At 33.1% G+C, this 144179-nt stretch overlaps 3 protein-coding genes across 3 annotated transcripts; 1 reads left to right on the top strand and 2 right to left on the bottom strand.

Annotated features, from left to right (window-relative positions):
* Nucleotides 1-28580: 28580 nt before the first annotated feature.
* Nucleotides 28581-29675, bottom strand: LOC135963209 (U3 small nucleolar ribonucleoprotein protein IMP4). The gene is made up of 2 exons (XM_065514976.1): nt 29456-29675; nt 28581-29400 (listed from the first exon to the last, which is right to left on the bottom strand). The coding sequence occupies exons 1-2, from the start codon at nt 29640-29642 to the stop codon at nt 28676-28678; spliced, it is 912 nt and encodes a 303-aa protein (XP_065371048.1). The 5' UTR covers nt 29643-29675; the 3' UTR covers nt 28581-28675.
* Nucleotides 29676-61147: 31472 nt separating this feature from the next.
* Nucleotides 61148-109369, bottom strand: LOC135963208 (stalled ribosome sensor GCN1). The gene is made up of 4 exons (XM_065514975.1): nt 109289-109369; nt 109113-109215; nt 108085-109046; nt 61148-68067 (listed from the first exon to the last, which is right to left on the bottom strand). Exons 1-4 carry the CDS (start codon nt 109304-109306, stop codon nt 61225-61227), a joined length of 7926 nt encoding a protein of 2641 aa, XP_065371047.1. The 5' UTR covers nt 109307-109369; the 3' UTR covers nt 61148-61224.
* A 5165-nt stretch (nt 109370-114534) lies between these two features.
* Nucleotides 114535-131171, top strand: LOC135950557 (structural maintenance of chromosomes protein 4-like). The gene is made up of 5 exons (XM_065500094.1): nt 114535-115050; nt 119639-120160; nt 124470-124991; nt 129576-130097; nt 130932-131171. The coding sequence occupies exons 1-5, from the start codon at nt 114535-114537 to the stop codon at nt 131169-131171; spliced, it is 2322 nt and encodes a 773-aa protein (XP_065356166.1).
* The last annotated feature ends 13008 nt before the right edge of the window (nt 131172-144179 follow it).

The following is a 144179-nucleotide window of genomic DNA, read 5'->3' as shown; positions in this document are numbered from 1 at the left end:
AAGATTGTTCCTATACACAACACGAATGCACAGAATGCGGTAAGATAGGTCACAAGGACGGTTATTGTAGGTGTTTTCGGGGACATAATACACAGAAACACGACAAAAAGCATCATGCATCGTATAAGCAATCACAACATAAAAAGGGAAAATACAACAACAACAGTGAACTGCGTACAAATGTTGTTACTGCTACACTAATACAGCCGCACATTGTAAAGGCAATTCACAATCATGTAGAACGACGCAAATTTGTAACAATCAGCATTGCACAGAAACAGATGAAACTTCAATTAGACACAGCAGCTGATATAACGATAATTTCGAAAGCAAATTGGATTATTATAGGCAAACCAGAATTGCAGAGATGTAAACAGAATGCTTCAGACGCTTCTAATAATTTAATACCTATAATTGGTGAGTTTGTAACGGAAGTACATCACAACGATCAAAGTCAGATTGCAACATTGTACGTTACAGAACTGGAAAATTTAAATGTGTTTGGTACCGATTTAATCGATAAGTTCAATTATTGGAATGAACATTTGAATTTTATTTGTAATGCAATATCGGCAACTGGTCATAAGGAGGTTATTTTTAATGATATTAGGCAACATTTTCCTGAAGTACTTCAGGACAGAACCGGACATTGCACACAAATTAAATTAACATTACACGTCAAACCGAATTCAATACCGGTATTTAGACCAAAAAGGCCGGTGCCTTACGCGACACTTCAATTGGTTGAAGTCGAACTTAATAGATTGGAAACGGACGGTATAATCACACCTATAACACATTCTGATTGGGCTGCACCAATAGTTGTTGTACGTAAGCCGAGCAACAAAATACGTATATGCGGAGATTACTCAACCGGATTGAATCAGTGTATGGAACCAAATTTTTATCCCTTACCACATGCGGACGAAATTTTTGCGAAGATGGCAAATTGTAAATATTTTAGTAAAATAGACCTTTCTGATGCGTACCTTCAATTTGAAGTCGATGAAAATTCAAAACAGCTACTGACAATCAACACACACAAGGGGCTCTACATTTTTAATCGATTGCCTCCAGGGGTAACATCAGCACCCGGAGCGTTCCAAAAGGCTATGGACACTATCCTAGCAGGACTTGATGGTGTTTTTGCATTTTTGGACGATGTTATAATTGCCTCAACCACGGCACATGAAAACGCAATCAAGGTAAGGGAGGTAATAAAACGTTTTAAGGAACACGGCCTTACAATTCGCTGGGAAAAATGTGAAATTTTGGAATCATCAATAAAGTATCTTGGACATGTGATAGACAGCAAGGGCATTCACCCGGATCCTTCCAAGGTTGAATCAATTAGAAATATGCCACGCCCAAACAATGTGTCTGAACTTCGATCATTCTTAGGTGCCATTAATTATTATGGTAAGTTTATAAATTGTATGCGGGACATCCGTCAACCTCTGGATGATCTATTGAAGAATGAGGCAAAGTGGGAATGGACGAAGGAATGCGAGTCATCATTCCATGAATTTAAAAGATTACTACAATCCAACCTTTTGTTGACACACTACGATACCAAACTTCCTATTTTTGTTGCTGCGGACGCATCTACGGTCGGTATTGGAGCACAAATTTTCCACAAGATGCCAGATGGAACACAAAAGGCTATTTATCATGTTTCAAGGGCACTGACGTCAACGGAACAAAGGTATAGCCAGATAGAAAAGGAAGCATTGGCTTTGGTTTATGGATGTACGAAATTTCATCGTATGATTTATGGGCGTACTTTTACGTTATTGACGGACCATAAACCTCTACTTTCTATTTTCGGCTCTAAAAAGGGTATACCTACGCACACTGCAAATCGTTTGCAAAGATGGGCCCTTATCCTGATGAGTTATAATTTCGAAATTCAATATGTTAACACCAAGGAATTCGGAAATGTAGACATGCTTTCTCGCCTCATTAACAATCAACACCAAGACGAAGATTTTGTGGTAGCGGTTGTACAAACGGAGGATGATATACAATTTGTACTGCAAGACAACATTAAACACATACCAGTAACACAGAAAATGGTTCGTATCGCTACAAACAAGGATGCTACGCTACAGAAGATAATGGAATTTATACGAGATGGGTGGCCTGGCTCCCGGAGAATGATATCAACGGATACTGAACCTTTCTATAACCGTAGAGAATCTTTGTCTATTGTTGACAATTGTATTATGTCTGGCGACCGAGTGGTAATTCCACAGGTATTTCGCAAACGAATTTTAAGACAACTTCACAAGGGTCATCAAGGCGTTGAACGTATGAAGGGTCTCGCTAGGTCGTTCGTTTATTGGCCAAGAATCGATGCCGAAATTGCTGATTATGTTAAGCAGTGTAGAAATTGTGCAATGTCTGCAAAATCTCCAACAAAGGCCTTACTTAGTTCATGGCCGACACCAGATGAGGTTCTGGATCGCGTACACATCGATATTGCAGGACCATTGCGTGGTAAATACTATTTTATTTTGGTAGATGCTTTTTCTAAGTGGCCAGAGGTTGCACAGGTCTCTACAATTTCATCAAAGGAAATTACGAATCATGTTCATGAATTCATCAGTCGCTATGGTCAACCAAAAGTCATCGTGTCTGATAACGGAACTCAGTTCGTCAGCACAACTTTCAAATATTTTTGCGAAGAGAGAGGAATTCATCACATATGCACACCACCGTATCATCCCCAATCCAACGGTCAGGCAGAGCGGTTCGTGGATACGATAAAGAGGGCGCTTGAAAAATCATATTGTGATGACTTCCCAGACGACAAGGTCAACTTATTATATTTTCTATCACAATACAGGGCAACTCCCAACCCAAATGCACCGAATGGTAAAAGTCCTTCGGAATGTTTTATTGGTCGACGCCTTCAAATACCTTTGGACCTTCTAAAGCCATCACCAGCATCAGTTGGGAAGCGAAACACTGTTATGGAACAAGCTTACAATACGAAACATGGAGCGAAGATACGTTGTTTTAAGCCAGGCGATAAGGTTTATGCACGGGTCTTCAATAAGAATAAAATGTCATGGACATCCGGCGAGATAATAGAACGAGTTGGGGACGTAATCTACAATGTACTTTTATCCACACGAAGACGGAATACACTTATTAGATCTCACGTAAATCAGTTACGCGAGCGATTTTCGAATGAATTATCATTGCCTGATTCATACGGGGAATTAAATACGGCAGAGACGGTTGATACATACACTGAAGACGATACTGAAACATCGACAATGATTCCGGAGGTACCAGCTGAAGTCGAACCGTATCGTAACCAGGAGCGTGACAATCTTTACGGTGTTGTCCAAAATTTGGAACCCCGAAAATCTACTCGAAATCATCGCGCTCCCAGACGTTACTCCCCATCTTGAAAAAGGGGAGATGTTGGCAACAGCCAAAAATCATAATTAATAATCTGGCAACCCCAGACTTTTTGAATTAAACGATATATTTTGTTCTCCTTTTTGTTATGTTAGTTCTTTATTTTACCTTGATTAATAAACATCGTTAATAGAATTAATAAATTGTTTTAATTATAATTGTACCAACGTACAATCATAACACTTTGTAACAACTAACTTCTTTAAAAATGGTTAATTCCAATATATTAAACTCCGCCTTTAATTTAATTTTATATAAAATCATAACTTTAATATAAAAGTGACCGTAAGTATTTTCCCCTTTTTCTGAAACATAAATAGCTGAAACATTTCGAACAAACAAAGATGCCACCTTATTACAAGTAACATATCAAACATGATTGCCATCATCGACAGGGAGTGATAGAGGAAGGTCTTGGCTATATTCCCTCATATTTGGTTTTTTCCTGTACGGATAGGCGTTCGAACAAATTTTTCAAAAAACTGTTTTTTGAAAAATCACTCAAACTATTTGGGGACATATAGGGCAAAAATGGTTGTTTGTGCCAAAATTTGGAAAACGGGGCGTGATAGCGCATGGTCTTGGCTACATACTTGGTTTTTTCCTGTACGGATAGGCGTTCGAACAAATTTTTGAAAAATCACTCAAACTATTTGGGGACATATAGGGCAAAAATGGTTATTTGTGTCAAAATTTGGAAAACGGGCCGTGATAGGGCATGCTCTTGGCTACATTTACTCATACTTGATTTTTTCCTGTACGGATAGGTGTTCGAAAAAAATTGTCAAAAAACAGTTTTTTGAAAAATCAATCAAACTATTTGGGGACATATAGGGCAAAAATGGTTGTTTGTGCCAAAATTTGGAAAACGGGGCGTGATAGCGCATGGTCTTGGCTACATTCCCCATACTTGGTTTTTTCCTGTACGGATAGGCGTTCGAACAAATTTTTTCAAAAAACTGTTTTTTGAATAATCACTCAAACTATTTGGGGACATATAGGGTAAAAATGGTTGTTTGTGCCAAAATTTGGAAAACGGGGCGTGATAGGGGATGGTCTCGGCTATATTCCCCCATACTTGGTTTTTTCCTGTATTTTCCCATACTTGTCATTTAATTTTTCAAAAAACTGTTTTGAAAAATCGCTCAGACGACATTTTTTTTTCCAAAATTTGGAAAACGGGACGTGATAGAGAAGGGTCTTGGCTACATCCCTCATACTTAGTTTATTTGTTCGAACTCCTATCTTGTATCAGTATTCTTCAAATTTTATTTTGTATACATATGTATGCAAATTAATTTTTAAAAATCATTTGTATTATTTGAAAATCGAATACCATGTTCTGACATACGTATTTAATACTTGTTTTCAAAGATACACCAAGTTTTTTAAACACGATCGGTCACATATTAAATTATTATATTTTTTATTTGAAAAGTTTTTTTTTGAAATTTATAATTGGAATGAATTTTTTAATAAATATTATGAATCGAACATGACATTTTTTCCCAAACTTTTTTCATTCAGAATAAGAACATGTTCATAAATATTATAAAATTGTACATGACGCCTTGATGGTGTCCATTCTACAGCAACTCAATGTTGTTGCTGTAAAAGTAAACAGACTCCACCTTGTACAATTTCGTCTTGTTACCGCTTTTTTTGTTCATGGCAAAATTTAAACAAGGTGGTGTCGATTCTACAACAACAAGAATTGGTCAAAGAAATTAATAAAAGTAGTCAACACTATTACTAACACAATTTTGTATAAATTCGTCTTTGGAAGTACATACCACAAAGTATTCTGTGGTACATACTAACAAATTATATACAACCAAAATGTAGGAATTATTATTGTCGAAAAATTTGGTTTAACTTCTAAACTTATAGTACGTCTAATAACCGAGATATTTTCAAAAAACTGATTTTTGACAGCCAATATCACGAAAACCGTTGGAGGTACGCCCACACTATGTGTAACCAAAATGTTATTCTCTAAAAATGTTGCGATAACTCCCAAACTAGTAGGACGCATAATCAAAGAAATAAATGCAAAAAATAGATTTTTGACATCCAATATCTAAAAAATGGAAGTAGGCAAAATATGTTCTGGAACACTATATTCCCAGTAGAGTTCTATAAATCGACTTTATTTTAAACATTTGGCTTAAACTAAGCCACTATTGACTAGTGACTGGTAAAAAAGTCGAACTATCGATTTAGTATCCAAAAAGTCGTTAACGGCCATTTTCACAATGTACGATTAAAAGTTAACGTGAACTTTAACCGCAAGTTAGGGTAATATGAATTTCACAATGTACGATTAATTCTTAACTGACACTTGTAGCATAAATCATATGTCAATTATACCGACAGAATATTGAAATGCAAAAGAAATAATATCATATTACAGAAACGACAAAACAGTAAACACTTTGTGTGTTGTACTAATCGTTACTTCATTTTTATGTGATTCTTGCGCTCAATGTTCTGTCCAACTGCTACATTCTCCACTTTAGGTTAAAATGCAATGTAAGCATTAATTTAGTATATAATCAATAAAATTTTAATAAATGGACACACTTTGCATTACCAACTCTGAGCTGTAATTTAGCTCGAGCAAAGTGGTATAAAAATAAAATAACTTTTGATTTTCTTCACCTATATGGCGATCCTGTCAGTCTTTTGGAGTGCTAGAAAATAAAAAAAGCACCCAAAAGCATATTGGCATATTTTTGATCCTGCCTGTCCTTCGGTGTGCTTAATATTAGAGCACCCAAGGAAAAATATTGTTTACAAATTGTAATATTTTATTTACACCAGTCTTTTGGAGTGCTTAACAAACAAAAAAAGAGCACCCAAAAGTAATCTTGTGGTTCCTGGCGGACAGCCAAGTCTCCGCTAGAGGTTCTGTACGGCCAAAGTACAGAATGAGATCACTACAGAAGAAGTCCTAAACCAAAAGAAGATCCTGCCATGTGGTGAAAATTCGACTGGATCGATTTCCTGCTAGAAGCGTGAAATAAAATGTATGTATTTATATATTAAAAAAAAAAACTACTGTGCATCCATTTGCACGTATAGGGTCAGTAGGCGTTAACCGCCATTTGACAAAAATTTAACCATAAAATAAAAAAAAATGTAGTTATTTATGTATATATAGAAAAAAAAATGTAAACTATACTATATAATAAATAATTTTTATGAAATAGAAATTAATTAGTTCTAATTAAGTAAAAAAAATTTAAGGTCCTTTGAAATAGAGTAGAAAGTATAAAAACATTATTATTGCAGATTTTATTAATCAGGAAATTCGAAAATTAAAATCATAATCGTTTGTCTGGATAGACCCAACGATTTCATCGTCTCTGAATGCCGAACTTACATCAACCAAAAGAAAGCAGACTGGCACGGCTTCAGAGAATTTACCGACCGCATCTTCAATGGTCTACCGATTCCCTCCAACGTACACAAAGCAGAGAGGAAGTTTCGCGAAACCATCACAGCAGCAGCCGCTCGCTTCATTCCCGCTGGTAGAATATCCGTAGTGCGACCGCACTTCCCAGCAGAAGCAGCGGGACTCGCAGATGAGCGTGATGACATCCGAAGTACCAACCCTGACGACCCTAGGATCGCCCAGCTGAACCGCGATATCAGCAGGTTGGTAAATGAGGACAAGCGAAACAAATGGTTGGATCATTTGAAGAACTGCAACTTAAGTTCTGGAGTTGGCAAGTTGTGGTCCACAGTTCGGTCTCTCTCCAATCCGACTAAGAAGGATGATAGGGTCGCGATTAAGTTTGCAGATACCACCATATCCGACCCTAAACGGTGCGCGCGAGCTTTTTGCCGACAATTCATTGAGCACCCCGAGAGAGACAAGGCGAAAAGAAGTATTGTCCGCAAACTACACGATCTTCCAGTCTCGGACACACCACAACTTTACACGCCAACTGAAGTTGCAGAAGCCATCAACACAGCTAAGCCTTCAAAGGCAATAGGACCTGATGGGATATCCATGCTGATGCTAAAACACCTAGGCGAGCGGGGAGTCGAGTACCTGACAATGGTTTTTAATCTGTCAGTGAGGAGCTTAACAATACCCGATGTCTGGAAAATGGGTCGAGTGATCCCATTGCTAAAACCTGGGAAAATCGCGAGTGAGGGACAATCGTACAGGCCGATTTCCCTCCTGTCACCTGTAGCGAAGACACTCGAAGCTCTTCTCCTCCCCCAGCTGACCCGTCAACTACCAGCTGCTCGTCACCAGCATGGATTCCGTAAAATGCACAGTACCACCACAGCATTATCCGCCATAGTCACTCAGATCTCACAGGGCTTAAACCAGCAGAGGCCTTGTGAACGAACTATCCTAGTGGCACTTGACCTGTCGAAAGCCTTCGACACTGTCAGTCACGCCACACTCTTCCAGGACATCCTGCAGTCCACAATGCCCAACAACACGAAGAGATGGATAGTGAACTATCTGAGTGGCAGGCAGTCGTTCGTGGAGTTTAGAGACAAATGCTCAAAACCCCGTAGAGTTAAACAAGGAGTCCCTCAGGGCGGGGTCCTGTCGCCGCTCCTGTTTAACTTCTACCTCTCTAAACTCCCAGTGCCCCCACAGGGCGTAGAGATAATCTCGTATGCGGACGACTGTACTATATTGGCAACAGGTCACAACGTTGATGAGCTTTGCGGTATGGTAAATGGTTATCTCAATGAAATCCACAATTTCTTCACTGCACGTAACCTGCAGTTATCACCAACGAAGTCATCAGCAACACTCTTCACCACCTGGACGAAGGAGGTAAAACTGAATTTAGGCATCATGGTCGACGGCGTACAAATTCCGACAGTGAACCACCCGAAAATCTTGGGTGTCACTTTTGATAGCCTTTTTACCTCCTCAGCACACGCCACTGCAATCACGCATAAACTGCGAAATAGGAACAAGGTCCTCAAAGCACTAGCCGGCAGTACTTGGGGTATGGACAAAGAAACCTTGCTTGCTACCTACAAAACGATTGGCCGGTCAGTGGTCAACTATGCTGCTCCAGTGTGGTCACCTTCGTTGAGTGATACCCAGTGGAGAAATATTCAAAGCTGTCAAAACGCAGCCTTAAGGACCGTCACAGGCTGCCTTCAAATAACCTCCGAACACCACCTTCACGAGGAAACCAAGGTTCTACCGGTCAAGGAACACAACGTCATGTTGACGCAACAGTTCCTTCTGGGATGTCATCGGAGGAGTCATCCAAACTTCAACATCACACAGTTGGAATCTCCCCCGAGGCATGTCAGACAGGACCTTCGGAAATACGAGGAGAACATACAGAGGTATGTGCAGGATCCATTTGATCGCCGCTCGTATATGACAGCTTTGAACGACATTCACAGAGACGCCATCAATTCCGCGGTAGCAGGATACCGTATGAATGTCGTACTTGGAGGTCGCCCACCACCGATAGCAGACGCCGAGAAGGTTCTGCCGCGTGGAACAAGAGTCGTTCTGGCACAACTTAGATCAGGATGGAGCAACAGGCTTAATGCCTTTTGGTCTCGCATAGACCGTGCCGTCCTTAACTTATGCCCAGCATGTGGTCAGGGTCCTCATGACACCCTCCACATATTTAACTGTTCAGCCAACCCTACTTCACTCAGTCCAATGGATTTATGGACTCATCCTGTTGAAGTAGCTCAATTTCTTGGACTTGAACAACATGCAGAACCACCAGAACATCCAGATTGATTATTGTAAATTGTTCATGCTGCTACAACAACAACAACAACATAAATGACGGCTTAAAAACAGAGTTAGCAAGCAAATACTCAACTCAAGTAGCTGTAAAAGCACTAACTAAAAACTGCACCAAAGATAAGGTAAAAATTATAATGGAAGCAGGTCAATTCAATACTATGAATGACGCAATAAGCAAATTCGTAAATAGTTGTACAGAAGCAACTGGACAACAGAATGCAATACTTCATTATATGCAAAACTCCAACAATTATCGTGGAGGATATAATAGATTTCGTGGAAGAAATAACTATCCACGAAACAATGACAAGAATAGCAATCAAAACAATAACAGAAATAATTACAACTACAGAAACAGACAAAATTATAATAATAATAACCGTAGGAATAGAAACTACGTTAACGCAATCGAAAATGAAAGCGATTCGGAAAACCCGAATCTTCCCCTAGGATCAACTCAGTAAAAAGAAAAGTATACAAACTTAACCTTAGCTTTTGCTTCTTTATAAATGTTCACATTACCGAAACTAAAACACCAATTACTCTACTTGTAGACACAGGCGCAGATATTTCTTTAATTAAAATTAAATTTTTTAAACTAAATGAAATAATTAGAAATAAAATAACAACACTAAGTGGAATAGGAAAAGGAAAAATTAGCTCATTGGGTACTAAATTCTTCGAATTGAAATATCAAAATTGTCTGATACCTCATGTTGTTCATGTGGTACCTGATGATTTCCCAATACCATGCGATGGAATCATTGACTTGGATTTCATTAAAAAATTCAATTGTGTATTGGATTTTAATATTTCGCAAGTTATAAAAATACCACTAACAAACAATGACTAGCTCATAAATTCTTCGAATTAAAATATCAAAATTTTTTGATACCTCATGTTTTTCATGTGGTACCTGATGATTTCCCAATACCATGCGATGGAATCATTGGCATGGATTTCATTAAAAAATTCAATTGTGTATTGGATTTTAATGACGATAACGATTACCTTATCCTTAGACCTTCTAATATTTCGCAAGTTATAAAAATACCACTAACAAACAATGACATTGTCTTGCCAGCTATATCAGAAACGATACGAAAAGCAAATCTCCCCACTTCCGAAAAAGAGTTATTAATACCAAATCAGGAAATAATGCCAGGTGTATTCATAGCAAATACTCTGGTAAAATCTGACAATGCATATATTCGTATTCTAAATACTAATGATAATATTTCAATAGTAAATAATGAAAATTTAAGGACGGAGAAGATTGCAGATTATGATATAGTAACAGAGAAATCTGGCAATGGCGAAGATAGGAAATCATTGATATTACAAAAATTACAGAAAAATTTTCCAAAACAATTCGATAAAATTTTAACAAAAATCTGTTCTGAATATAGTGACATTTTTGGTTTGAAAACAGAAACTATAACTGTTAATAATTTCTATGAACAAAGGTTAAGAGTAAAAGATTCAACTCCAGTATACATAAAAAATTACAGAATACCTCATACTCACAAGGAAGAAATAGATAAACAAGTCAAAAAACTTATAAATGACAAAATAGTGGAACCTTCTAATTCTGAGTATAATAGTCCAATCTTATTGGTACCAAAGAAATCATTACCAAATTCTGAAAACAAGAGGTGGAGACTTGTGATCGATTATAGGCAAATAAATAAAAAACTAATAGCGGACAAATTCCCTTTGCCTAGAATAGACGATCTTTTAGATCAACTTGGTAGAGCAAAATATTTTTCTTGTTTAGACCTTATGTCTGGATTTCACCAGATTGGTTTAGAAAAAGAATCAAGAAATTTAACATCATTTTCAACCAATAATGGTTCATACCAATTTACAAGATTACCTTATGGTCTGAAGGTAGCTCCTAACTCCTTTCAAAGAATGATGACTCTCGCTTTTAGTGGATTAAAACCAGATCAAGCCTTCCTGTATATGGATGACTTGGTTGTATTAGGTTGTTCAGAGAAACATATGCTTTCTAATTTAAAAGATGTTTTTGAACTATGCAGAAAACACAATCTGAAATTGCATCCAGGAAAATGCTCATTCTTTATGAGAGAAGTAACCTATCTTGGTGATAAATGTACTGATAAAGGAATACTTCCAGATGATAGTAAATATTCCATAATAAAAAATTATCCAACACCATTGGATGCAGATAGTGCGAAAAGATTTGTCGCTTTTTGCAACTATTATAGAAGATTTATAAAAAAATTTTCAGAATATTCGAGACACTTAACAAAATTATCCAAGAAGGGTGCAAATTTCGAATGGACAGAAGATTGCAATTATGCATTTGAATACCTTGACTGCCATACATTGGGCAATAACATATTTTAGACCATACATTTATGGCAAACATTTCCTAGTCCGCACCGATCACAGACCATTATCTTATTTGTTTTCAATGAAAAATCCAAGCTCAAAGTTAACAAGAATGAGACTTGATTTGGAGGAATATGATTTTACAGTTGAATATCTTAGGGGAAAAGATAATTATGTTGCTGATGCATTATCACGTATATCCATAAATGACTTGAAAAAAATAAACAATGAAAATAACAATATATACAAAATAAACACACGATCAATGGCAAAAGAGTCACTTAAAAAGTCTCCAGTTACAATAAACAAACGGCATTAAGAAAATGAAAATGAGAAGCCCAATATATTTGTACCAATTATGAATTCTGACGTCAGAAAATTTTGTAAGCTAAAGATTACCCCACAAAAGTTTTATATTAAACGTGGCAAATCTGCATTACCATGTATACAAATGAATGAATTGTTTATTAACGGGAAATTTGACTTAGGACAATTTTTCCCAAGGCTCGAAGAAGTGGCCGGTAAACTAAACATTAATAAATTACAAGTGGCACCTAGTGAGAAAATTTTCGAATTTATCTCTATTAATAAATTTAAAGAAATGGGCAATAAATTATTAAAATTATTAAAAGTAGCGCTACTTAATTAGGTGATCCACGTAAAAAATGCCAAATTAATAACAGAGATAATGAAACGATACCACGATGATCCAGCAGAAGAGGGACATTCTGGTGTTTCAAGAACTCTTAATAAAATAAAAAGATATTATTTCTGGAAGAATATGACTCGTGATATTACGAAATATGTTAAAATGTGTCAAAAATGCCAGTCGGCTAAAATTACAAAACACACAAAAATGCCATTGACTTTGACAAACACACCGACTAAACCATTTGATACGGTAATAGTGGATACTATAGGTCCACTACCAAAATCATATAACGGAAATTCTTATGCTGTCACAATAATATGTGACATGACAAAATATCTTGTAACGGTACCTATACAAGATAAAATCGCAAAATCAGTTGCGAAAGCTATATTTGAACATTTTATTCTTACTTATGGTCCGATGAAGACGTTCATTACGGACATGGGTACAGAGTACAAAAACTCAGTACTTAATGAATTGTGTAACCTTTTAAAAATAGAGAATATTACATCGACTGCTTATCATCATCAGACACTAGGAACTGTGGAAAGAAGTCATAGAACCTTCAACGAATATGTAAGATCATACATATCCGTTGACTAAAGCGATTGGGATGAATGGCTCAAGTATTTCACTTATTGTTTTAATACTACGCCATCTACGGTACATGACTACTGTCCTTATGAATTAGTTTTTGGTAAGCTTCCTAATGGGTTTCAACAATTTAATGACGTTCAATCAATAGCTCCTGTATATAATGTAGAAGATTATGCTAAGGAAGTTAGATATAGATTACAAGTAGCACATAAGAGGGCCCGAGAAATAATTGATAGGTATAAGTTAAAACAGAAGTTAAATTATGATAAGACATTGTTAGATTATACATTTAAAATAGGAGATGAAATTAAAAATATAGATTTAAGAAATAATGTAACAATAATAGATAAGAAAAATAACAAAAAGCAAATAGTTCATAAAAATAGACTTAAGATTTTTAACAATGAATAGAATTAAAATTTTCCATTATAAAGTCTACGTAGACATATTTTAAGTTACTTATATATATATATATTTTGTAATAAAATTTATTATTAAGGTTATTGTAAGCATTTGTTAAAGAATGTCCATACACTTAAAAACTGTATGAACATTCTTCCGTAAAAGGGAGGTGTTGCATAAATCATATGTCAATTATACCGACAGAATATTGAAATGCAAAAGAAATAATATCATACTACAGAAACGACAAAACAGTAAACACTTTGTGTGTTGTACTAATCGTTACTTCATTTTTATGTGATTCTTGCGTTCAATGTTCTGTCCAACTGCTACATTCTCCACTTTAGGTTAAAATGCAATGTAAGCATTAATTTAGTATATAATCAATAAAATTTTAATAAATGGACACACTTTGCATTACCAACTCTGAGCTGTAATTTAGCTCGAGCAAAGTGGTATAAAAATAAAATAACTTTTGATTTTCTTCCCCTATACACTATTTAACAACAAAGTTGCTGTTAAATATAACCGAATAAATTTCGCCGGATAGCATTTTAATTGCATATAATAATATATTTTAATTGCATATAATAAATATAATAAAAGAACATGGAAAAACATTTATATTTTTGTAATATTTATAATTTTTAAAAGTGTAAAGCGAAGAAAAGTAAATTTTGCACGGGGTGATCCATATACCACCCGGATATTGCACTTACAAACCAAACAACAAACTGAAAACCAACACTGTTCCTTGTTGGTTTTCAGTAATTGTTGTTCAGTTTGTTCTGTAAATTTTACAGTTAGATACCTTAATATTTTTGAGTTTTATACGTTTTTTATTATACCACTAACGGCCATTTTCACAATGTACGATTATTTCATTTTAACCGGAAAATTAACTAACTGTCGGTTTGTTTAACGGGGACCATTTAACCAACGGTTATCGATTTACGTTTCACCATCATTTGATTACTTAACCAAAGCATTCAGTAGAAAGTATGGCAATTATGTATACATTTGTTTACGAAAAATAGTGTAATGAAAGATTGAAATATAATAAATTGTCTAAAAGACGGCATAAAAAATAATAATTTGTGTTTTCTTATTGGTATAATAAAAAAACGTATAAAACTCAAAAATATTAAGGTACCTAACTGTAAAATTTACAGAACAAACTGAACAACTATTACTGAAAACCAACAAGGAAAAGTGCACATTTGTTGTTTGGTTTGTAACGGCCATTCTCACAATGTACGATTAAAAGTTAACGTGAACTTTAACCGCAAGTTAGGCTAATTTGAATTTCACAATGTACGATTAATTCTTAATTGACACTATTTAACAACAAAGTTGCTGTTAAATATAACCGAACAAATTTCGCCGGATAGCATTTTAATTGCATATAATAATATATTTTAATTGCATATAATAAATATAATAAAAGAACATGGAAAAACATTTATATTTTTGTAATATTTATAATTTTTAAAAGTGTAAAGCGAAGAAAAGTAAATTTTGCACGGGGTGACCCATATACCACCCGGATATTGCACTTACGGCCATTTTCACAATGTACGATTATTTCATTTTAACCGGAAAATTAACTAACTGTCGGTTTGTTTAACGGGGACCATTTAACCAACGGTTACCGATTTACGTTTCACCATCATTTGATTACTTAACCAAAACATTCAGTAGAAAGTATGGCAATAATGCATACATTTGTTTACGAAAAATAGTGTAATGAAAGATTGAAATATAAAAAATTTTCTAAAAGACGGCATAAAAATAATAGTTTGTGTTTTCTTACGGCCATTTTCACAATGTACGATTATTTAATTTTAACCGGGAAATTAACTAACTGTCGGTTTGTTTAACGGGGACCATTTAACCAACGGTTACCGATTTACGTTTCACCATCATTTGATTACTTAACCAAAGCATTCAGTAGAAAGTATGGCAATAATGCATACGAAAAATAGTGTAATGAAAGATTGAAATATAAAAAATTGTCTAAAAGACGGCATAAAAAATAATAGTTTGTGTTTTCTCACGGCCATTTTCACAATGTACGATTATTTCATTTTAACCGGGAAATTAACTAACTGTCGGTTTGTTTAACGGGGACCATTTAACCAACGGTTACCGATTTACGTTTCACCATCATTTGATTACTTAACCAAAGCATTCAGTAGAAAGTATGGCAATAATGCATACATTTGTTTACGAAAAATAGTGTAATGAAAGATTGAAATATAAAAAATTGTCTAAAAGACGGCATAAAAAATAATAGTTTGTGTTTTCTTAGTGATATAATAAAAAAAACGTATAAAACTCAAAAATATTAAGGTACCTAACTGTAAAATTTACAGAACAAACTTAACAACAATTACTGAAAACCAACAAGCAAAAGTGCATATTTGTTGTTTGTGCAATATCCGGGTGGTATATGGATCACCCCATGCAAAATTTACTTTTCTTCGCTTTACACTTTTAAAAATTATAAATATTACAAAAATATAAATGTTTTTCCATGTTCTTTTATTATATTTCTTACAATTAAGATGCTAACCGGCGAAATTTGTTCGGTTATATTTAACAGCAACTTTGTTGTTAAATAGTGTCAATTAAGAATTAATCGTACATTGTGAAATTCAAATTAGCCTAACTTGCGGTTAATGTTCACGTTAACTTTTAATCGTACATTGTGAGAATGGCCGTTAGTGGTATAATAAAAAAAACGTATAAAACTCAAAAATATTAAGGTACCTAACTGTAAAATTTACAGAACAAACTGAATAACAATTACTGAAAACCAACAAGCAAAAGTGCACATTTGTTGTTTGGTTTGTAAGTGCAATATCCGGGTGGTATATGGATCACCCCGTGCAAAATTTACTTTTCTTCGCTTTACACTTTTAAAAATTATAAATATTACAAAAATATAAATGTTTTTCCATGTTCTTTTATTATATTTCTTACAATTAAGATGCTAACCGGCGAAATTTGTTCGGTTATATTTAACAGCAACTTTGTTGTTAAATAGTGTCAATTAAGAATTAATCGTACATTGTGAAATTCAAATTAGCCTAACTTGCGGTTAAAGTTCACGTTAACTTTTAATCGTACATTGTGAGAATGGCCGTTAGTGGTATAATAAAAAAAAAACGTATAAAACTCAAAAATATTAAGGTACCTAACTATAAAATTTACAGAACAAACTGAACAACAATTACTGAAAACCAACAAGCAAAAGTGCACATTTGTTGTTTGGTTTGTAAGTGCAATATCCGGGTGGTATATGGATCACCCCGTGCAAAATTAACTTTTCTTCGCTTTACACTTTTAAAAATTATAAATATTACAAAAATATAAATGTTTTTCCATGTTCTTTTATTATATTTCTTACAATAAAGATGCTAACCGGCGAAATTTATTCTGTTATATTTAACAGCAACTTTGTTGTTAAATAGTGTCAGTTAAGAATTAATTGTACATTGTGAAATTCATATTAGCCTAACTTGCGGTTAAAGTCCACGTTAACTTTTAATCGTACATTGTGAAAATGGCCGTAAGAAAACACAAATTATTATTTTTATGCCGTCTTTTAGAAAAGTTTTTATATTTCAATCTTTCATTACACTATTTTTCGTAAACAAATGTATGCATTATTGCCATACTTTCTACTGAATGCTTTGGTTAAGTAATCGAATGATGGTGAAACGTAAATCGGTAACCGTTGGTTAAATGGTCCCCGTTAAACAAACCGACAGTTAGTTAATTTTCCGGTTAAAATGAAATAATCGTACATTGTGAAAATGGCCGTAAATAAGATAACTAAAAAATCGTAACCCCATGTCTCCACGTAGCAATATTTATTGCTAAGCTCAAGCAATAACGTCGGCAGAACAACAGCAGAGTGATTGCTGATTGCTTTACACACCGTCTACAACAGGCATGAAATGCTAAAAATTAACACTAACATGATGTTAGTGTTAGGTATAGAGACATCATGTTAGCGCTTTTCTCATGTTTTAACATGGTTGTTAAACCATGTGTTTTAACAACTCTATTATAACATGAAATGACGTTTAAGCTTGACATCAGCCATTTTGTTGCTTTTTTTCATTTACAATTTTCATTCGACAAACAAACAAATAAATGCTGTAAAATAATGTGCAAAATTGTGTAAAAATTGATTGGCTTTGTAATTCTATAAAACAAAAAATAAATAAAAATGGATGTTAACGTTGAAGAAACTTTTAAAATCATTGGATTATACGAACAGTTCCCATGTTTTATAGAATTTACTTCGCTGACAATCAAAAAATAATGAAATATCTTAATATTGACATGAGTACGATACTCCACCATTAACATATTAATAATTTAACATGAAGTCTTAACATCATGTTTTAACAGCATTTCATGCCTATTGTAGACGGGGTGTTAGGTGGAGAAAACGTTCGTCACAAATACAAAATTTTCAACGCGAGAAGTTCTATGAAAAACTTGAGTGTATTTTGCTTATATTTTGTATTGCATGATTTTTTTCACTAATTTCTTTGATTTTTTACTTTTGGTACTTAAATAAATTAAATATGTATAAATTAATCGCACCGAATCATAGAAAGAAGAAATTTTACATTAATGACAACTGAACTGACAGCTTATTGCTTAGCAATAATTGCTCAGGCAATCAGTAGAGCAATCATTGCGCAATGGATTGCTACATATGGCAATTTGCCGTCTACACTCGCAAATTTCATTGACGCAATCAAATTTGACAATTGCAGCAATAAATATTGCTACGTGGAGACCTAGGGTAATAATCTAACTTTTTTGTTATATCTCCACGTAGCAATTTGTATTGCTAAACACTAGCAATAACGTCGGCAGAACAACAGCACAGCGATTGCCGATTGCGTTAGGCGGAGAAAACGTTCGTCACAAATACAAAATTTTCAACGCGAGTTCTATGAAAAAATGATGTGTATTTTGCTTATATTTTGTGTTGAATGTTGAATATTGAATTGAATATTTTGTGTTTAAATTAATTATATATATATGAATTAATCGCACTGAATCATAGAAAGAAGAAATTTTACATTAATGACAACTGAACTGACAGCTTATTGCAATCATTGCGCAATGGATTGCTACTTATGGCAATTTGCCGTCTACACTCGCAAATTTCATTGACGCAATCAAATTTGACAATTACAGCAATAAATATTGCTACGTGGAGAACTGGGTTAATAATTTAGGTAACCATATGTCTTTTACATTAAAATAGCATAAAAAGACGAAAAAACTACTTTTCCTAAATTAGCAAAAGTCGTAACAAAGCGTATTTAACAAGGTGACAGCAGTGGCAAATTGAAATAAATACAGGCGAATTCACTTATTTTGTATATATAGAGTTTGACATACGGACGTACGGGCGAATATTTTTTATATATGTAGTTTGACATTGGTGCGTGCTATTTCTATAATCAGCTGTGCTGCCGATGGCACCTTATTAAATGCACCTTGAATCGTAACGTCGACTTCAAGGCGTATTTCACAAGGTGACAGCCAAGGCGTATTAACAAGGTGAGTGCGTCCTGGCAACAAATACAACAATGCAAAAACAACAGGCAATTTGTTTTTGTTAAAATGTACTGTAAATGTCAAAATCAGGGCGAATTAAAATATTACTATGTTATTTACAATAACAAATGTAAACATAAACAAAGTTTGACATATAGTGTACATAAAACCACAGCGAATTAAGAAACAGCTGATTTTATGCACTCACCTTGTTAATACGCCTTGGTGACAGCAGTGGCGAATTGAAATAAATACAGGCGTATTCACTTATTTTTTATATATAGAGTTTGACATACGGGCTGATATTTTGTATATATGTAGTTTGACATTTGTGCGTGCTATTTTTATAATCAGATGTGCTGCCGATGGCACCTTATTAAATGCACCTTGGTCGACTTTTAGTTTCATCTATTAATCTATTCAAATATTATTTTTTTAAGCCATTAATAATGGGCACATACGGATATTTCTTAGTTTCTTATTTAATCTCAGAATCACTTTCTTGCCCATAGTGTGATATATTAATGAGATTACAAGTAATTAATGCACTATAACACGAAATCCGTTGGAGGTACGATGTTTTTTGGCTGTAATTAAAAAAAAAATTAAAAACTGATTCTTCTTGTGTATTATTTTTATTTGGTCTTTTAATTTTTTTTAAATCAAGTCGAGAATATAATGTCATGTAAATGGCCGCCGCCACAGTTGATTGTCATTTGAGCCCTTTTTATGGCATTTTCCATCACTTTGGCCAAAACTTTCGACGATAGGTCCTCACATTCTTGAAGGATATTGGCTTTAAGAGCTGCAAGAGTCTGAGGCTTGTTAACATAAACCCGCGACTTCAAAAAACCCCACAAAGCTGGAGCTGTCAAATCAGAGGCGGAATAGTTTCAACAGGTATTGCAACATATGGCCGAGCGATGTCATGATGGAATATTACGGTTTCATGTCTGGTCACATATTCCGGGCGGTTTACAGCCAATGCTCGCTTCAAAGGAATCAGTTGTGTTCGGCACAGGTTCCCTGTGATCGGCTGGTCAGATTCCAGCACCTTTTTGTTACCACCAAATACAAAGAACTACCTTAACGCCATGGTTGTTTGTCTGTGTTGTCGATTTGGCTGGTTGGCCGGACTTCACATACGATCTATTAAGCTTTCGGCGCAAAATTATTTTCTTTTATAGCAATATCTCGTATGGGACCCAACAAGGCGAATTTATACAAGGTGGTGTCAGTTCTTCAAAAACAACGATTGGTCTTAACAAATGTCAAAAAACCAAAATGAAAAATTAAACAAATAAGTATTTAAACTTAATATAGTGTAGATAATTGAATAGTGAGGGCTCTACTTATTTATGTAAACAATAAATATTTTGTTAATAAGCTTAGAATATGTAGATATTTAAATATAAAAACAAGCTTTGACACAAGGCGTATTTAACAAGGTGACAGCAGTGGCGAATTGAAATAAATACAGGCGAATTCACTTATTTTTTATATATAGAGTTTGACATACGGGCGTACAGGCGAATATTTTTTATATATGTAGTTTGACATTTGTGCGTGCTATTTCTATAATCAGCTGTGCTGCCGATGGCACCTTATTAAATGCACCTTGCTTTGACAGTTGTTAGAACCAAAAAGCGAAAAAAAATTATCAGCTGTTTGACTGACTCCACCTTGTATAAATTCGCCTTGGGACCCAAGTTGAATATGAATCAGTCAAGGTGCATTAAATAAGGTGCCATCGGCAGCACAGCTGATTATTGAAATAGCACGCACAAATGTCAAACTACATATATAAATAATATTCGTTCGTACGCCCGTATGTCAAACTCTATATATAAAAAATAAGTGAATTCGCCTGTATTTATTTCAATTCGCCACTGCTGTCACCTTGTTAAATACGCCTTGGAATCAGTAATGCGCAGCCCAAGGCGAATTCATATGAATTCGCCTTGGCGCAGCCCATACCACAATTGTGGAAAATAAAATCACACGTATTCTTATGCTCTTACATTTTAGTAGTCGCTGTCCACGCAACGAGACAACTAGGAATACGTATGAGCACTGGTGTATGACTTTTTCTTTATTTTTTCAGTTTTTGTATTTGTGTGTTTGTAGGTGCACTGAATAAAATAAAGAATTGAATGTGTTGGTGAGAGTAAGTGTATTGGTGAGAGGATTTAGAGTCGACTTCAGCGTCAGAAGTATACTTTAACTTGTCTATGATAGACCTAAAGCAACGATGTTCACGCCATACAACAATTGTTTGAAAAATTTACACACATTTGTTATTCTCTTTTAAAGACTTTTGTTCATTCATCGCTGAGCATGCGAAGAAAACACATGTGGCGGACTATCGTCATTTTTTTCAGAAAATTATTAGGCATTGTTGTTGGTTGTTTCTGTTCGAAGCATAGCAAACACACGCGTTTCAATTACAATTGATCTCAATGAAACAAAGTCAAAACTAAATACAAAATTTAAGAGAATTTCGGACTTACAATGTATATTTTTTCATTTCCTTAAAATTTAAATTACATTCATTTAATAAATTGGTATTATTTGACATAAATTCTAAATCAAAACTTTCTTCATTTTGTTATTATTTTAAGTGTTTGACATTATGTTTGCTGGGTAGCTCTCTCACCAATACATCTTCATTTTTATTTTTGAACATCACTGACCTAAAGTCCACTCTTAAGTAGAGTCGAGTTTAATTCTCTTAAAATGTACTTTATTTTTGACTATGATTATGGGCCATTCTCTTTAACCCTATATATAATTTTATAAAATTATTATTAACAAGTTTTATTCAAATAACTCCAATTTTCTCTATATTAGTTATGGCATTTTAATTTAAATCCTTGTCGTTTTTATTTTACCTCCTTATATTTATGAATCTAATATATGATTTTATGACCATATAACTATGGGTGTTCAAGAAGTTATCTGTACATTAAAAAAATACAAAAAGATCTCAATCGTTTCAAAAGTTAGTTTTGGCCGTTGAAACACAATTCTGAGGAACCATGCTAGAATACAACATGTATTTTAAATGCGTCCTTGATGCAAATAATAAAATGCTTGAGCAAAAATTTAAAGATATAATTTGAGAACTAGAGCAATTTTGAAGAATTTATGGAAGGTTCCAACAATTTGTATTTTTATTTATTTATTTTATTTCTGTTTTATAGTAATATAAAGCCATCTAGGCCAAAAAACGTATTACAAAGTATCAAATATTCTGAGTAAATATCAATAAAAAACAATATAATATTTATATATATATATATATCATAATCATTTAAGGGCTCCCCAGCCATTTATAAATGAATTTAATTAAATTTAATTGTAATTAAAAACAAGTAAGAGTGCTATATTCGGCTATGCCGAATCTTATATACCCTTCACCTTTGTTGTGGATGCATTATTATTTTTTATAATTAGTATATAGGTATGTATGTACATTGTCCACTTTCAGCTTACAGCATCCTAAATTTATCAAGAACACAAAAAACAACAACAACGCCAAACGAAACAGAACACCAAAAGAAAAAACAAAATACGCAAGGCAATGAAACCAACACACATCCAAACATACGTTTAATTGTATAAAAAACAACAACAACGCCAAAAGAAACAAAACACAAAAGAAAAACAAAATACGCAAAGCATGCACATTCAAACATACGATTTGTTGATTTTTTGTCAAAAAAACCAACACACAACCAAACAAAAATTTAGTTTTATAAAAAACAACAACAACGCCAAAAGAAACAAAATACGCAAAGCTTGCACATCCAAACATACGTTTTGTTGTTTTTTTGTCAAAAAAACCAACACACAACCAAACAAACGTTTAGTTGTATAAAAAACAACAACAACGCCAAAGCAACAACCATACGTTTTGTTGCTTTTTTGTCAAAGCATGCAACATTGTGTTTTTTGATGAAATTTTCAGAGGTTGTCTCGGATTTTTGCTCATATCTCCGTTATTTATGGACGGATTTTGCTGATTTTAAATAGCAAAATTCTCGAAAGTATGTCTGACAGAATTGTTGAAGATTTGGATCCCGGAGATATCTGGGGCCTTCAGAAAATTGATTTCAACAGACAGACAGACGACAGACAGACAGACGGACATGGCTTAATCGACTCCGCTATCTATAAGGATCCAGAATATGTATACTTTATAGGGTCGGAAATGAAAAATGTAGAAATTACAAACGGAATGACAAACTTATATATACCCTTCTCACGAAGCTGAAGGGTATAAAAAGAGGCAATCGTCCGGATATGGTAACATTTAATTTCAATTGTAAAATAATGGAAATTAATGAAAAGATCTCAAAAGCTTGAGACGAAATACATTATTGCTGTGGGAAAATATACGTAACTCATGCGGAAGACAGTTCCAAGACCTTGCAACTCTTACAACGAAAGACCTTTCAAATAGAGAGTATCTGATTTTAGGTATCAGTATTTGTTTGTTTCTAGTAGATCGAGAAAAAATAAATTTTTTGCACAAATGATTAGGTATGCCACTTTTTATAATACGATAGAAGAGAACTAAGTTACGAAAATTTACAAACTGGTTAAAGTAGCAACCCAAAAAACTCTTAACAAATTCAGAGACATGTTCACGACGTCGCACATTGAATACAAACCTGACAGTAGAATTCACAGTCCGCTCTAATATTTTCAAAAAGCAGTAGCACCAGAAAAAGCTTCCAAGCCATACAAAATATGAGGCATCATTAATGAGTGCGCTAACCTCCTCTTGATTTCAACGGGCAGAAAGATTCTCATCGAATAAATTCTACGTAGAATGCAAGTAATTCTTCGATATAGTAGATCAAAATGCGCTTCAAAATTTAAATGACTGTCAATTACGACTCCAAGACACTTATTTTGACAAACGAACTCAATACGAGAATTGCAGATAAACACGTCCAAATCAGGTAATTGGTTCCAGTTGGACCAAACAACATGGCTTTAGACTTAGATGGATTAACAGAAAGTGAGTTCTCTCTTAACCATTCAGTAACTTTACTAAGGCTAAAATTAATATTGGACTCCAAAACGTCAGGAAAAGAATGATTTGTGGAAAAATGTCATCTGCAAACAGAAACGGTGTGCATATATTAGAACCAATAGCTCCGGGCAGACCATTAACATAAAGTAAGAATAACAACGGGCCTAAGACCGATCCCTGCGGAACACCAGACTTAAGTGGTAACACACCAGAGTATTTACCAAGAATATCGACAAACTGTGTTCTGCCGGATAGGTAAGACATAATAAGTCTACATGCAGATCTAGAAAAGTTAAATGTGTTTCTTAGTACGGTGATCATGGTAGAAAAACATATTGAATTGAAAGCCTTAGTTAAATCTAAGGATACTAACACACATAGTTTCTTGTCATTCACAGAATTTCTAATACTATCAGTTAGGCTCACTAAAAGTGACGTAGTGTTATATCCCTGACGAAAAGCATATTGAGATACTGAAATTTTATTCCCAATGGAGAGAAGCATTTGATCCTTAATGATGTTCTCAATTACTTTAGATAACGCAGGCAATATTGAGATCGGTCTTAGGTCAGCTGGAGAGGAAACAATCTTAGATTTAGGTATAGGTACCACCCTAGCAACTTTCCAAACAGAAGGGAAGGTAGAAGTCGTTAATACAGTATTAATAAGATGTAATATAACATCAGAAATGTGGGGATAAATAAGTTTTAAGAATTGTATGGTACAGTATCAACTCCGACAGCCTTTGATTTAACCTTATCAAGGGCTTTCAGAACTTCTAACTCGTTCACACAATTAAAAGAAAAAACACCCAATGAATCATTAAACGCATCAAAAGCAATTTCAGTGCTATCATTCAGACCAATTATGAATAAAAAATTCCGCGGGAGTTTGTTCCCCGGGAGTTTTTTCCCATTGAATTTGAATAGGAAAAATGAGAAACGGGAAAAAACTCCCGCGGAATTTTTATTCATAATTGGGCTGATTATGTGCTTAAATTGTTTACTGCTTCAAAATTTTTAGTTAATTTTTGTCATAATAAAGTAAATACTTGCAACGAGAGAATAAAATCAAAATTTACAAAATTACTCTTTTAAATTCTCAATAATAGTAAAAAGTAAATGAACGCTTTTCCAGTAACAATTGTTTTATACACACAATTTTCTTATTTTATTCCTTTTAAAATGTATAAATACTCACATTTTCTTCAATTTTATTGATAATTCTTTTTTTTGACATTTTTTCACCACAAACATAAAATTGTAAATAAATAAACAATAATACAAAACATTTGAAATATAAGCTGCTATTACGAGTTCCAAATAGAACTTGTAATAGTTTGCAACGAAAGAACACTCTCTAAAATTTATACGCTCTTGATTTTTTCTCTACTTGCAAGTTTTTTGAGTTAATGAACGCTTTTCCAGTAACAATTGTTACTAGCTACTAACAACTTTTATTTATTGAACAGAGCTAATATTCCTGCCAATTTTTTTGAACTGAATTTACTAATTTTCAACAGCAAAACTTTCAGATCATTAGAGTAAATATATAAGTTTTGATTTAGCCATAAAAATCTTATAGAACTCTGTATCCGGTAATAATTAAAAAAGCACCAACACATGTACATTTTTGTTACTAACACATCCCAGCAGTTAAGCAAGTACCCAACAAACCAAATGTATTGAGAATAATATTATATTAAGCTTACCAACACAAGCATTAAGCTTGAGAAAGTCTTAAGAAAATCTTGAAAAAGGTTATAGTAACAATTGTAGAAAAATCGAAACGGAACCCTCGTGATAATATTACATGTGTAATATTACTAAAAGCTTATTCTTGCAATTGTAGAATAAGCTTACAAATATAATATTATATTAAGTGTTGTATTTAAAAGCTTACTGTCTTAATATTTTCATAAGCTTTTCCACATAAATGGAGAATAAGCTTGATAATAATAATAAAAAAATAATAATTTTCTTTAATTAAATATTATTTATATATTTTATTGTGTGTTTTTTTTAGTTTTATAATTGTTTCGTAGCTTAATTCGATTTTTTGCGAATTGGAAATAAGTACGAGTGTCCTTTATAAACTGATCCTATTACAGTTTTCGTTTCTAAAACTGTTAATGTCAATTTGTAAAAAATGAGCACAATAATTATCAATTTTGCTGAAAATAGCTATCAAATAAAATGAAACAACAGAATCTGAGCGCAAAATCATACTTCACTTGCACAATCAAGGAAAATCATACGCTGAGATTGTAGAGATTATGGAAAGAAGCCGTTTTACAATTTGGAGTATCGTGCAACGTTTTAAGGCAACATCAACACTTGAAAGTGCTAAACATACAGGTCGTCCTAGATTCTTAAGTGAGCGTAAATACAGCCATATAATCAAAAAGGTCAAGTTATGTCCAAAAATATCTTCAACACAGGTTGCTGTAGAGATTAAGGAAGAGTTTGGGAAAGAAGTTCACGCAGCAATAGCCAGAAGAGTGCTCCAGAAGACAAACTATAGTTGTCGTATTGCTAGGCGTAAACCATTTATTTCATCTGTGAACCAAAAGAAGCGTTTAGTATATGACGTTTAGGAATTTACGTAAGCCACATGATTTTTAGCACCAAGTGCTATTCTCTGATGCAAACAAATTTAATATTTTTCGCTCTGATGGCCGTCAAACGGTATAGAAAAAAAACCAATAAAGAGCTGGAAAAACAAAATATTGCTTCAATAGTAAAACATGGTGCTGGAGAGGTAATTGTGTGGGGTTGTATGTCCGCTTCAGGGGTTGTAGAGCTGGTGTTCATTGACGAAATAATGGACAAAGTGAAATATACGGATACACCTCAAGAAAAGTACAGAAAAGTTAAATTTACCATTTTCTTTCACTTTTCAACATGACAATGATCCCAAACATTCGGCCTATACTGGACGTATGTTGCTTTCATACAATATTTCGCATGTCCTACCACACCCTCAACAATCTCCGGATCTCAACCCAATAGAGCATCTGTGGGAAGAGCTAGATAAGCGAGTGAAAAAGGCATTAGTTGAATAATGGCAAAGTATTGGGTTAGATATCACAAACAAGTTGGTAGATTCATGCCTAAGCTACTCGAGGCAGTTATAAAGCAAAAATCACTTGCAACTATATATTAAATTTTGCAATATTGCTTCCTAAATGAAATGTTTTTTTAGCTTTTAATGAAGTGTGCCAATAATTTTGTTCATTGAAATTAAGTATTTTTATGTAGTTTTGTTATTAATAAATAGTGGTATTAAATTGTTGAAATGAAGTTGTTTATATTTTGCAGGAAATTCATCAGTATCTGGTAAATATATTTTTTATTAAAAATCTCTACAATACGGCCTTTAAATAGTCCTTAAAGTAAAATGAGCATCCTGTGCCAATACTTAAGTTCGGCACTGTATATATCATAATCATTTAAGGGCTCCCCAGCCATTTATAAATGAATTTAATTAAATTTAATTGTAATTAAATTTGCACGTGTTAAAATAACTAGTCAAGTAGCTGATCAAGTAACCAGTTACAAAGCTAGTATGGTAACTGACGCTATGTAACCAGTATGTGAATCCAATGCGTTGACTACTTTGGACCAGCTATTAGACATTCCCATTGTAATCAAAAAGAGACAATTGACCCCCTGCTTAGGACATGCCCGTGTTAAAATGACTAGTCACGTGGCTATTGAAGTAATGGGTAAAATCACTAGTTCGGTACTGTCTCCTAGAACTGCTGGGATGTTTAGAGTTAGGTACTTTTTTACTAACACATGTTTAATTAGGTACTGCTGTCAAAATTCGGACTACTTGGTATACTTTGATAGGGTGTATGTAGACTTTTTTCATTAACTGTAATGCTAGCTCTACCACGTTCTACATTAAAAAAGGAAAATACAAACCATCACAACCTTTTTTTAGCCTTTGCATTTATTAAAACATTTTTTTAAATAGAAAACATAAATGTTTATATTTTAAAACTAATCATATTTTGGTTTCCTTATTTTTGAACACTAATAATCAAGGCGTATTAACAAGGTGAGTGCCAAAGTAAATTAATAAAGTAGCGACAGTACTACAACAAATACAACATTTACAAAAACCACAAGCAATTTTGTTTTTGGTTTAAGGTCTGAGCTGTCAAAGTTGCCTGTTGTTGTTTTTGCTTTTGGGCTTGTTGTATTTTTCGCCACAACAACCACAAGTGAATTGACAGATTAGACCAAAGTAAAAAAAATAGTCAGCTGTTCTACTGAGTCTACTTTATTAATTTACTTTGGTGAGTGCATAAAATCAGCTGTTTCTTAATTCGCTGTGGTTTTATGTACACTATATGTCAAACTTTGTTTATGTTTACATTTGTTATTGTAAATAACATAGTAATATTTTATTTCGCCTTGATTTTGACATTTACCGTACATTTTAACAAAAACAAATTGCCTGTTGTTTTTGCATTGTTGTATTTGTTGCCGGGACGCACTCACCTTGTTAGTACGCCTTGACTAATAATCTGTGAAATACTTCCTGTTTCTTTATTCACAATGCAACATTCGTCTAGAAATTTTGAATGAAAACATCTCTAAACTGTTAAAATAATTGGCTTCCTTAACGAAATTGTGTATTCTTACTAACGAGATTAATACACAAAATGGTTGGCATCTCTTTAGTTACCACAGAAAATTTGTGTTTTTATACAAAATATCTAGATAGGATTTTCGCTTGAAATATAGAAGCAGGAAGTTAATCTTTATTGTATAATAGTGCCTTTAGCATTATTAAAAGTGTATATATTTCGTAGGCAATAACTTTAGCATTTGGTATTTGAGTTCCTCACATCGTCCTGATCCCAACCATCATCATCAGATAAAAAACGTCTTTTAATAGAAGTATTCATATATGGCCTAAGAACCCATTCAATATTAGCAGCATGAATCTCATCAAGTGTTCCTAACTTAATTTGATATAATTTAAGTTGAAAACGAGGTCCTACCTCATGGAGCTCCAATTCCTTATTAACAAATTGATATGTATGATGACGAAATGAAATAAAGTCATCATGATTAGCAAATGTGATGACACGCTTTGATTCTACTTTAGGCACAGGAAAAAGATGTTTTAATATTTTTGTTACACGTTGTCCAAGAATGGTTTTGAAATTATGAAAAACTAAATGGGGATTCTGTTCACTCATGTGTCCAATTTCAGGTATATCATGTCGCATTACAACACCAGATATATTAAAAAATGAGGTAGGACCATATGGCAAATGGCATATAACAAGATTATCTGGTACTCCTCTGTGCTCATGAACAATAATTAAGTCTGTAACATCATTAGCTTTACAAGCATGTACAATCTGTTTTAACTCATACTTTCCTCTATTCATACGTTGAGAATTAGGTATTATTAATCTTAGCTCTTTTACAAACATTTTCAACCTAGCAGAGGGTTCGTGTGAAGTCGTTATCATTATTTTAGGATCTTCCCGTCCGGCATAGCGATACTCATCATCAAATGTATTGGAATTCTCAACTAGAATAAAAAATAAAAATAAATACTTTATAGGTCTAAAAGAAATTTTCTATACCAATTGTATCGTATTTAAGATTTTCTTGTATTTGAATTGCGTCTCTTTGTACATCTCCATGAATATATGTATTTTGATGCACACTTTGTTCAATTTTATTTTTTTTAGCTCTGGTTTTATTTTGACGACTTTCCTTAGCCTTTTGATAAAGGTATTCACGCCTTAATCTAGCTTGTCTGCGCAACATCTTGCTTGGAATCAATCACACGAGTGAGAAATTGACATTATTATAACCAGAGACCTGCGCCGAATAAATTTCGCGGCGGCGGCTAGCCGGCTGTCAGCCGAATAAAGGCCGAAATTATTAATTTACTTTGTGTATGTCAAGGCGAATTCATATAAGGTGTATGCATCCCTACAACAAGTACAACAATACAAAAACAACATACATTTTGTTTTTGCTTTTTACCCAATCTGTCAAAAAACACAAGTAAGGCGAATTCAATATTAAAGTGGAATTTAACAAAAAACTAGTGTAATATATATTTTTATTGCTTCATTTCATGTGGAGGATGTTAAAATGTTCGATGATGAGTTCAAACGCGTGGAGAAACAGAAGAAATTGAATATAAAACAACAGAAAAAAGTGGACGCATTAAAAACACACACATATATATGGCGCGCACCAACACAAACATAAATTTTGACAGTTCGGATCAAGGCGAATCTAATAAGGTGACCTCACGAGAACAGCTGATTACAGAACTAGCACGCGATAATGTCAAACTGCATATATAAAAAATATTCGCCGGAACGCCATTATGTCAAACTTCATATATAAAAAATAAATGAATTCGCCTGTATTTATTTCAATTCGCCACTGCTGTCACCTTGTTAAATACGCCTTGGTTCGGATAAAACAGCTGATGATCAGCTGGGCTAATGAGGACACCTTATATGAATTCGCCTTGGTGTATGTCGTTAGCAAGGCGAATTTATACAAGGTGGTGTCAGTTCTACAAAAACAACGATTGGTCTTAACAAATGTCAAAAAACCAAAATGAAAAATTAAACAAATAAGTATTTAAACTTAATATAGTGTAGATAATTGAATAGTGAGGGCTTTACATATTTATGTAAACAATAAATATTTTGTTAATAAGCTTAGAATACGTAGATATTTATATATAAAAATAACAACTGTCAATGTTAGAACCAAAAAGCGAAAAAAAAATTATCAGCTGTTTGACTGACTCCACCTTGTATAAATTCGCCTTGTGTCGTTAGTTTTTCTGTAACGTTGCCGTTCTGTTGCGGATGAATCTGTTGAGTGACAGCTAAACAGCTGATATCATATATACACAAAAATGCCAACAATATGAAAGCAGTGAAAGGGAAATATCAAGGTGCATTTAATAAGGTGCCATCGGCAGCACAGCTGATTATAGATATAGCACGCACAAATGTCAAACTACATATATAAAAAATATTCGCCCGTACGTCCGTATGTCAAACTCTATATATAAAAAATAAGTGAATTCGCCTGTATTTATTTCAATTCGCCACTGCTGTCACCTTGTTAAATACGCCTTGGGAAATATTTATTATTAACAAAAGAATAATAAATATAATATTTTCAAAAAAACATTGAAATTTAATAATATAAATATAAATTTCTTTTAATGTATGTACTACACAGATACCCAGATAAGAAACCATTGACAGCTGTCAAAATAGTAATATCGAACCGTATGGTTTTGTTTACATTTTTTGTTTACCATTTTTTCAATTCCACCATTAAGGCAGATCTTAGAGCGAGAGAAAAAATAAAATGTAGTAAAAATCGATGAGTGTGTGAGACGAGATATAGAAAGTTACATTTATATGTTTGTCCCTCTTTTAAATCTACCGTGGTTTATTATACATTTTCTTTTGTTAATTTTTCGTAAATTTTTTTTGTTTGCCTCCGCCATGTTGCTAAAAACAGCTGATTCGGGTCTATGTTAGTCTATGATGTACTATGTATATAAAAAAATTAGTTTAAATTAAATCATTAACAAAAAATGTATGTATGTATTTATAAAAATGTTCACAATAATATGTTGAATGTCTAAATACAAAAAACACTAAAAATGGTAACAATATCACCAAGATGGTTTTTTGGTTATTATTTTAAAAACAGCTGATCTTACGGAAAAACTAACTACAATATAACAGTATTCAGAACGGCACAGAACAGAAACGTTACAGAACGCAAAGACTAAAGCTGAATTCACCCATGAGTTTCTGAAACATTTTTTGTTCGGAACAATTTTTTTTTATATGTAGTTTGAAGTTTCTCTCAAAAATAGAATGTCAAACTACATATAAAAAAAATGTTCCGAACAAAAACTGTTTCTGAAACTCATGGGTGAGTTCAGCTTAATGGAGCCTTAAACATTAACTACTCAAATTCTAAAAAATTAAAAATTTAAAAAGTGAATACAAAGCAGGTATTGAAAGGCAGACAGACGAAGTTTGTGGGTGAGGGGTTGAAGAGGTAGAGTGTGTTTTACACAGGTTTAGGTTAGTTCAAAAGAGAATGAGAAAAATGTCTGCCTTTCAATTTCTGCATTGTAAAAGGGGACTTAGGAACTTTTATCATAAACGGCGTCTACGTTCCAGCCGACTAAAGCCGAAAAAAATTCGGCGGCGGCTGTTTTGAAAATTTATCGGCGACTCGGCTCAGCCGGCTTACAGCCGTTCGGCGCTGGTCTCTGATTATAACTCGCGTGAACAAAACATGACAAGGTGCATTTCAAAGTAAATTAATAAAGTAGCGACCAAAGTAAATTAATAAAGTAGCGACAGTACTACAACAAATACAACATTTACAAAAACCACAAGCAATTTTGTTTTTGGTTTAAGGTCTGAGCTGTCAAAGTTACCTGTTGTTGTTTTTGCTTTTGGGGTTGTTGTATTTTTCGCCACAACAACCACAAGTGAATTGACAGTTCAGACTGAATAAGAAAATAGTCAGCTGTTCTACTGAGTCTACTTTATTAATTTACTTTGGTAGCGACCAAGGCGAATTCATATAAGGTGTATGCATCCCTACAACAAGTACAACAATACAAAAACAACATACATTTTGTTTTTGCTTTTTACCCAATCTGTCAAAAAACACAAGTAAGGCGAATTCAATATTAAAGTGGAATTTAACAAAAAACTAGTGTAATATATATTTTTATTGCTTCATTTCATGTGGAGGATGTTAAAATGTTCGATGATGAGTTCTCAAACGCGTGGAGAAACAGAAGAAATTGAATATAAAACAACAGAAAAAAGTGGACGCATTAAAAACACACACATACAAACACACACATATATATGGCGCGCACCAACACAAACATAAATTTTGACAGTTCGGATAAAACAGCTGATGATCAGCTGGGCTAATGAGGACACCTTATATGAATTCGCCTTGGTAGCGACAGTACTACAACAAATACAACATTTACAAAAACCACAAGCAATTTTGTTTTTGGTTAAGGTCTGAGCTGTAAAAATTGCCTGTTGTTGTTTTTGCTTTTGGGCTTGTTGTATTTTTCGCCACAACAACCACAAGTGAATTGACAGTTCAGACCAAAGTAAAAAAAATAGTCAGCTGTTCTACTGAGTCTACTTTATTAATTTACTTTGGTGCATTTAATAAGGTGCTATCGGCAGCACAGCTGATTATAGAAATAGCACGCACAAATGTCAAACTACATATATAAAAAATATTCGCCCGTACGTCCGTATGTCAAACTCATATATAAAAAATAAGTGAATTCGCCTGTATTTATTTCAATTCGCCACTGCTGTCACCTTGTTAAATACGCCTTGAAACATAACATAAAAACAACTTCAAGGCGTATTTAACAAGGTGACAGCAGTGGCGAATTGAAATAAATACAGGCGAATTCATTTATTTTTTATATATAGAGTTTGACATACGGGCGTACGGGCGGATATTTTTTATATATGTAGTTTGACATTTGTGCGTGCTATTTCTATAATCAGCTGTGCTGTCGATGGCACCTTCTTAAATGCACCTTGAACAACTTTTTACCCAAGGCGAATTCATATAAGGTGTTCCCATTAGCCCAGCTGCTTTATCCAAACTGTCAAAATTTATGTTTGTGTTGGTGCGCGCCATATATATGTGTGTGTTTGTATTTGTGTGTTTTTAATGCGTCCACTTTTTTCTGTTGTTTTATATTCAATTTCTTCTGTTTCTCCACGCGTTTGAACTCATCATCGAACATTTTAACATCCTCCACATGAAATGAAGCAATAAATATATATATTAAACCAGTTTTTTGTTAAATTCCACTTTAATATTGAATTCGCCTTTCTTGTGTTTTTTGACAGATTGGGTAAAAAGCAAAAACAAAATGTATGTTGTAGTATTTGTTAATAGCAGAGTACGGAAATAAACAAATCTAAACGTTTGCTATCGTTTTGTTTTGTTCTTTTCAGTGAGTAAAACATAAACCAAACATAAACAATGAGAATGATTGTGCCATTTTGTATTGTTTTTGCTCGTGAGCGCAAACTGTACATTAATATAAACGTACGCAGCTAGAAAAGAGTAAGAACAATATTGAAACATTCTGATAAAAAACGTTTGGTAATTGATTTACTCTTTATAATAGAGAACAAAGTACAAAAAAAACAAAACGAATAAAAAATACGTTTCTCTATCTGTTTTGTACTCAAATGTACGATTGTAACGGTAAATTAAATAATGCAGATGAGTGAAAAGCCAATCGTTTCGTTTTCTCTCTTTGTCACTTGAAAAGTTTTTGCTTTGTTTTTGCTCATGTACAATACTATTTAAAATTTTTGATTTGTTTTGTACATTTTGCAAACGTTTGCGAAATGTTTTGTTTGTTTTCATACTCTGCTTAATAGGGTTCTCTAGTTGAAACAAAAGTCGACTTTTCGACCTTTAGACTATTTTCGTTTTTAAAAAAGTCGTCTTTTGGTAATTTATGAAAAGTCGACTTTTCGAACATTCGACTTTTTAGTTTTTTTTTTTTTTTTTTTTTTTTTTTTCATCATTTATTTATTGTATCTTCATTAATTAATGAACTAACAATAAGTGGTTCAAATCTTATATCTAATATTATTATTTAATTAGTCCAGCCAGTGCCGGACTTTTTAGTTAAATCGACTTTTTTCGACTATTTTCGACTTTCCGACTTTTTTCAACATTTTACAATTTCTTGTAAAAAATACATGGTTTCTACATTTATTGATGCGCGTTTTGTAATGTTAACAATAAAAATAAAATATATCAAGGCAGTAATAGGTAGATTTCAATTTATAAAATAGTAAACAAATTTACTAATTTGGCATGTTTATTATCAAACACATTCCTAAAAGTTTCTACATTTATTATTTATTTAGAAAAAAGTGTACAAAATTGCAATAGTTTTAGTATAATGTTGCAATTAATTTTTTTTTCACAATCTAAAAAGTCGACTTATCGACTACTAGCTGAACCCGGTCCGCGTTGCTGGCCCTTAGAAAACATCTGTTTTATATTGCATCTCGATTTTAATATACAGTTTCGGACAAAGTCGGTGATCCAATGAATTCAAAAATTCAGTAGGATAATCGACGGCTTGTTCTTCGTTCATTACTGAGTCAATCTATTTGTATTTTATTGTTTTGCCAGGCAGTTTCAATTGCATTTGCTTATTGATGTTCCCACAGATAATCCGAATTGTTGTAGTTCGTTGTAAGACTTGGGAATACTTTTCGACAACGTCTTGAATATTCATTTGCATTTGGCAGAAGTCTGGAAATGAAATCTCATTTGTAGAGGGATCAGTTGGATTTTTCGTATCGTCATTGGGAAGCGTGAGCAATGATCCAAATATGTGGTACATTTGGCCTTGAACATTAAAGGTGAGCATGAAGCCAACGTCATTTGCAAGCATGTGTTGTACTTTTGGATATTTTGAAGGAAGTGTTTGGAAATAGGATTGGCGCCGGAAATGTAACTTAGTAGCAGCAGACGGCTCAATAACAGGTGGCAGAATAACTTTACCGTTCGAACAGCACATTCTCGGGGATTCCTTAGGGAACTTCAAAATGCTGCAATGTAAGTAATGTTTGTTCATTGCGCCAATTAGTATATCCCTGTGAATCCTGTAGTCATCATACTTATGGTAATAAAATCCGGGCAACTTTAAATCGATTCTTTCTCTTGATCGTGCCATTCGGGAGCGAACAACTAAGGAGTGAGATCGAAAAATTCTTAACACACGTTTTTCATTACATTTTTTAACCCAAGTATTATTTGAATTTTTTTTTGATCAAGTTACCTTTGAAAAACATGTCAGTTATTATGTGTAATGTCAATTATATTAATTTTTTTGTTAATCTGATTAAAATGAGTGACCAGAAAAAAGTGCGTACTGAAATTATTAAATATTTTCAACAAAACCCAACTTGGTCTTACAAAAAGTTGGCCAAGCATACAAAGGTCTGCCGTCAAACTGTTTCCAATGTTATTAAACAGTACCGGGAGAACTTGTCAGTTGATAGAAAACCTGGTTCAGGTAGAAGGAATGGTCCACATGATGTTTCTAAAGCCAAAAAAATAGAACGCATTTTCAAAAGAGCTCCCAACACATCCGGTAGGAAAGCAGCCCGGTTAGCTCAGTGCTCGGACTATTTGGTACGAAAAGTTAAAGCTAATGCAGGTTTAAAAACATACAAGGCTCAAAAAGTTCCTGACAGGAACGCTACTAAAAATTTAGAGGCCAAAAACAGAGCACGGAAATTGAAGTCAAGTTTTATAAAAAAATATTCTTGCTGCATAATGGATGACGAAACGTATGTTCTGGCAGATTTTTCGCAACTTCCAGGTCAAAAATTTTATGTTGCTGATGCTCGAGGGAATGTTGAAGAAAAGTTTAGGACCCAAAAGCAGACAAAATTTCCCAGAAAGTTCTTGGTATGGCAAGCAATATGCAGTTGCGGCAAAAGAAGCCACTCATTTGTTACAACGGGCTCTATAAATACCGAAATTTACATCAAGGAATGTTTACAAAAAAGGCTGCTTCCATTCATAAGACTTCATAATGTGTCCACTTATTTTTGGCCTGACTTGGCATCCTGTCACTATGGCAAACAAGCCCTTGAGTGGTACAAGAACAATAATGTGGTATTTGTACCAAGAGAGGCAAATCCTCCAAACTGCCCGGAGCTAAGGCCAGTGGAGAGATATTGGGCTCTTGTTAAAAGAGAATTGAAGAGTACAAAAAAGGTGTCCAAAAGTGTGGTAGATTTTAAACGGAGATGGACTACATGTTCGAGCAAAGTGACAGAAAGCACTATAAAAACGTTAATGGAAGGGTTTCCGAAAAAGGTTCAAAATTTCATCACTAGTGATTAAAACTATAAAAATAATTTTTTTTGTAAATTGTAATAATAATTTCAATCAAATAAAAAAAAAATTAAAGCTGTAAGTTTAGTGGTTTCTTTTTTATAAACATATATGTATGTTAAGAATTTTTCGATCTCACTCCTTATATGCTGTTGAAGTGTTTCTGCAGCACTCGATGAAGATGCACTGCGACGGATTTGCTGAAGCCGTGATTCTCGTTCTCTTCCCGTTTCTGCGACTCTAGACGTAGATGCCCTTTCGAAAACAAATTTTATTTGCGGAGAGTTATTCAAAATATTATTTTTTTAATAGATTTCATATGGACATTTTTTAATCATGCACCTAATTTGCAAGAGTAAACAAAATTGTTTATCATCGATTGATAATATAAAAGAACTTCTATAGTGGCGGACATGTGTTGGAATGTATTCCTTTTTTCGCTTACACCAAATCATTAATTTTTAGAATGATGTTAAGCAACAAAATGAAAATTGTCATTGTTTGAACGTTGGAAATAAAAAAAGTATTTATGTATATGACTTTACAGCCATGGAAGGCGTTCATATTGTTGAGGTTACGATGATTTTCGTCAAACAACCCGAATGTGAATAAAAGAGCATAATAGAGCGTAAAAATACACACAATTCATTCAGTTTCTTGATGTTGTTGTGGATATTTTATTTTTTACCCAAAAGAGCACACAAATTATTCCATGTCGACTGTGATAGAGATTGGACGTGTTCTATTTTTTACTCCGAGTTAATTCGTTATCCTAATGTTTTTATCGGGAAATAAATATAAATTACACCTGTTTTTTATTAACGCGAAAGGACGCTTATATTTTAATAATATTAAATAAAAAAAAAATCAAAACATAAACTAAAAGACAAATAAGTAAAGAAAATTCTTTATTTCTTTTTTGAACCTTTTTTGTACATAAAGATCAAGAGTGTAATTTATTTACAACTACTCTTAAATGAGTCTCTTAAACGAAAACAGTGAGTTGAGTGTAAACGGCAGAAATGCATACGTAACAGTTAAAGCAGATGAAAAAATATAAACAAAACAAACAGAAGAATAGATGACAGCTTGTTTTTAACCGCCAAGTCTGTTAACCGTGCTCGTTCTTGTTCCCCCGCATTGTCAACAACTAATGATTGTCAAACAAAAGAAAACCCAACAGCTGTTAATCTGGAGCAAAGCAAATTTATTTACAGGTATACCCAATTCTACAACAAATACAACTTTACCAAAAACAACATGTACTTTGTTTTTGTAAAATTATTTGCTAGCTGTCAAACAGCTAAACAACAGCAGACTGCAAAAATCAAAAACAGGGGTGAAAATAAATAAATACGTAAAATTTACTTTCAATAAGTACTCCATTCACTTTTATATTATCAATTATTCACTTTTATACTATTTTATATTTTTTATTAAAAGAATCAAAAACGTTAATTTAAATTAATAAAGAAATGTAAAAAAACTTTGACAGCTAGAAGTGAAAAAAAAAATCGAGCAAAAAATAGTCAGCTGGCTTTTCGACGTCACCTTATTAGATACGCCTTGATCTGGAGCTACCAAAAAATACAAATACTTTATTTACGCCTGAAAGTATGCTAGCAATATCAGCTTCAGAAACGAAATCCACCACACCGACTACAATTAAAATTAACCCATTAAGCGGCGCAATACCCAAGATTAGTCAACCATTAAATAAAGATAGTAAATCCCAAATACAGGTTGGAATGGACCGGTATGTTACAGTACTAAAAAGGGCACGAAGTCCCAAGTCTTCGAAAGCGGCACCCTTGGCTAAATTATATAAGGATAGTGAACCTGATAGACTAAATTATGAAAATCGTTTTTCTATTCTGGAATGTGAAGTAGATGAACCAGTAAATAAAATTACCTCTATAAAACTACCCCCAATTTACTTGAGAGAAAATAATTCAAACTCACTGGTTCAGAGCCTGATATCATTAATAGGTGAGAACTCTTTTTACGTTATCCCAATCAAGAAAGGCACGATTCATGAAACTAAAATACAGGTCAATAGTGAAAACGATTATAGAAAGGTTGTAACATATTTTGAAACTCAAAAGAAAAGTTTTTACACTTATCAGCTGAAAGGAAGCAAGGGTCTACAAGTTGTAATAAAGGGTATTGACTGTAATGTTAAACCACTCGAAATAAAGCAAAGCTTAGAAGATAAAGGCTTTAAGACAAAAAATGTGATAAACATTAGAAATCGCGAAAAAAACCCCAACCACTCTTCCGTGTTGAACTTGAACCCGGTGACATAAGCCTGAAAAAAAAATGAAACACATCCCATTTATAACCTGAAGTACTTATTGCATCGTAAAATTACGGTAGAAGAACTACATAAACGATTTGGCCCCGTCCAATGTATAAATTCCCAAGAATATGGACACACCAAGGCATATTGCAAATTGCCACCAGTATGTGTTATTTGTGGAGAGTTGCATACCACATCCCAATGTAACAAATCCAAGGATGATCCTAAAATGAAAAAATGCAGCAATTGCGGAGGTAACCACACAGGAAACTACAGGGGCTGTCCTGTCTTCTCAATTGTTAAAAAATCACAAAGCCTTAAACCGAAGTTTTTCCCCGCTCAGCCATTAAATAACATCAATTTTAACTACCCCCCGTTGCAACAGACATATGACAACAAAGAAACATAAATAACTTTACAAACTCAATGAGTAACATGATGCAAGAAATGCCATGAACTACCTAAGAATATGTTTTTGGAACGCAAATGGCAATCGCCAACATAAAAACGAACTCGAGTATTTTCTAAAAAGTCATGAAGTTGATATAATGTTAGTTTCGGAAACCCATTTGACGTCTAGAAGTTTATTTAAGATAAATGGATATGTTTTTTATGGCACAAATGATCCAAGAGATAGAGCATGTGGAGGCTCTGGAATTTTAATTAAAACCCGTATCAAACACCATTCAATGTGTGATATTTGTGAAGATTATCTTCAAGCTACGACAATCTGTTTGGATGATTGCTACAGAAACCTATTAATTTCGTCGATATATTCACCTCCAAGGTTTTCGATTACTGAAAACAAATATGAAAATTTTTACGAATCACTAGGATCCCGATTACTGGCAGCTGGCGATTATAATGCTAAGCATACTCACTGGGGATCAAGACTTGTAACCCCGAAAGGTCGCGCTTTGTTTAATACAATTTCTAAATTGAATGTGCTGTCGAGCGGAGAACCAACATACTGGCCTACTGACCCAAGCAAAATACCCGATGTCATTGATTTTGCAGTTACAAAAAATTTACCAATGGAACTAATGCAGGTTAAATCTTCATTAGAATTATACTCGGATCACTCACCCACCTTCGTTACTCTATTGAACCCCCTAGAAATAGTATCCCGACTGGTCACTCTGCAATATCAAGCACGAAAATAAATTGGTTGAAATATAGAAAATATATTAGCACACACAGTACAGAAAATATATCTCTAAGAACACCAGAAGATATCGATATCTCACTCAAAAATTTTGAACAAAACTTAAAACTTGCTGTTGAACACGCCACTCAAATAACCCAACAAATAAGATACAATAGACTCTATTCTGCAGACATTGAACAGTTATTAGCTGAAAAAAGAAGAGTTCGTCGAGAGTGGCAACTCTATAGATCCTCTCAACTTAAAACGGAGCTTAGAAAATGTCGCAAACGCCTCAGTATGCTTCTTCACAAACGCAAAACTGAATCGATTAATAAATATCTGGAGAACTTAGATGCCACCCAGTACTCAAACTACTCTCTATGGCGAGCTACAAAAAAATTAAAAAGACCTGTTATGAGCAGACCTCCTCTACGTAATTCTAGTGGAGGCTGGGCGAGAAACGATACTGAAAAAGGAAACCTGTTTATTAGTCATCTAAAGAATGTATTTTCCCCAAACGAGTCAAACGACATAATAGAGTTACCACCTACATTACCCCATATTACTGCAGCTGAACCACTTCGTTTTGAGATTTCAGAGATTAACAAGGCTATTGTTGATTTAAACTCCAAAAAATCACCTGGTATTGATAAAATCAGTAACAAGATGCTCCTCGAGCTACCCCAAATTGCATTAAGAATAATCCTATTTATTTTTAATGCTATATTACGCCTTGAATATTATCCACCAGAATGGAAGGTTTCTTTAGTTACAATGATACCTAAGCCGGGAAAAGATCACAGTAAAGTAGAATCATATAGACCCAGTAGCCTATTGTCAAATATATCAAAGCTATTCGAAAAACTGTTAATGCACAAGTTAAAGCCGATAGTGAATCATTTTGATTGTATTCCAACTCATCAATTCGGATTTCGAGAAAAACATAACACCATAGAACAAACTCACAGATTGGTAGAAATCATATCCAAGACATTTGAAGAATAAAATATTGGTCTGCACTCTTCATCGACGTTTCGCAAGCCTTCGACAAAGTATGGCATGAAGGATTATCGATAAAAATAAAACAATATTTACCAGTGAACATACACAAGCTTCTAGAAAGTTATTTAAGTCATCGAAAGTTCGTTCTTAAAGAGGGAGACTTCATAAGTTCACCACAGCCTATTGAAGCAGGCGTACCCCAAGGAAGTATACTGGGTCCCTTCCTATATTTGCTATATACTTGTGATATGCCTACAAACAGTCGAACCCACATATCTACTTTTGCTGATGACACAGCTATACTAGCCATTCATGAAAACCCCCAAGAAGCATCTGTACTGTTACAAGACCATATACTCGACATAGAAAGGTGGTTAAAACAATGGAGAATAAAAGTAAACGAGCAAAAATTTATACATCTTACATTCACATTGCTTAGAGAATCGTGCCCTCCAATCCTAATAAATAATCATATAATACCTCAACAAACTGAAGTTAAATATCTAGGTCTGCATCTAGACCGACGTCTTACCTGGAAAAAGCATATAGATACGAAATTGACTCAAATGAAGTTAAAATTACTACAAATTTACTGGCTAATTGCAAACTTTTGCTGTACAGCTCAATAATAAAACCCATATGGTGCTATGGAATTCAATTATGGGGCACGTCCGCAGCTTCTAATATTGAAAAAATTCAAAGATTCCAAAATAAAATATTACGAATGATAACAGCAGCGCCTTGGTATGTGAGAAATATTAACATTCAAAAGGACCTAGGTGTCTCCCTGGTGAAAAATGAAATAAAAAAACAAGCGGAGTCATATTTTAAAAAGTTAGAAGTTCACCCAAACCCACTTGCACGAACATTAATGAGAAGTAATGGCTACATCCGACTAAGAAGAAGGAATCCAACAGACCTGCGCTAATGATAGGATCTATAAATTAAACAAAATTTTTCGTCCAACTGTGGTGGGACGTAAATAAAAAAAAAAATAATATTTAGATTTAAGATTTGAACAAATTATTGATAGTTCACATTATTTTGTAAAGATATAATAAATAAAATATGAAATAAAAACAAGTAAGAGTGCTATATTCGGCTATGCCGAATCTTATATTTGTTGTGGATGCATTATTATTTTTTATAATTAGTATATATGTATGTACATTGCCCACTTTCAGCGTACAGCATCCTAAATTTATCAAAAACACAAAAAACAACAACAACGCCAAACGAAACAAAACACCAAAAGAAAAACAAAATACGCAAGCCAATGAAACCAACACACATCCAAACATACGTTTAATTGTATAAAAAACAATAACGCCAAAAGAAACAAAACACAAAAGAAAAACAAAATACGCAAAGCATGCACATCCAAACATACGATTTGTTGCTTTTTTGTCAAAAAAAACCAACACACAACCAAACAAACGTTTAGTTGTATAAAAAACAACAACAACGCCAAAAGAAACTTTTATGTATTGAAACAGCAATATCTTTATTGTTAATTAATGATCCTTAATATTCAATAGAACTCTTTACAATAAAATATAAGTTACAGAATACTATGACAGTTGATTATCTTTATACAGGTTACCAGATTATTGCAACTCAAATATAACATAACAAAGATGCCAGATTAATACATAACATTTCCTCCCTCACATAGCCAATCATTCCGGTGAAAATATTATCTTGCGTCTTCGTAACCTGGTGGACCTACGTAATGGAACTTGTTCTTCCTATCCTACATCGTTCGGTTCTGGTTCCGCAATATCCGTCTCACCTCCGGCATTAACGTTGTTTTGTAATTGATTATGCTCATTATCCTCTCCCGCAGAGTTAAATCCCCGGAAGTTTGATTGCGGTGTAGAAAAACCAGTGGAAGATGTAGCTTCATTATCAAAATAATTCGGTAGAGGTGTCGAAAAATTATTCGGTGGGTCACCGACCACGATTTCCCCATCTGAACGGGATGCGTTTGAAGTATCAAATTCCACATGGGACCGCCGTCTTCTTGTATTTTGTCCAATATCTGCAGATTGTGTTCCTTTTCCATTCGTTTGCACTTTTGAATCATCGCGATAACGAATTTGGTCAATGTGGCGTTTAACACGTTTGCCATCGTAAAGGATCTCGTAATGCAAATCCCCGAGGCGATTCAGCACCACTCCTGGTAGCCATTTATTCATACGGCAGTTATTTGAAAAAAAATAGAAATTTTGCATTGGTTCGAAACAGCGGAAAGTAGAATTGAATTGCATATATTGTTTATCGGTCATCCTCGTTGTCAAATCCTGAGGGATGAGTAGATCCAAACGAGTACGCAACATACGTCCGAAAAATAAGAGTGCTGGAGGTTTGCCAGTTGTGGAATGGGGTGCAATTCTATATTGACGTAGAAAAATATTCAAATGTCTTTGAAGGTTATTCCTGTTTGAACCCATTGATTTAATTGCGCTTTTAATTGTCTGCACTGATCGCTCAGCCTGGCCATTGGTGGATGGGTGCTGTAAACTTGTGGTATTTGACACCCACATTGGTGAGAAACTCTTTGAATTCTGCTGATGCAAAGCACGTACCATTATCCGAAACCACTGTAGTTGGTACCCCGTAGCTCGCAAATAGTTCATCCAGGATATTAATTGTGGCGGCCGAAGTACTTGTAGAAGTTATTCTGACATCAATCCACTTACTGTACGCATCGGTGATTATCAAAAGCATAGTGCCCAAATATGGTCCGGCATAATCCACATGAATGCGTTCCCATGGGCCCTTTGGATACTGCCAATGGTGGTCTCTGAACTTTGGTGGGTCGTTAGCAAATTTAGCACAGTCATCACACGTTCTCGCTACAGCCTCAATATCACCGTCAATGCCCGGCCAATACACAAAGGACCTTGCAATACCCTTCATTTTGACAATGCCCAAATGGCCGGAATGTAAGTCTTGAAGTATCTTGGAACGAAGCTTGTCAGGTATAACCACCCTATGCTCGAAAGTCAAACAGTTACCAGCAATTCTGTAATTTATCTCAGGAGACTTATACCCATATGTGTGGAGGGATTTACCGCTCTCCAGAATTCTAAAAATCTTCCCCAACCTATCATCCTTAAGTGTTTCCGCAGCAACTTTGTCAGCATTCGTTGGTAGTTGATTAATTTGTCGTATTACGAATGAATCAAAATCATCATATTCTTCATACTCCATTATTTGTTTGACCATATTTACGTTAATAGCTCTAGAGCAATAATCCGCATTAGCGTTAGCCTTCGTTGTTTTAAACATTTTTTTTTTTTCATCATTTATTTATTGTATCTTCATTATTTAATGAACTAACAATAAGTGGTTCAAATCTTATGCCGGACGAACAAATTTTGTGTTCATGGTTGTTTTGGTCTGCTGTGGTCTGCTGTTTAGATTAGGTCTGCTGTGTCCCTCCTTCTTAATCGAGTGTGGCCACGGTTATCTAATATGTTGCGGGCCAGTGGGTTTGGGTGAACTTCAAGTTTTTTTAAATATTTTTGTACGTTTTTCGAGATTTCAGTTTTTACAATGGGCACGTTTAGATCTTTGTGTATATTCGCGTTTTTGATATACCAGGGGGCAACTGTGATCATTCTTAGAAACTTGTTTTGGCGTCTTTGGATCTTTTCTACATTTGACGCTGAGGCCGTGCCCCATAACTGTATGCCATAACACCATATCGGTTTTATGATCATGTTATAAAGTAGAAGTTTACAATCTAAACTAAGCGTGGAGTTTCTGCCAATAAGCCAGTTAATTTGAATTGATTTCAATTTCATTTGAGTCAACTTTGCATCTATATGACTTTTCCATGTAAGGCGACGATCGAGATGTATTCCGAGGTATTTCACTTCCGATTGTTGAATTATTGTTTGGTTATTGATATGAATAGGGGGGCATGATTCTCTACGCAATGTAAATGTAATGTGTGTACATTTTTGCTCGTTGACTTTAATTTTCCATTGTTTTAACCATTTTTCTAATTCAAATATGTGGTTTTGTAAGTAACGAGACGCTTCTTGAGGGTTTTCATGAATGCTTAGAATAGCAGTATCATCAGCAAATGTTGATGTATGAGTGCGATTGTTAGTTGGCATATCAGACGAATACATCAAATATAAAAAAGGTCCCAGGATACTGCCTTGGGGGACTCCAGCTTCAATGGGTTGTGCAGTACTTAAAAAGTTTCCCTCTTTAACCTTAAATGTTCGACCAGTTAAATAGCTTTCCAACAGCTTATGTGTGTTTGCCGGTAAATTTTGACTCAATTTGTATATTAATCCAGCATGCCATACCTTATCAAACGCTTGAGAGATGTCGATGAAGAGTGCAGAACAGTATTTCTTTTCTTCAAACGCTTTTCTCACCATATTTACAAGTCTATGGGTTTGTTCGATAGTACTGTGTTTTCTTCTAAATCCAAATTGATGATTCGGAATACAATTGTTTTCAGTTAACATCGGGTACAACTTGTTCATAAGTATCTTCTCAAATAGCTTTGATATATTAGACAATAGGCTGATGGGTCTGTATGATTCTACTTTTGTGTGATATTTTCCCGGCTTGGGTATCATGGTAACCAGTGAAACCTTCCATTCTGGAGGATAATATTCAAGACGTAATATAGCATTAAAAATAAAAAGAATTATTTTTATTGCTATCCGGGGTAGCTCCATAAGCATCTTGTTGCTGATCTTGTCCATACCAGGCGCTTTCTTGGGATTTAAATCAGCAATAGCATTTTCGATCTCTCGAATCTCAAAACGTAGGGGTACGGCTGCTCCAAAATAGGGTGCAACAGGTGGCAACTCAATTGCTTCGTTTGATGTGTTCGGTGTAATGATTAACAAACAGATTCCCTTTTTCAGTATCATTTCTTGCCCAACCACCACTTGAATTTCGCAAGGGGGACTTACATATAACGGGTCTTTTAAGATTTTTTGTTGCTCGCCATAATGAGTAATCCGATTGCGGGGTTGCGTCCAGGCTTTCTAAATATTTATTCAATGATTCCATTTTTCGAAATTCCAAGAGCTTTTTTAATCTTTTTATACAATCTTTAAGCTTCGATTTTAGTTGGGGGGATCTGTGCAATTGCCACTCTCTTCGAAATCTTCTTTTTTCATTTAAGAGCCGCTCGACATCTGCAGAATTAATTCTATTATATCTGATTTGTCGGGGGGTTTGGGTAGCATGTTGAGCAGCCAGTTTGAGATTTTTATCGAAATTGATAAGAGAGTGATCGATGTTTTCTGGTGTTCTTAGCGGTATGTTTTCCGAGCAATGTGTACTGAGGTATTTTTTATATTTGAGCCAATTTATTCTTGTGTCGCTAAATTACCAGTCGGGGATACAATTTCTAGGGGGCTCAATAAAGTAATAATAGTGGGTGAGTGATCTGAAGATAGTTCCAGCGAGGATTCAATTTGAATCATTTCTCTAGGGATATTTTTCATCACGCTAAAATCAATAACATCCGGTATCAGTAGGCCAGTAAGTAGGTTGGCCGCTCGAAAGCACATGCAAACCCATTTTAGAAATGGAGTCGAACAAAACACGACCTTTAGGGGTAATCAGTCGTGATCCCCAGAATGTGTGCTTAGCATTATAATCGCCAGCAGCCAGGAAACGGGGGCCTAGTGATTTAAAAAATCTATTATATTGACTTTCTGTAATTGAGAATCTTGGGGGTGAGTATATCGATGAAATCACTAAGTTTCGATGAAAATCTTCAAGACAGATTGTAGTAGCTTGAAGATAATCTTCGCAAAAATCACACATTAAGTAGTGTTTTATTCGAGCTTTTATTAAAATTGCCGAGCCTCCGCATGCTCTACCTCTGGGATCTTTGGTGTCATATATTACATATCCATTTATTCGAAAGGAACTTCTGGACGTCAAATGAGTTTCAGAAACCAGCATTACATCAATTTGTTGGTTTCTTAAAAAATATTCGAGTTCGTTTTTGTGTTGGCGTATGCCGTTTGCATTCCAAAAACATATTCTTAGGCAGTTCATGGTCTGTTAAGCACAGCCTGCAATAACATTGATTGCATCTTAAGCATTTCTTGCATCATGTTACTCATTGAGTTTGTAAAGTTATTTACCGATTGCACAAGAGTTTCTATTGTAGATTCTAGTCGGGTAAAATTGAAAATTGGCATTTGCTCTCTTACCTCTGGGTTCATATTTTCGTTTTGGGGTTGACGGACTTGCGGCTGAGTTTGGTTGTTTCTAAGTACATTTGCATATGTTACTTTGTTGTCATATGTCTGTTGCAACGGGGGGTAGTTCAAATTGATGTTATTTAATGGCTGAGCGGGGAAAATCTTTGGTTTCTGGCTTTGTGATTTTTTAACAATTGTGTAGACAGGACAACCCCTGTAGTTTGCTGTGTGGTTACCTCCGCAATTGCTGCATTTTTTTATTTTAGGATCATCTTTAGATTTGTTACATTGGGATGTGTTATGCAACTCCCCGCAAATGACAAATACTGGTGGCAATTTGCAATATGCCTTGGTGTGTCCATATTCTTGGCAATTCATACATTGGACGGGGCCAAATCGTTTGTGTGGTTCTTCTACCGTAATTTTACGATGCAATAAGTACTTCAGGTTATATATGGGATGTGTTTAATTTTTTTTTCAGGTTTATGTCACCGGGTTCAAGTTCAACACGGAAGAGTGGTTGGGGTATTTTTTTTCGCGATTTCTAATATTTATCACATTTTTTGTCTTATAGCCTTTATCTTCTAAGCTTTGCTTTATTTCGAGTGGTTCAACATTACAGTCAATACCCTTTATTACAACTTGTAGACCCTTGCTTCCTTTCAGCTGATAAGTGTAAAAACTTTTCTTTTGAGTTTCAAAATATGTTACAACCTTTCTATAATCGTTTTCACTATTGACCTGTATTTTAGTTTCATGAATCGTGCCTTTCTTGATTGGGATTACGTAAAAAGAGTTCTCTCCTATTAATGAGATCAGGCTCTGAACCAGTGGATTCGAATTATTTTCTCTCAAGTAAATGGGGGGTGGTTTTGTAGAGTGGATTTTATTTACTGGTTCATTAGTTTCACATTCCAGAATAGAAAAACGATTTTCATTGTTTAGTCTATCAGGTTCACTATCCTTATATAATTTGGCCAAGGGTGCCGCTTTCGAGGACTTGGGACTTCGTGCCCGTTTTAGTACTGTAATATACCGGCCCATTCCAACCTGTATTTGGGATTTATTATCATTATTTAATGGTTGACTAATCTTGGGTATTGCGCCGCTTAATGGGTTAATTTTATTTGTAGTTAGTGTGGTGGATTTCGTATCTGAAGCTGATATAGCTAGCATACTTTCAGGCATAGATAAAATATTTTTATTTTCTGATTGAATTGAATTTTCTTTTTTTTGACAATCATTAGTTGTTGTCAATGCGCGGTTAACATGTTTGGCGGTTAAAAACAAGTTGTCATCTATTCTTCTGTTTGTTTTGTTTATATTTTTTTCGTCTACATTAACTGTAACGTATGCATTTCTGCCGTTTACACTTAACCTTCGCTCACTGTTTTTGTTGAAGAGACTCATTTAAGAGTATTTGTAATTACTTTCGTTAACACTCTTGATCTTTATTTAATAGTCAATGCACAAAAAAGGTTCAAAAAAAGAAACAAATATAAAGAATTTTTTTTTACTTATTTGTCTTTTAGTTGTTGTTTTTATTTTTTTATTTAATAATATTATTAAAATAAAAGCGTCCTTTCGCTTAAATAATAAACAGGTGATATTTATATTTATTTTCCTATAGATACATTAAAATAACGAGTTAACTCGGAGTAAAAATAAACACGTCCGAACTGAACTGAAGCAGAACTTCGAACTTGTTTTAAACATAACATCAGAATATCATAAGAAGTCGGCATAATTAGCCATACGGCTAATACACAAAACAGGAAGGGACTTATATGGATCCAAAATTTGAGTAAGTGGTTTGTGGTCTGTGATAAGAGTAAAATGACGAGCATATAAGTAGAGAAAGAACTTCCGTACGGCCCATACAATAGCAAGAGCCTCTTTATCAATCTGTGGGTATTTACGTTCAGTGGCCGTTAAAGTACGACTAGCATAAGCTATGGGTCTCTCCCGGCCATCCTGCATGCGGTGAGATAACACGGCACCTAAACCCGTTTTGCTGGCATCCGTAGCAAGGAGTAGTGGTAATTCCGGTTTGTATGGCATTAATACTTGTGGTGAAATGAGTGCATTCTTAATGTCCCTGTACGACTGCTCACCCTCTTTTGTCCACTGGAACGGTTTTCTCAAAAGCATGTCATGAAGTGGTCTGCTACGCGTAGACAGATCGGGTATTAATGAACCATAATATGTGGCTTTTCCCAAAAACAGCTGTAGTTCACCATGACTCGTAGGTTTAGGTGCATCTCTTACCGCTTCCACGTGCCTATCGGATTTATGGATTCCGTCAGTATCAATTCTGTGACCTAGAAATTCTACGGCAGTTGCAGCAAATACGCATTTAGAACGATTCAGCGTTAACCCTTTATCCATCAAACGCGTAAGAGTCGTTTTAAAACCCGATAACAAATTATCAAAATTGTCGGCATAAATTAATATCTCATCAAAAAAATTGCATACGTTTGGAATATCTTGCAAAACCTATTGCTGGTATATTAGCAGCACCATATACAGCGCGGGTGGGTCGAATCAAGCCATGAGTGGGAGTGTTTAGTGTTAGGGCATGTGCTAACTCATCGTCAATCTGCAAGTGGGAATACGCATATGTTATATCAAGATGACAGAAAAGTTTTGCTCCATTCATTTTATTAAAGAGATGTTCCGGTTTTGGAATTGGGTGTTCGTCTACAATAATTCTAGGATTGACAGTCGGTTTATAATTGCCAGTTATACGAATTCGACCATCCTTCTTTGAAACGACATGGGTCGTTGAAGCCCATTCCGAAAAGTCGAACCTTTTGTAAAAACCCGATTTTATTTTCCTATCAATCTCAAGAGCATACCATTTGCTCTAAGGGAAGAGCAAATGGTATCTCCCTGGCTTTGGCAAATACGGGTTCAGCATCCTGTTTCAAATGTAGTTTAATAGGTGGAAAATTTAACTTACCGGCAGTATCACTAAAAATTTCCTCAAATTCAGCTAGCACTTGTCCTAGTATCTGAGATTCGTGGGGCGATAAACTAGGAGAATCCATTTTGATTGCCTCAACCGGTTCTGATGTAGAAAATAATTTCACAAAATCAATCTCCCCAACAAACTGAGAAATCCACTCTCTGCCGAACAACGAATCAAAATTACCGTCAACAATGTACAAATTAAGTCTGCGGGTTGTAGCGCCCACTTTCACGTTCACCACTACACGTCCAATGCAATCAATTCTATGACCAGAATAACTCGTGAATTTTCTATCCGTTGTCAGTAACTTATACTTGCCAGTACACGATTTCAACGTTGCCATACTCATTATACCACTGTAGACTCATACTCATTAATCTCTACAACCACAAGGAGCACCCGTGTCCAATTCCATGTTCACTTTACCACCATTTATTTCCATTCCGATCAAATGTCTACTCGATTCCTTTTTTGTACCAACCTTATTTAACCGTTGAATCACATCACTGTCACCTTCTGTATGCACCTCTGAGATTTGTGCAGTTTTCGATTTGCATACCTTTGCAATATGACCGGTTTTACCGCATAGATAACATATGGCATTACGGAACTTACAAATAGTTCGGGCATGATCTCCACCACAACCGTAACAATTAGGACGATCAGTTTGGTACCCTTTACGTTTTCCTTGATAGATGCATGAGCAGTATTGTACTTCGGTGTATTCCTAATTCTTGTCGCATCGTAGCCTACTTTGAACGTTGACTCTAATAAAGGAACTGAGCCACCCGCCGCATTCTTCATTTCTATGGAAGACATATGTGATGCCTCCAGCCGTTGAGCTATTTCATAGGCGGCGTTAAAATTTCCCGGCTCCTTCGCAATTATCTGATCACAAGTACTACGCGACTCTAGGCCAAAGAGAAGTTGTTCGGTCAGCATTCTGTCCAAAAACTCCCCGTATTTGCAATGTGTGGCTGCTTGTCTAAGGCGCAATACAAAGTTGGACAATGTTTCATCCTTTTCTTGAATGACGTGCCGAAACCTTATGCTTTCAGCATATTGATTCTTCTTCTTGTCGAAATGGTTTACCAATGTCGTCCTGATTTCAACAAATGATAGTCTTTTTGGTACCTTAGGGCTTATCAGCGTTTTAAGTGCATTGTTGAGCTCAGAACCCATATGTACTAAAATGTAGTCCCTGTATTCAGCTTCCGGGATTCGACTCAACTTAAATGCCCACTCGCACCGAGTAAAATAATCATCGACGGACGTAGCATCACTTGCCTTGTAAGCCGATATAGAGAGTGGTGTTGCTGTTCTTACTGTTGCATCTCGTTGCGAAATACTTGCCGCTGCCACCTGCGCAGTTTGTGTGGCAGACTGCCTTAACGCATTTGCAAATATTTCAGTAATAATCTTCAAATCGTCTGAATCCAGCGGCATCTTGCGCTATCCCACTTCTGACACCACTTTTATGTATTGAAAAAGCAATATCTTTATTGTTAATTAATGATCCTTAATATTCAATAGAACTCTTTACAACAAGGCGTATTAACAAGGTGAGTGCATAAAATCAGCTGTTTCTTAATTCGCTGTGGTTTTATGTACACTATATGTCAAACTTTGTTTATGTTTACATTTGTTATTGTAAATAACATAGTAATATTTTAATTCGCCCTGATTTTGACATTTACCGTACATTTTAACAAAAACAAATTGCCTGTTGTTTTTGCATTGTTGTATTTGTTGCCGGGACGCACTCACCTTGTTAATACGCCTTGCTTTACAATAAAATATAAGTTACAGAATACTATGACAGTTGATTATCTTTATACAGGTTACCAGATTATTGCAACTCAAATATAACATAACAAAGATGCCAGATTAATACATAACAGAAACAAAACACAAAAAAAAAACAAAATACGCAAAGCATGCACATCCAAGCATACGTTTTGTTGCTTTTTTGTCAAAAAAACCAACACACAACCAAACAAACGTTTAGTTGTATAAAAAACGACAACAATGCTTTTGCTTTTTTGTCAAAGCATGCAATACATTGTGTTTTTTGATGAAATTTTCAGAGGTTGTCTCGGATTTTTGCTCATATCTCCGTTATTTATGGACGGATTTTGCTGATTTTAAATAGCAAAATTCTCGAAAGTATGTCTGACAGAATTGTTGAAGATTTGGATCCCGGAGATATCTGGGGCCTTCAGATAATTGATTTCAACAGACAGGCGGACAGACAGACAGGCGGACATGGCTTAATCGACTCCGCTATCTATAAGGATCCAGAATATATATACTTTATAGGGTCGGAAATGAAAAATGTAGAAATTACAAACGGAATGACAAACTTATATATACCCTTCTCACGAAGGTGAAGGGTATAAAAAAAACTTATCTTTGTATACATATATATATTTTTTGTATTTCTATTCACAATGTTATTTCCTTGTGCGATCGATTTAAAACTATGAGAATATGTATAACAATATTGGTTCACTTGACATGAAATCCCCCATATACATTTAGTACATACATTAATGTATTAGCTAAAATATTAATAAATAACATAATTTCATATATTTTCAATCATACTTAATGGTTTGTGGTAGAAAAATAAGTAGAATTTGACAAAAAGACTACTTATTTTGCTACTAGAAAAAGTACTTATTTTTGTTCGAGATGCCCCAAAAGAAATCCTTTATATTCTTTAGTAGAGTTATTTATAGAATTTTGTATTTACAAAAAAAAATAATGGTTTTCAAACAGAGATCGAAAATAACTCGTCCATATACCAAAAAACCCAAATTGTGATTTATATTTTGGTGATAAAAATAAATCACTGAAAAAACTTTATAAAATGATTTATATTTAAATGGTTTGGTATGACCTTTATTCGTTTTTGTTGTTTTTTAATGGTTTGGTGTGAGATAAACAATTCATTTGTTCTTGTTCTTAATAACTGTTACTTTCTCTTTTATTTACATACAATAACATATTATTAGAAATTTTTAACAAATTATATCATGAATTCCATGTCACGCACTGTTACAGCGTGCGAATAATTGCAACTGATTTTGTTAAAGCAGATTTGTCATTTTTTGTTAAAGCAGATTTGTCATTTTTATTATTCAATTTTATACTCTTTACAAAATGTGTAAAGGATTTATTAATCGGTTTTCTAATTTCGTTGGTATAAAACAAAATGTATCATACGCACGCGCTACAAAATTTACTTCTTTAAAATTGAATGACAGTTTCAATTAAAAATTTCTGCGAAATTACTTCAGATAGAATTTTCATATTTTTTTACAGCTATAAGAAGCTATCCTAGATTATACATATAAATAATTATGTTATCTGGAAAAATATATTTATATTCATATTTTTTAACTTTTATCATCGTCACGAACATGTTACATTTGTCACGCACAATTACATCGTACTTTTATAATACATACTTGGTTGTTTCGAACATGCTAAAAATAAAATGCAATACAAAAGAAGCAAGAAAGTATGGTCGGTCAAGCCCGAGTGAAAGTTATTCCTGTTGAATTTTATTTGTATTCCAACATTTTTAAGAGATTTATGCTCGTTGAAGTGATTTTCGGAAGCGGGCCTTATATGGGAGCTACGACTAATTATGGACCGATCATCATAAAAGTAGGTGACATGATTTTTGTATATGTGTAGATACCTACATAAATTAAATATTTATGACCGATAAAGTCCAATTTCCGAGGACATTTGTATGGGGGCTAGGTGAAAAAATGGACCGATTTCAGCCAGTTTCAATAGGCTTCGTTCTTGGGCAGAAAAAATTATATGTACCAAATTTTATCAAAATATCTTCAAAATTGCAATTGAATGAGTCTTATTTTGTGTCCAGACGCAACAAGTTGTATGTATTGAAAAAAAAAAACATGTGCGAAACGCGTGAATTTTTTTTAATGGATATATAATATCAAAAAGTTTTTAATCTCAAACCGTCTCAAAACCCACACATAATACCATTTTCCGGGAAAGAAATTCTAATATCAGAGGCTGTATTGAAACATATATCAATTTCGTAACGCACATGTTACATTATTTCTTATATTAAACTTCATTTATCTTGAAATTTCGTTGATATTGTTACGTTTTAACCTTTTCAAAACGTTAGTTTATTTCCTTTAAATAAACCGGATACTTTTGATTACAAATAAAAGCCGTTTAGTAGTTTAAAAATTGTAACAACTCTTTATTTATTTTAAATGTACAACAACCACAGAATTAAATAGCCACTCAATGTTTTTTATACAGGTTTATAAATTCTCAGAATTACAGACACAATTTATAATGTACACAAATTTACTTGAAAAACACAACACACTTTAAGGCACTCAGATGATGTTTATTCGAAAAGCGTCTCTGATAAACTCACTCACGACTGCAACCTCTGCCACTATTTATAACACTGCCATCTGCACTCTAGATTGCTCTTTAACTGTCAAAGTTCGAATATTCCAGATCATAAGCCATCTGTGGTGTACTTTCTACAATGTTCTTTAACTGAATATTCGAATTCAAACAGTGTTGCCAACCCACGATCAATGGTCAACTGAAAGCCTCCATTCAATAATGCCCACAGACATGTTACAGTTTGCAATTACAGCACTGTTATTTGAAAGCATTATGCTAGTTTTAAATCGGCCCTTAAAATCGTTATATTATTGTAAGCAGAGTTTTTATTGAAGTGAAAAATATTTGATTTAAAAAATATTACAATATCAAAAACTATTTGATCATAATAACAAACATAAGTTTTGTTTAAACAAGTACAATACAATTATCAAAAACATAACTTCAACACTTCCCCTTGTTTTTAAATAATTATTTAATGTTTAAACGATCACATAAAAATTTCAATCGAATTTTTGATAACGGCTTTGTTAAAATATCGGCTGCTTGCTCTTCTGTTGACACTTGCTGCACCGATAAATAACCATCAGTAACCATCTCTCGAATAAAGAAATGTTTAATAGCTATGTGTTTCGTACGTTTATGAAACTCAGGGTTTTGTGCCAAACGAATTGCTGCAGTATTGTCAATTTGAATACAAGGTATTTGACTAAAATTTATTACTTCTTTAAAAAGCCTTGACAACCAAACTAGTTCCTTTGCAGCTTCGTTAGCAGCAACTATTTCAGCTTCGGTAGTAGATGTTGATACCATTGCCTGCCTCTGACTTAACCATGATATGGCACCACCTGCATACGCCACCACAACACCAGATGTTGACCGACCAGTAGTAATACATCCGCCAAAATCAGCATCACTGAAACATTCTAGTGACTTAGGTCCTTTTTTATTATAAACAATGCCAACATCTAAGGTTCCAGCTATGTATCTAAATACACGCTTCACACGTTGCACATCTTCTTTAGTTGGATTCACTAAAGACCTTGACAAATAACCAACACTATATGCCAGGTCTAGCCTAGTTCCCAACATTAGGTACATCAAAGCACCAACTGCTTGTCTATATGGAAATTCAATATTCTCTTTATCTTTTTCTTTGTCATTTGTAATAGAAACTTTCTCCATTGGCGTAGTGACAGGACGACATTCAGAAAAGTTAAATTTACTTAATATTTTCTTGGCAAATGCTTTTTGATGAATCTTAATATATTCTTCCTTCTTTTCTATCTCTAATCCAAGAAAATATGATGCGTCCTTGTTAACAATTTTGAATTCTTTTTTCATTTCTTTCATAACATCATTTAATTCATTCATATTAGAAGCTGCTATCAAACCATCATCTACGTACAACGCAAGTATTATTTTATTTCCATTCTTCTCCCTTACGTACAAACAGGTGTCAGCTGAACTATTTTTAAATCCAAGTTGTTTAATATAATTTCCAATTCGTTTATTCCAGCATCTTGGAGCTTGTTTTAGTCCGTATAAGCTTCTCTTTAAATGGCATACTCGATTCGTTCCATCATTAAATCCTTCTGGCTGCTTCATAAATATGTTTTCTTCTAACTCACCATACAAGAATGCTGTAGACACATCAAATTGGGCTAAGTGTAAACCCTCGGTTGCGGCAATACTTAAAATTGAACGAATAGTGGACATCCTTGCCACTGGACTAAATGTTTGATCGTAGTCGACACCCTTCTTTTGGTTAAAACCTTTTATCACCAACCTGGCTTTATACTTATCAATCGTACCGTCTGGATTTGTTTTGATTTTATACACCCATTTTCCAGGAAGAGCTTTGTAACCATTTGGTAATTCTGTTAGTTCCCAAGTCTGGTTTTCTTTGAGCGAATTCATTTCGGCAATCATGGCTTTTTTTCAATTCTCTTTCTGATCGCTTTCAGTAGCTTCTTTGTATGTACTAGGAGTTTGGATTTTGTTTACATATTCCATCGATGTAAGTACAATATCATGATTTATATTATCAATGATAACTGTACGATTACGCAACCGCTTTGTGATAGGCTCATCATTCTCGGAATCTTCTTCACCTTCTCGTAAACGTTTACTGCTTCGCGGTTCGGCATCTTGCACCGCATATTCACTACTACTTTCCATACTTAGGGTTTCATCTTCTGTTTGTTCACTTAGGGTTTCATTTTCTGTTTGCGCTTCGGCATCTTGCTGCGCATCCTCAAAACCTTCGAAGTCTTCACAATCACTTTCACTATCGTATAATTCTTCTTCGTTGTTTTCTTTTATATTTACAGTTATAGATTTATCATTATTTTTATTATTTATTTTATCATTATTTTTGTTCTTTGTTTTAGTCTTATGTTTATCTTTGTCCAAATATTTGCTGCAATCTGTAACGCTTTCCAAGAACTTAACATCTCTCGACAGTTCAACACTGTTTTTATCTTTAATGTACACTCGATATCTTTCATCTCCATCATAACCAACAAGAAAACCTTTAATTGCTTTCTTATCTAACTTCTTACGTTTTTGACTCGGTATATGAATGAAACATGATGATCCGATAATTCTGAGATGACTTATTCTAGGTTTCTTTCCATGCCAAAGTTCAAATGGACTAATATCTTTGACAGAACTCTTTCCTGTTCGATTTAGAATATAAATAGCTGACTTCACAAATTCAGCCCACAGACTATCAGGAAACTTAACATTCTTGTTCGAATATTTAAATGTTCGCGCCATCTCTACGATTGTCCTATTTTCTCTCTCGGCCTTACCATTCTGTTGAGGGGTGTATGGAGCAGTTAGTTTGTGATTAATACCATTAACTTTGAAAATGTTCTTTATATCATTACTAATAAACTCTCCACCATTATCACTGAGAACTGTTTTAATAGAGTGGACCTGACTTTTTGCATTAGCTAGCATTTCTAATAGGGTATCCTTCACATCAGATTTATTTCTTATAATATATCCATACCTGTACTTTGTATAATCATCTTTATATACCACCATGTATCGGTATCCTTTAAATGAAGGAGGGAAGGGACCACAGACATCAGTAGAAATAAGTTCACCAGGAGTTGTTGCTGTCTCACGTCTTCCAAATGGTAACCTGCACGATTTCCCATATACACATGATTCACATACGTCGTTATTATATTTAACTTTAACACCAAATTCTTTTTGTATTTTATTCATCACATGTTGCTTATTTTGGTGTCCCCATCTTTCGTGGTATAATTGTAAGATCGAACTTTTATCAAGAGCCATGTTCACTTCATTTGTTGTTATTGGAATAATACTTGTTTTGTACAGCGATCCGCCTACTTCACGTTTTCCAGTTAAAACTACTTCATTATTTACTTTAAAATAACATTTTTGCGGAAACGATTTGAATTCTCTTGAAGAACTTTTATCATGTGCTGCCAAAACCGAAAAAAGGTTCCTTGTAATTCCCGGAACATACCAAACATCTTCCAATTTAATCTTGATTTCCTTATTGTTGTTAATTTTCGATAAAAACTCTATAGTACCTTTTCCAACAGAATTAAGGGTTTCTTTACCAGCAGCTTGAATAGAGCGTGGTTCCTTGAAGGTTTCATATTCAATGAAAAATTCCGATGAATGTGTCACATGTTTCGTAGCACCATTATCTACCCACCAATCCACTTTAGAAGTCACCGAATTTACTTCTTCTGATAGAGATTGGAGAACCACGTTGGAATGTTCAACTTTTTCTTTTTGAAACTTACTTGGTCTTCCATCTGAATTCCATTTGCGACATTCTTTCAACCAGTGTCCTTTCTGACAAATGTCCTCTTTCTTATTATGTGTCTTGAAATTCTTTTTACGATTGAACTCCTTTCTTTGGTTTACCATCAAAGCTTCTTCATTATCACCGTCAGTTTCACTCTTATTCAAATTCCTTTCGAAAAGGCACAACTGCATTATTAATTCATCAAGTGTCTTATCTCCGTCTCGGGTAAGCATCATCCAACATGATTTAAACATCTCAAATGAACTGGGTAAAACATACAGAATTTTGCACACTAATAACAAATCTGGCAACGCATTTTCCCTTTTCAATGTCAAACCGTTATTTATTTCATTAAACAAATTCTTTAATTTTGAAATATGTGTTGAAACATCTTCTTTATTATTCCATTGAAATGAAAAAAGTTCAGTACACATCTTAAATAATTGGTCATTCGATGTTGCCTCGAATTGTTGTTTCAAAGCTTCCCACATTTCAAAAGCACTTTCCTTATCAATCACTTTTTGATAAATTTCATCACTAATTGTGCTTGTGATGATGCTTTTTGCATAGCAATTGGCTTTTCTATAAAACTCACATTGTTTTTTGTGTTCTCTTAGTTGAGCTTCCGTTGACTGACCTTCAAGGGGCTGTGGCTTATCGAGCTTATTCTCAACCACATCTATTGCACCTTCATAAAATTCAAAAAGGTCTCTAACCTTTCTCTTCCATATAGGCCAATTGGTCTCACCAGATAGTTGCTTGATGTTTTTACAAAATTCCATTTCTTGAGTCTTGATCTTGAGTTTTCTTGTGTCTTGAATTATCTTGCGTCTTCAAATTTCTTGAGTCTTGAATAATTTATCTTATTATTCACACACAATTATTTTTCAATATTTAAAAAAAATTTCTTTCAATTTTTATTTTAAATTTCTAAGACTTCTGGGCACATAACCTATTGTAAGCAGAGTTTTTATTGAAGTGAAAAATATTTGATTTAAAAAATATTACAATATCAAAAGCTATTTGATCATAATAACAAACATAAGTTTTGTTTAAACAAGTACAATACAATTATCAAAAACATAACTTCAACATATATTTGAATTCAAGTACAATTTCGTAACAATATTTATTCCTATGTATTATATATAAATATAAGCAATTTATAAACAAATTTTTGGGAAAACATTTTTTTCACTTTCTGTAATAACGAAAGCACGCACTTACTGCAAATTATGCTAAAAAAAACTGCAATACTTTAGCACAACTTAGTCGCCCATGAAAGTAACGGAAAACGAAGGAAAAAATCCGTTATTTGTTGTAAATCTACAGATTATATTTAACATAATTTCTCTTCTCTCTTTACAATTTGATTTTTTACCCATACGGATGACTTTTCTGTGGAATTCGTGATATAAAAAATAATTTGATAAGTATGAAGTCTGAGTAAATGAAATGAGAATTTTTTTTAAATTGTTATTAATCTTTTGATAAATTTTATATATTTAAGCGTTGATTTGCATCAAATGCATTTTTGCGATTTATTTTTCATGTTCGCAAATAAAAGTCACAAGCTAACCTTTACGAAAAAAATAAATTATAAATCACTCATCCAGATTGTTTGTGTTTGTTTCTTTTCTGTTTCTCTCAACCCCAAACCTAAAATGTTCTCGAATAAATCACTCTCTCAGTGATATATCACAAAATAATATAGCAACTTAATTATATTTGAATTACATTTGAAACGTAAAGCAAAGCGAACGATAAGTCATAAGATACTGGACAACTGTTTCTAATGATAGTGAGTGACTGACTTTCTTTCGCTTAAGTTTTCTTCGTGGGCCAGGCTGTGGTTTTTAGCTAGGTATGAAAATAACAATGAGGGTGTATCAAGCGGTAGCAAAGTACTATGATAAATTAAAATTTGTTAATGTTTGTGAAAAATTATAATTTTGGAACACCAAATGAAATATTTTTTTACACTTTACTCATTTTGACAATAGCAAATTCGTAATACCCATGGCAGAACAAGCAATGTACAATTATTGGAAAGTATGTTCTCAATTATACATTCCCTATAACGTATAATGTCTAAACAAAAATAAATTAATTTATGTAGAATTTACTTTTTTCCGTGAAATATTTAATTCAAATTAAAATTGTTTCAAATAAATATGTGTTGGTTTTAATATAACGTGCAAAACATCGCGAAAACGAAACAAAAACATTGTGAGAGTAAATGCTTTATTTGACGTTGTAGGGGTAAATATTGACAACTCTCCCTAATAATTGTACCTGGTTGATTCTGCCATGGTAATATCAAACAAATTATATGATTTCCAATCTTTATTAATATACATATGATTTTTTGAAGATTTAAAAATAAATAATTATAAAAATTTTTAAGATTGTCAAGTATTTATATTAAATTATCAAAAATATGTAATTTAAAATTATATTTACTTTGCTACCATTTGGTACAAGCTCAAAAATAATTTGTTTGAAAGTGGATTTATTTCAATAAACATGTTTATTAAAGAAATTTAAATAAGTTTTTTATATTTAAACGAAATTAATAAATTAAAAGTGTGTCATCTAATTCTTCGTCTTTCCCAGCAGGTTGAATTGCTACTTTTCGTAATACTTTACTCACTACTTCGCATAAAGAATCTCTGGCACCTGCATCCAATATTTGGCATACATTGTTGAAATTTTGTTCATCGTCTCTTAAACGCAATATAGATATTAAAGCAATTTCAGAATTAGATTTAACGTAACCATTTTTTTCCTTTGTTCCATTTACAAGCATTGGTATTAAGTATTTTATTAAGTCAGGAGCAATTTGGTCTGCATTGAGAACTTTCGCAATGTGATTACAACTTTTTGCAACTAGCTGTTTGATTTCATTACTGTTGTGATTCATGGCTCGTGTAAATGCATTAACAATTTGAGGCGATGCTGTCTTCTTTGTTGCCATCCAATATTCAATTAAATATGTTGCGCCGCGTATTCCATTACTGGCTATCTGAATTTTATCAGATGATATGTATGATATAAGAGATTTTAGAATAATTTCTTCGCGATCGTACTTTAATATTACATCAGCGCTTTCTTTTAGAGCCACAAATATAACAATTGTACGACCATGTTTAATAGGGGAATCATCATTATCTTCTATCAATATATGGTTATGAAGAATATCATCTACTTGTTCAGGCGTTAAATATTTAAGCAAAGCTCCGAGACAACCACCAGCAGCACTTCGTGTAACGTCTTCTTGGTGACCAATCAAACTTATTAATGTACCACAAATCTGTTTTTTTATCGGTTCTGACATTTTATCTCCAGCTGGAGATATTACACTGCGAAGAGCTTGTAACATAGTCTCTCGAATACCCGAGTCATCTCCAGATTTAATACTGTTGTGAATCTCATTAAAAAGCGGATCTGCACGGGTATGTATTATTACTAACTCAGATAAAGCATGACCGGCTTTCATACGAACCAATCTATTTTGGTCATGTAAAGCTTTCAAAAATGTAGTTTGAAGTTGCGGTAAAAATTGTTTTAACATTACTCCCACTTTGTGAAGAAGTATTGCCAATGTTTCTAAAACTGCTGCTTTTACTCCAGCATTAAATCGGTCACCTAAAATTCTAATTAGTGGACCTGTTATATGAACAACAGATGGTTGTAAAGATTGTGCGCTAGTAATAGAAATTATTTCGCCTAGACCTTGCGCTGCATTTTCTTTTTCTTCTGGAAGGCCATTTAAAATAGCTTCTCGAAATACTGGTAATAGTGGTGCAATTCCTTTAGGTAAACAAAATCCTGGAAGTTCTAATTCTTTAGAATCACTAGCTGCGAAGCGTACAGCTTGGCGAACATCGGAAACATGTGCTATTTGTTGAGATGAATCTAACCCTTTAATGACAGCATTAAGAGCATCCCATGACCTTTGCAATATGTCCCGATCATTTTCTGCCATAAGTCGTAGGAGTGATCTCAACAACTGCGGCACGTATTGCGTATAATCACCGGGTGTATGCATACAAAACGCTGATAGTAAACTCGCCGATGATTTACGCGTGGAAACATTTTCGGCCTTTGCAGAAGCCATTAAAGTATCCATGATGGTTCGAATTCCGACTTCGTCAGATACCGACAAAATTACGACTTGGCAATATTCTAGTTCCTGCGATTCGTTATTTGTTCCTTGTGCATCCGAAAGGGCTTGTAATAATGCAAAAAGAATTTTTGGCAAATATTTTGTAAGAGCTTCTCCAGCAACTGATACAAGAATTGACAGTGCTTTGGTGTTTACAGGGGGTGCAGTTAACTGTGGTACTAAATATGGCAACACCACTCTTGATTTAATTGTCACCACTTGGCGTAAACCATCTAATGTATTTTCTGCAACTTCTGGATCGGGATCAGACAATCCTTCTAGCATTGATGGTAATATGTCATCTAGAGCTCTTGATCCTACCGTAGAATGAAGTGACTCAAATGTTTTTGCGGCTGCTTCTCGAACTTCAGGGAGAGGGTCGGACAAAGCTTTTCTTACCGTAGGAACTAAACTGTTAACAAACGAAAGTACCATTTCTTTAGAAGTGGATGCCATTATCTCGGAAAGTCCAATACAAACACCTTGGCGTTGATCTGCTTGTTCGGAATTGAGTCCTCGTTCCAATATTGGTATTATTTCAGGTAAAACTCTTTCGCCGAGCTTTCGAACTAAATCACCAAGGGTTCTAGCTGCAACTTGGCGTTTGTCGTAACTAGTGCTTGCTAGACATCCTAATAATAATCCAAAAAGGGTAGGTAAAATTTCCCTTAGTGTTCGGGGTGTGTTGGTTACTACTACTTTCCATACATGGAGAGCTGCTTGACGAACCATCAGTGATACATCGCTGCGGCCCATATATAAACCTGAAAGAACGCGGTTGCGCCTCTCATTACCCAAGAATCTTATAATAGCTGTATGAGATTGCTCAGTTCCAAAGTTGTCGTCTTCACTCGCAGTTTCAGTTGTCATTTTTCCCGAAACTCCAGATATGCGATATAACAAATCACCTAATAATTGAACTGAACTAAAGCGGATACGCCAATTGTCATCGAATAATCCCTTTTCTAATTCTGGTAATAAAAGAGTAACTGCTGTTTCAGCGTATAGATTTACAATACGTTGCCCTGCCTTTAAAGCAGTATCGCGGACATATTCGTTTTCATCTGCAAGTGCTTTTAGAATTGGGTTGATTATTTGACCAATATAAGGTGTAAAATCTTGTGGAAATGCTCCAGGCATATAAATAAACATCATTATGTATCCGTCTTTTACATGAGGAGCAATGTCGCTTCTTTCTGCAGTCGCAATGATTTCAGGCATTAGTTTATGCAATTTTTCCACTCCAAGACCACCGACTACTTCTGATAAACCTTGAGCTGCGCCACTTCTATCTACGCTACTGGATTCTGAAGTAAGAGTTTGCATTAGCCATGGAAGTAAGTCTTCAAAAGAAGACTCTCCCATTCCTCTTACCATGGCACCTAAGGCACGTGCAGATACTGCTCTAACCTCAGGGACGGGATCTAATAGTGACATTTTAAGTCCTGGAATAATATTAGGAAGATAAGGTGTTAGGTCTTTTTGATCGGTCAAAGAATACATATTTCCAATAATTTGTGCAGCCATTTTTCGTGTTTCTGTAGATCGATCCATAAATGCTCTTTGCACAACAGGCATTATTAATGCAAGAGAAGGTGCGTCTATAAAGTGAACAAATTTTGTTTGTAACAGACTTTGTAGACATGTGGAAGTATTTTTGGAAGGATCTTCTAAAGCTTTTAACAAAACAGGGACAATTGCCTGTATTTCGGGATTTTTTATAACAGATCCTATTACTTTAAGTGCATCGGCTCCTGCCTCCTGTACTTTAGTATGCGAGTCCCCTAAAACTTCTATTAACTTGGGAACAATTGAGGGTAAGCAAGAAGAAAGTTGTTTTGGAGCACAATAAGCCATTGCACCTAACAGTTCAACCGATGCAGTTTTAGTACGCCAAGAATCTTCGTCTAGAGCTTCAAGCAATGACGGTAATACTAACTTAACTCCATGAGCAGATAACTTTCCCATTACTACTTTTGCGGTATCGTCTGCAGCCTGGCGTACATACTGCGAAGAATCACCAAAACATTGTAATAAATGGGGAAGTACGTGAACTATATAGGGTTCAAAAAGACGTCCAAGTGTTGTGCAAAGAATTTCGAATGCAAACAAAGCTCCCTCTCTAGATTTATAATTTTTCTTTTCTTGGATGTATGTTGTGAGTTTTGACATAATATCAAACTGTTTTAACGACAATATTCCAAGTCCTTTTACAATTCCAGCTATTCCGTATGCTGCACCCCTACGCTCGCCGTACTTCTCAGACTTTACTAGTAATTGTAGTAGACGTTTTATCATGGCAGGAGCTTCTTCCTTTACTGAAGGCATCAAATGTGGCAGACAGTTTGCTACTGCTTCCTGAACCTGTTGTGACGGTGTTGAAAGAGCTGCTAGTAATCTTCGTACTATTGGCTCTATTCGTTTATCATCTTTTTCCAAGTGACGTGCTAAAGAACCCATTATAATTACAACAGCCTGTCTTATGTTATCATAACTTTGAGATTTTGGAGCTTTATCCAAGAAATCTTCAAAAACAGGCAGCAATGTAATTATAGTATCCTTGCCATGTAAATCTACAATCGTAAGAGCAGAAGCTAGCATTTCCTTATGTACAACTTCTTCGCGATCTCCCAAACCAACTGATACCATAAATTGCATAACATGATTTACATCATCCACTGAGAAGAACTGGGAAATTTTCGATATTGCTATAGCTATTCCTCTACGAGGTTTCCACTGATCAATTGCAGGTTCTACCTCGCGGTCAAATTCATCTAGTTTTGGTGGAATCATGGATAGTTTTTCATTATAAATAGTGAGAAGTTTTTTTAAAATACGTTTAGCACTTGAACGATCAAGCATTAGCAATGGAACCAATGAAGCCGATGCTGCTTTCTGTATACAAATTTCGGAATGTGTTACATCAGACAATAAATCGTCAGTTAAAGGATAATCAATTTGAACTTTATTCCAAAGATCTTCTGCAATATTCCTATTAACATTCGAAATATCAAACTTCGCTATCCAAAGGCGCCGATTAATATGGGTAGAAAAATCTACATTGGTTTTACTTTCTATATACATAGTTTTTGATAAAATTATTAAAACACGCAATGCAACGTCTCGGATTACTTCTTGTCCGTTTTCTAGACCATTTAAAAATATATTAATTTCGTCTTGTGTTGATAAAGCACATAAGTCTTCTCCAGAACTACATTTTGCCACTTCCAGTAATGCAGCTACGGCCTGTGTCTGAACGCGTCCGGAATGAATGCTAATTAGATTAATCAAAAATTTAAACATTTCCATTCTTGGCAAATATTTCGGGTGTTTATAATCCGACAAGCATCCATCAACGGATTCTCCCCTTGTTTGTGCATGCTGTTCCATTATTTTTATTCCAATAGTTATCAAATCATCATCAGCCGAAACATATTTTGAAATCAAAGATCGTTTTAGAAACTCAAAGACATATGTAAAAGCTGGAGTAGTCATAGTATAATTCTGGTCAATTATAACCTCTTTTAGAATATGTAGCGTATCAAGAACTGAAATTTTTAAGTCATGTTTTATCCATTCTTTACTAAGATCACATCGGGGCGATTGTAATCGAATTGTTGTTATAGCCAATTTAAGCCCCAACTCAGATTCTTCAAACCAAATTTTTCGCAATTCATAATATAACTGGCACAATAGTTCAGCGGATAACGGTGACTTCATCGCTTCTAAAATAGAACTTAACAATTTCGAAAAATGTAGGGAACATTGTTTAGCATTTCCAAAACAAGAGGACTCCACCATTTTAATTGCACATTTTAATTTTAAATTTAGTTCTTGGAGTCGCATTTTTATTAAATGCTCTTTCTCAGTTTGATTTTTTATTGCTTCTTTCTGTTTTGGTGTTAATTGTGGTGGTTTTAATTTTCCTTCTTTGCGTTTTTTTTCTTCGATCTCTCTTCGAAGTTGAAGTTCTTCTATTTGTTCTTTGTAACTATAAACTTTGTTTTCTCTCTTCAATCCGGCTGTAGTATATACATCATTGCTGCTTGGTAATACACTTTTATCATATAGTTCTCCTTCAGGAGTTAAAAATGTGAAATATTCGTCATCTGTTACATTAATTAACGATGGGTCATTTAGATACAAAGTAACCTTTGAAATTAGAAGTGGTAAGAATTGATCAGGGCTTAAATAAGATAATGTCGCAACAGCATTTTCATAGGTTTTGTTCATTTCAAAATTGTCCAATATCATATCTTTAATTTTTTCTGATTTTAAAGAAATAAATTGAGATATTTCTAAATTTAGCTGTCTTTGTAGTATTCTCTTCCATAACTTTGAATCAGCACATACTATTAATTGGTGATGACACACGAATAACAACTGCAACGCCAAGGATTGCGCATCATCGCTTGCAATGTTTTTAATATCACAGAGTAGCCGTATTGTTTCTACAATTGATTTAGAAAGCGAACAGTTATCATCCGTATCAAATTCCAAATCAATACATTTTAATTTCTTTCCAAGTTCAGAAACAATGTTTTTGGAAAACATTACACCATTCTCCGAATCAATTAATTCTGGCAGCAAACTATTAACACAACTTCTAACTTTCTCAGAAGTTGAAGTAATTGCTTGTACAAATGCCTTAAATAACGTATCCAAATTTCCCTTAATTGATTTGAAATGCTTAGTTAATATTCGTTCTGCCATGAGAACAATATAGCATAAAGATTCTGCTGGAGCCGAGTTAATAAAGCGTTCCGTAAAAAATATTGATTTGTTTATGTCGAGTATAACATTCCAAAAATTATTTAAGGCATCATATTTGTCTGCACCATCAGTTTTTAATAACAAGCAAGTGGCGCAAACTGCTTCTGACACTAATGGTATTTGCGATGAGTTTTGCAGAGCCTTTTCAAATATTTTCAGCAACATTGCAGTTAAGTTGCTATCATTTTCTAAATTACATTTATTAAAACACGCCAGCAGCCATTGCAAATATGATAAACGAACGTGTTGTGTAGTTGTTTTAAGTTCAACACCTTTTTTAAAAATTTCTATTATAGTTTTATCTGACGATTTGGTATATTTCATTGTCCATAAGCTAAACATTTCCAGTGTAAAGCATATTACTTTTTCATGAACTTCTGTATTTAACGCTTTGGAAAATAACTCCAATACTAATGGCATAATATTTGGCAATAGAGATGGAGAAATTGCATTAAAACTTAGATTTCCAGCTCCCTAAAAATACAAAAATAGATAAATGTTAGGTTTAAATTATATCAAAATTTTTATTAGTTAATCTAAAAATAAATCTTTTCTAACTTTGGGATTCACTTTAAACGACTTAGCAGTTCTACAAGAAGTCAATGTATCCCTTACTAATATTTTCTATGGAAAATATTGTTATACACAAGATATTTTATAGGAAATATTATTATACACAAAATGTTCTATAGAATGTATTGTTATACACAAGATTTTCTATTGTTATGCTCAATATTATCTATAGAAAATGTTGTTATCTGCAATATTTTGCAGCAAAGCAGGACAGTGTTAAATGTTTAAAAACAAAAATAATAAAATTTTAAATTAAAATGTGTGCCAAAAACGTTATATCGAGGGACTATATTCAAAACCCTCTATCTTTGATTTTCACGAAAATTACTTTTTGATGGTAAAATGTTCAGTAAAACAGCCCTCATCTAGGGTGTGAATTTCATAACGAACATATTTTTGTTGCTGTTTTATTTGAATTTTTGTTATGTCTCTATCTTATTTTTTCCGAATGCAAAACCCTTTATCTTTTCAAATAATTAATTTTAAAATATTTCTTTTGGAATAATTTCTTGTTGCAATACATGTTTTCTTACTAATTTTTGCATGCTGAATATGAATATTACAATTTTCAATCATTAATCAAAATAGCGAAAGCCGATTCTGAATTGAATTACCATGAACATATTTTACATTTTGTTTTTGGAAAATATAAGGTCCATGGAATAAATTTAAGTTGGAATTTGCTTAAAAAAGTGTCTGCTTTTAAAGTGTCATCACCAGGGAAACCGGAAATATGCTCTAAAAAAGCGTTTTAGGCGCTTTAAATATGCAGTAAAAACTTTAAAATATGCTCTTAAAATTTAAAAAATATGCTCTTAAAAAACAAACTTTTACATAATTTTTAACCAAAAAAAATTTACTTAAATTTTCAAATAAAAATCGTTGTCTATTGGATCTGAAAACATTTTTAAATATAGAAAATGTTCTTTCGACATCAACTGATGTTACAGGAGCAAATTTAAAAGACAATATTTCTTTAACACTTAGAACGGTTAAGTTTTATATTAAAACAAGTAAGAGAGCTATATTCGGCTGTGCCGAATCTTATATACCCTTCACCTAATTATACTTCAAAATAAAAAAATTTAAATATTTTTAGGTGAACAAAAATTTTTTTTCAGTTTTTTCATTTTTTTGGATAAAAAAAATTTTTTCGAATTGTTATTTTAAATTTTAAAAAAAAATTTCTGTTTTTTTAATTTTTTTTTTTTTTTGGTGAAAAGCCATCTATTTTTCAATTTTGAATTTTAAACAAAGGAAGTAACACAACAGCGAAAAATAAGTAAGACAAAATTTGTTTTTGATAAACTCAAAATATGCTATTAAACAGTAAAATATGCAAAATATGACATAAATATGCTCTTAAAACAAATATATGCAAAAATATGTATTTAAGGGTAAAATATGCAAAAATATGCACTAACAAATCGATACCAAAATTCTTAAATAGTTCTAAAACGTGTAAATATCTCATCCATGTGCTCATTAGACTCACCAGAAAAAACATGCATTTGCATATTTTGGTTTCCCTGGTTATGATAAAGGACTTATTTCAAAAAAAAGTTTCGTCTATACATGTAAATACAAACAAAGTAAGTAGTATAAATATAGCGTTTCTGGGCCGAACTGGCAGAGATGAGGAATATTGAAAAATTGTTATGAGGAATTTTTGGCAGAGAAGAGGAATATTGAAAAATTGTTATGAGGATTTTTTGGCAGAGAAAAAGGCAGCGAAAATTTGATGACGAGGAATTGTTGGCAGAGAAAAAGGCAGCGACAATTTGTAAATTTTTGTTTTCTTGCTTCAGGTAATTTGAGTAATGTATAAAAATGCTTTGTGTGTTGTATTGTGTGGAATTGATTTTGTTTTTTTTTTATTTCATTAGTTTTGTTGTACTATTGTGTAGAGGCTTTTAAACCAGTTTTAATAGGAGGGTTTATTTTCTTTTAATTAGTCTCACTTTTTTACATTTATGATCAGTTTACTGTATGAATTAAAAAAACACCCTTACATGTTTGTATATTAGGGTATTCAATTAATCGGGTTTCTAGTTTAATCGGTTAACCGAGCAAATAATTAATCGGGGTTTAGATTTATTCGGTTAATAATCGGTTAATTTAAAATTATTCGATTAACCGAATAATGTCTATTTTAATTTTACATTGAAAATACAACCACGAATTTTGGGTACAAAAACATAAAAAACAAACAAAACCATAACAATTCAACCAAAAAATAATAGCAAATAAGGTATTTTAGATCCTTTTTGTATACAAAAAACTAAATTTTTTTTAGGATTTTAGTGTTTTAAAAAAAAGAATATAATTTAATTTTTTCCTCTTAAACGATTTTTTTCTTTAGATTTAATAAAACTTGACTTGGAAAAAACTCTCTCGATGATTGTAGATGTTGGAGAAATCGAAAGCATGATAAAGAATATCCAATATCTCAGCTTTTTTAGTTTTTTCTAAGCATATCAAATATTTTGTTATATCATCGGATTGTTTTAAATATTGAATACTTTTGATAGTTTCGTTAAGTTCTGCCCATTTGAAAGTATTGTAACATGAAATTTATTGAATATTTAAACCTTTTTATACTTAGGTTTATTGTATTACTATGTAATATTATTTTGGCCAAATTGGCTTTTTATTACTGAATAAAATAAAAATAAAATAAAAAAAATAAAAAATAAACATGTAAATGCAAACAAAGTTTCAAATACATGTAAATTAAATATGTCAGTTGTTATTCTCACTAAACATTTTTCTTGGATGTTTGAAAAAATATATAATTTTAATTTGAAATTTGTATTTGAATTGAAATGGAAAAAAGAATTTCGGTTAATCGGTTAATCGACACAAATTAATCGGTTTATTTGTTATTTGAAAATCGGCAATTTTAAATTATTCGAACAGTTAACCGTCCAAAATTAATCGGTTAATCGATTGAATACCCTTTTGTATATACTTATCTTTAATATCTCTTTATCAATTAATCAGCCTAGTTTATATAAATAATTAGTTTTTATGAATTATTTTATTACAATTGTACATTTTTATATCCCATTTATTTGCTCCCCGCCGATCTTATCTTTTAATTTTATAATGACATTTAACAGCAATCTTGGTCTGGTGGTAAATGATAGTACGTATCTTAAAAACAAATTATGTCAGTATAGGGGTCAACTTAATGTTGCTTATTTCAGCTGCTGCAGTATTAGGCCTTCTTTTAAATATTCTAAATTTGATGAAATCAAAAATGTTCTTTATAGGTCTGAGACTAGAGATGCGAAACGGGGAATCCCGTTCCCGAAAATCCCAGCTCAACACCAGCTACAACATAGTTAATAAAGGAAAGAGGTATTTTTGGTTTTCCTAGAGTGGGGCTCTGGAAAATCAATTTTTTTTTGTAAGTTATTTAACAAAACTCAATTTAAATCCTCTTCAAACGAAATTGAATTCAAATGAAACTATTTCGATTGCTCAAAGGCTAAAAGATATTGGCCCATAATCATAGTCAAAGACTAAAGTCAGTTCATTTTAAAAACTTTAAAATAAAAACCTACTTTTTATTAATTTGCAACTATAGTCAAAATTAAAGTATGTTTTAAATTGAACCGACTTTAAAATGTTTTCATACAATATACAACAATTTGTAAATTTTTGTTTTCTTGCTTCAGGTAATTTGAGTAATGTATAAAAATGCTTTGTGTGTTGTATTGTGTGGAATTGATTTTGTTTTTTTTTTTATTTCATTAGTTTTGTTGTACTATTGTGTAGAGGCTTTTAAACCAGTTTTAATAGGAGGGTTTATTTTCTTTTAATTAGTCTCACTTTTTTACATTTATGATCAGTTTACTGTATGAATTAAAAAAACACCCTTACATGTTTGTATATTAGGGTATTCAATTAATCGGGTTTCTAGTTTAATCGGTTAACCGAGCAAATAATTAATCGGGGTTTAGATTTATTCGGTTAATAATCGGTTAATTTAAAATTATTCGATTAACCGAATAATGTCTATTTTAATTTTACATTGAAAATACAACCACGAATTTTGGGTACAAAAACATAAAAAACAAACAAAACCATAACAATTCAACCAAAAAATAATAGCAAATAAGGTATTTTAGATCCTTTTTGTATACAAAAAACTAAATTTTTTTTAGGATTTTAGTGTTTTAAAAAAAAGAATATAATTTAATTTTTTCCTCTTAAACGATTTTTTTCTTTAGATTTAATAAAACTTGACTTGGAAAAAACTCTCTCGATGATTGTAGATGTTGGAGAAATCGAAAGCATGATAAAGAATATCCAATATCTCAGCTTTTTTAGTTTTTTCTAAGCATATCAAATATTTTGTTATATCATCGGATTGTTTTAAATATTGAATACTTTTGATAGTTTCGTTAAGTTCTGCCCATTTGAAAGTATTGTAACATGAAATTTATTGAATATTTAAACCTTTTTATACTTAGGTTTATTGTATTACTATGTAATATTATTTTGGCCAAATTGGCTTTTTATTACTGAATAAAATAAAAATAAAATAAAAAAAATAAAAAATAAACATGTAAATGCAAACAAAGTTTCAAATACATGTAAATTAAATATGTCAGTTGTTATTCTCACTAAACATTTTTCTTGGATGTTTGAAAAAATATATAATTTTAATTTGAAATTTGTATTTGAATTGAAATGGAAAAAAGAATTTCGGTTAATCGGTTAATCGACACAAATTAATCGGTTTATTTGTTATTTGAAAATCGGCAATTTTAAATTATTCGAACAGTTAACCGTCCAAAATTAATCGGTTAATCGATTGAATACCCTTTTGTATATACTTATCTTTAATATCTCTTTATCAATTAATCAGCCTAGTTTATATAAATAATTAGTTTTTATGAATTATTTTATTACAATTGTACATTTTTATATCCCATTTATTTGCTCCCCGCCGATCTTATCTTTTAATTTTATAATGACATTTAACAGCAATCTTGGTCTGGTGGTAAATGATAGTACGTATCTTAAAAACAAATTATGTCAGTATAGGGGTCAACTTAATGTTGCTTATTTCAGCTGCTGCAGTATTAGGCCTTCTTTTAAATATTCTAAATTTGATGAAATCAAAAATGTTCTTTATAGGTCTGAGACTAGAGATGCGAAACGGGGAATCCCGTTCCCGAAAATCCCAGCTCAACACCAGCTACAACATAGTTAATAAAGGAAAGAGGTATTTTTGGTTTTCCTAGAGTGGGGCTCTGGAAAATCAATTTTTTTTTGTAAGTTATTTAACAAAACTCAATTTAAATCCTCTTCAAACGAAATTGAATTCAAATGAAACTATTTCGATTGCTCAAAGACTAAAAGATATTGGCCCATAATCATAGTCAAAGACTAAAGTCAGTTCATTTTAAAAACTTTAAAATAAAAACCTACTTTTTATTAATTTGCAACTATAGTCAAAATTAAAGTATGTTTTAAATTGAACCGACTTTAAAATGTTTTCATACAATATACAACAAAAAACAGACAAATGGCAACGCTGAACAGCTGACATACAAAATTAAAAAAAAAAAACAAAAAAGGTAAACAATAAAAGTAACAGGGACAACTAAAGAAAAAAAAGTTGTTTGTAGTGGAAAAATGGAAAAGATACGATTAATATCATAATTAGGATATTTTGTTACTAATTTTATTGATAACTGTTCAATAATTGCAAAATCTCTACCAATATCTTGTAACTTAAACATTTTTTACTTTTTGCGGAACATTTTTACTTGGTGGAGAACTCTTAAGTAAAGTCGAGTTTAATTCTCTTAAAGTATTCTTTATTTTTGACTATGATTATGGGCCATTATTAATAAATGTAAAAAAAACCCAAATAACAATAACGAAACCAAGTTATAATGTAGATTTGCAACTTGCAAAAGAAATAGATCACTTTATTTCTAAAGGAACAAGAGGAAAATACTTGCAGATTTGTTATAAGCAGGGAAACCGGAAATATGCTCTAAAAAAGCATTTTAAGCGCTTTAAATATGCAGTAAAAACTTCAAAATATGTTCTTAAAATTTAAAAAATATGCTCTTAAAAAACAAACTTTTACATAATTTTTAACCAAAAAATATACTTTTATACAATGCATTTCTAAAAAGGTAAAGTAACATAAAATAAACAAAAATAACAAGAACTAAAACAAGTATAACAAGAAATAAATACAACACAAAAACAATAGGAACTTAAGTTATGAAAAGGCCTCGAGAAGTATTTTTTAATGATATTTTATATAAATATGAAGACACTTCTTCAATTAAGGTTATTATTGCAATAAATTACAAAATGTTGACTTAAATTTTCAAATAAAAATCATTGTCTATTGGATCTGAAAACATTTTTATACATATAAAATGTACTTTCGACATCAACTGATGTTTTAACTCTTAATCTCTTAATTTTGAAATCTGATTTGAGGAAAGTCCTTTAAACTGTTTACAAATGCTTTCTATAATTTTGAATCCTTCATTTTTTCCTATTATTTGTTCAAATTTAATTTTAATATTAGTTTTAACACTACAATTTGGTATTTTATCAATATTTTTAAAAGTTTGTTCCACTAAATTATACTGTTCGGTCATTGTAAGCTAGGGATGCCAATCCCGAAATCCCGATCCCGAAAATCCCGGGATTTTTCGGGATCGGGATTTCCCGAATCCCGGGATTTGTGAAAATGAATCCCGGGATTTTTCGGGATTAACAAATCCCGAAATATTATGAGATTTTTGATATTTTAGGAAGATTTTTGAAGCACCCAAAATACTTAGAAAGCTAAATTTTAGCATATTTTTTATAATACTAATCTCGCTTCAAATCCAAACGCAGCCAGATTTTTTCATTTGAATCGGAGAGCAGCACGTCTCCCTTGCATTAACAGGCTTTTACACAATTTACACTTTTACGAAATTTATGTTCAAGTTATTTTCTAAAGGGGACTAGGGGCAAATGTAGCCCGATTTCCGCAGTACTTTACAGTATGATTTCAGAGTATTTACAACTTATTTTGTGCAAAATTTTATAAGGATTGCCGCATAATCAAGATATTTATGACTGCTCAAACAGTACTCCGGGGGACAATTGTATGGAGCTAGGGGAAATCATGGACCATTTTATTTTAATTTAACGCATTAGTTTTTGATTTGTTATGTTTTTACTTAAATATATTAATGATATAATAGTTTTTATTGTTGAATTTGATGTTTTTGACGTTTAATTAAAATCCCGAAGTCCCGAAAAATCCCGAAATCCCGAAAAATCCCGGGATCCCGAAAAATCCCGGGGTCCCGAAAAATCCCGGGATCCCGGGATTTACATTTCTAAAATCCCGAATCCCGGGATTTGTAAAACCCAGTCCCGTTTGGCATCCCTATTGTAAGCCCAGCTGTTTGAAGTTTTTTAATAAATGTTTCAATAAATCCAAAATTTTACGTTATAAAAATTAAGTAATTTTTTATTGTAGGTGTATTTAAAGCATTTTTAGCAATGTTAATAAAATGAGACTCCTCAGCATTTAAAGCATTGATAACTTCACAAATTTTTTCAAATTGTTGGCGTAATAATTAACAGCTTTTAATCTTTTAACCTTTTTCACATTTGCAATAACCTTGTTTACGTCTTTGTAGGAGTCCCATATACGTTCACACGAACGATGAAAACCATGAAAACTATTGTACATTCTCTTAATATTAAAGAACGGTTAAGTTTGAATTAGAACTCAAATTTGATATTTAGATGGTGCTATTATTAAAATAGTGCTTATTTTATATTACAAAAAAACCATCTATTTTTCAATATTGAATTTTAAACAAAGAAAGTAAAAACCTGTAACACAACAGCGAAAAATAAGTAAGACAAAATTTGTTTTTGATAAAGTCAAAATATGCTATTAAACAGTAAAATATGCTCTAAAAACGCAAAATTATGACATAAATATGCTCTTAAAACAAATATATGCAAAAATATGCATTTAAGGGTAAAATATGCAAAAATATGCACTAACAAATCGATGCCAAAATTCTTAAATAGTTCTGAAACGTGTAAATATCTTATACATGTGCCCATTAGGCTCACCAGAAAAAATATGCATTTGCATATTTTGGTTTCCCTGGTTATAAGTATTTGCAAACGGTTTTGCTAATGTGAAAGATTTTTTTTCTGTAGCAGCATATTTCGGAAACAAAATTCGTTCCAGAATGGCAGACGAAACCATAGATTTTAGATCTCCCGAAAATACCGACCCGGGATTTCTTTACCAAATCCCGGTCCCCGGGATTTTCAAAAATCAGTCCCGATTAGCATCTCTATCTGAGACTGATGTTATTTGTTATTTCTAGTAAAGCGGTAGAAATTCCTGGGTATAAATTCATTCGTAACATATCTAACAAGCTGAAATCTAAAGTCGTTTTTAAATCTTGTTTGCTTTATAAATGACAAACGTAATGTCTTATTTGGAGTAGTTTATCTGCCCCCACCTTCTGATTTCAACAAGTTTGAAGAGATCCACCACGAAATGCTTCTTAATCACTCCAACATTATTATTGTTGGTGACTTTAACTGTATGACCACTGAGGACGTTTGGATGAAAACCAAAGCTGTTGTGTCTGCTCTATGATCCGACTGAACTTAAATGGACTTTGTTTTGCAAATTATGAAATAAAGCAAAATCTATTATTAGAAGGGAGAAAAGGAGATATTTTACAAAAATATTTGCTAAATCTGATTCATCTGGTATGTGGAAAATATTAAAAAATGCTGGATGTGGTAGTTCTTGTGAAATAGTATTTGATGGAAATGATGATAATGTTAACGAGTATTTTGCTAGTGGTGAAGGTACTTATGATAGTACCGAAGTTGCTTTTGATACGATTAATGATTCATTGGGCGTTTTTTCTTTTAATTGTGTGAACGAGTTAGATGTTCTGAAAGCCCTTGATAAGGTAAAATCGAAGTCTGTCGGAGTTGATAATGTTACCATCCAATTCTTGAAACTTATTTATCCCTACATATCAGATGTTATATTACATCTTATCAATACTGTATTAACGACTTCTATCTTCCCTTCTGTTTGGAAAGTTGCTAGGGTGGTACCTAACCTAAATCTAAGACTGGTTCCTCTCCAACTGACCTAAGTCCGATCTCAATATTGCCTGCGTTATCTAAAATAATTGAGAACATCATTAAGGATCAAATGCTTCTCTCCATTGGGAATAAAATTTCAGTATCTCAATATGTTTTTCGTCAGGGGTATAACACTACGTCACTTTTAGTGAGCCTAACTGATAGTATTAGACATTTTGTGAATGACAAGAAACTATGCGTGCTAGTATCCTTAGATTTAACTAAGGCTTTCAATTCAATATGTTTTTCTACCATGATCACTGTACTAAGAAACACATTTAACTTTTCTATATCTGCATGTAGACTTATTATGTCATACCTATCCGGCAAGTGTGTAACCACTTAAGTCTGGTATTCCGCAGGGGTCGATCTTGGGCCCATTGTTATTCATACTTTATGTTAATGGTCTGCATGGAGCTATTGGTTCTAGAATATGCACACCGTTTCTGTTTGCAGATGACATTTTTCTCCTATTTTCTTTTCCTGACGTTTTGGAGTCCAATATAAGTTTTAGACTTAGTAATGTTACTGAATGGTTAAGAGAGAACTCACTTTATGTTAATCCATCTAAGTCTAAGGCCATGTTGTTTGGTCCAAATGGAATCCAATTACCCGATTTGGACGTGTTTATCTGCAATTCTCGTATCGAGTTCGTTTGTCAACATAAGTGTCTTGGAGTCGTAATTGACAGACATTTAAATTTTGAAGCGCATTTTGATATACAGTAGTACGAACGCTCTTTATTACGAATTTCCAATAATACGAATGGAAAAATGTTTGCATTGACACTACTTTAAAGGAGTGTATTAACTAACGGTTACTCATCTTCTCAAAATATTGGGGCGATAGTGTGTTCCATAGCTGTTGCGTCAAATATTATGACATATATCCTCTCGTGATATCCACACTTGTGTTCGCCACTTGTCTACTATGCTTTACCGGGGGTACCACGAAAAAAAATATACACTTTTAAGGTCAAGGTGAGTGGTAGCAGTGCCAAGGAATCCTACTAATCGGTGCTTCGGCTAGAGTTGTGGATAGTAGCAAGAAACCATCCATAAAGATGTCAGGTGCGAAGGGAGCAAAGAACCCTCCGGCCGATTCCCTTAAGGGTGCCTGCATGGGTAACATTAAGGGAAACGGATCCGGTGGTCCCCACCCCTCGTCATCAAAGGCACCAGGATACAGCAAGGCTGCGGGAAATGCTGGTGTAACCCCATCTAGCACTCTTAAGGATACCCAAAAGGAGACCATTAAGAGGGCTAGATCTGGTGACGACCAGCCTACCTCGTCAACAAAGAAGGTGAAGAAGTCCTTGAGTCAGGATGTATATCTTCAGGCAGCTATAATTGATCGGAATGATCCGGATGGGAAGATCAGTACCGATCAATCTTACATGATAAGGCTGATTGACTTCGGTGTATATGCCGTATGAGGTAGCAGATCCACCAGGCAACGAGGTGCTGGAGCTAAGGGCGTATGCAAAAAGGAGAGGTGCTATTCTGGTGATGGGATGTGATGCAAATGCTCATCACAGCCAGTGGGGCAGTGCTGATATAAATAAAAGAGGTGAGTGTGTCTATGATTTCATAACTGTCAATAATCTAGTTATTTGTAACAAAGGCAATATGACCACGTTTAGGAACAAAGATATGCAGGCGGTTATAGATATGACATTGACGAACCATAATGATAATTTCGTTAGAGATTGGAGGGTATCCACGGACTGTTCCTTTTCCGATCATAGTAGGATTACCTTCACCTTGGATTTTAACTCGTCTGCAAGGGTACCATTTAGGGATCCAAGGCGGACAAATTGGGGAACCTTTTATGATAAGGTTCGTATTGGGATGGAACAGTCTACTTCATGTGAACTGATACCATCCAATTTGGAATATACGGTGAACAATTTCAATCGTTTACTCGATGAGAGCTATGAATCATCATGCCCAATAAAATTTCCCGGGAGGCGTAAACAGCCAAAATGGTGGACTAAGGAACTTCGAGTTCAGAGGTCGACTGTTAGGAAATCTTTTAATAGGGCGAAGCTCGCTGGATTACAAGGAGACTGGAATAACTACAAGGTGTGCTTCAATAAATATAAGGGAGATCTGAAAAGAGCGAAGCAGAGTTCATGGATGAATTATTGTGAATCCGTTGATAGCGTCAATGAGCTGTCAAGGTTTCGGAGAATTTTATCCAAAGACCCAAAGGTCATAGGGTATATTCAAAGAGCTGACAACTCATGGACGGAATACAGCTCGTAAACACTCTCCCTGCTTATGGAAACGCACTTTCCTGGTTGTAAAGGTACACGCACTAGGGATGACGATCAGGGGGTTAATATGCCTGAGGGTATTAGTCATGACTCTCGACAAATTGAGGAAATAGTCACTAGGGAAAAAAACTAGCCCTGGCGGTGAAAACTTTCGACCCGTACAAATCACCGGGTCCGGATGGAGTATTTCCGGCTATGCTATGTAATATCCGGGATACAGCACTATTTTTTTTGGCGGATATCTTCAAGAGTTGTCTCAGTAGAAAGTATCTGCCGTGCGGGTGGAGGGAGGTCAAGGTTGTCTTCATACCTAACGCCGGTAAGGCCAGCCACTCGAAACCAAAGGATTTTAGACCTATTAGCCTATCGTCTTTTCTTCTGAAGACATTAGAAGGACTGATAAATCTACATATAAGGAGCAATATAGATACTCATCTCATTAGCAACGCTCAACATGCCTACCTCAAGGGTAAGTCTGTTAAGAGTGCGCTTCATGAGGTGGTCGGTTGTATAGAGCACAGTCTGAAGCATAGGGAATATACTTTAGCTGCGTTTCTTGATATATAAGGCGCCTTTAATAACATTAGGACAGAAGCAATTAGGGACTCGTTAGTAGAACTTAGGGTTAACGACTTCCTAGTGAGTTGGATAATCTTAAAGCTGGAAAGCAGGATTATCAACTCAACCCTAGAGGACGCTGTGATCAGAAGACGGGTTACCAGAGGAACACCACAAGGTGGAGTTCTTTCTCCTCTTCTGTGGTTACTGGCGGTTAATTCTATTCTTAGGACCTTCGAATCTAAGGGTAGGAAAATAGTCGCCTATGCGGATGACGTGGTGATCCTGATCAAGGGAAAATTTCTCTCAATGTCAGTGACATCATGCAGGAATCGCTTGGCGATCTCTCGTCCTGGGCAAAAACTAACGGGCTGGGTGTAAACCCTTCAAAGACAGAATTGGTGTTATTTACTAGGAAGTACAAGGTAGAGGGCTTCAATTTGCCGAAATTAGACGGTGTTGAGCTGAGTTTATCAGGGGGAGCCAAGTATTTAGGATCCTTCCTTGACAATAAACTGTCATGGAAAATAAATACGCAGGAAAGATTAAAAAGGGGCCCCAATGCCTACTATACATGCAGAAACTCAATTGGCAAGAACTGGGGCTTGCGACCTAGTATGGTTAATTGGATCTACACTTCTGTTGTTAGACCTATTATTAATTATGGTTGCGCAGTGTGGTGGGAGGCAATGAGGAAACGTAGCTACAGGGCTATACTCAATAAAGCTCAAAGGTGTGCATGTCTGGGCACCACTGGTGCCTTAGGTAGCACCCGGCAGGCGGCCTTGGATATAATCCTAAACCTACTACCCATTGATAACTATGTTGAGAGTGTGGCAAGGAACTTACTCAGACTATCAGAGTCTTCTTTGGTAAAACCCCTGCGGATAGGTCACACTATGATAATGTATGAGGCAGGTCTTTTTGGTCAGGACATTATTCCATCTGGAATCTCTGACTAAAAGGTCGCGACCTTCAGCTTCGGTACATCACCCCCAGTAGAGTTCCCCACTAGGGATGAGTGGGTTGGATCCGATCAACTGTTTGGGTGCGCAGTTTTCACTGACGGTTCCAAGATGGACTCTGGTACAGGGGCCGGGGTTTATTTGGTCGACTATGATATCAAGCGCTCATATAGACTCTCTAACGAGTGTAGCGTCTTCCAGGCAGAGATCTTCGCGATCTGGAAAGCCACAGAGTTGACAAAGGCACACGTCAATAGAGGGGCTGCAGTGACTATATACGTAGACAGTCAGGCGGCACTAAAGGCTCTGGAGTGTCATTTAATTCACTCCAACCTAGTAGAAGACTGTAGGAGAGCTCTAGAGGAGCTATTGGTACACTACTCAGTAAGATTGTGTTGGGTACCAGAGCACTGTGATATACAGGAAAATGAGGTAGCAGATGAACTGGCTAGACATGGTTCTGATCTGGAACATGATACTAGGGAACGGGATTTTAAACCACCCATTTGTCACTACTACAGGTTAATTTACGTAAGATTCCGCGACTATAGAAATCAATCCTGGGCCAGTAGGTCAGATTGCAAAGTGTCCAGGGCCTTATGGCCAAAACTGAATGTAAACGCGACTGGAACACTGATAGAGTTGGATAGGTATAATCTCAGGATTCTAGTAGGAGCGATAACCGGTCATTGCTCAATTGGAGCCTTTAAGAGTAAATGGGATAATGGCAGACAGGACTTCTGTAGAGTGTGTGGAGATGCAGAGGAGCTAGAGACAGTAGAGCACATTATGTGCAACTGCCCTAGGTTACAGGGTCGCAGACTTAGATGGCTAGGAAATAGATTTCTGGACGAACTCGGTAGTGTTACTGGCTGCAAACTGATCAACATACTAGGTTTCATTAAGGGAATAGGGTGGCTATTTAAGGGACGTTCTACGGCGATTCCAAATCCGTAAAAAGATCTCTCTTTCTTTCTTTCTTTCTTTCTCATACAACAGGCGGTACTTTGGACTGTTCTCTTATTCTAAGGCTATCCTCATTGTCTACATCTATTGAAGGGAATCACAATGGACCTCAAGGTCTCCGAGTGGAAGTGCACATAGTGTACACCCCTTCCTAACCTAACCCAATATGATGTCACTACATCAATTTAATCAATAATAAAATCAATTTCGAATTTTTTGATGATACGTTGTTTTGCATTTTAGGTGACTATATATTTGTAGTAGTCATCAGGATCTATTTGTTATTGGATGTTCTTGTTATTGGCCAAATGGCTACATATCGTCAGTATATTATTGGTTTGACCCATCGACCATTTTTAAAAAAATTAGTTAGGAGTGGATTGTATATAATTTGGACATCCTCTTTCTAATTCCGAAACCCATTTTTCAATATTTGGTACGATTTTCGAGATATCGGGTGTTAACTTTGGTCTATATCCACAATTTTAAGACTAAATAAATATTGTTTTGCTCCATACGCCACTGTTTATCGTGTAGACAACAATTTTCATACAAAAATTGAAAACAAATTAATCACTATTGTTTTGCTTCACTGCCATAACAAAAACGTAGAAAAGGAGGAAAAATCCTGAATCATGGATGTGTAACATACGAAAAAAGTTAAGAGAATCGGGAAAGGATTACATTAGCATAATTAATACCATAATGCCAGCAAAAAAAATGAAACCAGCATGCCACAATTGTTTTCTAAAATGTACATATATTTTTTCTGAAGAAGATCGTATGAATTTGCACCAATCTTTTTGGAATATATCTGATGACGAAAAAAACAACTTTTATATTAAATTTGTTGCCCGGCATCCTGTAGTACGCCGTAGAACATTAAATTCAGCTATAAAAACAGTTTTCGTTTCTATATTACTTGGAAAAAGATAAAATAATCTACCGCGTATGTCGAACTATTTTTTGAATACATTAAGCATAAATCAAGAGAGAATATATTATTGCTTCGAACACTTAAATGATGCCAGCACTTCCTCATCCACGAAAAAAAGGCAAGAATATTAAACAAGTGACACCTCCAAAAAAATTATCTGAAGTTCGAGAACACATTTCAAGTTTTCCGGCCATTGATTCTCATTATTGTCGCCCAAATTCTAAAAAATATATATTGACGGAATTTTAAATGTAAATCGAATGTACTCTCTATATCGTCAAAAATATGAAAACCGTATTACATATTTATCGATCACTTTTCAAAAACGATTTTAACATTTTTTACAAACCTAAGAAAGACCAGTGCGACAAGTGTGTTTTGTTTAACAACAAGGACAATGTTTTAATAACCAACGAGAAATCCATTTATGAAAAACATAAGGCTGAAAAAGATGCATTGAAGTCTGATCGTGATAACGATAGACAAAATTCGGAGCCGACAAATAGCACAATTTGTTATGATTTACAAAGTGTATTTAGTCTCCCCAAGGGAAACACATCTATATTTTATTACAAAAGGGTGGGTCGATTTTTTCACGAAAAATCGTATAGCAGAAACGCATTTTATGGAAAATTCTAAGAAATTCTCCCCATGAAACCATAGGTCTAAAATCAAATCCTATTTTGCGCATTTCTTTTTTATCCAATGATATTTCAATATAAATTTTTTTTAATAGTTTTTTTATTGGATAAAAGACGAAATGCGCAAGATAGGATTTTATTTTAGACCTATGGTTTCTTGAGGAAACTTTCTTCGAATTTTCTGTAGATTGCGTTTTATTTATTTACATATTTATTTATTTCTGTTTTATAGTAATACAAAGATGGCCAAAAAACGTATTAGGTTCCATGGGTAGCCACTCTTGAAGCAGCTCACTTGGCTCCATTCAAAACTGATCCCGTTGTGATAAAACGTATTACAAAGTATCAAATATTCTGAGTAAATATCAATAAAATAACAATATAAGAATATTTATATATCATAATCATTTAAGGGCTCCCCAGCCATTTATAATTGAATTATATTAAATTTAATTGTAATTAAAAAGAGGCATATGTCCGGATATGGTAACACTTAATTTAAATTTTTAAATAATGGAAATTAATGAAAAGATCTCAAAAACTTGAGGCGAAATACACTACTGCTGTGTGAAAATATACGTAACTCATACGGAAGACAGTTCCAAGACCTTGCAACTCTTACAACGAAAGATCTTTCAAAAAGAGAGTATCTAAGTTTAGGTATCAGTATTTGTTTGTTTCTAGTAGATCGAGAAAGAATAAACTTTTTGCACAAATAATTTGGTATGCCACTTTTTATAATACGATAGAAGAAAACTAAGTTACGAAAATTTACAAACTGGTTAAAGTTACAACCCAAAAAACTCTTAACAAATGCAGAGACATGTTCACGACGTCGCACATTGAAGACAAACCTTACAGTAGAATTCACAGTCCGCTCTAAAATTTTCAAATTACTAGCAATAGCACCAGAAAAAGCTTCCAAGCCATACAAAATATGAGGCATCATTAATGAGTGCGCTAACCTCCTCTTGATTTTAACGGGCAGAAAGATTCTCATCGAATAAATTCTACGTAGAATGCAAGTAATTCTTCGATATAGTAGATCAAAATGCGCTTCAAAATTTTAATGACTGTCAATTACGACTCCAAGACACTTATGTTGACAAACGAACTCAATACGAGCATTGCAGATAAACACGTCCAAATCGGGTAATTGGTTGGACCAAACAACATGATGGACTTAGATGGATTAACAGAAAGTGAGTTCTCTCTTAACCATTCAGTAACTTTATTAAGGCTAAAATGTATATTGGACTCCAAAACGTCAGGAAAAGAATGATTTGTGGAAAAATGTCATCTGCAAACAGAAACGGTGTGCAGACCATTAACCCTTTGATGTCAAATGTTGCTTATATGCAACATTGTATATTTTCGGTCATAGTTCCTATAGTTTCTGTTATTTTTGCTGACGGTTTTCTTCCAACTGAAATTAATATGTGTGAGCATTCGTTTATGAAGTTAAATTTTTAAAAGCTTTACAAGTGTTCATTTGCGAGCTAGTTATGTTCAGACGCGTGCAAAAGAAAGTGGAATAAGTTGTTCTACAAAAATTCAAATAAATACTAATCACGCATTATTTTTTTTTATAAAAAGTGAATTTTACTATAAATAACAGATAAGAAAATGAAATAAAGTTGGCAAAACTTAAAAAAAAAACAATTATTTTATGTCAGGAATTTCATGAACACAATGTTGCTTATAGGCAACATTTGTCCATAGTAGTATTTTTTTTGAAATGCGCCCAAAAGATTTCGCAGAATCAGAATTAAAACAGATAATCGATTTCGATTGGAAAATTCTGATGATGCAGAAGGTGAAGATGAAGAAAAGTTATAATTTAGAGAGAGTAATTGAATCAACAATTGATCGGGTAGCTGAAATTCCAGTTTCAGAATGCAAACGCTAATGTCGTAAACAAAAGAATTATATGAATATACCTCGATCAAGACAGAAATATGAAACATATGTCATTGTTGAATTTTCAATTGATGATAGCAAACGAGTTTCTACACGCATCTGATACTATGCCAATAAACCAACGCAAAAGAGGTCGTCCATCGTCAATCTTTTCAAACATGCAATCAAATTCACCGTCAACATCGTCTCCAGCACCATCTAACATTTCAAACGTTTCATCACAAAGTTCATCGTCGTCAACAAAATGATCATACGTATCAGAACCTCCAAAAAGCATGCATCTTGATCAAGTCGGTCATTGGGTTGAATGGCGAACAAAAGGAAGATCAGGAATTCCAAAGCTAAAACTGATATAGTATTGGTGAGAGAAATAGAGCTGCACTGAAAGAAAAGTTTAGTAAACTAAATCTTAATCAAATTGTCTGCTACATATTATAAAATCTCATTAATTGAGAGTTCGAATTTATTAATATCACGATATTCAAGAAACGAATCATTATGTATTAAATTTAATCTAAATGAAGCAAACAAAAAGAGCATGGTGAGAAATGGAAGGACATTGAACCTGCACAGAGACATTAATCAATAAGCTTTCACTATATAATATGAAATCAATTAAAGAAGTAGAAACATGTTGCACGTCATAATGAGACGGAACAGAATTGTGACAAAGAGATAAGTTAGTTCTATTACAAAATGAGTGTACCACATTCGATTTCAAACTATCAAATAGATTACAGTTAAAGTCACCAACAATAATAATGTTGGAATGATTAAGAAGCATTTCGTGCTGGATCGCTTTAAACTTGTTAAAATCAGAAGGTGGGGGCAGATAAACTACTCCAAATAAGAAATTACGTTTGTCAAGGAGGTTCTCTACAAAGATAGATTCACATTTATAAAGCAAACAAGATTTAAAAACGACATTAGATTTCTGCTTTTTTGAGATGTAGATACCAATTCCCCTCGAGCCAACTCGATCGTTACGAATGAATTTATACCCAGGAATTTCTACCGCTTTACTAGAACCATAGCTGTAAATTGTGAATATTTTTATTCAAAATATTTAATTATTTTTGAATTTTAGTTATATTTGAAAAAATAAATTTATATTGAAATCATTCTATATTATTCAAAATAGGATACTAATTAATATATATCTATTTAGAATATAAAGCAATAAATATTATTTGATTTAAATAGAATACGATATTAAATATATTATACTTAAAAGTTTTGAATAAACGCTCATAAAATTATACTAATATTATTTGTATTTTAGTAACAATAAGTTGTATTTTATTCAATATATAATGAATAGATTTTAAAATATTTTAATCAATATGAAAACATGTAATTATTTTCAAATTATATTTTTATAGTAAAAATTAAATATTAATTTAGTTTATTCAACTAGTTATAAATGAAATATTATTTTACTTATTCGAAAATTTGTTGATAGATTTTATTCAAAGCAATTTTCTTTGAATAATTTTATTTCTCCAAAAAAAAGAAAAATATTTAAATATTCAACAAAAAAATTTAGAATACTTTTATTCATAGAAATTTTCTTTGTGAAAATAAAGTCAAATATTTTAACAACAAATTTTTGAACAATTTTGAATAAAAATATTTTTGTGTGTGAAAATGAGCTCGGACGATGAAGATTTTTCATCCGATGATTATGAAAAATATCCTTCGTTTGCTATGAAAAAACAAAAACAATGCTCAAAAATAATTCAACGATAAATAGCCCTAGGAGGAATGCCATGTCAGACGATCATTTTGAACAACTAGTTACTTTAAAAACAGTTTTCAAAAATAATTCATGAATTTTGTTCTTCACAATTTAAATTAATAATAAACCTCCAATTGAAACCATAAATCTGTGTTCATATTCTAGTGATAATCAATGATTAAGTAGTAGTTTTTAAAAATACAATATTAGATATCAGAGAATTAGGGTCTGAAAAAAATTTGTAATTCGTTGTGAAAATAATAAAAATATTCTTTAACATTTATTATAATTATTTCTATCCAGTAATTTTTGGAAAAATAAATTTATTTGTTTCAAATTTGTGAGAAATAAAAATATTTCAAAAGTTTTATTGGAATTATTTCTATTCAATCATTTTTTGTTTGAATAATTTTAGTTTTTTGTGTTTTGTTTGAATAAATATTCCAAAGAAATTAGTAGATTTTTTTTATATCTAAATGAAATAAATTTAAATTTTATTCAACTTTGTTTTATTTGAATATATAAAATTTTACTATTTTCTAAAAAAATATCAATATAATTAAATAAACTAATATAAAATGATTATATTTATAATTTATTTGGTTTTAAAATATATAAATATGGATAAATTTAACTGTAAATATTATTAATAAATTATTTATTACTTTATTTAACTAATAAATAATTTGGAAAATAAATATTTATAATTGGAAACAAAAACTAAAATTATATAAAAAATATTTATATTTTGTATTTTATTCACAAGTTACAAGTTCTAATCATAGAACCATGTTTCAGAAATTCCAATAACTCAGTCTCAGATCCATAAAGAACATTTTTGATTTCATCAAATTTAGAAGATTTAAAAGAAGGCCTAATACTGCAGCAGTTGAAATGAGAAACATTAAGTTGACCCCTATACTATAGAGTTGGGTTTATTAGCTAGGTCGCTCTTTTAGCTCATTAGCTCAGTATGTTGTATAATGACCATTTCATTTTCAGAATTGCTTGTAGTGAATTAAATCAATTATTTCTGTTGTTAGTTGTAAAAACACACAGTCTTTTGACAATTAGAGATTTATGCGTGAAATAATTGATTAAAATTTTAAAAAATCAAATTGTATTTTATTTAAACTAATATTTTTGCGGAAAAAAGAGTTAATTTTTTATTATTTCTAATTTCCGATGGTAAGCAAATGTTTAGACAATATTTGTTAAGCAGAACATTCACTAACTATAAGGTATTATTTTACCACAAAATAATAAAATTAACAAAAAACTCAAGATATTAACTGGAATTTGAAAAAGGAAAAATATTTTAATGATCTGATAATTCTGATCCAAAATAAAAATGTGACAATAACTAAACCAAAATTAATATTGTTGCAATTTTTTGGGGGTTTTCCCATTTACATAATGTTAGTTATCAATTGGCAAAATATATATTTTTTACCTGACTTTTACAACTTATACAGTGACGGACATTACAATAGAATCACTACCAATATTTCATTTAACACATTGACTGCCAAGGCACTTTCAGTAAATAAGATGCTGGGGGCCACAGCATTTTCTTTGCGTAATCTCTTTGAAAACGTCAATATTGGAATTTAGGCAACTGTCAGTAATATTTCCTGCTTAGAAACAGATTTTTTTTATAAATAAGAGGGTCTTACGAAATGTAGAAAATAATTTTTTTTATTGGATACTGAGTTAGAAAAAATACTCAGTACAAGTTCAGAAAGTGATGAAGAATGTGAAGATTACAGATTTGATGAGGAACTTCCAGACAACATCGAAAAAATTATTAAAATCGAGCACTATTGTCTGACATGGCTAGAGAGAATAAAAGTCGTGTCGGACATATGTGTCCGACGTGGCGTAAACCGCATAGTGCAGTGTCACACATATGTGTCCGACGTGGCAGTCAATGTGTTAAAACCAGGAGCAAACATAAGGATTGGTGTGGGCCAGAAAATATAAAAAAGTGGAAAAATGTGTTGTGGACGGACGAAACGACCATTAATTTAATTGGTAGTGATGATAAGACATGGGTTAGACGTCCAAAAAATGGCAAAAACCAAAAACGTTTAAACATGGTTGGGAAAATATTATTATATGGGGATGCTTTTCTTGGTATTGCGTTGGTCCAATTTATTGGATTAAAGAAAATATGGGTAAGCACTTGTATGTAAATATTTTGGAGAATGTTATAAAGCCACATGCAGAATGGAATATGCCTTTAAAATGGCTCTTCCAGCAAGATAATGACCCAAAGCACACGTCAGGTCTTGCCAAAAAAAATGGTTTTTATATAACAAAATTCATATTATGGAATGGCCGTCTCAATAACCAGACTTAAATCCTATGGAAAATAGTAAAAGACAAACTCGGACTTGAAAAATTGAAAAACAAGGAAGAACTTTGGCAGAAAATTCAGGAAATATGGTATGCAATTTCCCGATCTACATGCGAAAGTTTGTTAAATTCAATCCCCAAAAGATTTGATGCTGTTATTAGAAATAATTGATATGCAACAAAATATTAAGAAAACAACGAATTCTTATGATGATTTTTTATTTTTAATCATTTTAAGACTGATTGATTCTATTTGAATGTCGCATATTTTATTTAGTCTTTTAGATTTGACATCGTTTTTAACATAAGAATGTGTTATTTTTTTATTTTATTTTTTTCTATTTATTGTTTACGTTATGAGCATTAATATATAATGAACAAATTTTAAATTTTGAAATGAAATTTTGTAGTTTTACCGCTTTAATCGAATTCATATGTAGTGATTCTATTGTATTGTCCGTCACTGTATATATATGATCAACAAAATTTCTACTAAAAATACGAAAGAAAAATAGTTTTGTGATACAATTTGTATAAAAATATTTTCAACATTACCTTAATTATTTTATGATATAACATAAATATAATTTCTGAATTTAAGGAATAAGATTTTATTGTTTTACGAAATAAAAAACAGCGAAATCCCACGATAGGTCGCTCATGGCAGCTGACAAATGTTCTGTTGATGTAGCAGTATAGTAAAAAAGTGCATAAGATATATGTTTTCTAAAAAAAAGTGATTGAAATAATATTGCTAATTTAATTAAGAATATCAGTACTTTTTTTGAAGTTGACAACACTGTCATGAGTAAATAAACAAAATTTTGTGCGCTAAGGAAAATAATTAAAAATAAAAAAATATAATTTATTAAGTAGTATTTTTTTAATAAATACTTGAAAAAGAAAAAACGTTTATTTATAAAATTCAATTGCATTATTAAATATTGTTTGTTATTTGTTTGTTATAACATACATTGTATTTGGTAGCACTGCATAGTGTTTGCTGGCCGAGTGATTTCATATACAACAAAAATAAATCATCTATTAAAAAACGAAATTCATCAATTACCGGATTGAATTGTTTTCTGAGTATTTATATACTTGCAAGTTGGCTCCTCCGTTTTGCTGTTTTATGTGTACACAATTAAATTATTTTGAGACACCTGTTTTATTGTCTGTTGCTGTTTTTTTATATCAGAGCTGGGATTTGCAGTGTATTGCAATTTTTATGATGGCGCCACATAATGAAATCTATAAATGTCCCCAATGTGATAAAAATGTTACCAAAACTCAAAGGAGTGTTGGTTGTGCGTATTGTGATCAATATTGATCACCTAACTGATGCTGCAAGGAGGTTGATTTCTGTATGTAGAAAACTGAGAAATGAAAAAAAAATTATTAAATATAAATTCTTAAACTATGATGTCCCTAAGGCAAACATTACAATGAATGATGGAACCGTTAAACAGCTCTCCCATGAGCAATGTGTAGAACTGCTTGGTAATCTAAATGACTGTTCATTATCACCTATTGATACCTTCAATCGAAATTTTATTCCAACTTAATTGGTAATTTTTGTTGTTAATTATATAAATGTTGCACATAGATATGTACACTTAATTTTTATTTTGTATTATAACTTTTTTAACATCTATAGTATTATTTTTGCATACTTGTCCCCCCATTCACTTAGTAGTGTTAATTTGTGTTTTTGCAATCAGCAATATGTTTTACAATCACCAATATGTATGTATGTATGTATGTATGTATGTATGTATGTATGTATGTATGTATGTATGTATGTATGTATGTATGTATGTATGTATGTATGTATGTATGTATGTATGTATGTATGTATGTATGTATGTATGTATGTATGTATGTATGTATGTATGTATGTATGTATGTATGTATGTATGTATGTATGTATGTATGTATGTATGTATGTATGTATGTATGTATGTATGTATGTATGTATGTATGTATGTATGTATGTATGTATGTATGTATGTATGTATGTATGTATGTATGTATGTATGTATGTATGTATGTATGTATGTATGTATGTATGTATGTATGTATATATATATGTATGTATGTATGTATGTATGTATGTATATATGTATGTATGTATGTATGTATGCATACTACGGATAAGTAGTATATTGTGCAGAATGCTTTAACAAAATATTAAAAATTAATTTTTTTAACAAATTCTGAAGTATAAAAACTTGGTTTTGAAATTTATGTTGTCGCGTTGGTAAAGATATGTGTATGTTTTTCATGTAGAATTATTGTTCTAAAATTGTTTTCTTATTTGCATACTTATACATATCTACCTAAATGTATCTACATATGTGAATTGGGTGACAATTGTGTTTTTCCTTATTTTTCAATATAATTTTTTAATACTGTTTCTAATTTTATATGTAGTAGAGTTAACTGCATTTAATTACATTATATCATTGAATTTTTATTTTTAATTATTTTTAAGCATTTGAATATTGTTTAAGATTGCATTTAATATGTCTGCCCGAGATAATTTAGGAAATGTTGCGAGTGACAATAATTTACTACGATCTCAATTATATAATTTGAATTGTAACTTTAACATAGCTCATTTAAATTGTACGAGTCTTAATTTAAATCCAAACTCTGCAAAATTTTCAGAGATTAAACGTCTATTGGATGGTGGTTTTCTGGATGTTTTCGGTTTAAGTGAGACTTGGTTGAGGGAAACAGTTTCTACTAGCGTTATTGATATTTCTGGGTATGTGTGTCTGAGGAATGATCGCCCATGTGGAAGAGGCGGTGGGGTTGCTCTTTATATTTCTAGGAATTTTGATTATAGGGTCGTTTATGTAGGTAGAAATTATGGAGTCGTTGAGTGTCTCTTTGTTGAAATTGTTTTTGGTGATATAAAGCTTTTAGTTGGGATTGTATATCTTCCTCATGGTGACTTTGTTTCACTTGAGGGTGAAATATCTGATATTCTTGTTCGATATTCAAACATTATTATTATGGGTGATTTCAATAATAATTTGTTCGATCCGATTAAGTCCCTGAGAGTTCGGGAAATTTGTCGTGGAATGAATCTTTCGCCTATTCATAATTCAATGCCTACGCATTTTGATGTTCGTCATAATTCAACTTCATTATTGGACTATTTTTTGGTGTCTTCTCCTGAGTTGGTGGAGAAATCCAATCAATTTCAATGCCCTGGTATAACACGTCACTCATTAATTTTTTTGTCGCTTAAGATTGTGCGACCGCATACTAGACAATTTTATGAATTTTACGATTATGATGCTGTCAATATTGGATCTCTGGAAGCCATGACGTGGAATTGTGATTTTAGTGATATGTATTTGACTGATAATGTTGATGAACAATTGATGATTTTGAATAGAAATTTGCAGTCTTTACATTCTGTTGTCCCTTTTAAACGACGTATGGTACGTGGTCATAGTGATGAGTGGATTAATGCACCTGAAATTAGTTATCAATTGTCAATTAGAGATCTTGCCTACAGGGCATATTTAAATGATAGGACTGAAGCTAATTGGAGAATATTCTGTCGGTGTAGAAATAGGGCTAAATCTGTTATTAGAAAACATAAGAGAAAGGCGCATGGTGTGATTTTTAAGGATAAGGACAGTAAGACGGTTTGGGCTATCTTGAATAGGAATGGAGTAGTTGATGGTACTGACCATTATAATAGTGTGGATCCTGATAATTTAAATGATATTTTCTCCTCTAATCAGTCTGTGGATTATGATAATGTTGTTGATTTTTCTAATATTTCATATGATGGTTTTTCTTTTCGTTCTGTAGATGTTTTTGAAATGTTTGATGCCTTTGATCTAATAAAGTCAAGTGCTGTTGGTTATGATCGTTTTGAACTCAAGTTTCTTAAGATGTTAATGCCAATTATTGGTAATCATATATTGCGTTTAGTTAATACGATTTTAACTACTTCCACTTTTCCATTGTTATGGAAAATTGCGAAAATTATTCCTATAAGGAAGAATAATGTTTTGGTTGGTTGTGATGAATTTAGACCCATATCAATTTTGCCAATATTGTCTAAGATGGTGGAACATTTGATGAAGATTCAACTTGTGAAACATATTAATGAAAATCAGTTACTTCATGATTGTCAATCAGGTTTTAGGTGCAATAGGAGTACTACTGCCTTGCTTCTTGGTCTAACTGACAACATTAGGAGTAATCTTTCTAGCAAGGGTGTTTGTGTTTTATTATCATTGGACTTTGCCAAAGCTTTTGATAGGGTAAATCATTTGCTTTTGATTGAAAAGTTACATAGATATTATGGGTTTTCAAGTTCAGCTTGTAAGTTGATACATTCATATCTATCTAATAGAATGCAGTATGTTTTTTGTAATGGTTATAGTTCTAGAATACTTCCAGTTTTTAGTGGTGTGCCGCAGGGATCTGTTCTTGGCCCACTACTTTTTATCATGTTTATGAATGATCTTTTCAATATGGTGTCAAGTAATATGTGTCTTCCATTTTCTTATGCAGATGATGTTCAGTTGTTGTTCAAGGGTGATGCAGAATTTCCTGACGTTTTGCAAAATATGATTGATTTTACAGTTGGATTACTTTTGAATTGGGTTACTGATAATCGTCTATTTATCAATACTGATAAGACTAAATCAATAAAATTCGGTAAAATAGGTAATTATAACTTTTCAGTTCACTTTGGTGACATATTGATTGAGTTTGTTGATAGACTCAAGTGTCTCGGTGTAATTATTGATAACAATTTGAGTTTTGAAGGTCATGTCAATTCTGTTGTATCTAAGGCTAACTTTACTCTACGTAAATTATATAGCTTGGATTTGTTGTTGCCTTTTCATGTTAAGAAAAGAGTTGTTCATGCACTGATAATGCCAATATTTTTATATGCTTTAGAGGTATTTTCTGGTACCTTTGGCTATGTCATGAAGAAACTTAGATTAGCTTTTAACAGGGTTATTAGGTATCTATACTCTCTTAGGATGTGTCAGCATGTTTCGTCGTATGTTTTGAAGTTCTTGGGTTTTTCATTTATTGAATTTATAATGTTTAGAAATTTGTTACATTTTTATAAGTCATATAAGTTACAGACTCCAAAATATTTAATTGATTTGTTTGAATTCTGCAGATCTACTAGGAATATTCAGCTTAAAATTCCAAGACTGACCTCCATATTAGAACGTTCATTTTGTGTTAGGGTGGCGCGAGCTTATAACAGATTGCCAATCTCTTTAAGAATGTTTGACATATCTACTAATGCATATAGACGGAAACTATTTCAAGAACTCTCTCGTAATAGTTCGTTCCTATAGGCACAGTTGAGATGTCACATGTTTTAATGGGATTGCTTTTTGTTATATCTTCGTATAATTCTTGCATAGAATGTGCATTTAATTTTGAGGTGTGGTATTGATTTTTTTTGCCTAGCCTATTATCTGGTTTATCTGTGGAATTTGATAAAATTGTTAAAAATCTTGATGCCTCTAATTTAATGATTTGTAATTGTGTGCTGATTTCTTATTATTATATAATGCATTAATAATTAACTTAAATTTTGGGATATATGATGAGACGTGGTAATGCATTTTAATATTGTGTAGATGCTGGATTTCTTTGTTAGAGTATTTGTTTTTTTTTTTTTTCATGTTTTAGACTAGCATTTTGTGGGTACTGGGATTGTGGTGCATGAATGATCTGTGTCTTGATGTGTAAAGTATCAACAGATTTTTTGTTGTATGTTTTATTGTGGTAAAGTTCCTTAGTATTACAGTATTTTTATGATTTCTTGACGGTTATTTGTTATCATTAATTGCACTCTGAAATTTGAATCTGAATTTAAACTTATATTGTATACTAATAGAGTGAGCTGAGTGGTTGTTACCTTTATTGTTAGATAGATCATTTGATAGGAACCCAATCATGAATTTAATTCAATTTAAAAAAAAAAAAATTTTAATTTGCATAATATGGGGAAATTCTATATCATTTTGTTAATGGTAACTGTTCATTATCTAAAATGAATTTGGTTGTTATATTTTGTTTAACTGCATTTTGAATGTTCATTTATATGCATGTAAATAGTAGGGTTCTTTGTGCTGATTCCTGTTAATCTCAGCTTTAAATTTGGAATTACCGGATAAATAACATTTCTGATTCATACTGTGCTCTGTGGGCAAGATGGTATGTATTGATTTGTAAAATGGCTTGGTGAGATCGTACGTTGTATGTAGCTTTAATACATAATGCTTTTGATTTGTTCTATGATTGGCCATATTAAAGTCTGGGGTAGTTATTCATATATTCTCTGCTGCAAATTTTATATCTTTTTTGTTGTCAGTTTATCAGGTTGTTATGTGGTGGTAGCCCAATTACATTTGAGCGCCGGTTGACAATGTTTTGGTTTGTATATGTTTTCTAGGTTGAGTTTTATGCGATGTTCACTGTTCTGGTAATGGCATGTGATATTGATCTAAATTCATTGATGCTATTACAGCAGTTTTCTTCCTTATTGGATAATTGTTTAGCAACTTCCAATATGATGTAAGAGTGGATTTGGTTGTGTTGTGTTGAGTGAATGTATTGTAGATTGCAAGTAGTTGGTTATGTCATTGTAATGAACTTGTTACTTGAATTTTCATTGCCTCAAATATTTTCTTTATATTGATAAAGACAGATAACATTTCATTGATAACTATTGCACATAAGAGTTTTTATCGTATGGTTTGCGGAAATTTCATTAATATTTTTTTAAACTCAGATTGATTAAAGAGAGGGAATGGTCTTGATCATCAAGACTGGCACTCTTAATAATGTCATTCACATCTGCTATCTCATTCTTAAGTTTCTGATGGGCTAATCTTAATATTGATCTTTTCTTTGTTCATAGTCATGTGTCATTTGCTTTGTTTTCTTGTAATTTATTCAGCTTGTTTTCTTTTCCTTCAGGTTGTTTTTCAGTTATTTTTGCTCTTAATATGTTGATATATTCTGAAGATATTAACTCTGATTTGGCATTGATAAAGTTTTGGTTATCATTAATCCTCTTATGCTTTTTGACTAGTATCAATCGTGGTTCTTTATGGGGTAATTGATGTAAGCATTGCTAATGGATTTTTTTTATTATCATATGATTTTCTGCATACTTAGTCATTGTCATGTTAATTTATTTCCATTCCGTTGTTGTGGATTTTATGAATTCCTGAAATGTTGTTTAGTAAGCTGTCTTGGTGTTTGGAGTTACATTTAGTGTTTGATTTACGTGTTGCACTAGTGCAATTGGTTGAGGCGCCAAAATAGTATATATGTTTGAAGTTTAATTTGCGGATAGTGTGTAGACATTGATTTGTGGACTGTGATAGGTACCTTTCCGGTGAATTTATCAGTCTCTCATGAACTTATTCGAACTTGTTTTGATTATTGTTTGAATCACTTATGATATTAGGATTTGAGTATTGTAATTGATTATTAGATATACACCCTTTTGATGACATTGTTTGTCATATAGGTTGGTCCCTCTACTGTTTATATCTCTGAAGGTGGTATCAACTAACAGACATTCAGTGACTAATATTTATATATACATATATTTGGCCCTTATAGTTTCTAGGTTGTACTGAGTACCATGTTTTCTCTTTTATATGGTTGATTATTTCTGTTACACATATACTTATCAAATTTCTTTTTTCCTAGTGGAAACTAGTTTTTCTTATCAAGTTGCTAATTTACTGACATCAATTAAAGAATCATTATCTAATAATGATGTTTTATAATGTAATATGTTTGAGTTTAAGTTTTGACTTTGTTCAATTTTATTTATAATATTTATTTAATTTATATCATAATTATTTAATTTATTTTATATTTAAATTTTTTAATGTAAACTATTTTTTTAAGTAGAAATTTATAACCGATTATGGCCAATAGGCTAGGTTGTTGAAAATAAATAATAATATAAAACAATTATCATAGTAGGTTCAAACAGCAAAAAATAAGAATATCACCAAGACGATCTTCTATTTAGGTAGAGACAGCAGCAGCATAATCACCATTTAGCAGGGCAATACACCTTTCGTAATCAAGTTCCATCTTCGTATTGTTAGGAAGCGCAAGAGCAGCAGTGGGTTTAGCAGTATTTTTAAGTCTGTACTTGGTTATAATTCCTTTTCTCCGCAACTTCAAACAAACAGATTTAAGTTTTCCCCTCGCCGGGGAGTAATGTTCATTTATAAAAACACGACAATCCAGAAGGCTACTTGGAATACTGGTGTCAGAAACGATATCGGAAGCTTTTAACGGCCTAGTTTTCAGAGTTTTGAAGTATTGATTCATAATTCCATTACGAACAGATAAGCAATTAAACTTGACAAGAATAGATCTTTTGTTATTGATATACATACTTGGTTGATATCATGATGAGTTATTTCAGCATTATACATTCTCGACAAATTAATTACAGCATCAGTGATGTTTTAAGGCAATCTGGCAAACCATTTATTTTCAGCTTCAAGTAATGAGATTCTTGCATCTGTATCGGATTCAACTTTACTTATAAGTTTGTAGCAGTTTGTAATATCAGACTTTAAGTTGTTGACACTTATAGAAAGTTCCTTCTTAATTTCAGTAACTACTGTGTCGAGTTTGCTAGTAATATTATTACAGTCTTCACTATTTTTAGACATCAAATCATTAAATTTGTCACATATTCCATCAAACTTCTTACTTAAGTTTACATACTCATCACGAGGGACACCAGCAGAAAGGTTAGATTTACATGTTGTGCATATAAAGGACATCGATGGTAGTTTATTAATATTTTGCATATCATCTTCAGATAAACCTGCACAAGTGCTATGAACCCACAAATTACATATGTCACATTGAATGCATGATGAAGTCCCAATTACAATTTTGCATTTGACTATTTTTTTTCCCAGGAACCATAATAAATAATGTGCGCACATGCAGTAAAACAAGCGCCAACAAACTTTATACGAAAATGAAAAGCAAAAAACAGCAACAACAACCACAGCAGCAGCCAAAAGGTTTGATCAATTGATAACAATCAAAACAGCAATAATTCAATGTTTTCAATATATTCTAACTATTTCAAGTTTAATCACTAACAATACAATAATATTACACAGATCCAGTCTTTATTATTAATTTATTTTATAAAACATAATCAGCCGATGAAAAATTGTGTCTACTCAGACATTAGCGTTTCTGCTATACGATTTTTTACTTTTTGATCCTCCATACAAATCGACTCGGCCTAATGTATAACCTTACAGCTGGTATTATTATTCCAAATGTACCAATATTTACTTGTAGTGTAGTGTAACACTTCTACTTTAAACATTTAATATTATTTTTTCTAATCAAATTACTTTTTTCTGTTAAATTTTTTGATTAAATAAAAAATATTTTTGTCGTTAGAAGTTTTTAATAAAAATAAATGTTTATATAAAAGAAAACCTCTACATGCTTTATTGACCGAAGCTCATAGTGGCCGAAATGGCAATGATATAGCCGGCGCACTAATTAAAATTTTAAATCAGTTAGTAAAAGATTTCCCTGGCATTAAAACTATAACATTATGGAGCTATTCTTGGGTACCACAAAACAAAAATAGAATAAATACCAAATGATGCTTCCAAATGATTTCTACTCCTATTCGCTGGTTGCAAATAAAATGGAATATAGAAATGTCCCATTTTCTAAAATTAACGTTATATTATTATATCAAAAGACCGATGAATTAAATATTCAATTTAAAAATTCATGTAGAGATAAAGAGTTTCGGAATGCAACGTTAATAAAACCAGCGTAAAAAAAAATTTTAAAACAGGTTTTGGCACCGTCGGCTATTTCCAGCGATAAAAAAACATTAAGACTTAGGTACATATATTTTGACCAAATATTGACAAAGGTTGTTTTAAAAATTTGCTTCAAATTTAATTTTTGTCTTAAAAGAAACTTTGTACCTTACATTCTCTTAAAATTTTTTTATTTTTAATTTTACACAAAAAAAAAAAATCATAATTGGAATAAATTTTGTAATAAATATTATTAATCGAACTTGACTTTTTTTTCCCAAACTTATTTCATTCAAAATAAGAACATGTTCATAAATATTATAAAATTTTACATGACGGAAATTTTAGCTTTTTTACTTAATTTTTTTAATAAATTGCATTATAATTGTATTATATAATGAATTAGTGCAAGAATATTTGCATAATAGCCATATATTGGCCAATATTTTAAGATAAAAAGGAGAATATCTGAAACTTAAAAATTATCATTAAACATAATAAAACATTCATAAATATAAAAGCATTTCATCCTCTTAAATCAATTTAATCATTTTCGCGCTTTTATATCATTTTGTAGCTGAAAATCATAAAAAACTAAAAATTTTCCATGAAAAATTTCAAACATTTTTGAACAACATAAAAATAAAAATGAAATTGAAATTATATTTTTCAAGCCTTCTAGATTTTATTTCAAAACATAAAATATTAAAAAAATCATACTATTTAAGAAATTATTTATAAATGTTATGAATTGAAATCAATGAATTCGAATCATAATATTTATGTTGAAACTTTTTTCTGTATTCTATATTCATCCCCTTGAATCCACAGAAAAAATACTTAATACAAAGAAAAACCCAAAAAAATAGTCTGTATGGATATAGACCATTGGTCTCCAGCAGTGCGCCAGCGGGCACCGTCTATGTGTGAGTTTCTTATACATGTGAAACCGAAATTAAACAAGTAAGAGTGCTATATTCGGCTATGCCGAATCTTATATAATCTTCACTTTTGTTGTGGATGCAATATTATTTAATAATAATTTTCATGATAAAAATAAAATTTTTTTTATTACTATGTAAATATTTTATATCTTTTAAATGGAGGTTTAATTATACGAGACAAGTAGCACACGGAAGAATGTATTTTCAAGATCTAGCCGAGCACTCTCAGAAAATATAAAAAGTCTTTGAAATCGGATGGAAAACAAAAATGACACGCGTTTAACAAATTTACATGTCGAAGGTGCCCTACTTTGGGTCCCATAGCGCCGCCATTGAAGTATTTGTGGGGTTCATTTTCAAATCTTAAACTCGAATATTCCTTGGGTACGCCGTTTAGAAATACGAGATTTATTTTCAAATAATTTCGATTCTACTCCAGTGAGCATAGTTAATGGATTATAATCGGTAATAATCGGTGATATATATACCAAAATATGTTTACATAATAAGTAGTATTTTGAAGTTACCTTGTGTTCATTGGGACAGCATGCATATCCAATCTCACACGCTTAATTTTAACTGAAATATTACTTTTAACTAAATGGTCGGTGCACATCATTGGCTGTTTTGGCAAATCTTCTTCGCAAGCTTTACATATATCCATAAACTGTTGTTGTTGTTGGGTAAATATTTTTTTAATAATTTTCAAATTAATGAAAATTATGTATTCCCAAAGGAAAAATTTGAAATTGATATGGCATTACTATTTTTACGAAAACTTCAAAATCCTTAAGCATGTCAGATATAGAATTTGAAAAAATAAAGAGAGAATGAAACTACCTTCTATTTTTCTACTATGATAATTTTTAATAATTAGTATACACAGATTATTACAGATAAGAGACCATTGACAGCTGTCAAACAAGTAATTTCGAACCGTATGGTTTTGTTTACATTTTTTTTAACATTTTTTCCAATTCCGCCATTAAGGCAGATCTTAGAGCGAGAGAAAAAATAAAATGTAGTAAAAAATCGATGAGTGTGTGAGACGAGATATAGAAAGATAAATTTATATGTTTGTCCCTCTTTTAAATCTACCGTGGTTTATTATACATTTTCTTTTGTTAATTTTTCGTACATTTTTTTTGTTTGCCTCCGCCATGTTGCTAAAAACAGCTGATTCGGGTCTATGTTAGTCTATGTTAGTATATATGTATCACAGATTATTACAGATAAGAGACCATTGACAGCTGTCAAACAAGTAATTTCGAACCGTATGGTTTTGTTAACATTTTTTCCAATTCCGCCATTAAGGCAGATCTTAGAGCGAGAGAAAAAATAAAATGTAGTAAAAAATCGATGAGTTTGTGAGACGAGATATAGAAAGATAAATTTATATGTTTGTCCCTCTTTTAAATCTACCGTGGTTTATTATACATTTTCTTTTGTTAATTTTTCGTAAATTTTTTTTGTTTGCCTCCGCCATGTTGCTAAAAACAGCTGATTCGGGTCTATGTTAGTCTATGATATGTATGTATATTGCCCACTTTCAGCGTATTGCATTAAACACATTCAAGACAACAGGCTACACGACTACACGAACACAAATTCTGCTGGTTACAGTTGTAGTCGTGTGGCAGCTACTGAATTATTTTAAAGACGACAGCTACAAAGTAAACAGCTGATTAATAATTCAGTGGTGCCACTTTAATAAAAAATAACCGTACAAAATTCCAAAGTAATTAAGACTGAAACAATTATTTTGAGTAAAAATATATATATGGTTATAATTAATTATGTACCTGTTATTAATTTATTTCAATATGGTTATCAGAAACTTCTATTAATTAAGTAAAAAAATATATTTTTTTAAGCACTAATTTGATTTACATTTTTTATTATATTAGCAACACTATTTCTGTTTTGTAGTTGACAAAAATAGAAATTAGCCTAATTCGGCTACATCGGCATGAGCCGTGTAGCTGTGCTGTCGTTAAAATAATCGTCTCCATATAAACGTGTGCATTTTATTTTTGACAGATTGAAGTTCGTAGCCTGCTGTCTTGAATGTGTTTAATGCATATAGCATCCCAAATACATATATCAAGAACATTTTTAAAAATTGTAGAAGCTACAAACCAAGGCGAATTCATATAAGGTGTACTCATCCCTACAACAATACAAAAACAACATACATTTTGTTTTTTCTTTTTACCCAATCTGTCAAAAACACAAGTAAGGCCAATTCAATATTAAAACTGGTGTAATATATATATTTATTGCTTCATTTCATTTGGAGGACGTTTAAATGTTCGATGATGAGTTCAAACGCGTGGAGAAACAGAAGAAATTGAATATAAAACAACAGAAAAAAGTGGACGCATTAAAAACACACAAATACAAACACACACATATATACTGCGCGCACCAACACAAACATAAATTTTGAAAGTTTGGATAAAACAGCTGATGATAAGCTAATGAGAACACCTTATATGAATTCGCCTTGCTACAAACCAAGGTGCATTTAATAAGTTGCCATTGGCATCACAGCTGATTATAGAAATAGCACGCACAAATGTCAAACTACATATATAAAAAATATCCGCCCGTACGACCGGATGTCAAACTCTATATATAAAAAATAAGTGTATTCGCCTGTATTTATTTCAATTCGCCACTGCTGTCACCTTGTTAAATACGCCTTGCTACAAACCAGGGCACACTTAGAAAGGTGACTGCGATGAAACAGCTGATTATTTTTTTTATTCAGTTTGAATTGTCAATTCACTTGTGGTTGTTGTGGCGAAAAATACAACAAACCCAAAAGCAAAAACAACAACAGGCAACTATGACAGTTCACCTACTTTTTAACAAAAACAAAGTACCTGTTGTTTTTGTATTGTTGTAGTGATGCAGTCACCTTTCTAAGTGTGCCCTGCTACAAACGAAACAAAATACGCAAAGCAATAAAACCAACACACATCCAAGGTATATTAATTATAAGGTAGTGTTATCGGCGAATTCAGAATACCGAGCGAATTGGTTATATTTTTTTATATGTAGTTTGACATTGTGCCTGCATTTGAAGGCGAATTGGCTGTCAGGGAAAAATGTAAAAAAAACAGTTCTAGTTCAGTTCGGACGTGTTTTATTTTTACTCCGAGTTAATTCGTTATTTTAAAAATGTTTATAAATTTGAATCTGTTTGTAATTTAATTTGATGTTTTTAAAAATAAAACTAATCTCGTGTAGTATTATTATTGTTTTTAAAACATAAACGAATTTAACAGCAAAACAAAGTTTGACATTTACAAAATGTAAACAAAGTTTGACATTTATACTGCACTACGGCGAAAAATGAATATAGTAGCAAAAAACGATCTGCTGTTCTGATAACACTAAATTATAATTAATAACTAAGGTGCATTTAATAAGGTGCCATAGGCAGCACAGCTGATTATAGAAATAGCACGCACAAATGTCAAACTCTATATATAAAAAATAAGTGAATTCGCCTGTATTTATTTCAATTCGCCACTGCTGTCACCTTGTTAAATACGCCTTGTAACAAAGTAAATTAATAAAGTAGACTCAGTAGAACAGCTGACTATTTTTTTTACTTTGGTCTGATCTGTCAATTCACTTATGGTTGTTGTGGCGAAAAATACAACAAGCCCAAAAGCAAAAACAACAACAGGCAACTTTGACAGCTCAGACCTTAAACCAAAAACAAAATTGCTTGTGGTTTTTGTAAATGTTGTATTTGTTGTAGTACTGTCGCTACTTTATTAATTTACTTTGCCTTGTAATATACCTTGCACACAAGGCGTATTAACAAGGTGAGTGCATAAAATCAGCTGTTTCTGAATTCGCTGTGGTTTTATGTACACTATATGTCAAACTATGTTTATGTTTACATTTGTTATTGTAAATAACATAGTAATATTTTAATTCGCCTTGATTTTGACATTTACCGTACATTTTAACAAAAACTAATTGCCTGTTGTTCTTGCATTGTTGTATTTGTTGCCGGGACGCACTCACCTTGTTAATACGCCTTGCTTGTACACATCGAAATACTATGTATACAAGGTGCATTTAATAAGGTGCCATCGGCAGCACAGCTGATTATAGAAATAGCACGCACAAATGTCAAACTACATATATAAAAAATATTCGCCCGTACGTCCGTATGTCAAACTCTATATATAAAAAATTCGCCACTGCTGTCTCCTTGTTAAATACGCCTTGCTATGTATACTTTTTGATGTATAAAAACCAACAACAACGCCAAACAAAACACCAAAAAAAACAAAATACGTAAAGCGCTGAAACCAACACACATCCAAACATACGTATTGTTGCTCTAAAAAAAAAAACGCAAATCAATGAAACCAACACACAGCCAAACATACGTTTTGTTGCTTTTTTGTCAAAGCAATTGAGGACAAGTATAAAACAAAGTCGCATATGTTGTCGTGTCTTAAGCTCCAACTACAATTTCATGAACTTGTCTTGAATAAAATAATATTGAGGACAAAGTGAACGACAAGTGCATGCATTTTGTCCTGTATCAAACCACATCCAAGACAAGATGAGCGACAATGTCTTCATCTGATCGTCAGTAGAACTGTTGTGAGGACAAAATTTACGACAATTGCATGCATTTTGATGTCTTTAAACAATGAAACGATGACGATGAACATTCAGATCTTTTGCTATTTTTTTAAAAGTCCATATTGGATTTTTTTGAAAAGTTTATTTAATAATTAAAAGTTTTCAAAAATATCCAATATGGACTTTCAAAAAAATAGCAAAAGATCTGAAGGTTCATCGTCACACTGTTTCAAAAGCCATTAAACAGTATAAGGATGACTTGAACATTGAAAGAAAATCTGGATCCGGAAGAAAAAAAGGTGTAACAGATTTTGGTAAGGCAAAAGTTGTCGAACAACTCTTTCGAAGATCACCGAACACTTCTATCAGAAAAGCAGCTCGTAAAGGTAAATGCTGATTCCTTTATGCGCAGAGCCAATGCTAATACTGGGTTGAAGTCGTTTAAAGTTCCTGATCGCAATGCTTTAAAGAACTTAGAGCAAACGAACGAGCGAAATAATTGAGGACAAATTTTATAAAAAAAAATACACCTTTTGTATGATGGATGATGATACTTATGTACTGGCAGACATATTACAACTTCCGGGTCAAGATTTTAATGTAGCTGATGGACGAGGTAATGTTCAAGAATAATACCGGTCAAAAAAACAAACAAAATCCCCCATATAATTAAATATTATAAAGTTTTTTTAAAAATTAATTAAATAAGCTGTTTAATTTTAGTTACTTACAATTTTTATTTGTATTAATAAATATATTTAGCAATAATAAAATGAAAATATCTATTTCTTTAAAAAAAAATATGGTGACAAAATTGACTGTCGTCAATGTCAATATGGAAGATACAGTCGATAACTGTCATCAACGACAACAAGAGAGAAAAGCCGTGTATATAGTCGTCGATGACAACTTTAACCACATTGTCACTCATATGATCGTCAACGACAATGTGCATGATAATGTCGCTCACATTGTCGTGTACGATTTGAGTGCCCTTTGTTCGAAAAAGTCGTCAACGATTTGTATGGGGTGTCGCCTACATTGTCGTGTACGCATCGTCGACGTTGTCTTGAAGACATGGCCAACTGGGATGCAATAAATTGTCTTTTTTTAATGAAATTTTCAGAGATTGTCTCGGATTTTTGTTCATATCTCCGTTATTTATGGACGGATTTTGCTGATTTTAAATAGCAAAATTCTCGAAAGCATGTCTGACAGAATTATTGAAGATTTGGATCCCGAAGATATCTGGGGTCTTCAGAAAATTGATTTCAACAGACGGACAGACGGATATGGCTTAATCGACTCCGCTATCTATAAGGATCCAGAATATATATACTTTATAAGGTCGGAAAATTATATTGTGGAAATTACAAACGGAATGACAAACATATATATACCCGAATATGAGTTATTTTACAAGTGTTGCCAGTGAAGAATATTTTCATAAGAAAATTGGTTCAGTGTACACACATCGTAACACTAGATTACGAAGCAAATCTATTGTTGTCAGAGTTCGGTTAACAATGATATAGACCAGTGGTACGCAAAAAGAGGCATTTAATTTGTGTGCTCTTTTGGGTAAAAAATAAAATATCCACAACATCAAGAAACTGAATGAATTGTGTGTATTTTTACGCTCTATTACGCTCTTTTGTTCACATTCGGGTTGTTTGACGAAAATCATCGTAACCTCAACAATATGAACGCCTACCATGGATATAGACCAGTGATGTTCAAAAATAAAAATGAAGATGTATTGGTGAGAGAGATACCTAGCAAACATAATGTCAAACACTTAAAATAAGAACAAAATAAAGAATGTTTAGATTTAGAATTTTTGCCAGATATAACCGATTTATTAAATTAATGTAATTTAAATTTTAAGGAAATAAAAGAATACACATTATACGGCCGAAATTCTCAAAAATTTTTTATTTATTTCTGACTTTGTTGTTTTGTGTTCAATTGTAATTGAAACGCGTGTGTTTGCTTTGCTTCGTCCAAAAACCAACCAACAATGCTTAATGACTTTCTGAAAAAATGAGACATTTGTTATGCTCTTTTAAAGAGAATAAGAATATGTGTGTTGTTACTCAGCGCGAAAGCACAATGAAATGAACATCATTGATATAGACCAGTGATGTTCAAAAATAAAAATGAAAATGTATTGGTGAGAGAGCTACCCAGCAAACATAATGTCAAACACTTAAAATAAGAACAAAATAAAAAATGTTTAGATTTAGAATTTTTGCCAGATATAACCAATTTATTAAATGAATGTAATTTAAATTTTAAGGAAATAAAAGAATACACATTATACGGCCGAAATTCTCTAAAATTTTTTATTTATTTCTGACTTTGTTGTTTTGTGTTCAATTGTAATTGAAACGCGTGTGTTTGCTATGCTTCGACCAAAAACCAACCAACAACAATGCTTAATGAATTTCTGAAAAAATGAGACATTTGTTACGCTCTTTTAAAGAGAATAAGAATATGTGTGTTGTTACTCAGCGCGAAAGCACAATGAAATGAACATCATTGATATAGACCCTAAAAAGTGAAAACAAAAAATTTATATAGGCCATAACACACGAATTTTTGTTTTCATTAAAATCTTAACTTTTTTTTTTCAATTTTACATAACGGTGTGTAAATATATAATTTTGTTCAAAACATACGTCGAAATCAAGTGTGAAAATTCTATCACGTAAATTTTGAGAAAAATTTATCTAAACCTTCTTTGTCGTTTTTCTCAATAACAAGTGTTTGGGTCATACTAATAATATACTAACGATATATTACAATTGAATAAATTAAAAAAATTTAAATTGATTATAAGTGGGTTAATCTATATGCGAGTGCATTAAAACTCTATAATTCCTAAACTAAAAACGTGTTTACAATAATTTGCATATCACTACTGTTAAAATTAAAAGAGTTCAACTTCACTTACTTGAATGAGATTTATGCGGTATTCTGCTACAGTTATTTTACCCTCGGCTCCATTAAGTACGGAAAATATCTCTTTTAGCAATTCTGCTATTACTAGAAGATCAGTACACTTCATAGATAACTCTTTCAAACTTTCCACAGATTCAAATCTAGAAATTTCATCTTTAGAACGCAAATGTTGTATAAGCATTTTGCCCAAATGCAATGCATATTGACTGAAGTCTATGTTAACATGCCGAATAATTAATCCAACTGCTTGTAGAATAATTTCTGGGTTCCTTAGCATAGATCTTTGCATTGGTGGTAATATTTTTTCTTCAAAATCAACAATAGTTATAGAGTTCAATAATATTTTACAAGCAGAAATACAGCTTGAATGTGGTTTGGTTTTTGCAGTTATTATTCCTTTAACAAATACATCTATTAAATTGTCCTTGTAATTACTCATAACATCGACGCTATGCTTTTCCTTTTTTAAAGCAATGAGAACTGACATCAATACAACCACATTACTTGAGGCGTCCTTTTTTAATAGAACTAGCATATATTTTTCAAAATAGTGGTTCTCTAAAATCTCTATTAAAATGTTATTAGCCATGTTTATTAAACGTTCATTTAAAGAACTGAGTACAATTTGATAAAGCAACGATTGATATTCGATTAATCGAGGAAGTTCTGTTTTATACACATTTGATTCAGTATCACAGAACTTATTTAATAAACTCGTCCATCCCAAAGCTATAAGAGCCGCCTTTGACGCTTTTTGCGGAGGAGCATTTGCCAGTTCTTTGCACGATAAAATCTTAAAGACTGCCATCATACTTTCAATAGTTGCATCGTGGTGGTTTTTTATCATGTCAATAATAAGATTTCTCACTAGTAGTTGAGAATTGTTGTCCTTATATTTGGTTAATGTCATAGTTAATATTTTGCAAACACTACGTATAACAATTGTATTTACATCTAAATAAAAAAAATTACACAAATTAATAAGTCCTTAAGAAAACATAAAAGTAGTATAATAGATACCGGAAGATGACAACGAAGCAGACAATCGCTGAAAGAATTCCTGCCTTTCCTCCACTGGTACACATAATATACGATTAGGTAGATCTTGCAAAAATTTAGATGTCTGCAATAGATATTATGAAAACGTATTTATAAAAGTATTTATATATGTGTAAAATCACACTTTATCAATATACCTCAATTTCAGAAGCCATTTTAAAGTAACCTTACTTTTCTTCTTTGCAATATCGATGTGAAAAAAACAATCTACAACAAATCTTTTAACCAGTGATGGGTTTTTTAAAAGTGAATTTTGTGCTAAATTGATGTCTAAAATGTGCCAAAATGGGATAAAGTGCTAAATTAGTTTTTCAGATAATAAAAAGGATTTGTATTCCTATTTTATATAATTTCTTAAAAAGTGGTGGTATTGCAATATATGCAAATATATAGACTACAAATGTGGTTATAATAATTTCTAATTAGTAGCGTAGACAAACGGCAGCGTTAATTTGTATTAGCAGTCTTAATTCAAATTAAGTTGTGAATTATCCCCATCACAATGATCATAAGATTACATAAATTCAGAGTGAATTTAGCCAAAGTAAATTAATAAAGTAGCGACAGTACTACAACAAATACAACATTTACAAAAACCACAAGCAATTTTGTTTTTGGTTTAAGGTCTGAGCTGTCAAAGTTGCCTGTTGTTGTTTTTGCTTTTGAGCTTGTTGTATTTTTCGCCACAACAACCACAAGTGAATTGACAGATTAGACCAAAGTAAAAAAAATAGTCAGCTGTTCTACTGAGTCTACTTTATTAATTTACTTTGAATTTAGCAATTTCAAATTGGCAAATTGTTTACTATTGTAAAATTTCACATGGTTGGAGCTAAGGTGTTTTAGAGTTTATATACAGTTGTTCATCTTCCCTCTTTTCGGGACTATATATGACTTTTATACGATCCGGAAGAAGTAAAATTTGGCTGACTTACTTTAATATTATTCTCTAATATTAGGGCACTGCTACACGTTCAATATATATTGACCTGGATCCAGTATCGCGATATTTATTGAACATGTAGCATGCAGTATTGATGGATCGCGATCCAAATCGCAGAATAACCTAATTTTTCGAGATCCACTACAATGGATCGCGATCCTAATATCACAATATATATTAAACTTGTAGCAGTGCCCTAATATTCTGAAATCCAAATCGCGATCCAAATATCACAACTATATATTAAACGTGCCCTTTGAAATGTACCAAGGCGTATTTATTAAATGCACCTTGAAATGTACTTTTGTAATTATATTGAAAAAAGTAATAGGTACCTAATTTATCTGCCCTGGGCAATTAATATAAGGTGTGCTCGTCCATATAACAAATACAAAAACAACATACATATTGTTTTAACATTTTACCTCAACTGTCAAAAAAGTTATCTATAAAGTAAGGCGAATTTAATATTAAATTGTAATCAAGGCGTATTTAACAAGGTGAATATTTTTTATATATGTAGTTTGACATTTGTGCGTGCTATTTCTATAATCAGCTGTGCTACCGATGGCACCTTATTAAATGCACCTTGATTGTAATTTAACAACCAAGGCGAATCTAATAAGGTGACCAAGGTGCATTTAATAAGGTGCCATCGGCAGCACAGCTGTTTATAGAAATAGCACGCACAAATGTCAAACTACATATATAAAAAATATTCGCCCGTACGTCCGTATGTCAAACTCTATATATAAAAAATAAGTGAATTCGCCTGTATTTATTTCAATTCGCCACTGCTGTCACCTTGTTAAATACGCCTTGAAGGTGACCTCACAACTTGTGAGGTCAAGAACGCCTTGCAGCAGTTCTTGTGAGTCACAAGAACTGCTGCAAGGCGTATTTAACAAGGTGACAGCAGTGGCGAATTGAAATAAATACAGGCGAATTCACTTATTTTTTATATATAGAGTTTGACATACGGACGTACGGGCGAATATTTTTTATATATGTAGTTTGACATTTGTGCGTGCTATCTCTATAATCAGCTGTGCTGCCGATGGCACCTTATTAAATGCACCTTGTGCTGACTCAAGGCGAATTCATACAAGGTGGTGTCAGTTCTACAAAAACAAAGATTGGTCTTAACAAATGTCAAAAAACCAAAATGAAAAATTTAACAAATAAGTATTTAAACTTAATATAGTGTATATAATTGAATAGTGAGGGCTTTACTTATTTACGTAAACAATAAATATTTTGTTAATAAGCTTAGAATATGTAGATATTTAAATATAAAACCAAGCTTTGACAGTTGTTAGAACCAAAAAGCGAAAAAAAAAATGAACAGCTGTTTGACTGACTCCCCTTGTATAAATTCGCCTTGTGCTGACTCAAGGCGAATCTAATAAGATGACAGCGCCACGGTAACAAATACAACAAGACAAAAACAACATGCTTTTTGTTTTTGTGAAAAATTCGTCCAAATGTCAAAATCAGCTGTCACTTAAAAATACAAATTGTAAACAAATTTTTTTTGTAATTTTTGTTTATGTGGTTTAAACTGTCAAAGTTTGCCTGTTGTTTTTGTTACTTTTATGTTTGTTGTAGCATTCGCCGCAACAAACACAAGATAATTGACAGCTCAAACATCCAAACAACATTAATCTGCTGTGCAATTCGTCTTGTCAAGGTGCATTTAATAAGGTGTCATCGGTAGCACAGCTGATTATAGAAATGGCACGCGATAATCTCAAACTACACATAAAAAATATTTGACGGTACGCATTTATGTCAAACTCCATATAAACAAATTTGTGAATTCGCCTGTATTTATTTCAAGTCACCACTTCTGGCACCTTGTTACCCCACGTAGCAATATTTATTGCTGCAATTCTCAAATTTGATTGCGTCAATGAAATTTGCGGGTGTAGACGGCAAATTGCCATATGGACAATTCCATATCATCGTCGTGACATTTGTACGCCTATAGAGTGGAATAGATTTTGCAAAAATAAGAGTATCTGAAAAATAATTTGGTTTTATGTTCCATTTATTTTTTATTTACTTATTATTTTCAACAACCTAGCTTATTGGCCATAATCGGTTATAAATTTCTACTTAATAAAAATTGTTTACAAAAAATTTAATTAATAAAAATATAAATTATAAATATAAATAATGCTTAATACAAATTGTACGAATTAAACAAAACTCCACACAACTGCAAACAATAATCAACTATTTATAGTGTTTTAATAGATGACATCAGCACATATAACATGATAAAAATAAAAAAAATCTTCACCAGTGTTACAAAAACAATAATCCAGATAAGCATAAAACAGATACAATCACCCAAGGTGCATATACAGCAGTGCAGCCATATGTATGAGAATAACGAGAACAAGATAGTATACATAGGTGTTAATGAAAGGGTCAAAAAGTGTACATTAGTCAATGTCATTCACAGAGATGCGAAAAAAAAAATAGATAGAACAGTCCTGCAAGGGAAATTCAAGTCATCAAGGTAGTAAATATCCAAACAACTAGCCTTTTAACTTGTAACTTTTAATTTTAATTTAATTTTCTATTTTAAATATTTACTTATGTTACTTACATACATAGATATATTCTTAACAATACATGTATTTTTTGGCCACGAAGGCTTCTTTGTATTGAAATTAAATAAAATAAAATAAATAAATAAATAAATACTCAAACACTAATATTAGAAGCGTGCTTAACAATAACTATGACAAGTACAACAAGTCTCAAAGAAAAGAAAAAAACATTTACAAAGAAGCAACCTCCTATTCCAAAACAATGCCGACACACTGTCCGCAAATTCTCTTCCACGCGAGTATATAAAATGGTGCATCCACCAGATGTCTTTATACAATACGACACTCCATCAGCTCCAAGTCTACTAAAATGTCACAAAAACTCACAGCATAACCCTACAAATATTTACGATCATAATATTGACAATATAGTATTGTTACGAAATTGTACTTGAATTCAAATATAACGATTTTAACGGCTGATTTAAAAGTAGCATAATGCTTTCAAATAACAGTGCTGTAAAACTGTAACATATCTGTGGGCATTATTAAATAAAAGCTTTCAGTTGATTTGATCGTAAGTTGGCAACGCTGTTTCGAATATTCAGTTAAAGAACATTGTAGAAAGTACACCACAGATGGCGTATGTATTAGAAACCTCTAGACAGTTAAAGAGCTTTTTAGATGGTAATGCAGTGTTATAAATAGTGGCAGAGGTTGCAGTCGTTAGTGAGTTGATCAGAGACGCTTTTCGAATAAACATCCACTGCCTTATGCCATGTTTCCACGGCAGTCTGAATTACTTAATTCGCGTTTTGAATTACGATTGCGAATCAACCTGTTTACACGACAGCATTCGTAATTCAGTTTGACATTTATTTATTTCTTCTTCTTGTTTTTTTCTTCTGTTTACATGTTTTGTTTTTTTGTTTATTTTGTTTGTTTGGTGCGAATTTTAAATTTGTAATTTGGCAATGGATAAGAAAGGTAAGTAAAAATATAAAATTGTAGCATTATTAATTAAACAAATATAATTTAATTATTATTTTCATTGTTGGAAAAAGGAAAAAGTGCAAGCAAGTGGGGCCAGGGCAGCGAGCGGGCTTTATTAGAGGTGTGGGCTGAAAGAATGGCAGAGCTGCTACTTCTACAAATGAATTTAACTTTAATCAGACTTTTTATTTCTTTTAATTTATTTATTTAATACAAAAATATTTTTCTTTATTTTGTTTTGTTTTGACATTTTTGTTTGGACAGCTGATTTTGATACATAAATAATCGATACAAATTAGAGATGACAGTCATTCGTTCGTAATTCATAAGGTAATTCAAACTGAATTACGAACGAACAAGGTAATTCGCGCTTGAAATTTTGTAATGGGAATCATGTAATTCAGTTCGTAATTGGGGGTTGAATGAGAGCGTGAATGACGAATAATGCCGTCGTGTGAACATGGTATTAAAGTGTGTTGTGTTTTTCAAGTAAATTCGTGTACACTATAAATTGTGTCTGTAATTCTGAGAATTTATAAACTTGTATAAAAAACATTGAGTGGCTATTTAATTCTGTGGTTGTTGTACATTTTAAATAAATAAAGAGTTGTTACAATTTTTAAACTACTAAACGGCTTTTATTTGCAATCAAAAGTATCCGGTTTATTTAAAGGAAATAAACCAGCGTTTTGAAAAAGTTAAAACGTAACAATTGGTGTCAGAAGTGGGATTGCAAAGTAATAAGCATGAAGTTTGAGGAACTGAAAGTTGAACAACTCAAGAAGGAATTGAGTAAGTTGGAGCTACAAACAGCAGGTAACAAGGCAGAATTACAAAAGAGGCTTATATTGACATCGGTGCTTACGAATTCGAGTATAAGGAAGAAATGGAAGTTTCTACACGTTCAACAACAAGCAGCATGGATTTAAGCACAATGTTCGCGGCTATGATGGAAAAAATGGAAACAGCCAACAAGAACCTGGAAGCGAAATTGAACGAAAATTCGAAACAGCTTGCGGAGGTTAAAACTGAACTTCTAGCTGAAGTCAAAGAAGAATTTCAAGAAACATCTAGAGTCAACAATGAGAAACTTCTTGCCGACAATGAGAAACTTCGTTCTGAGGTTAAAGCTGAAGTCAAAGAAACTATTAAACACTTAGCGGAAATGGAAGCGAAACCTCAAGAATCTCTTAGAGTAACAGATGAGAAAATTCAGGAAATGTCTGAGGTTATTAACTGCAGAATGGATGTCATTGATAAAAAGGTTTCGGACTTAGAAACAAAAGTGAATAATGTTCAATGTCAAGAAGGAGCAGTTATTAACAACAGAATGGATGAAATTGACAAAAAGGTGTCCGACTTGGTAACAAAAGTGAATAGTCATCAGTATCAAGAAGGAGCGGTACGAATTATTCCAGAATCCTCTAGTAGAATAAAGGCCCCTAGTTTTGATGGCACTACACCATTTAATGTGTTCAAATTCCAGTTTGATACAGTTGCCATTAGAAACATGTGGAACAATGAAGAAAAAGCTATAGAATTGATTTTGGCCTTGAAAGGGAACGCAGCAATAGTTCTTGAAAGCATACCAGTAAGTAACAGAAATAGCTATGATGACATAATGGATGCTCTACAACGTAAGTATGGTGGAGAACACATCAAAGAAATATACCGAATGGAATTGCGTGGTAGAGTACAAAAACCTAATGAGACGCTACAAGACTTTGCCAGACGAAAACCATCCGTTATTGGACCATTTCAAGATTGAGGCATTTGTGAATGGGCTTCGTGACCCTGATGTAAAACATGCGGTTTATGCCACACGGAAGTCAACATTTGCGGAAACCGTTTCATTCGCGTTGGCACAAGAAACAGCAAAATTAATGTCTAAGCCGCAAATATGCAAGGCATAGACTACATAGACCCGAATCAGCTGTGTTTAGCAACATGGCGGAGGCAAACAAAAAAAATTTACGAAATATTAACAAAAGAAAATGTATAATAAACCACGGTAGATTTAAAAGAGGGACAAACATATAGAGTTTGACATAGGGACGTACGGGCGAATATTTTTTATATATGTAGTTTGACATTTGTGCGTGCTATTTCTATAATCAGCTGTGCTACCGATGGCACCTTATTAAATGCACCTTGATTGTAATTTAACAACCAAGGCGAATCTAATAAGGTGACCAAGGTGCATTTAATAAGGTGCCATCGGCAGCACAGCTGTTTATAGAAATAGCACGCACAAATGTCAAACTACATATATAAAAAATATTCGCCCGTACGTCCGTATGTCAAACTCTATATATAAAAAATAAGTGAATTCGCCTGTATTTATTTCAATTCGCCACTGCTGTCACCTTGTTAAATACGCCTTGAAGGTGACCTCACAACTTGTGAGGTCAAGAACGCCTTGCAGCAGTTCTTGTGAGTCACAAGAACTGCTGCAAGGCGTATTTAACAAGGTGACAGCAGTGGCGAATTGAAATAAATACAGGCGAATTCACTTATTTTTTATATATAGAGTTTGACATACGGACGTACGGGCGAATATTTTTTATATATGTAGTTTGACATTTGTGCGTGCTATCTCTATAATCAGCTGTGCTGCCGATGGCACCTTATTAAATGCACCTTGTGCTGACTCAAGGCGAATTCATACAAGGTGGTGTCAGTTCTACAAAAACAAAGATTGGTCTTAACAAATGTCAAAAAACCAAAATGAAAAATTTAACAAATAAGTATTTAAACTTAATATAGTGTATATAATTGAATAGTGAGGGCTTTACTTATTTACGTAAACAATAAATATTTTGTTAATAAGCTTAGAATATGTAGATATTTAAATATAAAACCAAGCTTTGACAGTTGTTAGAACCAAAAAGCGAAAAAAAAATTAACAGCTGTTTGACTGACTCCCCTTGTATAAATTCGCCTTGTGCTGACTCAAGGCGAATCTAATAAGATGACAGCGCCACGGTAACAAATACAACAAGACAAAAACAACATGCTTTTTGTTTTTGTGAAAAATTCGTCCAAATGTCAAAATCAGCTGTCACTTAAAAATACAAATTGTAAACAAATTTTTTTTTGTAATTTTTGTTTATGTGGTTTAAACTGTCAAATTTTGCCTGTTGTTTTTGTTACTTTTATGTTTGTTGTAGCATTCGCCGCAACAAACACAAGATAATTGACAGCTCAAACATCCAAACAACATTAATCTGCTGTGCAATTCGTCTTGTCAAGGTGCATTTAATAAGGTGTCATCGGTAGCACAGCTGATTATAGAAATGGCACGCGATAATCTCAAACTACACATAAAAAATATTTGACGGTACGCATTTATGTCAAACTCCATATAAACAAATTTGTGAATTCGCCTGTATTTATTTCAAGTCACCACTTCTGGCACCTTGTTACCCCACGTAGCAATATTTATTGCTGCAATTCTCAAATTTGATTGCGTCAATGAAATTTGCGGGTGTAGACGGCAAATTGCCATATGGACAATTCCATATCATCGTCGTGACATTTGTACGCCTATAGAGTGGAATAGATTTTGCAAAAATAAGAGTATCTGAAAAATAATTTGGTTTTATGTTCCATTTATTTTTTATTTACTTATTATTTTCAACAACCTAGCTTATTGGCCATAATCGGTTATAAATTTCTACTTAATAAAAATTTTTTACAAAAAATTTAATTAATAAAAATATAAATTATAAATATAAATAATGCTTAATACAAATTGTACGAATTAAACAAAACTCCACACAACTGCAAACAATAATCAACTATTTATAGTGTTTTAATAGATGACATCAGCACATATAACATGATAAAAATAAAAAAAATCTTCACCAGTGTTACAAAAACAATAATCCAGATAAGCATAAAACAGATACAATCACCCAAGGTGCATATACAGCAGTGCAGCCATATGTATGAGAATAACGAGAACAAGATAGTATACATAGGTGTTAATGAAAGGGTCAAAAAGTGTACATTAGTCAATGTCATTCACAGAGATGCGAAAAAAAATAGATAGAACAGTCCTGCAAGGGAAATTCAAGTCATCAAGGTAGTAAATATCCAAACAACTAGCCTTTTAACTTGTAACTTTTAATTTTAATTTAATTTTCTATTTTAAATATTTACTTATGTTACTTACATACATAGATATATTCTTAACAATACATGTATTTTTTGGCCACGAAGGCTTCTTTGTATTGAAATTAAATAAAATAAAATAAATAAATAAATACTCAAACACTAATATTAGAAGCGTGCTTAACAATAACTATGACAAGTACAACAAGTCTCAAAGAAAAGAAAAAAACATTTACAAAGAAGCAACCTCCTATTCCAAAACAATGCCGACACACTGTCCGCAAATTCTCTTCCACGCGAGTATATAAAATGGTGCATCCACCAGATGTCTTTATACAATACGACACTCCATCAGCTCCAAGTCTACTAAAATGTCACAAAAACTCACAGCATAACCCTACAAATATTTACGATCATAATATTGACAATATAGTATTGTTACGAAATTGTACTTGAATTCAAATATAACGATTTTAACGGCTGATTTAAATGTAGCATAATGCTTCAAATAACAGTGCTGTAAAACTGTAACATATCTGTGGGCATTATTAAATAAAAGCTTTCAGTTGATTTGATCGTAAGTTGGCAACGCTGTTTCGAATATTCAGTTAAAGAACATTGTAGAAAGTACACCACAGATGGCGTATGTATTAGAAACCTCTAGACAGTTAAAGAGCTTTTTAGATGGTAATGCAGTGTTATAAATAGTGGCAGAGGTTGCAGTCGTTAGTGAGTTGATCAGAGACGCTTTTCGAATAAACATCCACTGCCTTATGCCATGTTTCCACGGCAGTCTGAATTACTTAATTCGCGTTTTGAATTACGATTGCGAATCAACCTGTTTACACGACAACATTCGTAATTCAGTTTGACATTTATTTATTTCTTCTTCTTGTTTTTTTTCTTCTGTTTACATGTTTTGTTTTTTTGTTTATTTTGTTTGTTTGGTGCGAATTTTAAATTTGTAATTTGGCAATGGATAAGAAAGGTAAGTAAAAACATAAAATTGTAGCATTATTAATTAAACAAATATAATTTAATTATTATTTTCATTGTTGGAAAAAGGAAAAAGTGCAAGCAAGTGGGGCCAGGGCAGCGAGCGGGCTTTATTAGAGGTGTGGGCTGAAAGAATGGCAGAGCTGCTACTTCTACAAATGAATTTAACTTTAATCAGACTTTTTATTTCTTTTAATTTATTTATTTAATACAAAAATATTTTTCTTTATTTTGTTTTGTTTTGACATTTTTGTTTGGACAGCTGATTTTGATACATAAATAATCGATACAAATTAGAGATGACAGTCATTCGTTCGTAATTCATAAGGTAATTCAAACTGAATTACGTACGAACAAGGTAATTCGCACTTGAAATTTTGTAATGGGAATCATGTAATTCAGTTCGTAATTGGGGGTTGAATGAGAGCGTGAATGACGAATAATGCCGTCGTGTGAACATGGTATTAAAGTGTGTTGTGTTTTTCAAGTAAATTCGTGTACACTATAAATTGTGTCTGTAATTCTGAGAATTTATAAACTTGTATAAAAAACATTGAGTGGCTATTTAATTCTGTGGTTGTTGTACATTTTAAATAAATAAAGAGTTGTTACAATTTTTAAACTACTAAACGGCTTTTATTTGCAATCAAAAGTATCCGGTTTATTTAAAGGAAATAAACCAGCGTTTTGAAAAAGTTAAAACGTAACAATTGGTGTCAGAAGTGGGATTGCAAAGTAATAAGCATGAAGTTTGAGGAACTGAAAGTTGAACAACTCAAGAAGGAATTGAGTAAGTTGGAGCTACAAACAGCAGGTAACAAGGCAGAATTGCAAAAGAGGCTTATATTGACATCGGTGCTTACGAATTCGAGTATAAGGAAGAAATGGAAGTTTCTACACGTTCAACAACAAGCAGCATGGATTTAAGCACAATGTTCGCGGCTATGATGGAAAAAATGGAAACAGCCAACAAGAACCTGGAAGCGAAATTGAACGAAAATTCGAAACAGCTTGCGGAGGTTAAAACTGAACTTCTAGCTGAAGTCAAAGAAGAATTTCAAGAAACATCTAGAGTCAACAATGAGAAACTTCTTGCCGACAATGAGAAACTTCGTTCTGAGGTTAAAGCTGAAGTCAAAGAAACTATTAAACACTTAGCGGAAATGGAAGCGAAACCTCAAGAATCTCTTAGAGTAACAGATGAGAAAATTCAGGAAATGTCTGAGGTTATTAACTGCAGAATGGATGGCATTGATAAAAAGGTTTCGGACTTAGAAACAAAAGTGAATAATGTTCAATGTCAAGAAGGAGCAGTTATTAACAACAGAATGGATGAAATTGACAAAAAGGTGTCCGACTTGGTAACAAAAGTGAATAGTCATCAGTATCAAGAAGGAGCGGTACGAATTATTCCAGAATCCTCTAGTAGAATAAAGGCCCCTAGTTTTGATGGCACTACACCATTTAATGTGTTCAAATTCCAGTTTGATACAGTTGCCATTAGAAACATGTGGAACAATGAAGAAAAAGCTATAGAATTGATTTTGGCCTTGAAAGGGAAAGCAATAGTTCTTGAAAGCGTACCAGTAAGTAACAGAAATAGCTATGATGACATAATGGATGCTCTACAACGTAAGTATGGTGGAGAACACATCAAAGAAATATACCGAATGGAATTGCGTGGTAGAGTACAAAAACCTAATGAGACGCTACAAGACTTTGCCAGACGAAAACCATCCGTTATTGGACCATTTCAAGATTGAGGCATTTGTGAATGGGCTTCGTGACCCTGATGTAAAACATGCGGTTTATGCCACACGGAAGTCAACATTTGCGGAAACCGTTTCATTCGCGTTGGCACAAGAAACAACAAAATTAATGTCTAAGCCGCAAATATGCAAGGCATAGACTAACATAGACCCGAATCAGCTGTGTTTAGCAACATGGCGGAGGCAAACAAAAAAAATTTACGAAATATTAACAAAAGAAAATGTATAATAAACCACGGTAGATTTAAAAGAGGGACAAACATATAGAGTTTGACATAGGGACGTACGGGCGAATATTTTTTATATATGTAGTTTGACATTTGTGCGTGCTATTTCTATAATCAGCTGTGCTACCGATGGCACCTTATTAAATGCACCTTGATTGTAATTTAACAACCAAGGCGAATCTAATAAGGTGACCAAGGTGCATTTAATAAGGTGCCATCGGCAGCACAGCTGTTTATAGAAATAGCACGCACAAATGTCAAACTACATATATAAAAAATATTCGCCCGTACGTCCGTATGTCAAACTCTATATATCTGCTGTGCTGCCGATGGCACCTTATTAAATGCACCTTGTGCTGACTCAAGGCGAATTCATACAAGGTGGTGTCAGTTCTACAAAAACAAAGATTGGTCTTAACAAATGTCAAAAAACCAAAATGAAAAATTTAACAAATAAGTATTTAAACTTAATATAGTGTATATAATTGAATAGTGAGGGCTTTACTTATTTACGTAAACAATAAATATTTTGTTAATAAGCTTAGAATATGTAGATATTTAAATATAAAACCAAGCTTTGACAGTTGTTAGAACCAAAAAGCGAAAAAAAAATTAACAGCTGTTTGACTGACTCCCCTTGTATAAATTCGCCTTGTGCTGACTCAAGGCGAATCTAATAAGATGACAGCGCCACGGTAACAAATACAACAAGACAAAAACAACATGCTTTTTGTTTTTGTGAAAAATTCGTCCAAATGTCAAAATCAGCTGTCACTTAAAAATACAAATTGTAAACAAATTTTTTTTTGTAATTTTTGTTTATGTGGTTTAAACTGTCAAATTTTGCCTGTTGTTTTTGTTACTTTTATGTTTGTTGTAGCATTCGCCGCAACAAACACAAGATAATTGACAGCTCAAACATCCAAACAACATTAATCTGCTGTGCAATTCGTCTTGTCAAGGTGCATTTAATAAGGTGTCATCGGTAGCACAGCTGATTATAGAAATGGCACGCGATAATCTCAAACTACACATAAAAAATATTTGACGGTACGCATTTATGTCAAACTCCATATAAACAAATTTGTGAATTCGCCTGTATTTATTTCAAGTCACCACTTCTGGCACCTTGTTACCCCACGTAGCAATATTTATTGCTGCAATTCTCAAATTTGATTGCGTCAATGAAATTTGCGGGTGTAGACGGCAAATTGCCATATGGACAATTCCATATCATCGTCGTGACATTTGTACGCCTATAGAGTGGAATAGATTTTGCAAAAATAAGAGTATCTGAAAAATAATTTGGTTTTATGTTCCATTTATTTTTTATTTACTTATTATTTTCAACAACCTAGCTTATTGGCCATAATCGGTTATAAATTTCTACTTAATAAAAATTTTTTACAAAAAATTTAATTAATAAAAATATAAATTATAAATATAAATAATGCTTAATACAAATTGTACGAATTAAACAAAACTCCACACAACTGCAAACAATAATCAACTATTTATAGTGTTTTAATAGATGACATCAGCACATATAACATGATAAAAATAAAAAAAATCTTCACCAGTGTTACAAAAACAATAATCCAGATAAGCATAAAACAGATACAATCACCCAAGGTGCATATACAGCAGTGCAGCCATATGTATGAGAATAACGAGAACAAGATAGTATACATAGGTGTTAATGAAAGGGTCAAAAAGTGTACATTAGTCAATGTCATTCACAGAGATGCGAAAAAAAAAATAGATAGAACAGTCCTGCAAGGGAAATTCAAGTCATCAAGGTAGTAAATATCCAAACAACTAGCCTTTTAACTTGTAACTTTTAATTTTAATTTAATTTTCTATTTTAAATATTTACTTATGTTACTTACATACATAGATATATTCTTAACAATACATGTATTTTTTGGCCACGAAGGCTTCTTTGTATTGAAATTAAATAAAATAAAATAAAATAAAATAAATAAATAAATACTCAAACACTAATATTAGAAGCGTGCTTAACAATAACTATGACAAGTACAACAAGTCTCAAAGAAAAGAAAAAAACATTTACAAAGAAGCAACCTCCTATTCCAAAACAATGCCGACACACTGTCCGCAAATTCTCTTCCACGCGAGTATATAAAATGGTGCATCCACCAGATGTCTTTATACAATACGACACTCCATCAGCTCCAAGTCTACTAAAATGTCACAAAAACTCACAGCATAACCCTACAAATATTTACGATCATAATATTGACAATATAGTATTGTTACGAAATTGTACTTGAATTCAAATATAACGATTTTAACGGCTGATTTAAAAGTAGCATAATGCTTTCAAATAACAGTGCTGTAAAACTGTAACATATCTGTGGGCATTATTAAATAAAAGCTTTCAGTTGATTTGATCGTAAGTTGGCAACGCTGTTTCGAATATTCAGTTAAAGAACATTGTAGAAAGTACACCACAGATGGCGTATGTATTAGAAACCTCTAGACAGTTAAAGAGCTTTTTAGATGGTAATGCAGTGTTATAAATAGTGGCAGAGGTTGCAGTCGTTAGTGAGTTGATCAGAGACGCTTTTCGAATAAACATCCACTGCCTTATGCCATGTTTCCACGGCAGTCTGAATTACTTAATTCGCGTTTTGAATTACGATTGCGAATCAACCTGTTTACACGACAACATTCGTAATTCAGTTTGACATTTATTTATTTCTTCTTCTTGTTTTTTTTCTTCTGTTTACATGTTTTGTTTTTTTGTTTATTTTGTTTGTTTGGTGCGAATTTTAAATTTGTAATTTGGCAATGGATAAGAAAGGTAAGTAAAAACATAAAATTGTAGCATTATTAATTAAACAAATATAATTTAATTATTATTTTCATTGTTGGAAAAAGGAAAAAGTGCAAGCAAGTGGGGCCAGGGCAGCGAGCGGGCTTTATTAGAGGTGTGGGCTGAAAGAATGGCAGAGCTGCTACTTCTACAAATGAATTTAACTTTAATCAGACTTTTTATTTCTTTTAATTTATTTATTTAATACAAAAATATTTTTCTTTATTTTGTTTTGTTTTGACATTTTTGTTTGGACAGCTGATTTTGATACATAAATAATCGATACAAATTAGAGATGACAGTCATTCGTTCGTAATTCATAAGGTAATTCAAACTGAATTACGTACGAACAAGGTAATTCGCACTTGAAATTTTGTAATGGGAATCATGTAATTCAGTTCGTAATTGGGGGTTGAATGAGAGCGTGAATGACGAATAATGCCGTCGTGTGAACATGGTATTAAAGTGTGTTGTGTTTTTCAAGTAAATTCGTGTACACTATAAATTGTGTCTGTAATTCTGAGAATTTATAAACTTGTATAAAAAACATTGAGTGGCTATTTAATTCTGTGGTTGTTGTACATTTTAAATAAATAAAGAGTTGTTACAATTTTTAAACTACTAAACGGCTTTTATTTGCAATCAAAAGTATCCGGTTTATTTAAAGGAAATAAACCAGCGTTTTGAAAAAGTTAAAACGTAACAATTGGTGTCAGAAGTGGGATTGCAAAGTAATAAGCATGAAGTTTGAGGAACTGAAAGTTGAACAACTCAAGAAGGAATTGAGTAAGTTGGAGCTACAAACAGCAGGTAACAAGGCAGAATTGCAAAAGAGGCTTATATTGACATCGGTGCTTACGAATTCGAGTATAAGGAAGAAATGGAAGTTTCTACACGTTCAACAACAAGCAGCATGGATTTAAGCACAATGTTCGCGGCTATGATGGAAAAAATGGAAACAGCCAACAAGAACCTGGAAGCGAAATTGAACGAAAATTCGAAACAGCTTGCGGAGGTTAAAACTGAACTTCTAGCTGAAGTCAAAGAAGAATTTCAAGAAACATCTAGAGTCAACAATGAGAAACTTCTTGCCGACAATGAGAAACTTCGTTCTGAGGTTAAAGCTGAAGTCAAAGAAACTATTAAACACTTAGCGGAAATGGAAGCGAAACCTCAAGAATCTCTTAGAGTAACAGATGAGAAAATTCAGGAAATGTCTGAGGTTATTAACTGCAGAATGGATGTCATTGATAAAAAGGTTTCGGACTTAGAAACAAAAGTGAATAATGTTCAATGTCAAGAAGGAGCAGTTATTAACAACAGAATGGATGAAATTGACAAAAAGGTGTCCGACTTGGAAACAAAAGTGAATAGTCATCAGTATCAAGAAGGAGCGGTACGAATTATTCCAGAATCCTCTAGTAGAATAAAGGCCCCTAGTTTTGATGGCACTACACCATTTAATGTGTTCAAATTCCAGTTTGATACAGTTGCCATTAGAAACATGTGGAACAATGAAGAAAAAGCTATAGAATTGATTTTGGCCTTGAAAGGGAACGCAGCAATAGTTCTTGAAAGCGTACCAGTAAGTAACAGAAATAGCTATGATGACATAATGGATGCTCTACAACGTAAGTATGGTGGAGAACACATCAAAGAAATATACCGAATGGAATTGCGTGGTAGAGTACAAAAACCTAATGAGACGCTACAAGACTTTGCCAGACGAAAACCATCCGTTATTGGACCATTTCAAGATTGAGGCATTTGTGAATGGGCTTCGTGACCCTGATGTAAAACATGCGGTTTATGCCACACGGAAGTCAACATTTGCGGAAACCGTTTCATTCGCGTTGGCACAAGAAACAACAAAATTAATGTCTAAGCCGCAAATATGCAAGGCATAGACTAACATAGACCCGAATCAGCTGTGTTTAGCAACATGGCGGAGGCAAACAAAAAAAATTTACGAAATATTAACAAAAGAAAATGTATAATAAACCACGGTAGATTTAAAAGAGGGACAACCATATAGAGTTTGACATAGGGACGTACGGGCGAATATTTTTTATATATGTAGTTTGACATTTGTGCGTGCTATTTCTATAATCAGCTGTGCTACCGATGGCACCTTATTAAATGCACCTTGATTGTAATTTAACAACCAAGGCGAATCTAATAAGGTGACCAAGGTGCATTTAATAAGGTGCCATCGGCAGCACAGCTGTTTATAGAAATAGCACGCACAAATGTCAAACTACATATATAAAAAATATTCGCCCGTACGTCCGTATGTCAAACTCTATATATAAAAAATAAGTGAATTCGCCTGTATTTATTTCAATTCGCCACTGCTGTCACCTTGTTAAATACGCCTTGAAGGTGACCTCACAACTTGTGAGGTCAAGAACGCCTTGCAGCAGTTCTTGTGAGTCACAAGAACTGCTGCAAGGCGTATTTAACAAGGTGACAGCAGTGGCGAATTGAAATAAATACAGGCGAATTCACTTATTTTTTATATATAGAGTTTGACATACGGGCGAATATTTTTTATATATGTAGTTTGACATTTGTGCGTGCTATCTCTATAATCAGCTGTGCTGCCGATGGCACCTTATTAAATGCACCTTGTGCTGACTCAAGGCGAATTCATACAAGGTGGTGTCAGTTCTACAAAAACAAAGATTGGTCTTAACAAATGTCAAAAAACCAAAATGAAAAATTTAACAAATAAGTATTTAAACTTAATATAGTGTATATAATTGAATAGTGAGGGCTTTACTTATTTACGTAAACAATAAATATTTTGTTAATAAGCTTAGAATATGTAGATATTTAAATATAAAACCAAGCTTTGACAGTTGTTAGAACCAAAAAGCGAAAAAAAAATTAACAGCTGTTTGACTGACTCCCCTTGTATAAATTCGCCTTGTGCTGACTCAAGGCGAATCTAATAAGATGACAGCGCCACGGTAACAAATACAACAAGACAAAAACAACATGCTTTTTGTTTTTGTGAAAAATTCGTCCAAATGTCAAAATCAGCTGTCACTTAAAAATACAAATTGTAAACAAATTTTTTTTTGTAATTTTTGTTTATGTGGTTTAAACTGTCAAATTTTGCCTGTTGTTTTTGTTACTTTTATGTTTGTTGTAGCATTCGCCGCAACAAACACAAGATAATTGACAGCTCAAACATCCAAACAACATTAATCTGCTGTGCAATTCGTCTTGTCAAGGTGCATTTAATAAGGTGTCATCGGTAGCACAGCTGATTATAGAAATGGCACGCGATAATCTCAAACTACACATAAAAAATATTTGACGGTACGCATTTATGTCAAACTCCATATAAACAAATTTGTGAATTCGCCTGTATTTATTTCAAGTCACCACTTCTGGCACCTTGTTACCCCACGTAGCAATATTTATTGCTGCAATTCTCAAATTTGATTGCGTCAATGAAATTTGCGGGTGTAGACGGCAAATTGCCATATGGACAATTCCATATCATCGTCGTGACATTTGTACGCCTATAGAGTGGAATAGATTTTGCAAAAATAAGAGTATCTGAAAAATAATTTGGTTTTATGTTCCATTTATTTTTTATTTACTTATTATTTTCAACAACCTAGCTTATTGGCCATAATCGGTTATAAATTTCTACTTAATAAAAATTTTTTACAAAAAATTTAATTAATAAAAATATAAATTATAAATATAAATAATGCTTAATACAAATTGTACGAATTAAACAAAACTCCACACAACTGCAAACAATAATCAACTATTTATAGTGTTTTAATAGATGACATCAGCACATATAACATGATAAAAATAAAAAAAATCTTCACCAGTGTTACAAAAACAATAATCCAGATAAGCATAAAACAGATACAATCACCCAAGGTGCATATACAGCAGTGCAGCCATATGTATGAGAATAACGAGAACAAGATAGTATACATAGGTGTTAATGAAAGGGTCAAAAAGTGTACATTAGTCAATGTCATTCACAGAGATGCGAAAAAAAAAATAGATAGAACAGTCCTGCAAGGGAAATTCAAGTCATCAAGGTAGTAAATATCCAAACAACTAGCCTTTTAACTTGTAACTTTTAATTTTAATTTAATTTTCTATTTTAAATATTTACTTATGTTACTTACATACATAGATATATTCTTAACAATACATGTATTTTTTGGCCACGAAGGCTTCTTTGTATTGAAATTAAATAAAATAAAATAAATAAATAAATACTCAAACACTAATATTAGAAGCGTGCTTAACAATAACTATGACAAGTACAACAAGTCTCAAAGAAAAGAAAAAAACATTTACAAAGAAGCAACCTCCTATTCCAAAACAATGCCGACACACTGTCCGCAAATTCTCTTCCACGCGAGTATATAAAATGGTGCATCCACCAGATGTCTTTATACAATACGACACTCCATCAGCTCCAAGTCTACTAAAATGTCACAAAAACTCACAGCATAACCCTACAAATATTTACGATCATAATATTGACAATATAGTATTGTTACGAAATTGTACTTGAATTCAAATATAACGATTTTAACGGCTGATTTAAAAGTAGCATAATGCTTTCAAATAACAGTGCTGTAAAACTGTAACATATCTGTGGGCATTATTAAATAAAAGCTTTCAGTTGATTTGATCGTAAGTTGGCAACGCTGTTTCGAATATTCAGTTAAAGAACATTGTAGAAAGTACACCACAGATGGCGTATGTATTAGAAACCTCTAGACAGTTAAAGAGCTTTTTAGATGGTAATGCAGTGTTATAAATAGTGGCAGAGGTTGCAGTCGTTAGTGAGTTGATCAGAGACGCTTTTCGAATAAACATCCACTGCCTTATGCCATGTTTCCACGGCAGTCTGAATTACTTAATTCGCGTTTTGAATTACGATTGCGAATCAACCTGTTTACACGACAACATTCGTAATTCAGTTTGACATTTATTTATTTCTTCTTCTTGTTTTTTTTCTTCTGTTTACATGTTTTGTTTTTTTGTTTATTTTGTTTGTTTGGTGCGAATTTTAAATTTGTAATTTGGCAATGGATAAGAAAGGTAAGTAAAAACATAAAATTGTAGCATTATTAATTAAACAAATATAATTTAATTATTATTTTCATTGTTGGAAAAAGGAAAAAGTGCAAGCAAGTGGGGCCAGGGCAGCGAGCGGGCTTTATTAGAGGTGTGGGCTGAAAGAATGGCAGAGCTGCTACTTCTACAAATGAATTTAACTTTAATCAGACTTTTTATTTCTTTTAATTTATTTATTTAATACAAAAATATTTTTCTTTATTTTGTTTTGTTTTGACATTTTTGTTTGGACAGCTGATTTTGATACATAAATAATCGATACAAATTAGAGATGACAGTCATTCGTTCGTAATTCATAAGGTAATTCAAACTGAATTACGTACGAACAAGGTAATTCGCACTTGAAATTTTGTAATGGGAATCATGTAATTCAGTTCGTAATTGGGGGTTGAATGAGAGCGTGAATGACGAATAATGCCGTCGTGTGAACATGGTATTAAAGTGTGTTGTGTTTTTCAAGTAAATTCGTGTACACTATAAATTGTGTCTGTAATTCTGAGAATTTATAAACTTGTATAAAAAACATTGAGTGGCTATTTAATTCTGTGGTTGTTGTACATTTTAAATAAATAAAGAGTTGTTACAATTTTTAAACTACTAAACGGCTTTTATTTGCAATCAAAAGTATCCGGTTTATTTAAAGGAAATAAACCAGCGTTTTGAAAAAGTTAAAACGTAACAATTGGTGTCAGAAGTGGGATTGCAAAGTAATAAGCATGAAGTTTGAGGAACTGAAAGTTGAACAACTCAAGAAGGAATTGAGTAAGTTGGAGCTACAAACAGCAGGTAACAAGGCAGAATTGCAAAAGAGGCTTATATTGACATCGGTGCTTACGAATTCGAGTATAAGGAAGAAATGGAAGTTTCTACACGTTCAACAACAAGCAGCATGGATTTAAGCACAATGTTCGCGGCTATGATGGAAAAAATGGAAACAGCCAACAAGAACCTGGAAGCGAAATTGAACGAAAATTCGAAACAGCTTGCGGAGGTTAAAACTGAACTTCTAGCTGAAGTCAAAGAAGAATTTCAAGAAACATCTAGAGTCAACAATGAGAAACTTCTTGCCGACAATGAGAAACTTCGTTCTGAGGTTAAAGCTGAAGTCAAAGAAACTATTAAACACTTAGCGGAAATGGAAGCGAAACCTCAAGAATCTCTTAGAGTAACAGATGAGAAAATTCAGGAAATGTCTGAGGTTATTAACTGCAGAATGGATGTCATTGATAAAAAGGTTTCGGACTTAGAAACAAAAGTGAATAATGTTCAATGTCAAGAAGGAGCAGTTATTAACAACAGAATGGATGAAATTGACAAAAAGGTGTCCGACTTGGTAACAAAAGTGAATAGTCATCAGTATCAAGAAGGAGCGGTACGAATTATTCCAGAATCCTCTAGTAGAATAAAGGCCCCTAGTTTTGATGGCACTACACCATTTAATGTGTTCAAATTCCAGTTTGATACAGTTGCCATTAGAAACATGTGGAACAATGAAGAAAAAGCTATAGAATTGATTTTGGCCTTGAAAGGGAACGCAGCAATAGTTCTTGAAAGCGTACCAGTAAGTAACAGAAATAGCTATGATGACATAATGGATGCTCTACAACGTAAGTATGGTGGAGAACACATCAAAGAAATATACCGAATGGAATTGCGTGGTAGAGTACAAAAACCTAATGAGACGCTACAAGACTTTGCCAGACGAAAACCATCCGTTATTGGACCATTTCAAGATTGAGGCATTTGTGAATGGGCTTCGTGACCCTGATGTAAAACATGCGGTTTATGCCACACGGAAGTCAACATTTGCGGAAACCGTTTCATTCGCGTTGGCACAAGAAACAGCAAAATTAATGTCTAAGCCGCAAATATGCAAGGCATAGACTAACATAGACCCGAATCAGCTGTGTTTAGCAACATGGCGGAGGCAAACAAAAAAAATTTACGAAATATTAACAAAAGAAAATGTATAATAAACCACGGTAGATTTAAAAGAGGGACAAACATATAAATTTATCTTTCTATATCTCGTCTCACACACTCATCGATTTTTTACTACATTTTATTTTTTCTCTCGCTCTAAGATCTGCCTTAATGGCGGAATTGGAAAAAATGTTAAAAAAAATGTAAACAAAACCATACGGTTCGAAATTACTTGTTTGACAGCTGTCAATGGTCTCTTATCTGTAATAATCTGTGATGCAAGGTATGGAATATCGAGGTTATAGCAGAAAATGAGAGAAATATAGTCAGTGAAATAAAAGAGGCAGTTTTAGAGGCTTTAAATGAGAAGCAAGGTAAAGCTAAAATCAAATGCTATAACTGCGGAAAAACTGGTCATATTCAGCGAAACTGCAAAGCATCGAGAAAACGAGCCAGATCTGTTTCGCCAAGAAACGAGCAGCAGGCGAATCGTAGTTCATCACAAGAGTCACCTTTAAACTAAAACGAGCTAGCGCTATGGGGCAAGAACTAGCTCCCACATCTGAGGGCCCCACAATCTCCATATCCGTAATTCAGCAGAAAAATAGCAACCTTACCTTGTGGGTACATAAACGGTCAGAAGCACGTTTTTACTATAGACACTGGGGCATCACAGTCTATCGTCAAGCCCGATTTAGTCAAAAACACAATTGAACCATTACATGGGGTAAGTCTGCGCACAGCTACTGGGGAGCCAGCCACTGTCTATGGTAAAGTAAATGTGAAAGTAACCATTGCCAATGTTAGCGTCAATCATGTATTTATTGTTGCCGATATTGTGGACGAAGTAATCATTGGTGCTGATTTCATGATTAGTCATGGCATTACTTTGGATATGGGACAAAAGGTTATGATTTGGCGAAATGTGGAAATACCCCTTGACGTCGGATATGAAAATAGGACACAAGTAAGAAAGCTAGTTACCGTCGACCATCTGAGACTACCACCACAGTCAGAAACTTTAGTATGGGCCTGTATGGAGGGAGATTGTGAGGACAACAGTTTGTGGGTGGTAGAACCAGCAGAAATAAAAAGTGATCTTATAACAGCAAAAGCCCTCGTTAAACCCTGCAACAACAAAATAATTCCTGTAAGAGTGCTGTCCAGCTCTGAAAAAGTCGTTAAGCCAAATTCCGAAATAGGTCGATGCACTTCAGCAGAGGCAGTAATCAACTGCGAGAAAACATCGGAACATGCCAATAAATCCACCAAGGAACACGCCTTAAAAAGTCAAAGCCAAGGTAGAACGGCAATTGTAAAGCATCAAATAAATACTGGCGAAGCGAGTCCCATAAAGCAGGCGCCCAGAAGTATTCCTCTAGCAAAACGAAGTGAGGTGAAGGAGTTGGTTAACGAAATGGAGCGGGATGGAGTAATCGAACCATCTTCAAGTCCTTGGAGCTCGCCTGTTGTGTTAGTTAAAAAGAAAGACGGCAGCACTAGGTTTTGCGTCGATTATAGAAAGCTGAACGACGTTACCAAAAAAGACTGCTACCCGCTACCAAGAATTGACGACACCCTGGACACATTAGCTGGAACAAAATGGTTCTCCACATTGGACTTGCAAAGTGGTTATTGGCAGGTAGAGATTGCAGAAAAAGACAAAGAGAAATCTGCGTTTAGTGCCAGTGATGGATTATGGCAGTTTAATGTGATGCCCTTTGGACTCTGCAATGCTCCAGCCACATTCGAGCGTTTAATGGAACATGTGTTGAAAGGACTTCACTGGAAGACATGCTTGGTGTACCTCGATGACATAATTGTCATGGGGAAGTCTTTCGATGAACACTTGAAAAACCTTGAAGAAGTCCTTAAACGAATAGCAGCGGCTGGACTAAAACTTAGCGTAAAGAAATGTGCATTGTTCCAGAAAGAAGTTAAGTATTTAGGGCATCGCGTAACAGCAGACGGCATATCAACAGATGAGGATAAAATACGAGCCGTAAAGGACTGGCCTCGTCCGAGAAATCTTCACGAATTGCGCAGTTTTCTAGGCCTTTGCACGTACTACCGACGATTTGTTGCCGCAAGCCTACATGAGCTAACGCAGAAGTCGCGAGCGTTCCTGTGGAGTGAATCTCAAGAACAGGCATTCCTTCAGTTAAAGGAATTGTTGTGTACAGCACCAATTTTGGCATATCCCATCCCAGGAGCGAAGTTTGTGCTAGACAGCGATGCGAGTGGATACGGAATAGGCGGTGTGCTTTCGCAGGTGATCAACGGGACGGAAAAGGTCATAGGCTACTACAGCCAAATACTTTCCAAGCCTGAGAGAAATTACTGCGTAACGCGACGTGAACTCTTGGCAGTATTAGAGTGTGTGAAGCATTTCCACAAGTATTTGTATGGTCAGCACTTCCAACTGAGAACCGATCATTCTACCCTCAGGTGGTTGTTGCAATTTAAACAACCTGAAGGGCAACTGGCTCGTTGGATTGAGCGGCTTCAGAGCTATGACTTTAGCATCGAGCACCGGAAGGGTTTGAAACACGGCAACGTGGAATGCAAGCATTACGCAAAAGCCGAGAGAAAGGAATGTGTCATTGACGTTCGACTAATGCATATAGAGTAGAGTTGGGTTTATTAGCTCAGTGAAGTGACCGCTCTTTTCAGCTCAGCTCACTGAAATGAACTAGGTCGCTCTTTTAGCTCATTAGCTCAGTATGTTGTATAATGACCATTTCATTTTGAGAATTGCTTGTAGTGAATTAAATCAATTATTTCTGTTGTTAGTTGTAAAAACACACAGTCTTTTGACAATTAGAGATTTATGCGTGAAATAATTGATTAAAATTTTAAAAAATCAAATTGTATTTTATTTAAACTAATATTTTTGCGGAAAAAAGAGTTAATTTTTTATTATATTTAATTTCCGATGGTAAGCAAATGTTTAGACAATATTTGTTAAGCAGAACATTCACTAACTATAAGGTATTATTTTACCACAAAATAATAAAATTAACAAAAAACTCAAGATATTAACTGGAGTTTGAAAAAGGAAAAATATTTTGATGATCTGATAATTCTGATCCAAAATAAAAATGTGACAATAACTAAACCAAAATTAATATTGTTGCACTTTTTTGGGGGTTTTCCCATTTACATAATGTTAGTTATCAATTGGCAAAATATATATTTTTTACCTGACTTTTACAACTTATATATATATATATATATATATATATTAAGGTGGACCCCCAATGTATGAAAAAATTTAAAACTCATCTGTTTCAAAAACGAAGGGCAGTTTTGTGTGAGGTTAGGATAAAAAAAAATCTGAAAAAAATTTCAGCTCGATCGGTTAAAAATTGGCGTGCCGCACGGGGGTCAAAGTTCGTGAGAACGAAATTGGTGGTAAATGGATAGAAAAAGGTGCATAACTACTCAGGAGTCACCCCTAGGTAGGTAAAATGTATGAGCAACCCCCATTATTTTCGTATCCCCAATATTTTTCTAGAACAAACATACCCCCTATCTCCAACCGTTCATACAAAATTCATACAAAAAACTGAATTTTCACGAAAATTTTCCAAATTAAAAATTAATGGAATTACACAAAGTATAAATATGTTCTAAACTTCATTTCGTGAATTACTCTTCACATTTTACTAACATTAATTAAACACCCATTTCTATTGTCAAAGAACGCAAAAAAGTGAATAGACCAATTGGCTTGTTCATTGAGTTTTATTTTATTTAGCAATGTAATCATAAAATGCCCCTTTAATAATGAGCGGTTGTACCTAAGACAGGTAATATTTAAAATTTTTAAAAACATTACATTTTTAATTCCATGAAAATTATTTTTGTTTTATGGCTTATATTCCACGTATTCATTTTTAAGTAATAATATAACAGGCAATATTACTAAATATTGTCAAATTTTCCAAACAACATTGAAAAACCCATTGATGTACTTTCGTGTTTTTTATTTCGACCTGCTATATAAATCTAAATTTCAGTTATATTTTTATTGGTTTTTTATGAAGATTATATATAGGTAAAAATATATTCAATGAATTTTAAAAACTTACCTAAATTCATTGAGAAACATTTACATAACATTTTTTAAAATATACACCTTATTTTATGTACATAAAAGTATTGACCTTTTAGTTGTGCTATGACTTTTATAAGTAAAACATACAAACTGTGACAAAAAATTAAAAAATAACTAATTTTAAAGTAAATTTATGAGCTGTGAAAGTGAATAATTCTTCATTTAAATTAAAACTAACAGTAGTTCTGGAAAAAGTGAGTACAAAGAAATAAAACAATTAAAACTAAAACCTAAAAACTAAATTTTTCAATAGAACAGGTTCGTATTTGAATTGCAATGGCATCATCAACGACAAAAAATAATTTGAGATCGCAACAGCATAACATTTATTTGATTGAATATGTTATTCCGCAGCTGTTGGGATCAAAATTGCCGTCTAAAAAAGAAGTTCTTGGTGTATTTTTTTGTTTCACACTCGTACACTAAAATTGGAAGTGCGAAAAAGTACAACAATGGCTGCAAACGAAGTGCTCCTTTTCTGGAATAAAGCACGAATTCCGACCCGAGACAAGTCTTCGGTCATAAAGCAAATTGAGAAGCTGTACCAGAAGTGGAGGAAATTGAACAAGAGCTCAACAAGAGGAGGAACGTCGCATAAAGTAAAAGATGATAAGTTTGTCGAAGAATTAGACGATCTCTTCGATATTGCTCATGTTAATGCACTCACCACGATTAAAATAGAGGAGGATAAAAAGTTTTTGCTTGCACAGAGGAAAAAAGGCCGCCCAGGCAGCATGATTGGCATTGACATTGACATGGAACGAGAAGAGGCAGATGAACGGCGATTACGAGCAACTACTAAAATTAATACCTTAGCAATGGGTACAGTGCAATTCACATCATCTACCGAATCGTCAGGCAATGTTGGCGCTGGTGGAATGGAATTGGACGCTCTACCGTCGGCTTCGGAAGTTGTTAAAAGAGGAACACAGTTATTTATCAATGAACGGATCGTTTCTGCTTTGGATAAATGCATGATATCTGACCGAAATGCAATGCATTTAATGGCTGCAGTAGCTGAAGGACTTGGTCACAAAGTATCAAATTTGGTATTAAATCGCTCGTCAATTCGAAGATACCGTACTGCAAATCGACAAAAAATCGCTGATTTTGTAAAGGAGAGCTTACATGTAAGGTTACTTTTCTTATACCAATTTAATTTCAATACTAATATAAATATTTTATTCCATTACAGTTGAAGGCAACAGCATTTTTTGTAGTGCACTGGGATGGCAAAATACTGGAAGACATTACAGGAATGAATAAGATTGATCGCCTTCCGGTTATTGTAACTAATGGCGAAATCGAACAAATAATAGGCGTTCCAAAACTAGATTGTGGAAAAGGCAAAAATATTGCAGCGGCCGTTTATCAACTACTGGTAGAATGGAACCTTTCGAAACGAGTTCAAGCCATGTCTTTTGACACGACATCATCAAACACCGGTGAATTTGCAGGAGCTGCAGTTTTACTTGAACAGTTGTTAGAGAGAGATTTGATGCATCTTCCATGTAGACATCACATATATGAATTGGTACTAAGAGCAGTGTTCAAAGAAAAAATTGGAAAAACTTTTGCTCCAGATGTTTCTCTGTTTCGCCGTTTCCAGCAGAATTGGGAAAAAATCAATCAGAATGCATTCGAAACTGGAGTGAGCGATGAGATCGTTGCTTCGAAATTAATTACTGCTCCAGATGACATCATTACTTTTTGCATGGTCCAACTACAGAAAAGACAACGTCGTAACGACTATAAGGAACTATTGGAACTGGTTGTTTTATTCCTTGGAGGCGATTTTGGCGAATATAAGTTTAAAGAACTCATACCTATTCACCACGCACGATGGATGTCTAAAGCAATTTATTCACTGAAAATATTTATGTTCAGAGACCAATTTAAACTGGCAAAGTCACAATTGGTGGAATTCGAGATGTCTGTGTGTTTATTGTTCGTCTGTACGTGAAAGTCTGGTATCGCTGTACTGAAGCTGTCAAAGCGCCCAATCAGGACTTCAACTCATATGCAGACTTGGATAAGAATTTGTCAAAAGTAATGGTAACAAAGTTTATCAGACATTTGTGGTATCTGGCGGAGGAGGCTATAGCTCTCGCCTACTTTGATTCAGATGTTTCGTGTGACATAAAACGAAAAATGTTGGCAATTATGTGCATATATGATGGAAAAGAAATCCTTGAAGAAAAAGACAAGGAAGTTCAACTTGAAAAAGATGAAGAAACTGGAGAAGAAGATGATGATTGGGATGAAGATGATGAAGGACCTATCCGAAGCATGAAAAAAATTGCGGTTAATTTTGCAGAAGTAACTGAGCAATTTTTGTCGAATGACTTGAGCGCTTTCGTAACTGTGAAAACTATAAACTTTTTTCTACGCTTCAACTTGCCGCATGAATTTATACGATATCCGCCGGAAACGTGGCCACAGCGCGAAGATTATCAGCAAGCCCTAAAAATTGTTGAAAAAATTCACGTAGTAAACGACACCGCTGAAAGAGGCGTGAAAATGATGGAGGACTACAATAAAATATTGTGCAGGAACGAAGAGGAAAAGCAATATTTGATTCAAGTTGTCGGTGATTATCGCAAAAAATATCCGAGTTTTGAAAAAAGAAATTTAATATAGCATAACATAATTATTCATAAATAACATCAATAAACTAATTTATTTTATTGTAATAGTAATTGTATATATTTTTTTTCTATATTGGAAAATTTTCGTGAAAATTCAGTTGTTTTGTATGGGGACCCCCCCGGTTGGAGATAGGGGGTATGTTTGTTCTAGAAAAATATTGGGGGTACGAAAATAATGGGGGTTGCTCATACATTTTACCTACCTACAGGTGACTCCTGAGTAGTTATGCACCTTTTTCTATCCATTTACCCATAATTTCGTTCTCACGAACTTTGACCCTCGTGCGGCACGCCAATTTTTAACCGATCGAGCTCAAATTTTTTTCAGATTTTTTTTTATCCTAACCTCACACAAAACTGCCCTTCGTTTTTGGAAAATCGAAAATAAAAAAATAAGGTCCACCTTAAATATATGGGGCATTTCACGTCAAGTGAACCAACTTTTGAAATCGATGTCTTCCGATCGCGATGAAATTTGCACCAATGTTAGTTCTATTGGATAGTAATTCGGACACCATTTTTCAACAAGATAGGTCAAGAACTCTCTGAGTTATAGGAGGTCAAAATTTGACATTTTGGCCAAACAGGTGTTTTTTTTTATCCATATAACTTATTACTAGGGGGCGGATTTATATGAAAATGCATGTTTTTTCTCGAACGTCCCAATACAATGTAGACTAATTATCTATCCGAATCACACATTTTGCTGTAAAATGGCATCGATTTGTTAGAGCATATTTTTGCATATTTTATTGGTAATGCATGTTTTGTTATATTTAACTTCAAAATGCATATTTATATGCATATTATCCCAATTTTTAATAAAAATATTATTTTTTGGCGTCAATGGACAATAAATTGTCTCGACATAAAGTTTTTTGTTGAATTTCTTATAGAAATGTCATCAAACTTTGCCGATTAACTTCTTTCGACATCGATGACTGCGACTTCATTTAATTAAGTTTTTTGATGATTTTAAAGTTCAGGCTTTAAAGACTAGTATTCATCCCATGATGAATACTATTAGAAGAACCTTTCTAATTTTAAAACATTAACAATTTAATTTTTGTATAATTTAAAGAGTCTTAACTAGTGGGAACTCTGACGTGTATTTTTTGGACATTGCGCGATCCATAGTTAATTATTTTATGTTTCTGCATGAAAATATAAGTGCATTATTTTTAAATTTTTAGGTCATATTTTGATTTTTTTGAAGCATATTTTAGGCGCATATTTTTCAATAATAAATGCATAAAAATCCGCCCCCTACTTATTACCTATTGTTCTTAGCAAAATGTGTCCCAAATAGTTTAGATAGCTATTTATGCAATCTTTCGAAAAAAAAAATTAAAAAAATTTAATAAAATATTTTTGATTTTTTTTTTAAATCAAAAATATTTTTGACTTTTTTTTCAAAATGGGACCTTTTTATTTATTTTTTTTATTTTTTTTAAGAAAGCTTAAGTCTTTTCCTAAGCGACCTATATGGTCGCTTAGTGGGATGCGAGTGTGATATCTATCAAAAAAAATATTTTGTAACTCAAGATTTAAAATTTTTGAATTTTTTTGCAAAATCAAAAACATTGTTGACTTTTTTTAAAAAAATGGACCCATTTTTTAATTTTTTTTTTTGCTCAGAAGAAAGCTTATGTGTTTTCTTTTAACACCCTTTTTGTCGCTTAGTGGGATGCGAGTGGGATATCTATAAAAAAAATGTTTTGTAACTCAAGACATACAATTTTTTACTTTTTTTTGAAAAATCAAAAACCTTTTTGACTTTTTTTTCCAAAATGGACTCTTTTTTTATTAATTTTGTTTTCTCAAAAGAAAGCTTAGGTCTTTTCCTTTAAAACCTTTTTGGTCGCTTAGTGGGATGCGAGTGGGATATCTATCAAAATAAATGTTTTGTAACTCAAGACAAATGTTTTTAAATTGATTTTTTTTCATATTTGTGTGTAAGTTTTTCTAAAACCTTAAAAATAAAAACCACAACAACTGACCGATAATAGCCACTGGAGGGGTGCAATATGAGGCCGACCGCTATTAATTTTCCACCCCCAAAATTTGTCTGAGTTTTGTATCTTGCGGCTTTTTTAGTCAATCCTAGAGGTAGTTTTCAGCGCACGTGATTTTCATTGTTAAAATATCAGGTGCCCCAGAAACAAATTTTTGGAATCAAGTGGAAATATTTTATGGCCCTTCTCCGAAGTACCAGTTTATTTATTATTTTATGACATTTGACTTTAAGAAGTGGGTGGAGAGGTAGAAGTTGACAGGTAGGTTATTTATATGGTGGTTTATTTTTATTATTATTTGTAACATTTGGTTAAACTAGGTACTTTAGTATGTAAGCCCTTCTTGACCCTAATAAAAGATTTTAGACTCATTCATTAAAACGTACTACCTATATGATCTTAAAAAACTATTTATTGTCATTCTGAAGACATACGGAAATCAGTTTTTTAGAAACAGCGTTAAAGTTAAGACGTGTGTTATTTACATAAATACTTACAAAATTCAAAATGTCTACGACTTCTAAAAAGGCTAAGGTTGAAAATGAAATTTATTCGTCTTTTTGTTTTAATCCCTTTAACAAAATGAAGCACATATCATCAGATATGCGAAATATTTCCGACGGCTTATTAAAAAAATTCCCTACGCTGTCAAAACGATTGAAAATTTGTGGATCATGCAGGAAAGAGCTCGGAAAGTTGAACGAATTACCGAATTTGAATAGTAATGAGCCTTGCGTTGAAGTTATTCCAGATGAAGACAAAAGTAATTCCGAGAATGAAGACAGAACTGTTGATGATGATGGTTATTCTAACTTTTCAAATTCAACGAATGAGTGTCGAAACCAATACCATAAGGATGCAGTAGAAGTTCTTGAACAAATAAAAGAGAAATACAAAACGTCACAGAGTGAAGCTGAAAGAATTCAACTTCTCACGCTTGCTCCAAGAACATGGAGTTCTGCAAAAACAATGACTGAGTTTGGAACGTCTCAACGAAAAGCAAGAATTGCTAAACAATTGGTTGCTGAGCATGGGATTCTCACACTCCCAAACAAAAAGAAGGGAAAAACTTTGGAGTGCGATACTAAATCTCTAATAACTCAGTTTTATCAGCGAGATGATATGAGTCGCCTGAAGCCAGGGATGAAAGACTGGATGTCTGTACGAATCGATGGCAAGAAAGTTCAAATGCCGAAGAGAATGGTTCTCTGTAACCTGAATGAATTATTCGCAACATTTCAATCTCAATACGAGGATGTCAAAATTGGATTCACAAAATTTACACAACTGAGGCCAAAACATTGCGTTTTGGCAGGAAGCAGCGGAACTCACACAGTATGTGTTTGTATTTACCATGAAAATGTTAAATTGATGTTGAAGGAAATCAACTTAAATTACTTAAAAGATGATTCATCAGATTTACACCATTACCGCGATTACCTTAAATTGACTATGTGCCCTAATGCTACAACTTCTTGCCACTTAGGTGAATGTTCGAATTGCCCGGAAACCACATCCATCAAAGAAAATTTAATCAACTCTTTTGATCGAGAATGTATTGAGGAGTTAAAATTTGAATCTTGGCTTCAGACTGAAAGATGCACACTGAAAACCATAATTTTAAATGTGGATGATTTTGTGGAAGAACTGTGTAGAGGATTGCTAAATTTGAGAACCCATGACTTTTTAGTCAAAGAGCAGTGGTCATTCTTCAAGGACTTGAAAACACATTTGAAGTCTGGTGAATTCATTATTTCATTTGATTTCGCAGAGAACTATAAATATGTTCTTCAGGATTCCATACAAGCATTCCACTTCAATAACGACCAAACAACTATATTCACAGTAGTTATTTACTACATGAAAGAAGAAAACCTGGAACACAAAAGTATGACAATCATATCCGACGATTTAAAACATGACACCGTTGCAGTTTATGAGTACCAGAAGATAATACTAAATTATCTAAAATCAAAATTTACAGTAGAAAAGGTATACTACGTTTCGGACGGAGCTCGTCAACATTTTAAAAACAAAAGTAGCTTCGCAAATCTTACAGCTCATGAAAAAGATTTTGGAATGCCAGCTGAGTGGCATTTTCATCCTACTGCTCATGGTAAAGGAGCATGTGATGGTATTGGAGCAAACCTCAAAAGAAATGCAGCGAAGTATAGCCTCCAGTGCTCTCATCAAGATCGCATCTTAGATGCGACTGCTTTTTCCATTGGGCAAAGAATTATTATAAAGGTGACAAATAAGGAGGATAAAAGTATGGATATTTGAAAATTTAAAAACTTCATAAATTAAGTGTAAAAATAGTTATTATATAAATTGATCTATTGTGATTAAGATTAAATTTTACTAAATTATTCATCTTTTTATTATTATTATTATATATTAAATTAATTATTATTACAAATAAATAACAAAATTAAATTATTCAACATTTCCATAGAAAAAAAGTGATTTTTATTCCTGAGGTTAACATATTATGGGTATTACAGTACACATATATGAATTGGTACTAAGAGCAGTGTTCAAAGAAAAAATTGGAAAAACTTTTGCTCCAGATGTTTCTCTGTTTCGCCGTTTCCAGCAGAATTGGGAAAAAATCAATCAGAATGCATTCGAAACTGGAGTGAGCGATGAGATCGTTGCTTCGAAATTAATTACTGCTCCAGATGACATCATTACTTTTTGCATGGTCCAACTACAGAAAAGACAACGTCGTAACGACTATAAGGAACTATTGGAACTGGTTGTTTTATTCCTTGGAGGCGATTTTGGCGAATATAAGTTTAAAGAACTCATACCTATTCACCACGCACGATGGATGTCTAAAGCAATTTATTCACTGAAAATATTTATGTTCAGAGACCAATTTAAACTGGCAAAGTCACAATTGGTGGAATTCGAGATGTCTGTGTGTTTATTGTTCGTCTGTACGTGAAAGTCTGGTATCGCTGTACTGAAGCTGTCAAAGCGCCCAATCAGGACTTCAACTCATATGCAGACTTGGATAAGAATTTGTCAAAAGTAATGGTAACAAAGTTTATCAGACATTTGTGGTATCTGGCGGAGGAGGCTATAGCTCTCGCCTACTTTGATTCAGATGTTTCGTGTGACATAAAACGAAAAATGTTGGCAATTATGTGCATATATGATGGAAAAGAAATCCTTGAAGAAAAAGACAAGGAAGTTCAACTTGAAAAAGATGAAGAAACTGGAGAAGAAGATGATGATTGGGATGAAGATGATGAAGGACCTATCCGAAGCATGAAAAAAATTGCGGTTAATTTTGCAGAAGTAACTGAGCAATTTTTGTCGAATGACTTGAGCGCTTTCGTAACTGTGAAAACTATAAACTTTTTTCTACGCTTCAACTTGCCGCATGAATTTATACGATATCCGCCGGAAACGTGGCCACAGCGCGAAGATTATCAGCAAGCCCTAAAAATTGTTGAAAAAATTCACGTAGTAAACGACACCGCTGAAAGAGGCGTGAAAATGATGGAGGACTACAATAAAATATTGTGCAGGAACGAAGAGGAAAAGCAATATTTGATTCAAGTTGTCGGTGATTATCGCAAAAAATATCCGAGTTTTGAAAAAAGAAATTTAATATAGCATAACATAATTATTCATAAATAACATCAATAAACTAATTTATTTTATTGTAATAGTAATTGTATATATTTTTTTCTATATTGGAAAATTTTCGTGAAAATTCAGTTGTTTTGTATGGGGACCCCCCCGGTTGGAGATAGGGGGTATGTTTGTTCTAGAAAAATATTGGGGGTACGAAAATAATGGGGGTTGCTCATACATTTTACCTACCTACAGGTGACTCCTGAGTAGTTATGCACCTTTTTCTATCCATTTACCCATAATTTCGTTCTCACGAACTTTGACCCTCGTGCGGCACTCCAATTTTTAACCGATCGAGCTCAAATTTTTTCAGATTTTTTTTTATCCTAACCTCACACAAAACTGCCCTTCGTTTTTGGAAAATCGAAAATAAAAAAATAAGGTCCACCTTAAATATATGGGGCATTTCACGTCAAGTGAACCAACTTTTGAAATCGATGTCTTCCGATCGCGATGAAATTTGCACCAATGTTAGTTCTATTGGATAGTAATTCGGACACCATTTTTCAACAAGATAGGTCAAGAACTCTCTGAGTTATAGGAGGTCAAAATTTGACATTTTGGCCAAACAGGTGTTTTTTTTTATCCATATAACTTATTACTAGGGGGCGGATTTCGATTTGTTAGAGCATATTTTTGCATATTTTATTGGTAATGCATGTTTTGTTATATTTAACTTCAAAATGCATATTTATATGCATATTATCCCAATTTTTAATAAAAATATTATTTTTTGGCGTCAATGGACAATAAATTGTCTCGACATAAAGTTTTTTGTTGAATTTCTTATAGAAATGTCATCAAACTTTGCCGATTAACTTCTTTCGACATCGATGACTGCGACTTCATTTAATTAAGTTTTTTGATGATTTTAAAGTTCAGGCTTTAAAGACTAGTATTCATCCCATGATGAATACTATTAGAAGAACCTTTCTAATTTTAAAACATTAACAATTTAATTTTTGTATAATTTAAAGAGTCTTAACTAGTGGGAACTCTGACGTGTATTTTTTGGACATTGCGCGATCCATAGTTAATTATTTTATGTTTCTGCATGAAAATATAAGTGCATTATTTTTAAATTTTTAGGTCATATTTTG

The sequence above is a fragment of the Calliphora vicina genome, chromosome 1 (genome assembly GCF_958450345.1).
Source record: "Calliphora vicina chromosome 1, idCalVici1.1, whole genome shotgun sequence".
Classification (NCBI taxonomy): Eukaryota; Metazoa; Arthropoda; class Insecta; order Diptera; family Calliphoridae; genus Calliphora; species Calliphora vicina.
This window is presented reverse-complemented; position numbering and strand designations above follow the sequence as displayed.

Coding starts and splice junctions, on each gene's coding strand:
- LOC135963209 (XM_065514976.1), bottom strand. CDS start 29,642: ATGTTGCGCAGACAAGCTAGATTAAGGCGTGAATACCTTTATCAAAAG. Junction 29,401..29,455: donor TCTTAAATACGATACAATTG/GTATAGAAAATT, acceptor TTTTTATTCTAG/TTGAGAATTCCAATACATTT.
- LOC135963208 (XM_065514975.1), bottom strand. Junction 109,047..109,112: donor TGCTTCGTTGTCATCTTCCG/GTATCTATTATA, acceptor TTTTTTATTTAG/ATGTAAATACAATTGTTATA. Junction 68,068..108,084: donor ACCGCATAAATCTCATTCAA/GTAAGTGAAGTT, acceptor TTGTATTTTTAG/GGAGCTGGAAATCTAAGTTT.
- LOC135950557 (XM_065500094.1), top strand. CDS start 114,535: ATGGAAGTTTCTACACGTTCAACAACAAGCAGCATGGATTTAAGCACA. Junction 115,051..119,638: donor ATCAGTATCAAGAAGGAGCG/GTACGAATTATT, acceptor TTCGAGTATAAG/GAAGAAATGGAAGTTTCTAC. Junction 130,098..130,931: donor ATCAGTATCAAGAAGGAGCG/GTACGAATTATT, acceptor CTGTGATGCAAG/GTATGGAATATCGAGGTTAT.